The 144,179-nt window shown below is 37.7% G+C and overlaps 4 protein-coding genes across 6 annotated transcripts; 1 reads left to right on the top strand and 3 right to left on the bottom strand.

Annotated features, from left to right (window-relative positions):
- The first annotated feature begins 80,004 nt into the window (after positions 1-80,004).
- Positions 80,005-96,382, top strand: LOC127095029 (probable D-2-hydroxyglutarate dehydrogenase, mitochondrial). The gene is made up of 7 exons (XM_051033779.1): positions 80,005-80,472; positions 81,113-81,214; positions 81,338-81,385; positions 81,757-81,827; positions 95,899-95,933; positions 95,990-96,135; positions 96,185-96,382. Exons 1-7 carry the CDS (start codon positions 80,005-80,007, stop codon positions 96,380-96,382), a joined length of 1,068 nt encoding a protein of 355 aa, XP_050889736.1.
- Positions 96,383-100,376: 3,994 nt separating this feature from the next.
- LOC127091415 (sister chromatid cohesion protein PDS5 homolog B) lies at positions 100,377-125,134 on the bottom strand. Of its 3 annotated transcripts, none has more exons than XM_051030047.1 (30): positions 124,794-125,134; positions 124,219-124,452; positions 123,913-124,094; positions 123,678-123,804; positions 123,027-123,254; positions 122,654-122,870; positions 122,307-122,452; positions 122,071-122,228; positions 121,837-121,986; positions 121,715-121,763; positions 120,190-120,378; positions 119,535-119,717; positions 116,858-116,997; positions 115,669-115,789; positions 112,965-113,105; positions 112,769-112,843; positions 112,574-112,687; positions 112,374-112,448; positions 110,984-111,126; positions 107,923-108,040; positions 106,534-106,668; positions 104,325-104,515; positions 104,074-104,221; positions 103,847-103,981; positions 103,611-103,712; positions 103,052-103,516; positions 102,406-102,455; positions 101,589-101,686; positions 100,713-100,786; positions 100,377-100,627 (listed from the first exon to the last, which is right to left on the bottom strand). In XM_051030047.1, exons 1-30 carry the CDS (start codon positions 124,887-124,889, stop codon positions 100,607-100,609), a joined length of 4,305 nt encoding a protein of 1,434 aa, XP_050886004.1. In that variant the 5' UTR covers positions 124,890-125,134; the 3' UTR covers positions 100,377-100,606. The 3 variants fall into 3 exon arrangements, with proteins under 3 accessions (XP_050886004.1, XP_050886005.1, XP_050886006.1); XM_051030048.1 differs by having other exon boundaries at positions 103,847-103,978; XM_051030049.1 differs by having other exon boundaries at positions 110,999-111,126; positions 124,794-125,133.
- A 4,535-nt stretch (positions 125,135-129,669) lies between these two features.
- On the bottom strand, positions 129,670-130,893 carry LOC127095028 (protein ALP1-like). The gene is made up of 2 exons (XM_051033778.1): positions 130,095-130,893; positions 129,670-130,010 (listed from the first exon to the last, which is right to left on the bottom strand). The coding sequence occupies exons 1-2, from the start codon at positions 130,891-130,893 to the stop codon at positions 129,670-129,672; spliced, it is 1,140 nt and encodes a 379-aa protein (XP_050889735.1).
- A 270-nt stretch (positions 130,894-131,163) lies between these two features.
- On the bottom strand, positions 131,164-136,822 carry LOC127095027 (L10-interacting MYB domain-containing protein). The gene is made up of 3 exons (XM_051033777.1): positions 136,689-136,822; positions 131,823-132,126; positions 131,164-131,730 (listed from the first exon to the last, which is right to left on the bottom strand). The coding sequence occupies exons 1-3, from the start codon at positions 136,820-136,822 to the stop codon at positions 131,410-131,412; spliced, it is 759 nt and encodes a 252-aa protein (XP_050889734.1). The 3' UTR covers positions 131,164-131,409.
- Positions 136,823-144,179: the final 7,357 nt, after the last annotated feature.

Here is a 144,179-nt window from a genome sequence, read left to right as displayed (position 1 = left end):
GTTGAAGACAAACTCCTTCTGCACGAACTCCTCATAAACTCCAAAATCTCGTGCAACGGTCATACATGAAAGCGACAGGCTAAGAACATAAGCCGTCCAAAATCTGTCGTCGATGGGGAGATGGAACAATGAGGAGACATCATCCAGAGTGATAGTCATATCCCTCCATCAGTGTGTACTAAGTGCTTGGTCGAAAGGGTTGTAACCTCTGTGTTTGTAGTAACAGATGAGACCAGATCAACAACAATAATGGTTGGACCACCGTAGCAACCACCTGATCAACAACCACCTCATCAATAACCACCCCACCAACAGCCACATCAACAAAAACCTCCCCAACAACAACCTCATCTGCAACATTATTATCTGACACTCCCACTTCATCTGCCACCCCATCTTTGGGCTGCTCAACTGATCGTATTGTGAGTGCAACTTTCCATTAGATATATTTTGCATGATGGAAAAACTAGGATACTTTAGCGTTAAATGTATATTGAACGGTATCCTCTGATTCTCAATATGAATTTTAGCATTAGGAAGCATAGAGCATTTGGAAACTAGTTGGAAAAGGTTTCATGCATAAAAAATGCATCAAAAACAGTTTTTGTAAAAAAATAAACCTACAGGTCGACACGTACATATTTCAAGTCGACACATGGAATACATTTTTTTTCTCTATGTCGACACATCCTCTTTATAGGTCAACTCATTTACTGCATTATTAAAGCATGTAGGCTCTGTTAGATGTGCCGCCTCTACAGGTCGTCACATGACTTTTACAGGTCGACGCATGACCTATACAGGTCGGCAGATGCGTCAAACAGGTTGGCTCATGTCTTTTACAAGTCGACCTATGAAACAAAATTTTCCAAAAATTCATAATTTTTTCATATCTTTTGCATTCCTTTTGCTTCCAAACATGCATGCATATAAATGCTTCATACATGCATCATTTTCTAGTAAGGTTTGTAAAGAGTAAAACCTATACGTAACCAGGATTTCAAAGCATTCTCATCATCTTCAACCTCATTTTATGCATATACACAATCAAACTACACATAATCATTTTTTGATTGGGTGCCATATAGAATTAGGGTTGATAACGTCCAATTTAGGTTGATTGTACTGTAAATTGAGTTGAGATCTTTGAGGGTTTCAAATCAAAAAACCGAGCTGGGGGTTTCCTTCAAAATCATTTAGGGTTTGAAGGTTTATGACAAGATTACACAATCCGGATCCGATCGAGTGAAGTCTTTGAAGAGCCGGAGGTTCTTGCAAAGGAGTAGCGTGTGACGGTGGATCACATTGGTAAATATTGGTTTTAAAAATTGCGCGTTTTGAATTCGTTCGAGTGAAAGCTTTGAAGAACAAAAGGTTTCTTGCAAAGAAGTTGCGTGAGACGGTGAATCAAATCGGTATTGTTGGGTTACTTGATCACGGTTTGATCAAGGGAAGATAACATGTCAGAATCAACATCAAGCTTAGGGTTTGTGTGATTAGATTGATACACTTCTCTTATATACTTTTTTGAGAGGTAAGGTTAATTACACTATCTCAATTCTAGTTTCAATTGAGGGAAGACATACCCATAACGAGGTCGATTGGGGAACTGGATAAACAAATCCTTGTGTACTCTCTCTCTCCCTCCTCCCCTTTTTTTTCCGTTTGCAAATTATTGATTTCATTGATCGTGCGATCAAGTTGTTTGGATATTATTTTTTGTTACATTTTAAAATTAGTGTTGTTGAGTTGATCACAATTCCTTAGGTTGTGATTGAGTTTTAAGATCAACAATATCACATAAAATTTCAAACAATATTGATTGCACACTAGGTGTTCGAAAAATTGTCTCAATTGATTTTTTGTGTGAATTGTCATTGGAAGTAGACTATCCTTGTTGCTTTGCATTCAACTAGTTGTAATTAATTATGTTTGGACAATTTATGATTCGTTATAATACTGTCATTACTACTACGCATATCCGATCTTTTTGATAGCGATATGGTTAGACGATTTTGATTTGGGATACTTCTGCTTGCTTCCACGCCATGAAATTTTTCTAAACTATTTTTTGTCAAAGTTTTAACTAGGGATCTATTCGTCCCCCTCTAGATCTAAGACTATCATCTAACACGTGCCTGTCATCATCGAGTGCTACGAGGTGCGCGAAATTTACCCTACTTAGCCAATCGTTTCCAGTGTGAATCGGTTGGAACCACTCGTCCAGTCCGTATTTAGGAAAACTCAACCTCAGCAGCCCTAGTAGCTCTAGCATGGTCTGCCGCTCTATAAATAGCTTTGTCTACAATAGTATCGTCTCTACCTTTGTATTTCACTGCAAAAGAAGAAAAAATTTTAAAAAATTATTAACCACTGAAAATTTCAGAATCTACGGTAACAAACAAAGTTTTTATTACTACCGGAAATTCTAAAACTTTCGATAAAAAATAAAGTTTTTATAACTATCGGAAATTTTGAAATTTCTAATAAAAAACAAAGTTTTTATAACTATCGCAAATTTCGTAATTTTCGGTAAGTTTTTGTAACTACCAGAAATTCTGAAATTTTTGAGAATTTTCATGGGATTTTGTATCGGAAATTTGAAAATTTTTGATTAAAATGTTAGAATGAATACTTGAAATTCTGGAATTTTTTATACAAAATCCCATAAATTATAACATTTACGGTATTAAATGTACTATTGTTGAAATTTCCGATAGTGTTTTTAAAACTTCCGATATTGCCCCAGACTTTTGAGATTCGCGCGTAAAGTTGTGAATTTTGAAAATGAATGAAATAGTTTTTAATGGCAGTATCGTCTTTTTATATGCAATGGAGGATGTCAAGTTCAAGTAGGTTGTGACAAATTAAATACTCCAAACTTATAATCAAGCTTATTTTGGATCCAAAATAATTTGAAGTTTTGTTTGGATCAACTTTGAAGTAAAAAGTTGTTTGATTCAATAAAAGTTATAAGCGATTTGATTTGAATAACTTGTAAATAATTTAATGCAGTTTAACTTATTTAATTTATAGTGGTAAATGTTTTTTTAGTATTAATATCATAAAGGTATAGTAATGTAATTGATTTTATTTAAATTATAACATACTACAAACATCTTATGACAGTCATATAATATACTAAAAACAAAAAATCATATAATATGACAGTCATCTTATGTTTAAAATAAAAAAATATCAAAAGCTTAATTTAGATTATATTAAAGTAAGGGTTGCTTATTACATCTTCAGTGGTTATCTCAAATTCTATGAACTTTTGAAATTGTTACAAATCTTGAATCATGAAAAGAAAAATAATATTCACACATTATCCTAAAAGATAGGAAAGTATTTGAAAAATAAAGGGTATATAAAACAATAAAATTGAGGCGAAAGTATTCATAAAAAGAAAAAGAAAGCAAAATATGTTACAAATTAGTGAACAAAATGAAAAAGAATAATATTTTGGTAAAAGAATTAAAGAAATATCAAAATATAAATAAATCATAAAAAAAACAATTGTCATACCTTATTATAGAAGATAGGAGAGCATTTGAAAAATGAAGGATAGGTAAAAAACAAAGTTGGAGAGAAAGGATTCATAAAAAAAAAAGGAAAGCCAAGTATTTTTCAGGTTGGTGAAAAAGACGAAAAAAAAATGATATTTTGGAAAAAGAAAGAAAAAGAAAAAGAAAGAAATTTTTTCAAAATACAAAGAAGTTATCAAAAGAAAATTGTAAGTGAAGGAGGAAAAGAGAAATTCCAAATGAAAAAGCTACATGTGCCTTCTTATCCTATAGGCACTTTAGAATCCAATGAAAGATTAATAGTTATCGAAATCTAAGCCACATTACAACCTAAATAAATACCCTAATGATTCATGTTGTACTATTGTTTAGATAAAATGCAAACTTCTTTTGTAGTTTATTGTCTGAACTTGAGGGATACACAATCCAATGAATGATATACAAGTAAAAAATATGAACTTAATGAAAATTGACTATTGATAAAAAAAATGATTTGAAATTACACTTTTGTTGAACAAGATATTCATATTCATGCTATGATTGATGGATGCTAATGATGTTAACTCTTGAATGTGCATTTCAAAGGAACGTGCCAAAAATGGATTTCAAAATTCTAATTAAAGTCATAAACCATAACATGAATTATGCATATCGGATGAATGAATTATTTGATACTTGTGTGAATTTTATTTGTGAGAAAACAAAATGATAAGTTGGCGAGAGTTGGTAAGTGTCAAATTTACATAATTATCATAAGTACTTATTAATTTAAAATACAAAAAAAGAAGACAAGTTTTTTGCTAGCTCCATCTTGTCACATCTCGAAAAATACGATTCCTCGCGATGGTCGTGGAAAAAATTAATGTTCGAACAGAGTCGCCACCGAAATTTATTTATCCCAATGAAAGGATAGGAAAATATCGATAAAACCTTTAGGAAATGGAATAATGGTCGTCGCAACCATATTCGGGTTCGGGAGTGGATTACGCAAGAGGAAGGTATTAGCACCCCTCACGCCCGCTATACTCAACGGGAACCTTTTAGTTCTAATTTGCGTTTCGAGTGTTAATTTATGTTTGTTTGTTATCTTTGGGTTATAAAATGTTGAAAATATAAATGAATGAGAACCCCAGAAAGGAGAAAGAGGAGGTTTTTTTATTAGTGTGCTCGCGAAGATACAACAATCTCCTGCCTACGTATCCTTAAATAATGAAATCAGAGCATTCGTAGTTCGGGAAACTACGGTTGATTGGTGTCTTTTATGAACAACTATGTAGATCGCGTTCTAAAGGCTAAACGTTGGCTTGTCTACTCTCGGCGGAGGCTTAAGCACTAGTTTGTTGTGTGCATTAGAAAGGATTAACAGTGTTCTTTCTGAAAAGAGTTTTGATCACACGAGGGTGACAAGTTGGATTGATATGTTTGACGTTTTGTTGGATTGATTTCGGTCGCACGGGGGCAAGGAGAGATAGATTTAATGTGTTTAAGATATTTTATTGGATGACGATTACTCGGATGGCCGAGTAAGACAACTTGTATCCTAATAATCGGGAAAGGGAATAGAAGACTCTAAACCGCTTTATTTTTCATCCTTAATTGTAAAAGGATTTTAATGATGATTAAGGTGTTTTTGAATGGACGACGAATACTCGGATAGTCGAGTAAGACAACTCGTATCCTAATAATCGGAAAAGGGAATAAAAGACTCTAGACCACCTTCATTTTCATCCTTAATTGTAAAAGGATTTTAATGATAATTAATGTGTGTTGAATGGATGACGAGTACTCGGATAGTCGAGTAAGACAACTCGTATCCTAATACTCGGGAAAGGGAATAGAAGACTCTAGACCACTTTCTGTTTCATCTGAGTGATTATGTAGATAGGTTTATGTATGGTTAATGTATTTTAGAATAAGCGACAAATGCTCGAACGACTGAGTAAGACAACTCATATACAAGCATTTGAGAAGAGGAATTGAAAACTCAAGACCATCTCCCTTTTAGTATAATTTTGATTGAGAATGATTTGACTTACGGTATGTTTTGCGGAAAAATGACAATTGTTCGACTGACCGAGTAAGAGAACTCGTATTCGACCAATTGAGGAGTGAAGTTGAAAACTCAAAGTCAACTCCCTTTTCATTTAGCTTACTGTGAAAATATTTTGATTTAATCGGGGTTTGGAGGTTTATAGAGGAATGACAATTATTTGACTAACCAAGTAAGAGAACTTGTATTCAAATAATCGAGGAGAAAAATTGAAAACTCAAAGTCATCTCCCTTTTCGTTTCTTATTATAAAATGATTCGATTTGTTTGTGCTTAGATGGATAGAAATGACGATTATTCAACTAACCGAGTAAAAGAACTCGTATTCAAATAATCGAGGAGAGGAGTTGAAAACTCGAAACCATCTCTTTTTTCATTTGTAAATGAAATAGTATTTAATTGTGATTATGTATTTTAATTGAGTTTGAAAAAAAGCTCGATATTAGATCAAGGTTTGAATTGGTGTTTGTGAATAAATTGTATTTTATTGAGTGCATCAATCATCTACTCGATTATTCAATAACCGAATAGGTCTCATTGTAAGAAAGCCCAAGAGTAAGCTATGTGAGGTTGATGACGATACTAGAAGCGATCGACTTACAAGGGTATGTGAAAAGATGGCTCGACATTGAATCGAGAATTACGATTTTTTATGGTTTAATTGTGATTTTGAATCAATGATGAAATGGTTTTGAAATGATGCGAAGTGATAGAAGAAATCGATCATTTTTAATTGACGAAATCAATTGATCAAAATCCAGTTAACTCAATTAATCAAGTTAATTAAAATTAATTATCAAAATCATTTAATTGTATCAAATGATCAAGTTAATCAAAATTAATTAATTAAAATCATATCAATTAAACAAAACTTTAATAAATTAATTAATTAAATTAAAGAGAAATAAATAAATGATAATGTTGATTTAATCGATATGAGTTGGCTACAATGTGTTCGGAACCGGTATGTACATAACAACCACGGGGTCGGGGTGTAGCGCGAAATATGGCAAAAAATATCATATTGTTGTTCGAAAATTCGGCGGCATAACGACATAAGATTACCGGAACCGCAAATCAAAAAGCCAATTTATTTACAAAGAAAATTAAAATTTGTGACAACATAATATGATATTTACAATGCTGCAACCCCTAACTAGAGTCTATAATCACATTACCCAATACTGCCTAAATTTAATCCATTAACATGATAATGTAACAAAGAACCTTTATACACACCTACTGCTATTTGGACCAAAACATGAAGCAAGCAGAATACGTACGTTTATCACCTATAGCCAAAAAATGTGTAAATTCCATTTATTATTCCTAGCCAAACAATATGTGAATTCCATTTATTATTTATTATGACTACTTATTTAGAAAAAAATAAATAATATTTAACTAAGTATAGAACAAAATAATTTATTAAAAAAACAAACAAAATTAGAAGGATAATAGAATTTGTTTTACTAATAAAAAATAGTAAAATAAATAAGTAAGCTAGTAGTAGCAGAAGGTTCTGTAGCCTTACCATTTTGTTGTTTGAAACCTGCAGTTTGGCAAGGAAACAACATTAACTTCAGTTAGGGATGTGCAAAAAAACCGGTTATCCATAACCAAATTGATATTCAAATTCATCCACAATAAAAAAATCAAACCAAATGCTAAAATAAAAATTTGGGTATCCATTTGTTATCCAAATATAAACCGTTAACCATTATAAAAATTTGGTTTTGTTATTGGTTATCCAAATTTTACTATGCATTAAATTTTTATATTTGTATGTTTTCATGTTTTATCACATTATAAATCAATTTTTTATTTTAAATTTTATAAAAAATTTATTTTAAAAATAAAAATCAGATTTTTTTTCTTTTCACCAAAAATATTATATTTGGAATTTCTTTTTCGAAAAAATTATATTTTATGTTTTTTTCAAATAAAATTATTATTTTTTTCTAAATAAAAAAATATTTTTTATCAAAAATATTTTGTAAAAACTATTTTTTTAAAATATAGTTTTAAAAATATTATGTAAAAACCATATTTTTTGTAAAATACATAATAGTTTTTATCAAAAACCATAAAATTGATTTTTTTAAAATATAGTTTTAAAAACTATTTTTTTATAAAATTGGTTTTGAAATTGATTTTTTAAAGAAAATAAAAAGTTGGTTTTAAAGAAATTGATTTAAAACTGTTTTTTTTAAACTATTTTTTTTTTTGAAAAACCGATTTAAAACCGAACCGATCCACTTATAAACCGATTTCTAAAAAATAAATTGGTTTTATACAAATGGTTTTAAGAACCAAACCGAACCATATATATGGTTCAATTTGGTTTGGTTCATGATCCATGCACACCCCTAACTTCAACATTGTTGCTAAATTCCTAGCATCCATCGCCCTTTTTCCGCAGTTACTCATGGAATTCAACCCCCACGACACGCACATGCTACTACCTCTTTGCTATGGTTTCATAACTGGAAATGGAATTGAGAAACATTGCGACCATAATATAATTGGATATGAGTCTCTAACCGTACTCACAATTCTTTTAACAGTTGTTATGGAAGTCGGGGTTGAAAAGAGACCACGCGTTGCCGTAGTGTTGGAAGAATGTTGTGCGACGGCGTTTTGGATATTGGGTTGTGGTTGTGCGGTAGGAAATGGTGTTCCGGAGGAAGATTTGGGTCTTTGGAGGAAAGGGAAAGGGTCGAAGGCGGCGAGTCGAGGGAGACGCGGCAGAGATGTAGAGGTGGAAACGAAGGTGGTTGAGAAGGAGGAAACAAAGATTTCGTGATGGGTTTCGCGGTTGTTGTTGTTGGATAACCGGCGATGGAAGACGAATCGTTTCCGGCGGTGAGTTGAGGGTGGTCGCCGCGATTTGTGTTGTAACGTGTTCGCCGACAGTGAGATTGTATTGTTGACGGAGTTGTGTTTTGAGGAAGAGGAAAGTTTGGCGATGGAAAGGAGTGGCCGACGTAGGTTTGTGACGCGCGGTAGCTGGTGTTGCCTATGGAGAAGGAAGTCCAGAGGAAGCAGATGAACCGTCTATTTTTATTTATTTATTTTTCTTTTCCTTTTTCTTTTTCTTTATGTTCAGAGAGAAAGAGAGTTTTTTTTGAGGTATTGGTGTGTGGTGGATTGGAAAGAGGATGGTAGTTGGCTTTTCAGTAGAAAAAACAAGGTTGTTGTTGAGGTTAAGGAGGAGAGATTGGATGGTTTAAGGTTACCGTTAGAGAGAAAAAATGAATATATAAAGAATGTGTTATGGTGTTTTCAAAATGAAGGGTAACGTGTGAGAGAGAGGAAGCGTGAGGGAGAGAGGAAATGTGTTTCTGAAAAATGGGGCGGCCAAGTAGTGATGGGAAATGAGTGTGCTAGGTACCAGCCGTAAAACAAATAGGAATCCAATGCTAAATTTAAAAAAAAAACAATTACTATTATTTAGAATTTCCTATTTAAAATTTCTAATAAATATTTTGATTTGAATAAATTCTAATTATTTTAGTTGAATAATTAACCTAACAAAAATAGTGGTCGATTATAAATATAAGTCGGATAAAAATTTCCTCGAAAAATTAAATCAGACACACTAAAATGATCAGCACAAAATATACTTATTGAAAAAATACAGTCTTTCTTCAAATTCTGAAATAAGTTTGCACCGGTTAAAAGGCTCAGGCGAGTCAAAACGCAACTGAAACAGCTGCTGAAAAATACAACGAACATACCAGGTTAAACTACATGAACTGTAGATTAATAATACTGGTGTCTGTAATTTTAATTCTAAAACTTTTTACCCGCTGATTTTACATGTTCTTGAGAAATGATTTAACCAATTTGTCTGTATTTTCAATAAATTTATTCTGACTGATATTTTAGGTTTTATTCATGATGAAATACATGTCATGTTGTGCGTATGATGCAAATTAAAAATGAAATCAGATTTACGAAAATTTAAATATGGCAGGACAAAATTGGGGTATGACACATCTCGCCAAGCAAAGAAGACAAGCTCTCAAGATGAGTGTAGGCGATAGAGTTTCCTTCTCAGCCAAGTTACTTAAGATTGGAGCAAGATATCTTGTCTGGTGAGATTGCCAGCTCTCCAAGCCATAAAAGGAAGTCTAGAACACCCCTTAGTTATATAACTTAGGGGGGTAAAGGAATGGTTATCTCACTTGGCTAGGCATAAAATTCCCCCAAGCGAGATATGGCAGCCAAACTCAAGTGGGATAAGTTGACAAACTGACAAGTTAAAGCAGAACTCGCTAGGCGAGTTAAAGACCTTACGAGAATACTAGAATATAACATTATATATAGAGTTCTCAGTAAGTTCATTCCATATTCTATTTCATGTTTTATTAGTGATATAGTCACATTGTAATAAGTAATAATTATGTAAGACAAGAGAGAATTGAGAGAAAAAAATCCCAAGAGAGATATCTAAGAATCAAGGTGGAGGCTATGTGCGAACGAGAAATCACGTGGATGCCTTTCATCTTCTTCTTCATGATCATTATTATAAGGCTACTGTGACTAAGCATAACTTAATTCTTTTTTGTTGGGGTTGGATTTTGTGGTCAAACACTCATGTATTCTTATTGATCATGGTGTTATGCATGTTCCAGTCAGATGTTAATATTGATGAGTATCTTTATTCTTAATACTTGTTATTAATTAGCTACTTATAACATGTTATAATGGTTTTGAAATAATATTGGAAGGTACTCTTCTTAACTAGAAATAATTTTTTTCATGTGTTAGATACTAAACTTTGGACACTGACTTAGGTTTAACATTCACATATATTATTGAATCTTAATGTTGTTGTATTGATTAACCGGTTGAGAAATTGTTGGTTAGTCAATACAGTTGATTTCACATTGTTATTTAGGCATAAACAACAAATACAGACCAATAGGTGTGATATTAATCAATAACTAATAGTATACATAATTGATCAAGAAAATACACGAGGATATGATAATGAAATCTAACCCTAACAATCTCAATATTGTCTGTTAAAATCATACTTTTATATGTTTTTATTTTAAACTCGGTTACCAAAGAAATCAAACTTTTCAAACATCTCTACTTAGAATTATAAAAAATATTGATCCGTTTTTATATTTGCATCAATCCATGTGGAGAAGATACAAGCAATACTTACTTTTGTTCTTCAACAAAGAGAAAGTTAAATCTTCATGTGTAGTTGGATAATCATTTGGTGTTGCCGAGGGAACATCATCCCACATGTCACATCTCAAAAAATAGGACCTTACAAGCATTTGCGCGCTCGCCTAACGATTGAATAGAGTTACCACCGAACCTTATTTATTCCAAAGAAGGAAAGAGAAAATATCGATAAAACCCTTAAAAGAAAGAGAAAATGGTCGTCGCAACCAAATTCAGGTTCGGGAGTCGATTATACAAGGGGAATGTATTAACACCTCTCACATCTGTTGTACTCAATGAGAACTATTTTGTTAAATTTGTGATTGAATGTTATCTTTTGTCATTTTTTCTTCGAGTCATAAAGAATTTAATAGGAAAAGAAAAGGGGTCTCAAAAAGGTTTTTATTAAAGTGCTTGGCAAGATTGCGGGTCTCGCTCCTACGTATCCTCAGGTACAATGAGGAATTCAAAGATACGTAGTTCTTCTTAGAAAACTATGTATTGGTTGGTTGTTTTTATTGAAGGCTTGTTTAGATCACGCTTTAGCAGTTAAACGTTGCTTGTGCTCGCGACTGGAGGCTTAAAGCGTTTGTTTGAAATCGCGGTAGAACATACTAAACAATGTTCTTTTTGAAAAGATTTTCAATCGTATGGGGGAAAGAAAATATGTTTGATGTATTGAGTTATTTTTTATGAGGACGACAAAATTTTGAGCAATATGACATGCACCAATAACTTACTTATTTGAGGAGTAGAAAGATGTGCATCTCCCATTCCTTTTCTCTTACAATTTGGAGTTTCGAACTTTATTTACGAAGGACGAATATTCGTAGTTGTGAGGAGTGTGCCTCCCACTTACTTATTCTATGAGCAGAAGGATGTACACCCCTCATTCCCTTTTTATCCAAGTCTGGGTTGAGTGTGTTTTAATCAAAAGATGAAAGTTCGAACAATATGACATTCGCCAATCATTCAGTTATTCGGGAACAAAAGGATGCATGTTCCCCATTCCTTTTTCAACTGTATTTAATTGTGATTTTTTTATATTTAATTAAGCTTAAAAATGTTTGAATATGAAAGTGTCTTAATTGAGCGCTTAATTTTGTAAAAAAATGCACTTGAAATAAATTGAGGTTTGATTTGAGTTAATTCAAACTTAATAAAAAAAATGAAATTTGAAAATTGTCGCTTTATGTTGGATTAAGGATTTTTATTATATTTAAAAATATTTATTCATTACTCATTATTTGTTTCATACAAAAATTATTAATATGATAATAAATAAAAATGTGAAATAGTAAAATGGGTGGTGTGAAGTATAGCAACGGGGTTTACAATTTAGCAAAAAAAGGATGGCTCATGGCCCATCCAGTAATTCAAAAAGAATAATGAACAATAATAAAGCAAATGAAAAGGGGGTCCAATTAGAAGTCAAGGCATATGTAAGCTAGTATTGAAATCTTGTAAGCTTGTTATGTAAGCTTGTTGGCGCTGCTGTTGAGAAGCAATGGTGTGCTGAGATTCTAGGATGGTCCGTATAGATTACTCAGTATGTCTCTGAGACTCTCGAATGAAGTTCATCACTTCATGTTGATTCTCATACATGGCATACAACAGACCATCGCGTTATTCTTCACATGCTCTTTGCTCTCTCAACATTTCTTCAGTAAAGTAGTGACCAGTGGATGTACCTACAAAAGGGTGAGTAGAAGGTGGTATGTGTTCAGGTGATGCATGAGGTGGAGGTACATTATAAGCGGGATACTGGTTCCTCCGCTCATATTCATCATCGGTTCCATTACCTTTGTCCCCTGGGATGTTTGGTGGTAACAGATCGACAAAGGGTGAAGCTTGTAGGTCATAAGTCTAGTTTCTTTCAAGTCTCACATCGGTACGACGAGAACATGGTAAAACAACACTCGAGATAGCCAAATTATGAACCATGAGGTGATAGCCTCCCTCTTTCTTTACCTTGCACAATCGCGTGTCTCTTAGAAATTTTAAATTAATTATGCGCTGCAGTAATGGTTCTAATGTAGTTAGTTCAGTGTCTAGCTCTAAAGCTCGTGGAATGGAGGTAATCAATCCTCCAAATGATATGGTCCCCTTCTTTTTCACAACAGCACACATGTGTGCTATCATAAAAGGGACTGAATTCAACCTTCTCTGTGTGAGGGCATCCTGTAAAAAGAGAAATTCTTTGGCATTTAATTTATTTGAATTCTCCTAGCTGAAAATAATGCATGCCAACAAAATTCGAAAAACACGTACGGTCGGGTTCTGGATATTTGAGGCCCAGTTTCTTTTGAAGGAAATAGTGTTTTGGCCTGTCACATTTCTCAATAGTTGGAATGCCTCAGTTTACCAATTGGAATATATGGGTGCCTCACAAACAAAACTTTCCCCATGAGGGAATCCTAACAGACTTGCAAGGTAGTCGGTAGTGTACTCATATTCCATATTAAACAATCTAAATTTCACCGTACCGGTAGTACTAGTAGTGTTAGGATTAATATTATAAATCAGGGAACTCAAGAATTGTCGGATCAGCCTCTCATAGGTAGGTTCTTTACACTCAAAAATATCATGCAATCCTAAGTTATCAAGAGTGTAGAAGACAATATGGTAAATACCTCTGCAACTCTTCAAATTGTCGCCTCTACCTATTTCCAACTTTTCCCTCGTGAAAAATAACTTCTTCGTCTCCCATTTCTTCCATTGTTGATGTTTGTTGAAGAAAAATGGAAGTTTTAGTGAGAGATGGTGAAATGGGGTTTTTGTGGATTTTGGGTGAAATGTGAGGTTTTTAAGGATGGAAAGTGAGTGGGGTAGTGGAAATGGTAATGGGTTAGTGAGTAAATGAGTGTTAATGATGTTGAATGGGTTTTGAAATTGGTCAATGGTGGAGGAAATGGGGTTTGGAGAGGTTCAAGATGAAAGGAATTGGGGCAAAAATGATATTTTTCAAATCTGCCACGATTTTAGGCTCCAGACCCCATGTCGTTCACCAAGGGGTAGATGGCGTGCACCATCTTCACAAAATGGCTATTGGGCCATATTTTTCTTACGTATTTTGGGCTTTGGCTTGGTTTGGTTTCTTATTCGGGGGTGCATGTAACATCTTTTGAAGTTTTTCTTTGTATTGGTACATGCATGAAACATCAATGACATTTTGACATAATAAAAATGATATTTAATATAAATAATGGTGAATCAGATAATAGTAATAAAATGGTAAATCTCCCTCACACGTAATGTAAGCATTGTCCTTAATGCTTCCAGTAACTCCTCTAAAGTGATCTGTGTCAGGCACCATGTGCCTCTGCTAGCTGGAGCCGGAGACTATAAATTTCCTGATAAAGGCAATATGTCTTTGTGGCATGTGAAGCATCTGAGACCTCCATCTGTAAATTCAGTTCAATAAGATCTTCTCGTAGGGAAACCATCTCTTTGCGCATAATGTTGAGCTTAGAGTCAACAACGTGCCACTGTAAATTAACATTAGAGGAATAAACTATGGTCCTTTATGAGAGAGGTGTAGGGTAGTATTTAGGAACGGGAGGGGTATTGGGTCTATCAGGTGTCTCATCCTGGGCTTCTAAGGCATATGACCAATTTTCTTTGTTATGGAAATTTGTTCTTGTTGGGTGTGGTAAACCAAAGTAGTGGATAGTTTCGTTATCTATCAGGAGCTTATAATGGACAGGATTGAAAAAGACTATCCTCACCAGGCCACAGTCCAAGCAATGATTCAGGTCAATTAGGGTACAACCACAATAGGCTGTCAGATGAGATATTTCGCTAATGAGACCTAAGGCATAGTTTATGTGGGTCATTGTTCCTCCTACATGCATAGGTCCCTTGGAGGATCTGGAAGTAAGGTTAGGGTTATCAATTAGGAAATTTTATGAGGCTATAGGACGTGATTGAGTGGTACAAAAGAGCATAAATATCTCCTTAGCACTAACATGGTCATCGATCTCACTCTTCCCAAAGAAGGTCTGGGCTAAGATCATCTGGAAGTATCTAAAAGCTAGGTTATGGATGTGGTTTGAAAGCTAGATGGATGGGTTAGGGCCTCCCCCACCTATGATATCACTCTTAAACTTATCAAGCTCATCTTACATACCAACAGGGATTTCAGGCATAGCATCAAGGCCACACTGAAATCCTAGCAGGTTAGCAAAATCCTTATGGTTAAAGGTGTACTCATTTCCAAACAGTCTGAAGTTAATAAGGCCTCTTTTGAATCCTCTACCAATGTAAGGTTCATATGTGAGTGAGCTAAGAAATTCTAGGGTGAGGTGTCTGTAGGTAACATTCATGGCATAAGAATATTCCTCCCATTGAAGTTGGTGGCAAAGGTATCTCACACTTGCTTCAAGACCTAAGGCTTCTAGGTAGTTGGGGTCAGGATATCTGGTGAGTAACAATGGTCGCTCAGAAAGGACCATATATCATTTCCTCTGAGTATCATCTTTGAACACAACATGCATATCATGGACCTTCGAATATGTGATCTTGGACCTCTCTTTATTGCCTTCGGTCTTACGGTATAACGGTCATGTCCCGCGAATGTGGGGATACACCTAGCAATGGCCCTTCGATTAAATCATCATAAAATAAATCATAGTCCCTCGGATGTTGCCTTCGAATATATGATTTCGTCCCTCGATGACCCTTCGGTGTAGCCTACGGTTAAATGATGATCGTCCCTTCGAATGCTAAGGTATCCTTACAACTGTTGCCTTCAATGACCTATCGATGACCCTACGATGACCCTTTTACATCCAAAGGATAAAACTACTTACTTCTCAATAGTAAGGACAGTTTTACCCTCATAAGGATAGGAAATGCCCATAACGACCTTAGGAAGGTATAACTCTCAATTACTGGATCATAACCTAAAACATTTTCCACCCCTCACACTTTGCAAGTCCTAGAAAATCACCACTTGGTATACATTCATACTAGAATCATTACCCAGTTATATTTTTCTAAACTGTTTTTCAAAATCAAACGAGATAAATACTTTGTATACATTCATACGAGAATCATTACAAAGTTAAACTCTCTTTTCGAAACATTTTTAAACAATTCACCAACACTTTTCAGACAAAAATATAAGTGATCCAGCAATTAAGAGCCCATGGATAACCATGGATACAAAGGGTGCTAATACCTTCCCTTTGTATAATGTACCTCCCGAACCCAAAATCTATTGAGGTCTTTCCTGTTCTTTTCCACCTTTCCTTATTGGATAAAAGAAAAGTCGGTGGCGACTCTTGCTATCCGCGACATTGCGATAAAAAGCAAAATACCCCAAGTCAGTTCACCGTATGACAGAACTGACGACTCTGCTGGGGATACTTTAAAAAGAGAGGTTACCTTAAAAACAAGATCACTTATTCCAAATTGTCTGATTTACTTTTAAGGGATTGCTTGGGTATTTTTGAGTGAAAGATCCTACACCCGGATCTAGTGTACCTTAGGTAAGTAGCAATAGATCATCGCGACTATTCGGCGTATACTGGAATGGTTAAAATGATGGCTACGGTTAATGTGACACTTTGGATGTCCTGATGTTCCTCATGTTCACTTGAGGAAAATTTTGGCTTCCGCGTGGTGTCATTAAAGCATTAACCAGATCTTTAGAACCCTAATTGACTCATCCTGGCCATTAGAAAGTAGTGAGATAACTGACTTCGGTTCCGACTGGGGTTGGTTGAGACTCGATACTACACTCTTTGAGATTGGACTTTAGGGAAGCTTCGGTCAACCACTTGGTGTTGCACTGAAGTGGACTTAAAGGAAGGTCGGTGATTTGAGATCCTTCTAGAACCCGGTTACTATTCTAGGACAGGTTGAACCAACTAAACTTCAGTGGGGAGGGTACTTACCTATGGAACTCATGCAAGCCTTAAAACCTAGGAATGATGGTTGTGTGACTTGCTTGTGCTTGTTATTTATTTAACCTCATAACATCATGACATCATAACATTGTACTAACCATTTCAAGGACTTAGGGATTTAACTTTGCTCTGTTTTGTAAAGCTATGGCTCCCAGGAAGACCATCCGGATTAATCTTGTAGCAATCTCTCCTCAACTCAAGAACTTAGTGTCAGAACTTTCCGATCATGCGCAGTTCATCAAGAGACATGGTTCTCTTCTCAATTTAGTTACCACTGGGTTAAAAGAAGATATGATGAGAGTTTTATTCCAGTTCTTCGACCCTAAACATCATTGCTTCACATTCCCAGATTATCAGTTGGTACCCACATTGGAAGAATTCTCCAGACTGCTTGGGATACCTATCCTTGATCAACTACCGTTCAGTGGTTTAGAAAAGGTTCCGAAGTCTGAAGAAGTTGCCGCAGCTTTACACATGACGAAGTCCGACATTGAAGCTAATTGGGTAACAAGGAGTGGAGTTAAGGGTTTACTTGCCAAATTCCTGACAAATAAGGCCCGAGAATTCTTAAAAGTTATGAATGTCCGTGCTTTCGAAGACATCTTGGCATTGCTAATCTATGGCTTGGTGTTATTCCCTAATCCAGACCAATTCATAGACATGAATGCTATTAAGATATCTTTCACTCATAACCCTGTACCTACCTTGCTGGGAGACATTTTGCATTCCCTCCACACTCGTACCATGAAGAAGCAAGGGACTCTCATGTGCTGCATACCTTTGTTGTCTAGGTGGTTTATTTCGCACCTTCCTCAATCAGTCTTGAAGAACGAGCAGAATTTGAAATGGTCTCAAAGGATAATGTCGCTCTCCCACCCAGACATCTGTTGGTGTCCTCAATTCAAGGAAAATGTTACCATCATTGACCGTTGTGGCGAGTTCCCTAATGTACCACTCCTAGGAATAAGAGGAGGTATTACTTATAATCCTGCTTTAGCTCTGCGACAGTTTGGTTGTGCTCGAAGAGATGGTCCACATGAAATGATCATCGAAGGCATCATGTTCGACTATGACAACGATTCCCAAGGCCAAAGATTTGTACGAGCTTGGGGCATGGTGAAGAGAGGTACGTTAGGACAGAAAAATTCTATTCCTATGGAACCTTATCTCAGATGGGTACGCGCCAGAGCTCGTGAACTTGTCATGCCATATCTTGCAATCGGACCTCAGATTGTCGAACCTGAAGTTGAAGGAGGTGCTCCTCAGATCATTCCTTATCCAGATATGCCTACCAACGTTGAGGAACTAAAGAGATCCTGGATCCAGTTGAGAGAAGAAATGGATACTTTCGAGACTCAGTTCGTCGCAGAAAGGAAGAAAGTGTTAGAACTTACCAGTCAGCTTAATGAGGAACGAAGACTCAATGCGTATCTTCGCCCAAAAAGAAGTCGCCCCTGGGAGACTTGAGCTTTCATTGTATTTTTATTATTATTCCTTTTGTAATGAACATTGATCAAAGAAATTAGCAATAAACATTTCTCTCTTGTTGGTGATTTACGCAAAGTTAAATTCCAAAAGTCCTTGAAAACATTTCATGCATTGCATAACATAACATAACACTGCATAACAGGTATTCTACAAGTTCAATGTTCTCACGGTCTTCATTGCAAACAGAAAAATGGATCTCGAACAAACTGTCAAAGATCTCCAGACTCAGAATGCTCAATTCAAGGAGATGATGTTAAGCTTATCCAAGGGGCAGGAGGAACTGAAGGCTCTTTTGCTCGAAAAGAAGAAAGACAAGAAAGCTGTGAGTTTCATTAACCCGGGAAGAAGGCGTAAAGGACAGGCCGCAGGAATCAAGTTTGGAATCCCGAATGGTCCAGAAGAGGGGGCGGAGAATGATTCAGAGGAAGAGAATGCTGATTTCTCCAACCCTGAGGATGACGATGAAGATTATGAAAATGAACAGTACTCTCCAAGAGATGATAAGTACAAGTTGCTGGAAGAACGTATGCTAGCTATGGAGGGTCAGAAGGCGCCCGGTCTGGATTTCGAAAGTTTGGGTCTGGTCTCCGATGTGACCATTCCTCGCAAATTCAAAATCCCCACTTTCACTAAGTACGATGGTGCGTCTTGTCCTCAGATGCATCTGAGAGCTTATGTAAGAAAGATTCAGCCGCATACCATTGACAGGAAGCTATGGATCCATTTCTTCCAAGAGAGCCTGTCTGGCACACAGTTGGAATGGTATTATCAGCTCGAGAGCTCTGACATCCGCACCTGGACTGATTTAGCAACAGCTTTCTATAAACAGTACCAGTATAACTCTGAACTAGCACCTACCCGGTTACAGTTGCAGAATATGACTATGGGATCTAAAGAAAGCTTTAAAGAATATGCTCAAAAGTGGAGAGATTTGGCTGACAGAGTCAAACCCCCTATGACTGACAGAGAATTGGTGGACATGTTCATGGGCACACTGACCGGCCCATTCTACAGCCATCTACTGGGAAGTTCTTCATCAGGTTTCACTGAACTTATATTAACAGGTGAACGTGTTGAAAGCGGCATCCGAAGTGGAAAGATACAGGCGGCTACCTCTGCAAGCACCAAAAGGTCCTATCAGGGGAGGAACGAATCAAATGCTGTGTACGGTCAAAAGGGTCGTAACAAGAAAAACCGTGACCATGACATCGGAGCAGTTACGATTGCAGCATCACCATCTCAAAACTTCCAGCCCAAACAAGACAGGCCAAGAAGGCAGTTCACCAGGATCAATATGACCTTGGCACAGGCACTGCAGGGAATGCTAAAGGCAAATTTGATCACCCTTAGAGATCCTCCTACAAATCCCAACACTACCTCTTCTCGTTATAATCCCAATGCCAGGTGTGCATATCACTCCGATAGCCCCGGGCATGATACAAACGATTGCTGGTCATTGAAGAATAAGATTCAGGATATGATCGAAGCTGGAGAAATTGAGTTTGAGCCTCCGGAGACCCCTAATGTCATCACTGCTCCTATGCCTAACCATGACAAGACTGTTAATGCTATGGATGACGATTCTCACATTTCCAATGTGGCGGACTTAACATCTCCTCTCCCGATCATAAAGAGGAATTTATTGCAAGCTGGTTTATTTCCAGGTTGTGCTGAAGATTGCAATCTCTGCATACTCCGGCCCGAGGACTGTTTGAAATTGAAGAATGGTATTCAACGGCTGATGGACGATCGTACAGTTCTCTTCGAAAGGATTCCTAAGGCGGAAAACCCTATTGAAGAAATATCTGTGATTGCTAGGTCCAAAGTTCCAGTGAAGATTACCGCTACCAGGGCGCCTGTGAAGATTACTGCTGAGCCCAGGGTTGCTCCCCTAATCATCACTGCACCTGGCCCGATCCCGTATTCCTCAAGCAAAGCTATTCCGTGGAATTATGGCGGCGATGTTTACGTCCATGGCGTGAAGCAAGTGGATAATGCTGCTAATACTAGTGGCATTGTTGGGACTAGTAAAATTACTCGAAGCGGAAGGATCTTCTCTCCAGAAATCTCACCTCCTGTCCTTGAAACTCGAGGAAAGGAACCAGTCAATCCTTCTCAGTCAGAGACACCGGTCGAAGTTACTCCCGAAGATGTTGCCAAAAAGGAAATGGAAGAAGTGCTGAAAATCATCCGCAAGAGTGATTTCGATGTGGTAGAACAGTTGGGGCATACCCCGTCTAAGATCTCGATGTTATCCTTGCTGTTATCTTCTGAATCTCATGCCAATGCATTCATAAAATTCTTGAAGACTGCTCATGTGCCTCAGGAAACATCTGTCGATCAGTTCGAAAATTATGTTGCTCACTTGGCTGTTGACAATGGCCTAGGCTTTTCCGACGCTGACCTGACACCAGCGGGAAAGAATCACAACAAAGCCCTGCATATCTCCATTGAGTGTAGGGGAATCACTTTGTCTCATGTGTTAATCGATAATGGCTCTTCCTTGAATGTGCTGCCAACAGCTGTGCTGGATAAGCTGGACTGTAAAAGCATCGAACTGAAACCTAGTGACATTGTGGTACGTGCTTACGATGGTGCGAAGAGTGTTGTCCATGGCGAAGTAGTCCTTCCTATCAAGATAGGACCTCAAGTCTTCAACACTACCTTTCATGTAATGAACATTCGTCCTGCCTATTCCTGCTTACTGGGACGCCCTTGGATTCATGGGTCAGGTGTTGTAGCTTCGTCTCTCCATCAAAAGCTGAGGTATCCCACAGAGGGCAAAATTGTCACCGTGTGTGGAGAAGAAGAGTACATTGTCAGTAGTGTGCATACCTTCAGATACGTCGAGATGGATGGTGAATTCATTGAGACTCCTTGTCAGTCATTTGAAGTAGTTCCTCCGACCAATCATGTCCTTAAGCCAACTTCCTGTGTACCCAAGGTTATTCGTGCTCCTCCTGCTATGATTTCTCTGAAGGACGCTCAAGCCGTGGTTGAAGATGGTGGTCGTACTGGCTGGGGTCAATTGATCGACGTACCGTACAAGTCTGACAAATTTGGCCTGGGGTTCAGCTCTGACAAGAGTCAAATTAATGCTGTAGAAGATGCTGACAGCGATTGCGACCTGGATAGCTGGATTTTCCCAACAATTGGTGACAGACTCAATAATTGGAAGGCTAAAGACACTATCCCGATTTCCTTTAGTCAGGAGTAATTGTTATTGTCTATTTTAGTGTTGCAAATTTTTGTTTTTTTTACAATTGAACTTCTCCAAGCGTTGTGTCTATGCCCGGGGCACAATAGCTAATTTGTTAATGGTTTTGTCATCTTCATAAGCATATTCATATTCAATAAATCAATGGACTTTTTGCATTCAAATATTGCGCTCTTTATCTTTTCTGTCATCTTCCAAACGAGCTATGTTTTCTTACACACACTCGCGTAACGAATTGCAGATCCATATCCACTCTGGATCCTATTGACAATAGTTCTACTACTGTTCATTATGACTTTGAAAATCCGATCTACCAAGCCGAGGATGGAAGTGAGGAAGATTGTGAAGTACCTGGAGAACTTGCCAGACTGTTACTGCAGGAAGAAAGGACTATACATCCACACGAGGAGTCAGTTGAGACTGTAAATCTGGGTACTGAAGTAAACAAGAAAGAAGTCAAAATAGGAGCAGGCTTGGAAAACAGTGTCAAGAGAAGGTTGATTCAGATGTTGCATGACTATGTAGAGATTTTTGCTTGGTCTTATGAAGACATGCCAGGACTGGATACCGATATAGTAGTGCATCGACTGCCAACGAGGGAAGAATGTCGTCCTGTTAAGCAAAAGGTTCGTCGCATGCGTCCTGAAATGTCTGAGAAAATCAAAGCCGAGGTGATGAAACAATTTGATGCAGGTTTTCTGGCTGTTACTTCTTATCCTCAATGGGTTGCTAATGTGGTACCAGTGCCAAAGAAGGATGGTAAGGTGCGAATGTGTGTAGATTACCGAGACCTGAATAAAGCGAGTCCCAAGGATGACTTTCCACTCCCGCACATTGATGTTCTGGTAGATAACACCGCTCAACACAAGGTGTTCTCATTCATGGATGGATTCTCAGGTTACAACCAGATTAAGATGGCGCCTGAGGACATGGAGAAAACTACGTTTGTGACGCAATGGGGCACGTTCTGTTATAAAGTAATGCCATTTGGTTTAAAGAATGCAGGGGCAACGTACCAGCGTGCTATGGTGGTTTTGTTCCATGATATGATCCATCATGAAATAGAGGTATATGTGGATGACATGATAGCCAGATCTCATACTGAAGAAGAACATCTCGATCATTTATACAAACTGTTTGAGAGGTTGAAGAAGTACAAGTTGAGATTGAACCCGAACAAATGCACCTTTGGAGTAAGATCCGGTAAACTCTTGGGCTTTATTGTCAGTGGTAAAGGAATTGAGGTCGACCCGGCCAAGGTGAGAGCTATTCAAGAAATGCCAGTTCCCCGTACAGATAAAGAAGTCAAAGGTTTCTTGGGACGTTTGAATTATATTGCCCGATTTATCTCCCACTTGACTGCTACCTGCAAACCCCTCTTCAAACTACTGAGGAAGAATCAAGAGATGACATGGAATGACGAATGTCAAGAAGATTTTGACAAAATCAAGAAGTATCTCCAAGAACCTCCGATCCTGATACCACCAGTTGAAGGAAGACCTCTAATCATGTATTTGACCGTGTTAGAAAATTCAATGGGGTGTGTGTTGGGGCAACATGACGAGTCTGGTCGAAAAGAGCATGCCATATACTACCTTAGCAAAAAGTTTACCGACTGTGAAACAAGATACTCACTGCTCGAGAGAACTTGCTGTGCTTTGGCCTGGGCTGCTCGCCGACTAAGACAGTATATGTTGAATCATACCACTTTGTTGATTTCTAAGATTGATCCCATCAAATACATATTTGAGAAACCTGCCCTCTCCGGAAGAATAGCAAGATGGTAGATGATTTTAACAGAGTATGACATCCAGTATACTACTCAGAAAGCAATCAAAGGAAGTGTGCTAGCTGATCATTTGGCTCATCAAGCAGTGGAGGATTACCAATCTATGAATTTTGAGTTCCCAGATGAGGATGTCATGCTTGTTACTGATTACGAAGAAACCGGACCAGATGAAAGACCCGAACTAGGATCCCGATGGACTATGGTTTTCGATGGATCTTCTAATGCGTTGGGTAATGGTGTTGGTGTTGTAATTATTTCTCCCAAGGGTTGCCATACGCCTTTCACTGCTAGACTATGTTTCGATTGTACCAACAATATGGTCGAGTATGAAGCGTGTATTTTGGGACTCAGAGCTGCCATAGACCTGCGAATCAAGTTTTTGAGCGTGTACGGGGACTCAGCTTTGGTAATCAGTCAGATCAAAGGAGCATGGGAGACTAAACATCCGAATCTCATCCCTTATCGAGAGCGGGTGTTGACATTAATCCCATACTTTGAAGAGATTACATTCGAACATATTCCACGAGAGGAGAATCAGTTGGCCAACGCCTTGGCCACCATGTCATCTATGTTCAGAGTCAGATGGGACAATGAAGCTCCCAGGATCACCATTGAACGACTAGATGAACCAGCATATTGTTATGAACTTAACGCTGCTGAAGTAGAAGAGAAACCTTGGTTCCACGAAGTAAAAAGATATTTAGAAGCTCAGGAATATCCTGAAGGGGCGTCCGTCAATGACAGAAAATTTCTGAGGAAGTTCTCCGCTAAATTCTTTTTGAGTAATGGAGTATTATACAAACGTAATCATGACTCGACTTTGCTTCGCTGTGTGGATAAAAAGGAAGCAGAAAAGATTATGGAAGACATGCATGACGGTATTTTTGGGACTCACTCTAGTGGACATACAATGGCCAAAAAGATTCTGAGATCAGGGTATTATTGGTCTACCATGGAAGCTGATTGCCACCATCATGCCCGAACCTGTCACAAGTGCCAGATATATGCGGGTAAAGTACATGTGCCTCCTGCTCCATTGAACGTGTTGACAGCACCTTGGCCCTTTGCAATGTGGGGCATTGATATGATTGGAGAGATTAAACCTACTGCTTCTAACGGGCATCGTTTCATCCTTGTTGCTATTGATTACTTTACAAAGTGGGTAGAGGCAGCCTCATTTGCTTCTGTTACCAGGAATGTGGTGGCACGATTCATCAAGAATAATCTCATATGTCGATACGGCAGCCCTGAAAGAGTTATCACTGATAATGGCACTAATTTGAACAACAAGATGATTACTGAACTCTGCACGCAATTCAAGATAAAACACCATAACTCTTCTCCGTACCGGCCAAAGATGAACGGCGCCGTGGAGGCTGCTAATAAGAATATCAAGAAGATCATACAAAAGATGACAGTAACGTACAAAGACTAGCATGAAATGTTACCATTTGCTCTTCATGGTTATCGCACTTCAATACGAACTTCAACAGGGGCAACTCCTTTCTCTTTAGTCTACGGAATGGAAGCCGTCTTACCGGTGGAAGTTCAGATTCCTTCTCTAAGAATCATGAAAGAGGCAGGTTTAGACGAGGATGAATGGATTCAGACTCGACTCGACCAGATAAACTTGATTGATGAAAAGAGACTTGCGGCTGTTTGTCATGGGCAGATATATCAGAAGCGCATGACCCGGGCATTTAACAAAAGGGTCAAGAGACAGGTGTATCAAATTGGCGACTTGGTGATCAAGCGTATCATTCTACCGCAAGGTGGTCCCAGAGGCAAATGGACCCCCACATACGAAGGGCCATTTATAGTTAAGAAGGTATTCTCTGGTGGAGCCATGATACTTGCTACAATGGATGGTGAAGACTTCCCGCATCCCGTGAACGCAGACATAGTCAAAAAATACTACGCATAAAAGAGACCCGCTAGGTCGACGTACCTAGGCAAAAGTAAGGGCATCCTGGCAAACCAAAAGGGTTCGGGCAAAAATTAGGGATAAACATATAAAAATGTACACCCGGTAAGTCGAAAACCTGAAAAGGCGGCTTGGGCACAAAAGGGTATCCTGGTGGACTGAAAACCTGAAAGGGCGGTCCAGGCAAAAATTAGGGATTAAAAGCGTATGACTATGTCCCGTTCTCAGACAGCTTTATCCAAGTTCAAGGGACTGAACAAGCCAATCAATTCTATCCGACAGTAGGAGATGAGACGCTTGAAGACATAATGACAGTAGTAGAATTAAAATCAGCAGGGCTCTTCCTTCATGGCTTTTCTTTATGTCCTCGACAATTTCCTCTTACTAGGATTTCTGTCTCCGTGTATACAAATTGCCTGTTTATAGGCCCTCTTTCGAAATCAATATAATTTTAGTTTCAAAAAAATAATGCTTTTGTTTTACTTTCTCTGTTTTGTTTGCATAAGCGTCCATTGATTTAATTCGAATTAATATATGCATTTGGATATGATCGATGTTTACCAAAAATGCGTGCATAAAATAGAAATAGCGATTACTACTAGGCTTCAGGATCGAGGAGAAGGTCTAATCATGCTTTCCAATGAATCCGTTGCTAATCCTATTCCCCAGCAAAGCCAGTCATTCCCAGAAGAGAGTGGCATTACTAGACAAATGGGTCATCTCTTCCCCCCCCCCCAGCCGGGCTTCTGTTGAACATTTCTACCATCAGACAGAAATCAAGCATCCCCCGCTAAGAAAGGGTCATCGATACCAGTATCTCCCAACCAGAAGATTGAGATTTGTTTTCCCCAGTAGAGTCCTCAGGAAGAACTTTTCAGATGCATAATTCATTCATTACTTCATTTCACAGCATACGCATGCATACATCGTTTGCAGTTATTTTCGAAAGCATAAAACATCTCATGCATCATGACATGGCATGAAGCTAACTTTATTTTTCAGGTTAATTATCTTCCTGATACAGTCAAAATAGAGAGCGATTCAGACGGGCATCCTCATCGATTACGTTCAGATTCAAATACATCTTTCAGACACACTCCATGTCAACATTCATCCTGACGTCCTCCTAGTGATGGCATCTATAAGCCCATCCCAGACATTTATTGCAAATACAACATATACAAATACTATCAGATATAGCCTAGCGTACGGTTCATTCTGATTCAGCTCAATATATGACTCTTTCAACTCAGATGCGATCTAACGTACGATCCATTCCGACCTTCAACAACTCCAATACGGTCCAGCATACGACCCATTTGGACCTTCAAGGCCTCGGATGCTACCTAGCGTACGGTACATTCTGAAGTGTAGTCTGGCGTATGACTACCCCTTTTATTATCAGATGCAGCCTAACGGACGGCTCGTTCTGCTACTCAGAGACGGTCTAGCTTACGACCCGCTTGGATGTTCACCCCCTCAAATGCTACCTAGCGTACGGTACATTCTGAAGTGTAGTCTGGCGTATGACTACCCCCTTCATCATCAGGTACAGCCTAACGAACGGCTCAGTCTACAACTCAGATACGATCTAGCATACGATCCATTCTGATCCTTCACCCCCAGTAACGATACAGCCTAACGGACAGCTCGTTCTGCAACTCAGATACGATCTAGCGTACGATCCATTCTGATCCTTTATCCCCAGCAGTGTATGACTCATTCGGATTCTTATCTCATTTTGATTCGGCACAACATATTACTCCTCCAACAATACGGTCTAGCGTACGACCCATTCGGATCTTCATTCCTCAGATACTACTTAGCGTATGGTACATCCCGAGGTGTAGTCTAGCGTACGACTACTTTTCAGATACAGCCTAACAGACGGCCCATTCTGCAACTCAGATACGATCTAGCGTATGATCTATTCTGATCTGTTGTCCCCAGCGGCGTATGACCCATTCTAACTCCCCAGTGAAGTCGACGGCCTAATGAATGACTCACTATACGGTCTAGCGTATGACCCAGTGACACCCATGACTTCAGATATCTTCTAACGTACGACGTACTCTGAAGCTCTCATCATCAAACTTCCTAGATGGCATCTTTAAACCCATCTCCATCAAGACTAACTAATTGACAAGTGCAAATTTTTGGGGCATCCTAAGTGTTCAATAATCTTCCACCTCCAGACCACGAATGGCGTACATACCATTCTGACTCTCTCGGTTCAAGAATATTGAACAGGGGCAGCTATCATACCCCAAAATTTGCCCACTAATATTTCAAGACATTTTTCAGGGCACTCCGACTCATTTTTATGACACTGATCTTAAAGGAACAAAGGCCCAGCTCACGAGTGGCCCAATCCAGAAAATGGCCCAAACTGGCCTGCTCGCTAGGCGAGCAAATTCTTCGCCTAGCGAACGTTCGCTACACGCTCGCCTAGCGAAGCTGGCAGATAACAGAAAATTCTGGGCTTCATTCTGAGCCCATTAGGTCACCACGATCACTATAAATACTGGCACTTCAGCCACGAAAATGGACAGACCAAGACGGACAGAGAAGGACGTATAGAAACCCTGCTAATCCAGAGAATTCAGAAGGAGGAAACCCTGAAGGCAGCTCATCCGCACCGGAGCTACCGCCGCCCAACTCAATCCGGTATCCAGAGTGATCAGTCCCTTTCAACATCGCAATTGCAAACAGGTTTGCGCATCACCACTGTTTTATGCTTTCAATCGGTATTCTTTATATGCATAATGCGTTATGATTAAAGTTTTGACATGTAATTTAATTTCACATGTGAGTCTAAGTATGCCTGAATATCCTGAATGTTTGTCCATGCTATTCATGCAACTATATGCCATAAAGTTCCAGGTTCCGGAGATAGTGCTGTTGTCAAATTCAAAACCCGTAGACGCTCGCTAGCACATCGCTAAGCGAGCCCGTTGCGAGTCCTCGCTAAGCCTTCGCTAGGCGAGGCAGGGGCGAACGTACCAGTAGCTGTTTTTGTGTTTGGTCTTATGTTTGTCTTATTATAATCATGCATTATTTGGCCTTATGACTGCAGTGTTCATTTTGTAGTGCAATTTTCAATTGCACTTTATCTCGGTATTCTCACCCGTGTGTTTGAATTGTGTAAAGCTTGCATATTCCCGAAGAAACGGCCGGCTAGGTATTCCACTTTATTTGTGGGATACCCTCATGGAGATGTATTCAGAATTGCTTAATTAACTTTAGTGTGGAGATGCATCCTAATGGACTAATTAATATGAATATGCATCCTAATTGCCTAATTAATTTTAATGTGGAGGCTCATCCTAATTGATTGTAATACGGAAATTCATCTTAAAATATTGCCTTCGAATATGTGATCTTGGACCTCTCTTTATTGCCTTCGGTCTTACGGTATAACGGTCATGTCCCGCGAATGTGGGGATACACCTAGCAATGGCCCTTCGATTAAATCATCATAAAATAAATCATAGTCCCTCGGATGTTGCCTTCGAATATATGATTTCGTCCCTTGATGACCCTTCGGTGTAGCCTACGGTTAAATGATGATCGTCCCTTCGAATGCTAAGGTATCCTTACAACTGTTGCCTTCAATGACCTATCGATGACCCTACGATGACCCTTTTACATCCAAAGGATAAAACTACTTACTTCTCAATAGTAAGGACAGTTTTACCCTCATAAGGATAGGAAATGCCCATAACGACCTTAGGAAGGTATAACTCTCAATTACTGGATCATAACCTAAAAAATTTTCCACCCCTCACACTTTGCAAGTCCTAGAAAATCACCACTTGGTATACATTCATACTAGAATCATTACCCAGTTATATTTTTCTAAACTATTTTTCAAAATCAAACGAGATAAATACTTTGTATACATTCATACGAGAATCATTACAAAGTTAAACTCTCTTTTCGAAACATTTTTAAACAATTCACCAACACTTTTCAGACAAAAATATAAGTGATCCAGCAATTAAGAGCCCATGGATAACCATGGATACAAAGGGTGTTAATACCTTCCCTTTGTATAATGTACCTCCCGAACCCAAAATCTATTGAGGTCTTTCCTGTTCTTTTCCACCTTTCCTTATTGGATAAAAGAAAAGTCGGTGGCGACTCTTGCTATCCGCGACATTGCGATAAAAAGCAAAATACCCCAAGTCAGTTCATCGTATGACACTTCCCCTATTCAATCAACTGGAAACCTGGAAAGAAGATAGCAGCGACTTTCGTGCTTTCGAGGTATCAAGGGATTGAATACAATGAAAGCCCGAAAATTTGCACTGAAGTGAAGTGAAGTAACAATGCCTGTCAGAATCGGCAAAGAGGTGGTCTTGAAAGAAGAATCGTCTGGTACGGTGAGAGTCAGTCTGAATACCGAAAAAGAATGTTAACCTGGATACCAAAATAAATGGTAACACAGAAATAACCATGGCCTGAATGCCGCTCATCAGTCTGAATACTGGAAATGACTTCGATCTGAACATCGGGAGATATGAGATTATTAATATCGGTCTGAACACCGAGAGGCTGGCCTAAATGCCACAAGTTGCGTCGACCTGAACGTCAGAAACTTCTTCGATCTGAACATCGGAAAATTGGCCTGAATGCCACAAGTTGCATCGACCTGAATGTCGGAAACTTCTTCGATCTGAACATCGGAAAATTGGTCTGAATGCCACAAGTTGCATCGACCTGAACGTCGGAAACTTCTTCGATCTGAACATCGGAAAACTGGCCTGAACGCCACAAGTTGCATCGACCTGAACGTCGGAAACTTGGCCTGAATGCCACAAGTTGCATCGACCTGAACGTCGGAAACTTCTTCGATCTGAACATCAGAAAACTGGCCTGAACGCCACTTCGGTCTGAATACCGGAAACTTCATGCCTGTCAGCATCGGCAGAAATAGGGAACAATAATAGAGGCGGCGCATGGGCCAATGACACTTGCTTGGGATAACAAAGGTAAGTCATGAACAATCTTCAGTCTGAGTACTGGAAACAACTTCTGGCTTATCACTTGGGATACCGAGAATGTTTTATGCTTACATGCGTATGTTTGAATTTTTCAATGGCGTAATGCTCCATGAAAATGGAAATGCTACGCGATTTGCAATGCAATATGATTCTACATGCATGGATGCGAAATTCTGGGCAGAATGCCAAGCTGAGGCAAGGGGATCTGCTGGGGAAATGATCACCATCTTCTGGACCCTGGCAAGGCTGCTGAAGATTCACAGCGCAAAGAATTCTGTGGGGAAATGACCCGCCACACGGTGTTCTAGCAATGACGAAATACCGAGATTCTGCCTGGGGAGAGAACGACACTGAGAACCTGCTGTTGGGGAAAGCGATAGTGGTTCTGGCAACCACGATCTGCGAGAGATGACTCAGCAGGGGAAGCAAACATCGATACGGTACTGAGGTTCTGCTTCAAGGAAAGAAACCATGGATCTGGCATTGGGATTATCGATCTGGCCTCGAACTCTGAGGAGCAGCCGCTTCTGCTGGGAAGATACAGTCTGGCACTATCAACTCCGCTGGGGGTATATAGTCTGACACTGTCAACTCTACTGGGGAGTGTATAATCTGAAACCACCGCTTGGGGGGAGGTACAGTGGTGAGAACCTGCCGGGGATTGAAGAATCCAACGCTTTGATCAGCTCTGCAGGGATAAGATACCGAATTCGTCTGTTGGTGGAAAACATTCACGATCATCTGCAGGGGATTTTAAGGAAATGCCCCGAGGGTACCTGTTCTGAATAGACGATCCAAAGCACTTAAAATTTACAGCAATTTTAAATGTTTATTAAGCATGTACCTGTAAAGCTCTTATGTGTCATGATGCAATGTTTATCAAAAAATTTGGACGTCATTTTTGCAAACAAAACAGAAAAATGAAAATGAAAATAGTGATGTACTGAATAACATGATTCTATTGATTGAATGGCCTCTGAATGGGCATTTATATCAGGAAGCAATCCCTGGAAAGAGGTAATCACACAACAGATAAAAACAGACATTAATCTAATGGCATTGTGAAATGGATTCCTATTGGGTTCCGATTCTGCTATGACTTGCTCGTCTTCAAGATCCTCCAGATGATCAGCTTTCTGTAAGAGTGATTGGACTGTTTCCTATCCTTCCAAAGTTTCCAGTCATTGACACGATATGAGATTCAGAACTACTCAGAACGCAGTCATTCGCTTAATCCCTAACTTTTGCCTGGATCGCCCTTTTCGGGTTTTCAATCCACCGGGATACCCATTTTTGCCTAAGTTGCCTTTTCAGGTTTTCAACTTACCGGGTGTACAATCTTTTCACTTTTAATCCCTAATTTTTGCCCGAACCTTTTTCATTTTCTTGGTTCGCCGGGATGCCCATTTTTGCCTGGACTACTCTTTTTATTGTCCAGCGGGTCTATTTCATGCGAAGTATTTTTTAACTGCGTCTGAGTTCACCAGGGAAGTGAAGTTTTCACCATCCATCGTTGCAAGCATTAAGGCCCCACCATCAAAAACCTTGGTGACAATATACGGTCTATCATAGTTAGGAGTCCACTTGCCCCTGTGATCTGTCTGAGGAGGAAGGATCCTTTTCAACACCAAATCTCCGACCTGGAAGCATCGAGGACGCACTTTCTAATCAAAGGCTCTCTTCATCCGACTTTGATACAACTGCCCATGACAAATGGTTGCCATTCGCTTCTCTTCGATAAGACTCAACTCATTGAACCTTGTCTGAATCCATTCAGCTTCGTCTAACTTGACATCCAACAGGACTCTTAGAGAAGGAATCTCCACTTCAACAGGTAGGAATGCTTCCATACCATACACAAGGGAGTAAGGGGTTGCCCCGGTCGATGTACGTACTGATGTACGGTACCCATGTAAGGCGAAGGGTAGCATCTCATGCCAATCTCTATACGTAACGACCATCTTCTGCACAATCTTCTTTATGTTCTTATTTGCCGCTTCAACAACACCGTTCATCTTAGGGCGGTAAGGGGAAGAATTGTGATGCTGAATGTTGAAGTTCTGGCACAACTCCTTCATCATTTTGTTGTTGAGATTAGAACCATTATCAGTAATGATTCTTTCGGGAATCCCATAGCGACAAATGATTTATTTCTTGATGAATCGGGCAACCACATGTCTGGTGACATTCGCGAACGATGCTGCTTCGACCCACTTGGTGAAATAGTCGATGGCAACAAGGATGAAGCGGTGCCCATTGGAGGCAGTCGGCTCAATCTTTCCAATCATATCGATGCCCCACATAGCAAAAGGCCACGACGAAGACATCACATTCAAAGGATTGGGCGGCACATGCACCTTATCAGCATAAATCTGGCATTTATGGCACTTCCGAGCATATTTGAAACAATCAGATTCCATGGTCATCTAGTAATAACCTGCTCTCAACAATTTCTTAGCCATTGCATGTCCACCGGCATGAGTACCGAATGAGCCTTCATGAACTTCCTGCATTAACATGTCTGCTTTGTGTCTGTCCACGCATCTGAGCAAAACCATGTCGAAGTTCCTCTTATACAGCACATCGTCTTTGTTCAAGAAGAAACTGCCTGCCAATCTTCTCAAAGTCTTTCTATCATTGTTGGATGCCCCTGCAGGGTACTCTTGATTCTTCAGAAAGCACTTGATATCGTGATACCAGGGCTTGTCATCAACTACCAGTTCAGCAGCAAACACATACGCGGCCCTGTCGAGACGCATCACATCGATCCTGGGAGCATGGTTCCACCGAATCACCTCGATCATAGAGGATAGAGTAGCAAGAGCATCTGCCATCTGATTATCATCCCGAGGTATATGATACAGCTTTACTGTTGTGAAGAAAGTCAAAGTCTTCTCGTGTAATCTCTGTAAGGGACCAAAGTAGGCTGGAGAGTGTTCCAATCACCATTCACTTGATTGATTACCAGAGCTGAATCTTCGAAGATGTCCAAAGTCTTGATTCTCAAATCAATGGCTTGCTCAATACCCAAGATACAAGCTTCATACTCAGCTTCATTATTGGTGCACTCGAAAGTCAGACGAGCGGTGAAAGGCATGTGGGCACCTTTCGGAGTAGTAATGACAGCGCCAATTCCACTTCCTCTGGCATTGACAGCCCCATCAAACAACAAAGTCCACTTTTCGTCTGGATCAGGTCCCTCTTCAACAACTGGCTCTTCACAGTCTTTCATCTTGAGGAACATGATGTCTTCATCTGGAAAATCAAACTTCATCGGCTCATAATCTTCAATCGGCTGTTGAGCAAGATAGTCTGACAGAATACTCCCCTTGATGGCTTTCTGGGAAGTATACTGGATGTCGTACTCTGTCAGTACCATTTTCCAACGAGCAACTCTTCCGGTGAGAGCTGGCTTCTCAAATATATACTTGACTGGATCCATTTTGGAGATCAGTAAGGTTGTGTGAGACAGCATGTATTGTCTCAATCGCTTAGCAGCCCATGCAAGTGCACAACATGTTTTTTCAAGCATTGAGTATCTTGACTCGCAATCTGTGAATTTCTTACTCAGGTAGTAGATGGCATGCTCTTTCCTACCTGTCTCGTCGTGTTGACCGAGAACACAACCCATGGAATTGTCTAGTACTGTCAAATACATAATCAGCGGTCTCCCTGGGACCGGAGGCACAAGGATAGGAGGATTCTGCAAATACTCTTTTATCTTCTCGAACGCCCTTTGACAATCATCATTCCACCTGATAGCCTGATCTTTTCTCAACAATTTGAATATTGGCTCACACGTGGCTGTTAGGTGAGAGATGAACCTTGCAATGTAGTTCAACCTCCCTAAGAAACCACGGACTTGTTTCTCTGTTCTTGGCTCAGGCATTTCCTGTATCGCTTTCACTTTGGCCGGATCCACCTCAATCCCTTTTCCGCTAACAACAAAACCCAGTAGTTTTCCAGATCTCACCCCAAAATTACACTTGTTCGGATTAAGCCTCAGCTTGAATTTCCTCAAACGCTCAAACAGTTTCTGCAAATTCACCAAATGTTCTTCTTCTGTCTGAGATTTGGCAATCATATCATCGACATAAACCTCGATTTCATGATGAATCATATCATGGAACAGAGTCACCATCGCTCGCTGATATGTTGCTCTGGCATTTTTCAGACCAAACGACATCACCTTGTAGCAGAAGGTGCCCCTGGGGTTATGAATGTTGTCTTCTCCATGTCTTCTGGTGTCATCTTAATTTGATTATAGCCAGAAAAGCCATCCATGAAGGAGAATACCGAGAACTGAGCCGTGTTATCCACCAAAACGTCAATGTGAGGTAAGGGGAAATCATCTTTAGGACTAGCCCTGTTCAGATCCCGGTAGTCAACACACATCCGTACCTTTCCATCCTTCTTAGGTACTGGAACGATATTTGCAACCCATGGCGGATAATTTGTGACTGCTAGAAACCCTGCATCCAACTGTTTTTGCACTTCTTCCTTTATCTTGACAGCCATCTCTGGTCTTGTTCTTCTGAGCTTCTGCTTGACCGGAGGACAACCTTCTTTGAGCGGAAAGCGATGTACCACGATGTCTGTGTCAAGCCCTAGCATGTCCTGATAAGACCAAGCGAAGATGTCAACATACTCTTGCAACAATTCAATCAACCCCTTCTTCACATTGTCTTACAAAGCAGCCCCTATCTTGATTTCTCTCTTGGCGTCCTCGGTGCCGAGATTAATCACTTCAACAGACTCTTGATGCGGTTGAATGACCCTTTCCTCTTGATTTAATAACCTGGTAAGTTCTTCAGGGAGTTCACAGTCTTCATCACCCTCTTCTTCAGCTTGAAAGATTGGATTTTCAAAGTCGAAGCGAGCCATAGCAGAACTGTTATCAATAGGATCCGGTGACGTGCATTTGCATGAGTGATGGTATGTGCTTATGAGTGTGAAAAAAAAGTGGAAACTAAACAAAACATTGCCATTTTTTTTGAAAAACTGCAAAAATAGAAAGACAGGGAATGAAATATTTGAATGCAAAAAGACGTCCTTTATTTATGATAAAAAATACAAGTGTCACATAGATGAGCCCTACAATGAGTCATTACGCCCTGGCGGAACGTAAGACTTGGATATACATGAATAAACAAAGAAAATTACTCCTCCAGACAAGTGGCTTGGACAATCTCCTCAGAAGACCAATTGTTGAGAACTTCACCCGGGATCCTCGGACGCACCCAGTTATCGATGTCACAATCACTATCCCCATCTTCATTGTTGACCACAGAGACTAATTTGACTTCTCCTTCAACCATGTTAATGTTGGCTCCACCATGTTGGGGCATGGGATTGTTGACGACATTAGGAGTTGGTGCAAAGTTAACGACCTTTGAATCAATGAGGTCCTGAACTACGTGCTTAAAAGCTTTGCAGTTCTCAATATTGTGGCCAGGTGCCCCAAAGTGGAAGCTACACCTAGTGTTGGCGTCATAACCCACCGGAAGCCTACCAACGGGAGGAGCCAGAGTGCGCAACTGCACAAGTTGTAGTTGTTGAAGACTAGAAAGCAACTGAGCGTACGACATTGGAAGAGTGTCGAAACGCCGGGCCATCGTCCTTGGCCTCGGTTGATAGGCGGGTCTGTTACCTGGTTGTTGTGGTTGGTACTGAGCTGGTTGACGTTGTGGTTGTTGTTGTTATAGTGGTGCTGCAGCTGGAATGGTCACAGCCGCAATATACGGTTGCGGATGATAGTTCTGAAAGTTATTCCTCCGGTTATCCCTATTCTGATAAGAAGATATGGCACTTGCATCCCCTTCTCTCCTCTTCTGTCCCTGAATGAACGGCTTCTTCACCCCTGATGAGGATCCACCTCCACTTTGGGTCTCGTATGTCCTCAGGTAATTCTCCACCCTCTCTCTGGTAGAGACTACATCAGCAAAATTGGAGGCATTGCAACCCACCAGGCGCTCCAAATAAGGTCCTGGCAGAGTGTTCATGAACACGTCAGCCATTTCCTTCTCCAACATAGGAGGTTGAACACGGGAAGCTGTTTCTCTCCAGCGTTTAGCGTATTCTCTGAAGCACTCATTGCTTTTAAGAGACAGATTTTGAAGTTGAGTTCTGTCCGGAGCCATGTCTGTATTATACTGATACTGCTTCACGAAAGCCTCAGCCAAATCCCTCCAGCAGCGGATGTGGGATCTGTCCAGCCTCATATACCATTCCAGGGATGCCCCAGCTAGGCTGTCCTGGAAAAAGTACATAAGCAACTTTTTGTCATCGGAGTATGCAACCATTTTACGGAAATAGGCTTGCACATGGGTCTTCGGGAAAGAGTTGTCATTGTATTTGTCAAATATCGGGACCTTGAATTTCGGTGGCACTCTCACACCTGGGACCAGCCCCAAGTCAGCAACATCTTCTCCCAGTGGATTATGTCCTTCCACTGCCTTCAACCTCTCTTCCAATCTTCTAAACATGGGGTCCACACCATGACCCATACCAAAGTCTTCCTGCAGCAGGGGGAACTGATCGTCCTGATCATCATGAACGGGCTGTTGACCGGAGGTGACATGTAGGATTGGGATAGGCCCCGGTCTATTAGGTCCGTTAGCCTCTCCAACTGGAGGATCAGTCACCGTCTCTGGTTGAGCAGGGGGATTCCTCTGTATCATCTGCCTGAGCTCTTGTTGTCCCCGAGCCACCCCTTGAACCACATCCATGAATTGATTCATGCGGATTTTCATCTCGGCGAACTCTGCCTGTAGGCTTTCCATTACTCTCTGTTGGTTTCTGCGGGTACCGTACCGGTGAATGCCTGGGTCAGCTATCCTGACAATGGAACACCAAACAAACTGAGAACATTGTGGCGGTACCTGTTATGCAAGACATGCTAATGAATATGTAAATGTAATGACATGTTTATCAATTCCAAAGGTATTCTACCCCCTTGATTCCAGTCTCTCAATAGATAAACGATGTAAAAAAAAAGACTAAGCCGTTGATGAGAACCAAGAAAATTCCGACTAGAATCAAGTAGAAGATATAAACCCCACAGAAATGGATAAACATGTGTGAATGATTATGAATGCAAAATGATGTGATGCAAAATGATGTGAATGCAGTGCAGTGGCATGGGAATCAGGATCGCTGTATCTGCTTGAACATCTGTCAGGTTGCACTGTCTGGAGAGAAATTAAGAGCACACCAAACAAAGGTCATGGGATGGATCATGTTATCCTTAATATCAACCACCCATTTTGGTGGATTATGGTTTACACCTTATCAACACCCAAGTTTCATTGATATTAAGGATACCTGATCGGATCAACCATGAATCAAGGGTTTGTTGCAAGTTACGAGCATGGAGTTTAGGTTAAGAACCACCCAAAAGGAGTGTACTAAGGTTTAAACCTACCAAACATGTTCTACAAAAGGTTCCCATAGTCATAATCCCATCTTTCGGATATTATCGGAGGAACGACTACTCGTATTCCAAAAATATTCTCAAGAGAGACTCTTATGAGTGTAGTATCGCGTAACAATCGTATCAAATCTTACACTTTGAACGACTTTCGCACCACGTCCTACGAATAGGCCAAGATGGGTTTGGTAAACTAAGGTCCTCGGCTTCTAAGGTCTATATTGGAAAAAGTAATGTCTAACCACAACTTACTTATGTGACATTATTGATCTCAACATGACCTCCACCAAGTGAATGGGCTTGCAAGTCAACTTGCTAAGGAATAACTCCACATAAGTCGACAAGATTATGCCATTCTCCTATCCTAAATGCACTCGAGTTTGGGTATAGAACTCATCTCACAAAGATCACCAAGCAGCCATAGCCAGCCAACAGATACAACAATGATATGTACGCAATGCAATAAGGTAAAGCAGGTAAATAAATAACTGTACAAAAGCATGAACACCCAATAAACAAACAAACTACAAAATCTAGGAGGGACTCGCTTAGGGAAACCGGGTCCCCAGCAGAGTCGCCAGCTGTCGCAATCTGAAAAATACAATGTGCGAAAAACAACCGGCGAAAGAAAATGACAGAAGAGTCGCCACCGTGCGTTATTTATCCCAAAGGAGGAAAAGGAAACGCTCGAAGTAAACCTGAAAAGAGGAAAGGAAAAGACAAGGTCTCGCAATCAAATTTTGGGTTCGGGAGTCGGTTATGCGAAGGGAAGGTATTAGCACCCCTACGCATCCGTAGTACTCTACGAGATCCACTTTTGTAGTTCTTGTCTAAAGGGTGTGAGCTTATCTTGTGTTGTTTACTAAAAAAGGGGTTAAATGAAAATGACTTGCGCGGATGTCGCATCCACTGCATACGTATCTCATCTGAATATGAGAATCAGAGTCTTCGTAGCTCGGCTAACCTATGGGTTGGGGGGATGTGTGCTCGCTAAGACATTGCGTCTTATGCCTACGTATCTCATCTGGAATGAGAATCAGAGCAAGCCGTAGTTCGGCTAACTACGAGGTTATGGATTGGGTTTTGGACGAACGACGTTACTACGCAATCTACCGGATGCTCGACCTTTAGAGACTTACTCGCCTGTAGTAGAAGGAGTTAACGTGTTCTTAGGAGAAGAAAAATCAATGAGTTGGTAGGGTTAGGGATGCTCATGCAAAAGGAGTCCTGGACGAAGGAACCTGTAAAAAAAAATAAACACACAAAAACATTGCCTTCTATCGAGGTCTTCCAGCTAGGAAAACAGTAAAATGCGGGAAAAATGTAAAAGGTACCACGCGGATAAAGATCCGAAGTAACAGTAACATTGCCTTCTATCGAGGTCTTCCGTTTTTTTTTTCGTTTTTTTTTAAATAAAGCTTCTTGGATCTGATTCTGATTGACATGATGAAATGCAATGTATCTAATGTTAAATGACCTAAAAATGAATGCATGCATGAGGTGTAAAGCGTATGCTTCCAGGAAAAATGAAGGGTAAATTTTGGGGTATTACATAGGTCATTCAAGTCATCCATTGATGATTGAATTGGACTGTGTCATACGGTGAACTGGACTTTTTGTGGTTTTAATCGCAATGTCGCGGTTAGCAAGAGTCGCCACCGACTTTTCTTTTATCCAATAAGGAAAGGTGGAAAAGAACAGGAAAGACCTTAATTTAGATTTTGGGCTCGGGAGGTACATTATACAAAGGGAAGGTGTTAGCACCCTTTGTATCCATGGTTATCCATGGGCTCTTAATTGCTCGATCACTTATATTATTTTTGTCTAAAAAAAAAGTGTTTGTGAATTGTTTGGAAAATTGTTTTGAAAAGAGAATTTAACTTTGTAATGATTCTTGTATGAATGTATACAAAGTGGTTATCTCGTTTAGTTTTGAAAATTGTTTAGAAAAATATAACTCGGTAATGATTCTAGTATGAATGTATACCAAGTGGTGATTTTCTAAAGGTATTTTGAAAGGTGTGAGGTGCGAAAAAGTGTTTTAAGTTGTGAGCCAGCAATTAAGAGTTATACCGACCCAAGGTCTTTACGGGCATTTCCTATCCTTATGAGGGTAAAACTGTCCTTATTATTGAGAAATAAGTAGTTTTATCCTTTGGATGTAAAAGGGTCATCGTAGGGTCATCGATTGGTCATTGAAGGCAACAGTTATGAGGATACCTTAGCATTCGAAGGGACTATCATCATTTAATCGTAGGCAACATCGGAGGGTCATCGAGGGACAAAGTTGTATATTCGAAGGCAACATCCGAGGGACTATAATTTATTTTATGATGATTTAACCGAAGGGTCTTTGCTAAGGGTATCCCCACATTCGCGGGACATGACCGTAATATCGTAATCGTAAGGCAACAAAGAGAGGTCCAAGATCACTTATTCAAAGGCAAAGTTTTACAATTAATTAGGTGATTAGGAGGAATTCTCCCACATTAAAATTAATACATTAAAATTAATACATTAAAATTAATACATTAAAATTAATACATCCAAATTAATTAGGTAATTTAGGGTGAAAACTCCACAAGGGTATCCCACAAATAAAGTGGAATACCTAGCCAACAACCTTTTCCTGGGATATGTGAACCTTTTCGAAGCTCAAAAAGAAACATGTCAGAATACCAAATCAGGGTGCAATCGAAGATTACACCGGAAAAATATCGCAACAGTAAATAGGATAGGATGAATAATGCATGGCTATGATAAAAACATAAAAAAAAAAACAGACTAGAAAAATCAGGTACTGTCTCGTTCGCCTCTGCCTCGCCTAGCGAAGGCCAGGCGAACGGCCACGGATTTTGAATTTTGAGAAAAACAGCCCCATGTTAGGAACCTTGAACTTTATGGCATTTTATCACAGGAACAGCATGGTCAAACATTCCGGGTATTCAGGCATATTTAAATTCACATACGAAAGCAAATTATATATCAACATTTAATCATGATGCATTATATGTGTAGATATGGCCAATTGAAAGTATAAACAATAGAGATACGCAAACCTGTTTGCCAATTCAAGGTTGAAGGGATTGACCACTTGTGGTATCGGAATGAGTTAGGCGGCGGGAATTGGGCGGCGATGGCTTCGGGGCGGATGAGCGGCCTTCAGGGTTTCTTTATTCTGAATTCTCCGGGTTGGCAGGGTTCCTATGCCAAAGTTTCTATCCGTCCTTCTCTGTTCTCTCTCTTTCTTTTTCCTCAAGGTTTTGTTCCAAGGAAACCTCAGAGTATTTTGCTTCTCTTCCTTCTTTCTCCAGTGAATCTCCCAGTGTAAACTCCAAGTCTAACTCCCCCTCCTTTTCCTCTACTGAAACTTCAGTATTTATAGACTAATTTTGTGGGTAATGGGCTTGGAATGAGGGAGACCCAAGTCCAAAATAATTTGTTATATTTTATTTATTTATTTATTTTAATTATTTAATTAATTAAATTTTTTTTCTTTTTTTTTTTCGTTTTTTTTTTTTCTTTTTTTTTCTTTTTTTTTTTTTTTTTTTTTTTTTTTTTTTTTTAGGAAAAATGATGGGTAATTTTTGGGCTATGACAGCTGCCCCTGTTCAATATTCTTGAACCGAGAGAGTTAGGATGGCGTGTATGTCATTCGTGGTCTGGAGGTGGAAGATTATTGAACACTAGAATGCCCCAAAAATTTGCACTTGAGAATCGACAGTTGGTCTTGATGGAGATGGGCTTAAAGATGCCATCCGGGAGGTTTGATGACGAAAGCTTCAGATCGAGCCGTACATTAGGCCAATTTGAAGACATGGGTGCCACACTGGGTCGTACATTAGACCGAATAATGAGTCATCCATTAGGCTGCCGACTTCGCTGGGGAGTCGGAGTGTGTCATATGCTGTTAGGGATAAAGGATCAGAATGGACCATACGCTAGATCGTATCTGAGTTGAAGAGAGAGCCGTCCGTTAGGCTGAATCTGATGATGAAAGGGGTGGTCGTACACTAGACTACACTTCAGAAATGTACCGTACACTAGGTAGCATCTGAGTAGTTGAGGATCCGAATGGGTCGTACGTTAGACCGCATTGGAGTTGCTGGAGCTCAGAATGGATCGTACATTAAATCGAATCTGAGTTGCAGAATGAGCCGTCCAGTAGGCTGAATCTGATGGTAAAAGGGAGTAGTCGTACACTAGACTACACTTCAGAAATGTACCGTGCACTAGGTAGCATCTGAGTAAGGGAGTAGCCGTATACTAGACTACCATTCAGAAATGTACCTGTCCGAAGATAGCATCTGAGAAAGGGAGTAGCCGTATACTGGACTACCATCCAGAAATGTACCTGTCCGAAGGTAGCATCTGGGAAAGGGAGTAGCCGTATACTGGACTACCATCCAGAAATGTACCTGTCCGAAGGTAGCATCTGGGAAAGGGAGTAGCCGTATACTAGACTACCATTCAGAAATGTACCTGTCCGAAGGTAACATCTGAGAAAGGGAGTAGCCGTATACTAGACTACCATTCAGAAATGTACCTGTCCGAAGGTAGCATCTGAGAAAGGGAGTAGCCGTATACTGGACTACCATCCAGAAATGTACCTGTCCGAAGGTAGCATCTGGGAAAGGGAGTAGCCGTATACTTGGACTACCATCCAGAAATGTACCTGTCCGAAGGTAGCATCTGGGAAAGGGAGTAGCCGTATACTGGACTACCATCCAGAAATGTACCTGTCCGAAGGTAGCATCTGGGAAAGGGAGCAGCCGTATACTAGACTACCATTCAGAAATGTACCTGTCCGAAGGTAGCATCTGAGAAAGGGAGTAGCCGTATACTGGACTACCATCCAGAAATGTACCTGTCCGAAGGTAGCATCTGGGAAAGGGAGTAGCCGTATATTAGACTACCATTCAGAAATGTACCTGTCCGAAGGTAGCATCTGAGAAAGGGAGTAGCCGTATACTGGACTACCATCCAGAAATGTACCTGTCCGAAGGTAGCATCTGGGAAAGGGAGTAGCCGTATACTAGACTACCATCCAGAAATGTACCTGTCCGCAGGTAGCATCTGGGAAAGGGAGTAGCCGTATACTAGACTACCATTCAGAAATGTACCTGTCCGAAGGTAGCATCTGGGAAAGGGAGTAGCCGTATACTAGACTACCATTCAGAAATGTACCTGTCCGAAGGTAGCATCTGGGAAAGGGAGTAGCCGTATACTAGACTACCATTCAGAAATGTACCTGTCCGAAGGTAGCATCTGAGAAAGGGAGTAGCCGTATACTAGACTACCATCCAGAAATGTACCTGTCCGAAGGTAGCATCTGGGAAAGGGAGTAGCCGTATACTAGACTACCATTCAGAAATGTACCTGTCCGAAGGTAGCATCTGAGAAAGGGAGTAGCCGTATACTGGACTACCATCCAGAAATGTACCTGTCCGAAGGTAGCATCTGGGAAAGGGAGTAGCCGTATACTAGACTACCATTCAGAAATGTACCTATCCGAAGGTAGCATCTGAGAAAGGGAGTAGCCGTATACTAGACTACCATCCAGAAATGTACCTGTCCGAAGGTAGCATCTGGTCAGATGAAGGTCTAACTTGGTCGTGCATTAGACTGTACTTGAGTTGAAGAAGGTCAGAATGGATCGTACGCTAGATCGTATCTGAGTTGTTGAGGGTCAGAATGGATCGTCCGTTAGATCGTATCTGAGTTGAAGAAGGTCAGAATGGATCGTACGCTAGATCGTATCTGAGTTGTTGAAGGTCAGAATGGATCATACATTAGATCGTCTCTGAGTTGTCGAAGGTCAGAATGGATCGTATGCTAGATCGTATCTGAGTTGAAGGAGTCATATGTTGAGCTGAATCAGAATGAACCGTATGTTAGGCTGTATCTGTATATGTTGTACTTGCAATAAATGTCTGGGATAGGCTTAAAGATGCCACCGCTAGGAGGATATCGAAGTGTTGTCAGAATGAATGTTCCCATGAATTGCATCTGGAATATGTATCTGAATCTTGTCTGTGATTGATAAAGGCGTCTGCCTGAATGAGCCTTTTACTTTGACTATATCAGGAGGATAATTAACCTGCAAAGAAAAGTTAGCTTTATGCTATGTCATGATGCATGAGATGTTTTATGCTTTCGAAAATAAATGCGAATGTTGTATGCATGCGTATGCTGTGAAATGATGTAATGAATGAGTTATGCGTATGAGAAGTTCTGCTTGGGGACTCTACTGGGAAAAATAAATCCCCATCTACTGATTGGAGATATTCGTGTTGAGGACCCTCTCTCGGCTGGGGGTTCTGATTTCTGTCTGATGGTAGAGATATTCAACAGAGCCTGGCTGGGGATGGATGAGATGATCAATCTGTCTGATGATGCCGACCTCTGTTGGGGAATAGCTGGCTGTGCCGGGGAATACTGCCAACTTCTTCTGGGGAAAAACAGGCTTGCTGGGGGAAGAGAATTGGTAGTGGATTCATTGGAAGCATGATTAGACCTTATCCTCGATCCCGAAGTCTTGTAGTAATTGCTATTGCTATTCTATGTACGTATTTTTGATAAACATTGATCATATTCAAATGCACATATTAATTCAAATTAAATCAATGGACATTTACGCAACCAAAACAGAAAAGTAAAAAGCAAAAGCATCTTTTTTTGAAAGAGGGTTGTATTGATTTTTGAAAGAAGGCCTATAAACAGGCAAATTGTGTACAAGGAGACAGAAATCCTAGTAAGAGGAAATTGTCAAAAACAAAGAGAAAGCTATGCAGAAAAAGTCCTATTGATTTTAAGTCTACTACTGCCATTATGTCTTCAAGCATCTCATCCCCTGCTGTCGGATAGAAGTGATTGGCTTGGTCAGTCCCTCGAACTTGGATGAAAGTTGACTGAGAACGGGACATAGTCATACGCTTTAATCCCTAATTTTTGCCTGGATACGTCGATCTAGCGGGTCTTTTTCATGCGTAGTATTTTTTAACTATGTCCGCGTTCACGGGATGCGGGAAATCTTCGCCATCCACTGTAGCAAGTATCATGGCTCCACCAGAGAATACCTTCCTAACTACAAATGGCCCTTTGTACGTGGGAGTCCATTTGCCTCTGGGATCAGTTTGCGGTAGCACGATACGCTTGATTACCAAGTCGCCAATTTGATACACTTGTCGCTTGACCATTTCGTTGAATGCCTGGGTCATGCGTTTCTGATATATCTGCCTATGACAAACAGCCGCGAGTCTCTTCAATCAAATTTATCTGATCGAGTCGAGTCTGAATCCGTTTCTCTTCATCTAAGCCCGCCTCTTTCATGATTCTTAGCGAGGGAATCTGAACTTCCACTGGTAAGATGGCTTCCATTCCATAGACTAAAGAGAACGGAGTTGCCCCTGTCGAAGTGCGTACTGAAGTGCGATAGTCATGAAAAGCAAATGGTAACATCTCATGCCAGTCTTTGTACATTACTGTCATCTTTTGTATAAGCTTCTGGACATTGTTAGCAGCCTCCACGACGCCGTTCATCCTTGGCCGGTACGGAGAAGAATTAGAGTGTTTTATTTTGAACCGCGTGCAGAGTGCAGTAACCATCTTGTTGTTCAAATTAGCACTATTATCAGTGATAACTCTTTCAGGAGACAACAAGTTTCTCGAATAGAACCCATCTTAGAAATCAATAAAGTGGTATGATTCAACATGTACTGTCTTAGTCGGCGAGCAGCCCAAGCCAAAGCGCAGCAAGCTTTCTCGAGCTATGAGTATCTTGTTTCACAGTCGGTACCTTTTGCTAAGGCGGTATATGGCATGCTCTTTTCGACCAGACTCGTCATGTTGCCCCAACACACCTCATTGGATTTTCTAACACGGTCAAATACATGATTAGAGGTCTTCCTTCAACTGGTGGTGTCAGAATTGGAGGTTCTTGGAGACACTTCTTGATTTTATCAAAAGTTTCCTGACATTCATCATCTCTTGACTGAAGATAGGTTTGCAAGTAGCAGTCAAGTAGGATATAAACCGGGCAATGTAATTCAAGTGCCCCAAGAGGCTTCTGACTTCTTTCTTGTCTACTTTTAGTACTCAGATCGACAGTTTCGATTGACTCCTCATGCGGCTGTATAATCCTTTCTTCTTTCAGTAACAGTCTGGCAAGTTCTTCAGGTACTTCACAATCTTCCTCACTTCCATCTTCGGCTTGGTAGATCGGATTTTCGAAGTCATAATAAACAGTAGCAGAACTATTATCAACAGGATCCAGAGTGGATGTGGATACGCAATTTGTTACGTGAGTGTGTGCAAGAAAGCATAGCTTATTTGAAAAATGACAGGAAAGATAAAGAGCGCAATATTTGAATGCAAAAAGTCCATTGATTTATTGAATATGAATATGCTTATGAGAATGACAAAACATTTAACCAAATTTGATACATTGAATAAACAACAAACAATTACTCCTGACTAAAGGAAGTTGGAATAGTGTCTTCAGCCTTCCAATTATCCAAGTTGCAATCGCTATTCACATCTTCTACAGCATTAACAGTCTTGTCATGATCGGGCATAGGAGCAGTGATGACATTAGGAATATCCAGAGGATCAAATTCAAATTCCCCAGCGTCGATCATATCCTGAATCTTGTTCTTCAGCGACCAGCAATCATTCGTATCATGCCCGGGGCTATCGGAGTGATAGGCACACCTGGCGTTGGGATTATAACGAGGAGAAGTAGTGTTGGGTTTTGCAGGAGGATCTCTGAGGGTAATTAAATTTACTTTTAGCATACCCTGCAGTGCTTGTGCTAAAGTCATATTGATCTTCGTAAACTGCCTTCTTCCCGGGTTAATGTGCCTCACAGATTTCTTGTCCTTTTTCTTCTTGAGCAAGAGAGTCTTTAGTTCCTCCTGCCCCTTGGATAAGTTCAAGATCATCTCCTGGAGTTGAGCATTCTGAGCCTGGAGATCTTTGACAGTTTGTTCGAGGTCCATTTTTCTGTTTGAAGGAAAACCGTGAGAATACTGATCCTTTTAGAGTACCTGTTATGCAATGTCATGTTATGCTATGCAATGTATGAAATGTTTTCAAGGACTTTTGGAATTTAATTTTGCATAAACTACCAAAAAAGAAAGCCACTTTTATTAATAATATTTGATTAATATTCATTATAATAAGAAGTAAAATACAATAAAAGCTCAGGTCTCCCAGGGACGGCTTCTTTTTGGGCGAAGATATGTATTGAGTCTTCGTTCCTCATTAAGCTGGCCGGTGAGCTCTAACACCTTCTTCCTTGTAGCACAGAACTGGGATTCAAAAGTATCCCTTTCCTCTCTCAACTGGATCCAGGACTTCTTTAACTCTTCAACATCGGTAGGCATATCTGGATAAGGAACGATCTGAGGAGTACCTCCTTCAGCTTCTGGTTCAACAATCAGTGGTCCGACTGCCAGATATGGCATGACAAGTTCACGAGCTCTTGTGCGGACCCATCTGAGATAAGGTTCCATAGGAATAGAGTTTTTCTGTCCTAAAGTACTTCTTTTCACCATGCCCCAAGCTCGCACAAATCTTTGACGGAGACCTTGGGAATCGTTATCATAGTCAAACACCGTGCCTTGTATAATTATTTCATGTGGACCATCTCTTCGAGCACAACCAAACTGACGTAGGGCTAAAGCAGGATTATAAGTAATACCTCCTCTTATCCCCATGAGTGGTACATTAGGGAATTCTCCACAACGGTCAATGATGATATTGTTTTCTTTGAAATGAGGACACCAACGGATGTCTGAGTGGGAGAGCGACATTATCCTTTGAGACCATCTCAAACTTTGCTCATTCTTCAAGACTGACTGAGGAAGGTGCGAAATAAACCACCTGGATAATAAAGGTATGCAGCACATGAGAGTCCCTTGCCTCTTCATAGTACGAGTGTGAAGGGAATGCAGAATGTCGCCGAGCAAGGTAGGCACAGGGTTACGAGCGAGAAATATCTGAATAGCATTCATATCTATGAATTGATCTGGATTAGGGAATAACACCAAACCATAGATTAGTAATGCTAGAATCTCCTCGAAAGCATGGACATTCATGACTTTTAAGGATTCTCGGGCCTTATTCATCAGAAATTTGGCAAGTAAACCCTTAACTCCACTTCTTGTTACCCAATTAGCTTCAATATCTGACTTTGTCATGTGTAAAGCTGCGGCAACTTTTTCGGACCTCGGAATCTTTTCTAAACCACTGAAAGGTATTTGATCAAGAATAGGTATCCCAAGCAGCTGGGAAAATCCTTCTAATGTGGGCACCAACTGATAATCTGGGAATGTGAAGCAATGATGTTTAGGATCGAAGAACTGGAATAGGACTCTCATCATATCTTCTTTGAAACCAGTGGTAACCAAATCGAGGAGAGAACCATGCTTTTTGACGAACTGAGCCTGATCAGGAAGTTCTGACACTAAATCCTTGAGTTGAGGAGAGATGACTACAAAATTTATCCGGATAGTCTTCCTGGGAGCCATAGCCTTACAAAATAGAGCCAAGTTAAATCCCTAAGTCCTCGAAGTGATTAGTGCAATGTCATAATGTTATGATGTTATGATGTTATGATGTTATGATGTTATGATATTATGATATTAAACAAATAACAAGCATAAGCAAGTCATACAACAATCATTCCTAGGTTTTAAGGCTTGCATGAGTTCCATAGGTAAGTACCCTCCCCACTGAAGTTTGGTGGGTTCAACCTGTCTTAGAATAGTAACCGGGTTCTAGAAGGATCTCAAATCATTGACCTTTCCTTAAGTCCACTTCAGTGCAACACCAAGTGGTTGACCGAAGCTTCCCTAAAGTCCAATCTCAAAGAGTGTAGTATCGAGTCTCAACCAACTCCAGTCGGAACCGAAGCCAGTTATCTCACTACTTTCTAATGGCCAGGATGAGTTAATTAGGGTTCTAAAGGTCTGGTTAATGCTTTTATGACACCACGCGAATGCCAAATATTTCCTCAACTAACATGAGGAACATCAGGACATCCAAAGTGCCACATTAACCGTAGCCATCATTTTGACCATTCCAGTATACGCCGGACAGTCGCGATGATCTCTTGCTACTTACCTAAGGTACACTAGATCCGGGTGTAGGATCTTTCACTCAAGCATAACATACCCAAGCAATCCCTTAAAAATAAATCAGACAAATTGAATAAGTGATCTTGTTTTTAAGGTAACCTCTCTTTTTAAATATTCCCCAGCAGAGTCGCCAGTTCTGTCATACGGTGAACTGGACTTTTTGTGGTTTTAATCGCAATGTCGCGGTTAGCAAGAGTCGCCACCGACTTTTCTTTTATCCAATAAGGAAAGGTGGAAAAGAACAGGAAAGACCTTAATTTAGATTTTGGGCTCGGGAGGTACATTATACAAAGGGAAGGTGTTAGCACCCTTTGTATCCATGGTTATCCATGGGCTCTTAATTGCTCGATCACTTATATTATTTTTGTCTAAAAAAAAGTGTTTGTGAATTGTTTGGAAAATTGTTTTGAAAAGAGAATTTAACTTTGTAATGATTCTTGTATGAATGTATACAAAGTGGTTATCTCGTTTAGTTTTGAAAATTGTTTAGAAAAATATAACTCGGTAATGATTCTAGTATGAATGTATACCAAGTGGTGATTTTCTAAAGGTATTTTGAAAGGTGTGAGGTGCGAAAAAGTGTTTTAAGTTGTGAGCCAGCAATTAAGAGTTATACCGACCCAAGGTCTTTACGGGCATTTCCTATCCTTATGAGGGTAAAACTGTCCTTATTATTGAGAAATAAGTAGTTTTATCCTTTGGATGTAAAAGGGTCATCGTAGGGTCATCGATTGGTCATTGAAGGCAACAGTTATGAGGATACCTTAGCATTCGAAGGGACTATCATCATTTAATCGTAGGCAACATCGGAGGGTCATCGAGGGACAAAGTTGTATATTCGAAGGCAACATCCGAGGGACTATAATTTATTTTATGATGATTTAACCGAAGGGTCTTTGCTAAGGGTATCCCCACATTCGCGGGACATGACCGTAATATCGTAATCGTAAGGCAACAAAGAGAGGTCCAAGATCACTTATTCAAAGGCAAAGTTTTACAATTAATTAGGTGATTAGGAGGAATTCTCCCACATTAAAATTAATACATTAAAATTAATACATTAAAATTAATACATTAAAATTAATACATCAAAATTAATTAGGTAATTTAGGGTGAAAACTCCACAAGGGTATCCCACAAATAAAGTGGAATACCTAGCCAACAACCTTTTCCTGGGATATGTGAACCTTTTCGAAGCTCAAAAAGAAACATGTCAGAATACCAAATCAGGGTGCAATCGAAGATTACACCGGAAAAATATCGCAACAGTAAATAGGATAGGATGAATAATGCATGGCTATGATAAAAACATAAAAAAAAACAGACTAGAAAAATCAGGTACTGTCTCGTTCGCCTCTGTCTCGCCTAGCGAAGGCCAGGCGAACGGCCACGGATTTTGAATTTTGAGAAAAACAGCCCCATGTTAGGAACCTTGAACTTTATGGCATTTTATCACAGGAACAGCATGGTCAAACATTCCGGGTATTCAGGCATATTTAAATTCACATACGAAAGCAAATTATATATCAACATTTAATCATGATGCATTATATGTGTAGATATGGCCAATTGAAAGTATAAACAATAGAGATACGCAAACCTGTTTGCCAATTCAAGGTTGAAGGGATTGACCACTTGTGGTATCGGAATGAGTTAGGCGTCGGGAATTGGGCGGCGATGGCTTCGGGGCGGATGAGCGGCCTTCAGGGTTTCTTTATTCTGAATTCTCCGGGTTGGCAGGGTTCCTATGCCAAAGTTTCTATCCGTCCTTCTCTGTTCTCTCTCTTTCTTTTTCCTCAAGGTTTTGTTCCAAGGAAACCTCAGAGTATTTTGCTTCTCTTCCTTCTTTCTCCAGTGAATCTCCCAGTGTAAACTCCAAGTCTAACTCCCCCTCCTTTTCCTCTACTGAAACTTCAGTATTTATAGACTAATTTTGTGGGTAATGGGCTTGGAATGAGGGAGACCCAAGTCCAAAATAATTTGTTATATTTTATTTATTTATTTATTTTAATTATTTAATTAATTAAATTTTTTTTCTTTTTTTTTTTCGTTTTTTTTCTTCTTTCTTTTTTTTTTTTTTTTTTTTTTTTTTTTTTTAGGAAAAATGATGGGTAATTTTTGGGGTATGACAGACTGATTTGTCTTCTTGATCAAAATTTTAAGGAAGATCAAGAGTGTGTCTTCTTTATTGAAACTGTGAAGTAAAATCAAGAGTTTGTAATTGAAAAGTATTTTCTTTTCACAAGGGATTGTTGTTTAAGATCACGGGTTTGTGATTGTAAGGGAAGTGAGTGGGTTCTCATATCTAAGAGTGCTTAGGTAGAAATTGCACGGGTAGAGATTAGGTGAGAAAGATTGTAACTTGGTGAAGTGTATGGATAGTCTTTGAACTAATTCTATTATAGTGAATTTCCTTCCTGGCTTGGTAGCCCCCAAACGTAGGTGAGTTGCACCGAACTGGGTTAACAATTGCTTGTGTGATTTGCTTTTCAATTCTGTTTAATTATCCATTGTTTATAACCAGATATCAGTGTCGTGACATTACCTTCGACATCTTATATCTGATACCAGAATTTCAATTGGTATCAGAGCAGGCATCCTGCTCTGGTTCTGGGTGAGATTTAGGGGCAATACTTTTTGGTACAATGGAGAGAGATGGAGGATCTGTTCATAGGCCACCAATTTTGGATGGTTCTAACTATGACTATTGGAAACCTAGAATGGTAGCGTTTCTGAAATCCCTTGATAACAAGGCTTGGAAAGTTGTGCTAACAGGTTGGGTGCATCCTGTCATTACTAAAGAAGGAGAAGCCACCACTGAGAAGAAGCCTGAAGAACAATGGTCCAAGGAGGAGGATGATCTTGCTCTTGGAAACTCTAAAGCCTTGAATGCAATATTCAATGGGGTAGACAAGAATATTTTCAGGCTGGTAAATAACTGTGAAGTGGCCAGAGATGCTTGGGACATTCTCAAGGTCACTCATGAAGGCACCTCTAGGGTAAAGATGTCTAGACTTCAGTTGCTCACCTCCAAGTTTGAAAACTTAAGGATGAAAGAAGATGAAAACATTCATGAATTTCACATGAGTATCCTTGAGATAGCTAATGCTTCAGGAGCCCTGGGAGAGAAGATGACAGATGAAAAGTTGGTGAGAAAAATACTTAGGTCACTCCCTAAGAGATTTGCAATGAAGGTGACTGCCATAGAAGAGTCTCAAGACATCTCCAACATGAGGGTAGATGAGTTAATTGGCTTCCTCCAAACCTTTGAGATGGGATTGATTGAGGGAACTGAAAAGAAAACCAAGAGAATTGCCTTTGTATCCAACACAGAAGAGGAAAACAGTCAAGATTTGGATAAAGAGTGGGCCAATGGAGTTGCAATGCTGGGGAGACAGTTTAACAGTCTGTTAAAGAAAATGGATGTTAGATCCAAGGCAAATGTCAAGAACATCTCGTCTGACATCAGTAAATCCAACAATGCTGGAAGAAAAGCAAGAACAGATGAGAAACCCAAAGAAGGAAAAGAGGTTCAGTGCTATGAATGTGATGGGTATGGACACATCAGGACTGAATGTGGAACCTACCTTAAGAAACAGAAGATGAGTCTTGCTGCCACATGGTCTGATGAGAGTGATACTGAAGAGGCTGCAAATCTTGTGACTGCTTTGACAGGAAGATGGGAATCTGATGAAGAGTCAAGTGATGGTGAGGTAACCTTTGAGGAATTGGCCTCTACCTATAGAGAGCTGTGTCAGAAAAGTGTTGAGCTGAACAAGCAGTCTTTAAATCAGGAGAAAGACATAACTCAACTTGAGAATGAGAAGGTAGAATTCTTGGAAACCATCTCCAAATTGAAAACAGAAGTTGTGGCTCTAAAGGTCAAGCTAGATGAAGATCAACAAGTTGAGAGCCAAAAGATAGTCCAACTGGAGAAAGAAAAAGTAGAACATGTGGAAACCATCTTCAAGCTAAAGACTGAAGTTGTGCTCTTAAACTCAAAACTAGAAGAGACAACCAAGTATGTAAGGATGTTGAACAGTGGATCTGATTCCTTAGACAAGATTCTTCTAACTGGACAAATGACAGGAGTCAAATCTGGATTAGGGTACCATAAAACTAAGGCTGAAAGTAGTTACACTGGCTGCAAACCTCAAGCTAAACCTAAATGTGTCGCATCCGCGAAAAACAACCGGCGGGCTAAAACAAAACAACACAGAGCCGCCACCGTGCGTTATTTATCCCAAAAGAGGGAAAGGAAACGCTCGAAGTAAACCTGGGAAAAGCATGGTCTCGCGACCAAAGAGAATGGGATCGGGAGTCGGTTACGCAAGGGGAAGGTATTAGCACCCCTCACGTCCGTCGTACTCGACGGGATCCACGCTCTAAAAGAAAGAAAAGGTTGCTAAACAAACATCACACACACACACTGAAAACAACACAGGTGGGGAGAAGAGGAAGAGGGCTCGCTAGGATATCGCATCCTATGCCTACGTATCTCATCTGGAACGAGAATCAGAGCTGTCGTAGTTCGGCTCACGCACGCCAAACTAGACACACACAAACACGGGCAAACATGGAACCCAAACGCCAATCGCTGGACTTACATCGGCTTCCGAACCAAACAAACACACTCAGGATACGGATAGCCAATCGCTGGGCTTACGTCCATATCCTGACACACAAAAGGGTTAATAAGCAAACACACACAAAAAAGAAAAAAAGTGCCCGAAGAGACCTCGCACGGTCTCCTGCCTACGTACCTCATCTGGTATGAGGATCAGGGCGACGTAGTTCCCCTGAACGGGAAAGAAATTCTAACCAGATACAAAGGGACACACGCTACTAGGGAGCTGGACTCGAGCCTAGATGTTATCATGCATCATTGCCCTATGTTATGGTTTCTATCTACTTGCACAACAGCAAGCTAATCCTAACCAGGAAAAAGCGAAGCATGCAAGCATACACAAAACAAATCAATCATTCACAGTTAGCACACGCTATATCCAGACAAGGTGCGCTCAATCAAGGGTTAAGTTGCAAAAGCAACACAACTGTGTCAGGTGATATTAGCTCTTAACCCCGACATTGAGAGTCAGGGTGAAGCCAGATGAAAGGTGAGTGAAGATTAGACTTCACAGCTCTTATCCCTGGCCAGGGAGAGCTTCAGACAAAGGAGCGTGGGTTCAGAAAGTGGGAACCCTTCTACACTCAAGACTCTGACTCAACTGATCTTGGGTTAATGTCCCAATGCATCAACACAGTGGTGTGAGCAGAGGGACGACTCAACAAGAATAGCAGGCGATGGATTGCACATCCCTTGGGTTCTGCCAATTGCCTTAATCAAGGTCTTTTCCTGCTTGGGGACAAAGTTAAACAATCACAATCATTGCCTCTTAAGGAGGACTTCAGACAGGTGCCTGGCCAAGTAACAGGCCAGGTCTTCCAGACTACATGGAGACAAGAGAGTCTACCTCAATTGGTTTATACAACCAAGCAGCAGCACAAAGCAAGTTCAAAGATGAACTGTTAGCGACTAAAGTACCTGAAATCAATCTAATTCAGTCAGTATACCAATCACAGAGTCAAAACAGACAAGATAAGAATCAACAGACAATGTGCAATCAAACAATGCAATGTGCAAAGCACAATCAACTCAAGTGAGCCAAGCACAAGCTCAAAGCAAGTGAGCCAAGCATCCTACAAAACACACAAGTTAGTTCACAACAATTAACCAAATTCAATCAACTTGAATTAACATCCTCAAAGCATTTGCTTCTTCAACCTGAAAATCACATCCAAACGTGAGAAACAAGACCACTAGGACAAGCCTAGGGTCAAAAGGAGATGAAAAATCCAAAACAGCAAGTGAAAATTGATCAAAACCAAGATTTATCAAGCAAGAAGAGAATCCAATTGGTCTCACACCAAAACTATGCACCAAATCCATTTCATATACAAAACATGCCAAACTATGCACTTTGGAAACACATTGGAGCAAACAGAATGATCACAATCAAATCAATATCAAAACAGCTCAATAAATTCCACAAAAATTCAAGTCTGAACAGAACACATTCAATGAGTATCATATCAAATTTCATGCTATTTGGATAAGTGGAAGTAGGGAAATTAAAATCAGGAAGTCATGGTATGCAAATACAAGCTCAAACAATGCCACAGATCATGTATCAACTTTAGGCAAGTGTAAAACAGAAATGGCATAAGATAAATGAACCACACCAAAGCCAAAATGAATTTAAACATGTTAAGAACCACTCCACCAAGTTTCATCTTCATATGATAAGGAATGGGAATTTCATAAGTCATGTAAGTTGATCACTCAAGAAAAACCTAAAAATGACTAAACAGCAAACAAAAATACCAATCAAATAGGAAATGTATCAACAAATCCTACAAAAAATCATGGTTAAACCTAACATACAGATGGAATCACATGCAGAAATCTAGGGCAAAAGACAAAGCATAGGCATGGAAACAAAATTCATGAACAGGGCATAACATAGTGTGACACACATTGTCACACTCAACTTGACCACATCATATCTCTCTAACCAGAAACTCAAAATTAGCAACTATACATAAAAATCACCAGGAAAGAGTCAAGAATGTGCATATAAAATTTCATCAATTTTGGATAAGGCATCAAGATTTCATGATCAATATGGCAAAACATACACACAAAGGACACATTCAAACTATCCCTAAGCATTTTATTTTTTCACACGTGCACAAAAATATTAAAAATCACCATAAAAAACTACACATCACAAGGAGAATTGTGAAAAAAGTCTCATCAAATTTGGATAAAAAATGAAGAACTTATGAATTTTTAAACATGGATGATCAAAGTGAAATACAAATTGAAAAAAGAAATGAAATAAAATGAAATTAATGTCACAATGGCAAATGCGTAAATACGAGACAGCGAGACTAAACGCGGTGTTTTCATTTTAATCGCTGGCAGCACGCGATTGGCCTATGGAAGCGGGAAACACCAAATTCAAACGCGATCCAGGCCAATCAGATCTAAACGCGTATCCTACCACGTTCTCGAAGCATTCATCAGCGGAATTTCCAGAAAAATCAATATGAACAAAAGTTCACCAAATTCATCGTGCCATATATCACTGGATTCGTCTTTCAACCTAGATCATGGAACTAACAAGCATTTGACCTAACTCTAAACATGCTTCACGGATCGAGCGAAAATAGGTTTCACATCCAAACTTCTAATCAAGATATCTCACTCGATTCTCAACAAAAATCAATTCTACAAGTTGCAGTGCACTCTATGAACTTAGATCTATAAGAACCATATCATGATTTGAGCAAAGGTTGAGATCGAATTCTGACCTTAAGATGATGGCAGTGCTCGATTCTTGTGTTTCCAAGTCCAAAAGTTGAAAACAGGTGCAGTTTGAAGCTTAGGAAGGTGAATGGAAAAGGTTTTGCAGCTCGATTGTGCACAATGAGGAAGATCTCTCAAACTGCCATGGATGAGCAAGGTGAGAACAGTCACGATTCTGCAAGCTTGGCCTTGATCTTGTTGCAAACAGTTCTCCTATAAGTCCTGCAGAAGAAGGATCAAGCAAGAAACAGCAAGAAGATTGATGAATTTGCAATGAAAAATGATAAAAAAAAGTGTGAAAAGTTTGGAGAAAATTGAGAGAATTGAGATGAAAAGTTTGTTAGATCTGAAATTGTGAAATGTGATTATGCATTTTCTGTTATGATTATGCTTTTATACCTCATGCTAATCCAGTTGTTAATCACAATTAACAAATCCAAGTGAAATTAGCAAAATGTAGTTTATGCATAAATGTCCAAAATGGCCTTTTGCAAAATCAGCCAATGCAACAGTAAAAACCAGTTCAAACAAGTCACATTGGATGTTTATGATGTGTTGGAATAGGCTTTGTATGCAAATACCATGTATTTCACAAAATCACCTTTTTTCCCACCAATTTTCAAATAGTTCACTTGAAAAATGACATTTTGCCATGATGATTTTTGATGAAATATGATGATGCATCATGAAATTACATGTAAAATATGGTTTTCTCAAAGAAAGATCACCCAATTTGGCCATTCCATGTGAAAGTTATGCCACTTTGAAATTCAACATTTTTGGAAAATGATTTGATCACAACTTGCCAACCACATATGAGAAATTCATGTTCTTGGAATTTTTGGAAAGGTGAGAGCAAGATCTACAACTTTCATGTTGAACAAATTTTCATTTGAAGCATTTTTGGACACGTAATTTTGAGGTGAAAAACTTTCCATTTTTGGCAGTTTTCAATTACAAGTCACTTTCTATTTTTGGAAAGTTTCCATCTGATTTTATTTTCTTCATTCTTGATGTTTGAAATGCCAAATGAAACTTGTTTAGACATGAATGAAGTGTCTCTTGCCCTCTCCCACCTCTAAATCCATAAAATCAGGCACAGTTGACCACAGTTGACTTTTCTGACTGATAGATGAATCTGGCCATGCACTGATCAAATTGAGCTTCAAACTTCTGATGAAATGGCTCAATGATGCAACCCTAGCTTCCATAAGCTCAATACAATCATATGATGATCCCCATATCTATTGTAGACCCCATCTCCTTGCCAAGCCCTAATTGGCCCAATGCAGATGATTCAACTGATTAGGGTTGACCAGTGGTCAAAACCCTAATCCCAAGGTATCAGATCAATCTCTTGGATGATATCAATACCATGATGATGATGATGTATCATTGTAACCAAGATCAAGCTCAATCTCTTTGAGAATCAAGAAACCCTAATTTGTACCACACATCCTCAGATGATTAATGATCAATTCAATCAAACCCTAGCTTGCATCTTAACCTCTTTATCTTCTGATCAAGACTTAGGAGGATGACTTGCTCATGTAGCCACATGATATGCAACATGCTAATGACTAATGACCTACAAATGAAATGCAATATGTTAAGCTAGTCCCAAGAGAGGAGGGCAAATTTTGAGGTGTTACAGCTGCCCCTATTCAATCCACTGTGAACCTGTCGATATGAATAGCCTCGGCTTTCAGATGATCAGGATGAAGAGTGATTGAATACCAGGAACAGACGAACAATTTGCACTCTGATGGGAAATAATTAACAATGCCTGCCAGAATCGACAAAGAACACAATCTCTGAAGAAAAATCCGTCTGGTACGGAGAAAGTCGGCCTGATCACCGAAACAGAAACGTCGACCTGGATACCAAAATAAATGGTAACACAGGGATAACCATGGCCTGAACACCACATCCGCTGGGGATTATTATCACTCTTTTTTCTTCTTTTTTTCTTGAACCCCGAAAATCTTCTCTTTTTCGTTTTCTTGAACCCCGAAATTTTCCTTCGCGCAAATGATCCCGGATCATTACATTTGAACCCCAACATCTTGTTTGCCAAAATAATGAACCCCATTCTCCATTTTGAACCCCAGTCGCCTGACGATAACTTGCGATCTCCATTGTGAACCCCGTTCTCCAGAAAATGCCTCAACATTTCCCTTTCTCCATTTGAACCCCGCTCTCCAGAAAATGCCTCAACATTTCCCTTTCTCCATTTGAACCCCGCTCTCCGCTTTCTTGTGATAATTCCGCTGACAACGTCGGAAATAACACCAAACACCACTCTGAGGGCGACATATCAGAGGGTACACCTTCACAGAAGGAAGGTAACATGTGCATCTCTTCCTCAGAAGACACCCATAACGACCTCCGTTGGCCTCAACCAAAGTCTAAGGTGACACATGAACAGAAGATAATCCTGCGGACCTCATCCCAGATATAATCTTCAACTCCAATCTCCATTTGAACCCTGATCTCCAGAAAATGCCTCAACACTTCCTTTTCTCCATTTGAACCCCGATCTCCAGAAAATGCCTCAACATTTCCTTTTCTCCGTTTGAACCCCGTTTGTCGCGCTGATCGCGTAACATTCCCATCTCTGTCCGACGGAAAAATTTCCTCCAGTATCGCACTACTGGGGAAGTACTGTTGATAAAAAAAACGGTGCCAAACTCCTCGGAGCAACACCTTCACCCTCAGGCAACCACTTCTCAAACGGTAATCACAGTCTGAGACTAGCTCATGCTTGCAATATGATGCATGATTGATTTTCCTGCGTAATGCTCCATAATTATGGAAATGCTACGCGATTTATTATGCGATATGCTATGCTATTTTTTCATGATGAATGTATAAAAAAGCATCCCCCTCAAGGGACTCTTCTGAGGAGCTCGAGACACTCTGCTGAGGAACTCGCCACCACTCCAATTTCCGCCCTGCTGGGGAAATAGCACTGTTGCTGGGAAAAAGCAACCCTTGCTGAATAATATCTCCTTTGGACCCGATCCGCTCGAGGAATTGCTGGGGAAGGAACCACCAATGCTCTCTGTGGGGAAACAACAGTCTTTGACTTGCTGGGGATATCAATCCCGATTCTGCTTGAGACACCACCACACACAGATACTTCCGTTGGGAAAACTGCAACCTCCAGACCTGGCGACTGGGGAAGCATCGATCTGAAACCTGCTGGGGATAACCATCCTGACCCTGCTAGGGAGACCACAGACCTTGGATCTGCTGGGGAATTAGTCCTCACGACTCTGCTTGGAGAGATAAGGAAATTCCGGTACTGAACACCAGTCGACTCGTCGCACCATGGCATCCATTATTTAAATCCATTGTCAGCTTTCCAATTTTGAGAACTCCCAGACTCGTCTGGACCTTTTCTGCTCCATCATCTTGTATTCCCAACTGCTTCGCGCTCGATAGAGAGCGAACTCCTGGGATTTATACAAACTTTTCAATCTTCCGACTTTGAAGAGTCTTCTTGATTAATCCCAAGGATCGTCGTACGTCCCTCGTCGTCTCTTCACCATTCTTCAATTCATTCGTCCCTGATTGGACTCCATGGGGATTTGTTTTGTCAACAGCTTCCACATCACAACCTGCAAGTGAGTGAAAATACCTAACAGTACCTGCAAAAGAGATCGTTAGATAAAACCATGCCCCAGGCGTGTCAAGATTTCAACACTTGGGTCACTCAACCTTCCGAATAAGATTTCAAGTTTTCAATCTTATAAACATGCATTGGAAGGGACATGTATGTCTTAAAATGCAAAGATTCTTTTATCAAAATAATTGGATGTTTTTGCAATCAAAGCGGTAATGAAAACAAAAACAAAATTATTTGACTGAATATGCATTTTATTGATTGAAAAAGTGTGGCTCAAACTGAGCAATACAAAGGAAGCAATTCCTGAAAAGAGGTAATTGCGCACAAAAGGAAAAATCTATCCTAATGGCAATGTGAAACCCGTGATCTCATCGAGTTCCAACTCGGTTACACCCCATATGTCCTCAGACTCTCCTTACTTTCTGCCTTCTGAACAAGACGGTTCTGATTGATCCCTACCGGGTATTATCCATGATGCTTTAACCAAAGCGCAAACGAGCATACCAGACGCAGTTGTTCGTTTCAATCCCTCTTTTGCCTGGACCGCCCTTTCGGGTTTTCAGTCCACCAGGATACCCTTTTTTGCCCAAGTCGCCTTTTCAGGTTTTCGACTTGCCGGGTGTACATTTTTCCTTTTATCCCTAACTTTTGCCCGAACCTTTTCTTTCTGTTTTTTGGTTCGCCGGGATGCCCATTTTTGCCCGGACTATTTTATTCTTTCCGTCCAGCGGGTCTCTTTTATACGAAGTATTTTTTAACTGCGTCCGCATTCACAGGGGATGGAAAATCCTCGCCATCCATGGTCGTCAGCAACAAGGCTCCGCCAGAGAAAACCTTCTTGACCACGAACGGACCTTCGTAATTAGGTGTCCATTTGCCCCTTCGATCGTTTTGAGGAGGAAGGATCCTTTTCAGCACCATATCACCTACGTGATACACTCGAGGTCGTACCTTTCTGTCAAAAGCACGCTTCATCCGTTGCTGGTACAACTGCCCATGACAGATGGCTGCCAACCTCTTTTCTTCAATCAGGCTCAGCTCCTCATACCGGGTCCTTACCCATTCCGCCTCTTGCAATTTCACGTCCATCAGGACTCTCAAAGAGGGAATCTGAACCTCAACTGGTAGCACCGCTTCCATCCCATATACCAACGAGAAAGGAGTTGCCCCAGTAGATGTACGCACCGACGTTCGATACCCATGCAATGCAAAAGGCAACATCTCATGCCAGTCTTTATAGGTCACCACCATCTTTTGCACAATCTTCTTAATATTCTTGTTGGCTGCCTCAACCGCCCCATTCATCTTCGGACGATAGGGAGAAGAATTGTGATGCTCGATCTTGAATTCCCGACACAATTCTGCCATCATCTTGTTGTTCAAATTAGAACCATTATCAGTAATGATTCTCTCGGGAACCCCATATCTGCAAATGATGTCTCTCTTGAGAAATCTGGCAACGACCTGCTTCGTCACATTCGTATAAGAGGCTGCTTCTACCCACTTGGTGAAGTAATCAATAGCCACCAATATGAACCGATGCCCATTCGAAGCCGTAGGCTCAATCTTTCCGATCATATCAATGTCCCACATAGCGAACGGCCACGGAGACGACATCAAGCTCAGCGGATTTGGAGGCACGTGCACCTTGTCAGCATAAATCTGGCATTTATGACACTTCCGCACGAAATTGAAACATTGGGCCTCCATGGTCATCCAATAATAACCTGCCCTCAGCAGCTTCTTCACCATCGCATGCCCACTGGCATGGGTACCAAACGATCCTTCGTGAACCTCTTTCATCAATTGGCTTGCTTCTCTATCATCAACACATCTGAGCAAGACCCAATCGAAATTCCTCTTGTACAGAACCCCATCCTTATTCAGGTAGAACACCATGGCCAACCTCCGCAGAGTCTTTCGGTCCTTCTTAGATGCTCCCTCAGGATACTCTTGAGTTTCCAGATAGCGCTTGATATCGTAATACCACGGCTTCTCATCATCAGGCGTTGTATCAACAACAAACACATAAGCCGGTCTATCCAGACGACCTACTTCAACACTGGGGAACTGATTCCACCACTACACCTTAATCAAGGCAGCCAGAGTAGCCAAAGCATCTGCCAAAGGGTTCTCTTCTCTGGGCACATGATGCAACTTCACCCTGGTGAAAAACGTCAACAATCTCCTCGTATAATCCCGATACGGCACTAAGTGAGACTGATGCGTATACCATTTTCCGTTAACTTGATTTACAACCAGAGCTGAATCTCCATATATGACGAGGTTCTTGATCCTCAAATCAATCGCCTCTTCAATCCCCAATATGCAAGCTTCGTATTCAGCCACGTTGTTGGTGCACTCAAATGTTAGCCGGGCAGCAAAAGGAATGTGGGATCCTTTCGGCGTAACCAAAACAGCACCAACACCGCTTCCATTCACGTTAACGACCCCATCAAACATCAGAATCCATTCGGATTCAGGGTCAGGCCCCTCCTCCGGGATTGGTTCCTCACAATCTTTCGATTTGAGAAACATGATGTCCTCATCAGGGAATTCAAACTTCATCGGTTGATAATCATCAATGGGTTGCTGAGCGAGGTAATCAGACAATACACTCCCCTTGATCGCCTTCTGAGAGGTATACTGTATATCATATTCTGTCAAAATCATTTGCCATCTCGCAACCCGTCCGGTCAATGCTGGCTTTTCAAAAATGTACTTGATTGGATCCATCTTGGAAATCAACAAAGTGGTATGAACCAGCATATACTGTCTCAGTCGGCGAGCAGCCCAGACCAAAACACAACAAGTTTTCTCGAGCAGTGAATATCTTGTTTCACAGTCGGTAAACTTTTTGCTAAGGTAGTATATGGCATGCTCTTTTCGACCAGACTCGTCATGCTGCCCCAATACACACCCCATAGACCCCTCGAGGACTGTCAGGTACAGAATTAACGGTCTTCCCTCCACAGGAGGCATCAGAATCGGAGGCTCCTGCAAATATTCTTTTATCTTTTCAAATGCCGCTTGGCAATCATTATTCCACCTGACCGTTTGATCTTTTTTCAACAACTTAAAAATCGGTTCACACGTGGCTGTTAGATGAGATATGAACCGTGAAATGTAGTTCAATCTACCTAAGAAACCACGAACCTCCTTCTCCGTTCTCGGTTCAGGCATTTCTCTTATTGCTTTTACTTTAGCAGGATCAACCTCGATTCCTTTCTCACTTATAATGAACCCCAGCAATTTACCGGACCGCACTCCGAAAGTGCACTTATTCGGATTCAACCTCAGTCTGAACTGTCTCAGCCGGTCGAACAATTTGGCCAGATCTACCAAATGCCCCTCTTCTGTTTGGGACTTTGCTATCATGTCATCAACATAGCATTCAATTTCATGATGAATCATATCATGAAACAAAGTCACCATGGCTCTCTGATAAGTTGCACCGGCGTTCTTGAGACCGAATGGCATCACCTTATAACAAAAGGTGCCCCACGGTGTGATGAACGTTGTTTTCTCCATATCATCTGGCGACATTTTGATTTGATTATAGCCAGAAAAGCCATCCATGAAGGAAAACACTGAGAATTGAGCAGTATTATCTACCAACACATCGATGTGAGGTAGTGGGAAATCATCTTTCGGACTAGCTCTGTTCAGATCTCAGTAGTCCACACACATTCTCACTTTACCATCTTTCTTCGGGACTGGCACGATGTTCGCGACCCACGGCGGATAATTAGTGACAGCAAGGAAACCAGCATCCCACTGCTTCTGCACTTCCTCTTTGATTTTCATCGCCATGTCAGGTCGGGTTCTGCGCAATTTCTGCTTCACTAGAGGACAATCAGCTCTCAACGGTAGCTTGTGCATAACAATATCGGTATCCAACCCTGGCATATCTTGATAAGACCAGGCAAAGATATCGACATACTCTTTCAACAATGCCACCATTCTGTTCTTAACACTTTCCTCCAAAGCAGCCCCGATTTTCACTTCTTTCTTGACCTCGTCGGTACCCAGATTCACCGTTTCAATCTGCTCTTCATGCGGCTGAATCACCTTCTCCTCTTGTTTCAACAACCTGGCTAACTCCCCTGGCAGTTCACAATCTTCTTCGCCTTCTTCTTCGGCTTGATAGATCGGATTGTCGAAGTCATACGAGGGTGTAACAGGATTGTTATCAATGAGATCCGGAGATTGATCGCATCTGCATGAATGTGGATTCATGCATTGCTTAGAACTGGAACGAGACAAATTGAAAAAGAAAAATGAAAACATTGCCATTTTTATTTGTTTTTATTTTTAAACTGCAAAAATAAATGAAAAACAGGGAACACCGCTTTTAACTGAAAAACATCCTTTTATTGATGATGCAAACTTGCAAATTTAAACATGAGGTGGCCCTTACAATGGACCATTACGTGCCGGGAAACACGTATGGCTTTCATGCATATAAAATCAAAACAGGAAAAATATTACTCTTCCAGCAGAGTGACCCGGATGATCTTTTCAGCCTTTCAGTTCTGGATTCCCATACCTGGTGCGCACGGCTTTATCCATTGGTCAATTTCGCAGTCGCTATCAGCTTCCTCACTCATCATGCAGATGTGATCCGGATCCAGCATTCCGGCACTAGTGAAGGTTACTGACGTACGACGTCCTCTGCCTTGTCCTGAGCCTCGGCCCGGCTGGTACCCCACTCCGAAGCGGTCTTTCTTTGCAGAGATATTCATCATCCTGCCCCAACCAGGAGCCTATCCATTCTTCACCACCTCGGCGGCCTGCTTGTACGAAGCAATGGACGGTTTCTCCTCTTCCTTTGCAAACAGAGCATTCTCCACCTTAACGGTTTCGAAAGCTTGACTCGGCGTCTCCCAGATTTCGCCGTCCATCTCAACGTATTTGAATGAGGACAGGTGGCTGACAAAGATGTCCTCTTCTCCGCAGACTGTGACAACCTGTCCTTCCCAGATATATTTCAGCTTCTGGTGCAAAGTCGAGGTCACTGCCCCAGCAGCATGGATCCATGGTCTACCCAACAAGCAATTGTATGCCGGCTGAATATCCATGACGTAGAAAGTCGATTTAAACATCTCCGGGCCTATCTTCACTGGCAGCTCAACCTCTCCGAACACGGCCCGTTTCGACCTATCAAATGCCCGCACTATCAGATCAGTGGGTGTCAGAATCAGCCCGTCACAATTCAGCTTAGCCAGAGCCTTCTTCGGCAACACATTCAATGAGGAGCCGATATCAACCAGCACATGCGAAATCACGGCTCCTTTGCATTCCATTGCTATGTGTAATGCCCGATTGTGATTTCTCCCATCTACAGTCAGGTCCATGTCAGTAAAGCCCAACCCATGGCTGGCATGCACATTAGACACTACTGTCTCCAACTGGTTTATGGTAATCTCTTGAGGAACATAGGCTTTCTTCAAGATCTTCATCAAAGCCTCTCTATGCCCCTCAGAGCTTAACAGCAAAGATAAGATCGAGATTTTGGAGGGATTCTGCTGCAGATGGTCCACCAACTTGTACTCGGATTTCTTGATGATCCTTAAGAATTCCTCTGCATCATCATCAAGTTTCTTTTCCGACCCCACGGGCGCCGGTGTCACATCAAGAGTACCATTATTCACCACTGTTTTCCCTTTTGCCCTGGCTAAAGCCTCGGCCTTTTCTTTTTTCTCTTTTTCTCCTTCTCCTCCCCTCAAGGCATCAGGAGCAAACAGTCTGCCACTGCGAGTGAAACCGCTGGGACCGACATTATCCACCTTTGAAACGGTGGTTTCACTTGCAGTCTGATCTTCTACCCTCTCACCATTGCAATATACCTCTCCACCATAATGCCATGGCACGGCATCATCTTTGTCATACGGAATTGGTCCAGGTACCGTGATGGTAACTGGATCCGCCTCAGCTAGATTTGACAAATCCACCGGATCAAAATAAATTGTTATGGTGGAGACCTCTTCTTTCCCCACATCAGCCCTTTCAATCAGAATACTTCCATTGTCCATCAAACCCTGGACAGACTCTCTCAACAAATCACACCCATTGACAGAAATAGGGCACACAGCACAATCATCACCACAGCCCGGATCGACCCCATTTAACAACAACTGCCGTTTAACCTCAGCCAACGGAGTCCTCAGTTGATCAACAGTAGACAGCCCAACCCTACTCTCCTCAGAGATAGCATTCACCCCCCTTTGACCATGCGCAGGCATGGGATTAGCATTGACATTGGGAGATGGTGCGAAGTTGATTGCCTTCGAATCCACCAGGTCTTGAACCACGTGCTTAAAAGCTTTGCAGTTCTCTACGTTATGTTCGGGAGCACCCGAATGGAATTCGCACTTTGCACTCTCATCATAATTGGCTGGCCTTTGATCAGGTCTCAAAGGTGCCAAAGTCCTGAGTTGTACCAGCCCCAAATCCATCAACTTCTTCAGCAAAAAGGAATAGGTTACAGGAGGCCTGTCAAACTGTCGGTCGTTCATTCTCCCCCTGACTTGGTACCCAGCCCTCTGAGGCCTCTGCTGAAAGGGTTGTCTCTGCTGTTGAGGTTGTTGTTGTTGCTTTGCAAGTTGATTGTCTGCAGGAATAGTTACCGCAGCAGTGTGCTGAAAGTAACGATCCCTACTGGGTCCTCTTTGAGCATAGACCGCACTAGTATCACCTTCTTTCTTTCTCTGGCCATTACTGAAGGGCTTCTTCGACCCTGAAGAAGAAGCATTACCCTGAATCTTTCCGAGCTTCAGCCAGCTCTCAATCCTCTCGCCAGCCACCACTATATCTGAAAAATTGGTGACCGGACAACCAACCATTCTCTCGGCGTATGCCCCCTGCAGAGTGCCCATAAAGAGATCAGACATCTCTCTGTCAACTAGTGGAGGTTGCACTCTGGCAGCCAACTCCCTCCATCTCTGAGCGTATTCTTTAAACCCTTCGCTATTCTTCTGAGACATACCCTGCAGCTGGGTACGACTCGGAGCCATATCAGCATTAAACTGATACTGTTTAAAGAATGCGTCCCCAAGATCTTGCCAATTCTTAATATCTGAGGACTTGAGCTTGGTGTACCACTCCAGTGAGCCTCCGGACAGGCTATCCTGGAAGAAATACATCCACAGCTTTTGGTCCACGGTGTAAGCTGAGATCTTACGGACAAACGCCTGCAAATGAGTTTCGGGGCAGGAACTCCCATTATACCTATCAAATGTGGGTGCTTTAAATTTCTGCGGGATCACAATCCCCTCCACTAGCCCCATATTTGACATGTTGACCACCCCAGGAGTGGCATAGCTCTCCAAAGCTCGGATCTTCTCAGCCAGCAGCTGAATCTCTTTGTTCTATGGTGGGGCACCGTATTGTCCGAACGGTTCATTGTGCATAGAGAACTGGTCGGCTTCTCGGTCTTCCTCTCTGTCGTCATCAACCCCGAAGAAAGGCGGGAATAGACTGTCCTTCAAGTTCTGACCAGGTTGACCACCAGCAGCACCAAAACCAGCAGCATTATTCACTATTCCCACTGTTGTTCTTTTACCACCGTCTCGAGAACCACCCAGCCCCTGGTTGGAGACACCATCCAGGTTGACACCGCTGTTTGCCGCTGAAGCCCGCTCGAGCTTCTCAACTTTATCATTCAGAGCCTTTTGACCAACTACAAAACCTTGCATGATGTTGATCAGCTCGGTCATCTTGTCTTTCAACTCGAGGATATCTGAATTTGGGAGATCCATCAATCTGGGAGTATTGCGTCGCGTGAAGTATCTGTGAGGACGGGTTGATGCAAAGGTACAACTCTGCGAGCACGAGCAATGATTCCTAAAATAATCAAGCACGTTAGAACTGATACCTGCAAAATAAAACACAAGTTATTATGATCATGCATGAATGCAGTGTTTATCCACATGAGGAACACTTTGTCTCTCGATCCTGGTTTCATCGAGATAGATAATAACCCGGCAGCAATATTCTGATATTCGTCATTCGATTTCATCATACAGATCAGAGATATATGATTTAGCAAAATACCCCCAACCATGTGTGTGTGCTGTGTGAGTGCATACGGGAAAGCAAATAAAGCTTGAAGATCAATCACATAATGAAAATAACCATCACATAGCAAAATGCACAATAAGTGCCATAGTCATACATCACAACTGATACAAATCTCCAGAATCAGGAAAGAAATACAAGAAAATGAATTCCGTCAACAAGCCTGACGGTAATTCACACAAATGATAAAGCTAGCCTGATGAGGGTCCCACAGAAGGCCCTATATCATTAACCATCTTCGCGAACTCTGCGGCGAACCTGAGCTCGGTGTTCTCCTGCTGTAATCTCCCCATCTCCTTCTGATGAATCTTCATCTGCCTGAAGTAATGATCTCTCTCAGCCATGTAATGATCCCTCTCGACGATGTAATGATCTCTCTCAGCGATGGTCTTCACATTCTCCGCTTCCTTAATCTTCAGTTTTGACTCCCATTCAGCAATGAGAACTCTGACTCTGTCATCCCTCTGATCCCTCACGAGAATTTGCCTCCTCTTCTGATCTTCGATGACCTTTGAGGCTCTAGCCAATCTCTCTTTGGTGATGTCGTGCTCCTTTGTTGAAGATGCCAAAGCCTGACTGACCTTCCCATAGTAGGCAGTATCCATCTCAAAGCGCTTTGCTTCCAAGGCATATCGCTTGTCTTGATCTTCCATCTTCACTCTGATCTCCTGGTTAGCCATCTGAACCCGGGCGACGCTCATCTCCAATTCCGTTTTCTCCGCAAGCAACTGATCTCTCTCCCGCTTCATCTCCAGGAACTCTTCCATACTAACAGAAGAAGGAGATTCCTCAATCAACGGATACCACGGATCCACCATAGGAAACGGTAGACAGGTAAGCTTCACTCTCTTACTGAGCCAGTCATCGAACGGAGGAAAAGACCTGTTATTGGCTCTACCCCAAGAAAACTTGCCTTTCCTTTGAATGTTGCGCCACGCATCAGATACCTGCTTCAACCTGGCCTGATTGCCCTCAACCGGGAAGTACACAGTTTCCTGAACCTCACTCTTGAACGGAGGAAGCTCCACAGCGAATCCCATTTGTCTCTTAAGAAGTGTCGGGTTATAATTAATGCAACCCTGAACTCCTATAAGTGGCACATTGGGAAAACCCCCACAACTGCAAATGAAGTCTTGTCCAACCCCACTACTGTGAGTCCAAGCTATGTCTTTGGCCCTCAAACCCATCAGCTTGGTCGCCCAATTGACATTTTGGCCAAGAAGAACAAAAGCACCCCTGGTAGGCAAATATCCCACAAACCACTTGTATAGCAACTGAGTGCAACATCGAATCAATCCCTCACGCCGCTTCTCGTTCCTGTTATGGATCGAGTAATAGACATCTCCGATCAAAGTAGGGATAGGATTCCTCTGAACAAACAAGCGGATGGCATTAATATCCACGAAGCTCTTCTGATTAGGAAACAGAATGATCCCATAAATGCCCGCAACAATCACGGCACAGACTGTGTTCCAATTACCCAACTCAGCATTCTCCTTGGCCTTAGCTTCTAGGAAACTCAGATGAAAACCAGGCAACTTCCCCTTCTCTTTCAGACTCCCCTTAACCATCTCCGGACTCAAATAAAGAGCACGGGAAATCCCACCAATATCAGGCTCTTCCTTAGTAGCATAGAAAGGAACCTGATTTCTGATCTGAATGCCCAAGATATCAGCATAGTCCTCCATCAAAGGCCCGAGTAAGTAATCTGGGAAGACAAAACACCTCAGACCAGGATCATAGAACTGGAGGAGAGTATGAATGGCGCTCCTATCTCTATCAGTGAGTCTGAAAACCGTCTTCAGAATACCCCCATATGCCTCACGAAACATCCCCACATGGTCGGGTGTAATCAAAGCTATCATATCCTTCAGCACACTGATCTCTGGGTCAAAGAAGTTATACGCAACATCGTCCTTTAAACCGGGCCTCCTCATGTCTAAGAAGTCTCTCAACCAGGATCTCGATCAAAAATGTCCCTGCATATGGATAAACATGTGTTAGATGCAGATAAATGCAGAATGTGATGATGCTGATGAATGAATGCAATGCATTGTGCCATCCTCCAAGCCGTCTGATCATTTGTTGCACTGAAACCCTGATTTCTGAACCGATCACAACCATCTGAAGGAATATGTAACCACAAATCCGACTTGGGAGTTCCGAAATAAACGGAAGACAGATACATCATCATCATCATCATCAGACAATCTCTGAGCAGATCACCATAACCATCTTAATCGGCCCGGGGAATCCTGAAATAAACGGATCCCCACTGATAAATAACTCGGACAGCACTCCGGCGTCTCAGAAATAAATGGCCATAAATCCGACTTATAAATAGGACTCTGATCAACGGAACCAATAGTTACCATCAAAGTCACCATCTGAACATGCATCTGTAAGAATCACCCTCCCCTCACAGGTAAATTCTAATCAGGTCATCCTAAGGCGGATAATAGTCTCGACAATCGGGCAGAGATACTCAATGGATTTGCCCTTTCGGGTGTGCCATTGTAGCTCCCTTAAGATCGTCTAAACCAAAGATCCGGGAAATGATCGGTCACCGAAGTCAATAGCTCAAAAGAGATAACCCAACCAAAGTGGAAAACCCCACTGAGGAAGAGCACTCTCAGATGAACCTCGTCCGGCTTGTGGTATGTCACGTCGCAACAGCATGCCCAACCGGCATGTGAGGAACGTGAGACCACACTAATCCTAGGTGTATACTCGGGCCTGGGTTTTAGCCCCACTCAGAACACCCACCCCAAAACAGAGGAACCACCTGCATAGAGGACGACAACATGATAGTATGATGCATGCAAATATTTATGCAAATATATACACAATCAGAATAATAAATGCAATAAATAAAACGGCACAAGCAACCTAAACTATCCTAGAACGCTAGGAGAGACTCGCTTAAGGAAGATGGACCAGCACAGGTCAACATCTTGTAAATCCCCAACAGAGTCGCCAGCTGTCGCATCCGCGAAAAACAACCGGCGGGCTAAAACAAAACAACACAGAGCCGCCACCGTGCGTTATTTATCCCAAAAGAGGGAAAGGAAACGCTCGAAGTAAACCTGGGAAAAGCATGGTCTCACGACCAAAGAGAATGGGATCGGGAGTCGGTTACGCAAGGGGAAGGTATTAGCACCCCTCACGTCCGTCGTACTCGACGGGATCCACGCTCTAAAAGAAAGAAAAGGTTGTTAAACAAACATCACACACACACACTGAAAACAACACAGGTGGGGAGAAGAGGTAGAGGGCTCGCTAGGATATCGCATCCTATGCCTACGTATCTCATCTGGAACGAGAATCAGAGTTGCCGTAGTTCGGCTCACGCACGCCAAACTAGACACACACAAACACGGGCAAACATGGAACCCAAACGCCAATCGCTGGACTTACATCGGCTTCCGAACCAAACAAACACACTCAGGATACGGATAGCCAATCGCTGGGCTTACGTCCATATCCTGACACACAAAAGGGTTAATAAGCAAACACACACAAAAAAGAAAAAAAGTGCCCAGAGAGACCTCGCACGGTCTCCTGCCTACGTACCTCATCTGGTATGAGGATCAGGGCGACGTAGTTCCCCTGAACGGGAAAGAAATTCTAACAAGATACAAAGGGACACACGCTACTAGGGAGCTGGACTCGAGCCTAGATGTTATCATGCATCATTGCCCTATGTTATGGTTTCTATCTACTTGCACAACAGCAAGCTAATCCTAACCAGGAAAAAGCGAAGCATGCAAGCATACACAAAACAAATCAATCATTCACAGTTAGCACACGCTATATCCAGACAAGGTGGGCTCAATCAAGGGTTAAGTTGCAAAAGCAACACAACTGTGTCATGTGATATTAGCTCTTAACCCCGACATTGAGAGTCAGGGTGAAGCCAGATGAAAGGTGAGTGAAGATTAGACTTCACAGCTCTTATCCCTGGCCAGGGAGAGCTTCAGACAAAGGAGCGTGGGTTCAGAAAGTGGGAACCCTTCTACACTCAAGACTCTGACTCAACTGATCTTGGGTTAATGTCCCAATGCATCAACACAGTGGTGTGAGCAGAGGGACGACTCAACAAGAATAGCAGGGGATGGATTGCACATCCCTTGGGTTCTGCCAATTGCCTTAATCAAGGTCTTTTCCTGCTTGGGGACAAAGTTAAACAATCACAATCATTGCCTCTTAAGGAGGACTTCAGACAGGTGCCTGGCCAAGTAATAGGCCAGGTCTTCCAGACTACATGGAGACAAGAGAGTCTACTTCAATTGGTTTATACAACCAAGCAGCAGCACAAAGCAAGTTCAAAGATGAACTGTTAGCGACTAAAGTACCTGAAATCAATCTAATTCAGTCAGTATACCAATCACAGAGTCAAAACAGACAAGATAAGAATCAACAGACAATGTGCAATCAAACAATGCAATGTGCAAAGCACAATCAACTCAAGTGAGCCAAGCACAAGCTCAAAGCAAGTGAGCCAAGCATCCTACAAAACACACAAGTTAGTTCACAACAATTAACCAAATTCAATCAACTTGAATTAACATCCTCAAAGCATTTACTTCTTCAACCTGAAAATCACATCCAAACGTGAGAAACAAGACCACTAGGACAAGCCTAGGGTCAAAAGGAGATGAAAAATCCAAAACAGCAAGTGAAAATTGATCAAAACCAAGATTTATCAAGCAAGAAGAGAATCCAATTGGTCTCACACCAAAACTATGCACCAAATCCATTTCATATACAAAACATGCCAAACTATGCACTTTGGAAACACATTGGAGCAAACAGAATGATCACAATCAAATCAATATCAAAACAGCTCAATAAATTCCACAAAAATTCAAGTCTGAACAGAACACATTCAATGAGTATCATATCAAATTTCATGCTATTTGGACAAGTGGAAGTAGGGAAATTAAAATCAGGAAGTCATGGTATGCAAATACAAGCTCAAACAATGCCACAGATCATGTATCAACTTTAGGCAAGTGTAAAACAGAAATGGCATAAGATAAATGAACCACACCAAAGCCAAAATGAATTTAAACATGTTAAGAACCACTCCACCAAGTTTCATCTTCATATGATAAGGAATGGGAATTTCATAAGTCATGTAAGTTGATCACTCAAGAAAAACCTAAAAATGACTAAACAGCAAACAAAAATACCAATCAAATAGGAAATGTATCAACAAATCCTACAAAAAATCATGGTTAAACCTAACATACATATGGAATCACATGCAAAAATCTAGGGCAAAAGACAAAGCATAGGCATGGAAACAAAATTCATGAACAGGGCATAACATAGTGTGACACACATTGTCACACTCAACTTGACCACATCATATCTCTCTAACCAGAAACTCAAAATTAGCAACTATACATCAAAATCACCAGGAAAGAGTCAAGAATGTGCATATAAAATTTCATCAATTTTGGATAAGGCATCAAGATTTCATGATCAATATGGCAAAACATACACACAAAGGACACATTCAAACTATCCCTAAGCATTTTATTTTTTCACACGTGCACAAAAATATTAAAAATCACCATAAAAAACTACACATCACAAGGAGAATTGTGAAAAAAGTCTCATCAAATTTGGATAAAAAATGAAGAACTTATGAATTTTTAAACATGGATGATCAAAGTGAAATACAAATTGAAAAAAGAAATGAAATAAAATGAAATTAATGTCACAATGGCAAATGCGTAAATACGAGACAGCGAGACTAAACGCGGCGTTTTCATTTTAATCGCTGGCAGCACGCGATTGGCCTATGGAAGCGGGAAACACCAAATTCAAACGCGATCCAGGCCAATCAGATCTAAACGCGTATCCTACCGCGTTCTCGAAGCATTCATCAGCGGAATTTCCAGAAAAATCAATATGAACAAAAGTTCACCAAATTCATCGTGCCATATATCACTGGATTCGTCTTTCAACCTAGATCATGGAACTAACAAGCATTTGACCTAACTCTAAACATGCTTCACGGATCGAGCGAAAATAGGTTTCACATCCAAACTTCTAATCAAGATATCTCACTCAATTCTCAACAAAAATCAATTCTACAAGTTGCAGTGCACTCTATGAACTTAGATCTATAAGAACCATATCATGATTTGAGCAAAGGTTGAGATCGAATTCTGACCTTAAGATGATGGCAGTGCTCGATTCTTGTGTTTCCAAGTCCAAAAGTTGAAAACAGGTGCAGTTTGAAGCTTAGGAAGGTGAATGGAAAAGGTTTTGCAGCTCGATTGTGCACAATGAGGAAGATCTCTCAAACTGCCATGGATGAGCAAGGTGAGAACAGTCACGATTCTGCAAGCTTGGCCTTGATCTTGTTACAAACAGTTCTCCTATAAGTCCTGCAGAAGAAGGATCAAGCAAGAAACAGCAAGAAGATTGATGAATTTGCAATGAAAAATGATAAAACAAAGTGTGAAAAGTTTGGAGAAAATTGAGAGAATTGAGATGAAAAGTTTGTTAGATCTGAAATTGTGAAATGTGATTATGCATTTTCTGTTATGATTATGCTTTTATACCTCATGCTAATCCAGTTGTTAATCACAATTAACAAATCCAAGTGAAATTAGCAAAATGTAGTTTATGCATAAATGTCCAAAATGGCCTTTTGCAAAATCAGCCAATGCAACAGTAAAAACCAGTTCAAACAAGTCACATTGGATGTTTATGATGTGTTGGAATAGGCTTTGTATGCAAATACCATGTATTTCACAAAATCACCTTTTTTCCCACCAATTTTCAAATAGTTCACTTGAAAAATGACATTTTGCCATGATGATTTTTGATGAAATATGATGATGCATCATGAAATTACATGTAAAATATGGTTTTCTCAAAGAAAGATCACCCAATTTGGCCATTCCATGTGAAAGTTATGCCACTTTGAAATTCAACATTTTTGGAAAATGATTTGATCACAACTTGCCAACCACACATGAGAAATTCATGTTCTTAGACTTTTTGGAAAGGTGAGAGAAAGATCTACAACTTTCATGTTGAACACATTTTCATTTGAAGCATTTTTGGACACGTAATTTTGAGGTGAAAAACTTTTCATTTTTGGCAGTTTTCAATTACAAGTCACTTTCTATTTTTGGAAAGTTTCCATATGATTTTATTTTCTTCATTCTTGATGTTTGAAATGCCAAATGAAACTTGTTTAGACATGAATGAAGTGTCTCTTTCCCTCTCCCACCTCTAAATCCATAAAATCAGGCACAGTTGACCACAGTTGACTTTTCTGACTGATAGATGAATCTGGCCATGCACTGATCAAATTGAGCTTCAAACTTCTGATGAAATGGCTCAATGATGCAACCCTAGCTTCCATAAGCTCAATACAATCATATGATGATCCCCATATCCATTGTAGACCCCATCTCCTTGCCAAGCCCTGATTGGCCCAATGCAGATGATTCAACTGATTAGGGTTGACCAGTGGTCAAAACCCTAATCCCAAGGTATCTGATCAATCTCTTGGATGATATCAAGACCATGATGATGATGATGTATCATTGTAACCAAGATCAAGCTCAATCTCTTTGAGAATCAAGAAACCCTAATTTGTACCACACATCCTCAGATGATTAATGATCAATTCAATCAAACCCTAGCTTGCATCTTAACCTCTTTATCTTCTGATCAAGACTTAGGAGGATGACTTGCTCAATGTAGCCACATGATATGCAACATGCTAATGACTAATGACCTACAAATGAAATGCAATATGTTAAGCTAGTCCCAAGAGAGGAGGGCAAATTTTGAGGTGTTACAAAATGCAGCAATAGTAAGAGCAGTTCCAAGATGTCACATCATATGTCACACCATCAGAAGAAAGAACAGCAAAAAGACAAACACCAAAGATGGAGATGTCATTACTGTGGGAAATTTGGACACTCAAGGTCCTTCTGCTATAAGTTGTATGGTTACCCTACCCCCTTTCATAAGTATCATCAGAAGAGCAAACACCAAAGATGGAGATGTCAATACTGTAGGAAAGCTGGACACTCTAGGTCTTCCTGTTATAAGTTGTATGGTTATCCTAGCCATGTTCATCAACAGACTCACTATCAACCCAGACCCAAACATCACAGGCCTATCAACAAGAAGCAATGGGTTCCTAAGACTAATGTTACAAGTTTAATGGCTCACAAAGAAGAGTGGTATTTCGATAGTGGATGCTCTAGACACATGACTGGGAACTCAAACTTGATAACTGATCTTCACCCTCATGACTTAAGCTATGTAACCTTTGGTGATGGAGCTAAATGTGAAAGAAAAGGGATAGGCAAGCTTGAGTGTCCTGGAGCTCTTAAACTTGACAATATTCTACTGGTCAAGGGCTTGACTTCAAATCTAATAAGCATCAGTCAGCTAGGGGATCAAGGTCTGAGTATCATCTTCACTAAAACTGAATGTCTGATTATGAACAAAGACAGTGAAGTAATTATGAAAGGAATCAGGACCCACAACAACTGCTACATGTGGAGCTCTCAAATGGATAACCCCTCTAAGATAAGTACAGTTGCAAGAAGAATCTTCAAGGGAAAGGAAAAGTGTCAGATAAGGATGCCAAACCTCAAGGAAGAAAAGGTCATGATGGCCCAAACACCTGAACACATGACTGGTGGTATGAAGTCTGAAGGTAGTAAGAGCTTTGCTGAGACACAAGGGACTATAAGTGAAAAGGAAACTAAGAAGATATCAGATGAAAGCAACAATGCTCAACCAAGTTGGATGAAAATTCTGATAATAACATACAGTGTCACACTCAATGTTATGACATTATATTATGACAACCTGGATGGTACACCCTTGTCCAAAGATCATATTCAGCACAGCTGGACCAAGTGCATCACTTGCTTTCATCACGCATGTAGAAAATATGTAGAAAACAAACTCATAGTTCTACAGCATGAAATGCAACTTACCAACAGGACTGCAAGGGATTGGTATGTTGTTCAACTGAAATATGAAAAGGGAAAATTAGGGGATTGGTTTCCTTAGAAAATATGGCAATTAATGAGGAGTAGAAAAGGCAACAAAAATATTGTTTGCCCAATGAAAAGAAAAAGCCACATTAATAATGAACCATCTCCTAGTATTGGAAATAGCACACTCTGCCTGAACACAATTCTCTCCATCTTCATCAAACTTCTCAAAGAACCTCTGCTAGGGCAAAGAAAGTTTTCTCAAAAGTTCAATAACATGTCTCAACATCCGTCAACATCTAGCCCAAAATCCTTTCATACTAGAACTTCCTCCATGGAATTTTTAGATGAAGATTTGATGGACGTAACTCCTCTGCGTATGATACCAGGTAACGTTCCAAGCTCCCCTTCCATGGCTAGAGCTAAGCAAGGTAACACTCCTGAAAAATTGCCTGATAAAGAGGACATGCACTCTACTGATCGCATCATAAGAAACCTAGTTACTAGGACACTGGATGAAGAGCATGGAGTTAAGGACATTTTTACCCCTCTGTCTAGAAGGGATCCCTCACCTGAGGAAGAAGGGTCTGAGGAAGAAGATGACATGTTGGTCAATCTTGTGAAAATAAGTGTAGCTAATAGACTGAGAAAAAGGAAGAGTATGGCTGAGATAAGGACATGTAGGAAGGAGAAAAGGGTTGCTGGTATAGGTCCCTCCAAGACTTGGAGTAAAGTAGAGGTCAGGAAGATGAAGGAGAGTGAGAGTTCTGAATCTGATGAGGATGTCGAATATGATGTCTCAAACATTTCTTCTGTTAAAAGGAAGCCTGTTAAGAAGTCTCCAAACAAAGTGGCTGCTGTTCATCTTGACAATATCTCGTTTCACGTGGAAGGTGGTGCTGCCAAATGGAAGTTTGTGACTCAAAGAAGGGTAGCAGTAGAAAGAGAATTGGGAAAAGAAGCAAGTGAAGTAAAGGAAGTCATGGAGTTAATTAAGACAGCTGGTCTTATGAAAATTGTGACTGCTCTGCCTCAGTGCTATGAGGGGTTAGTCAAAGAATTTATTGTGAACATCCCTGAGGAGATATATGAAAAAAGCAGTAGGGAGGGCTGTAAAGTTTTTGTAAGAGGTAAGTGTGTGAGACTTTCACCTACTATCATCAACAAGTTCCTAGGGAGAGGAACTGATGAAGGAGTAGATCTAGAGACCACAGACAATGAGGTCTGTAGAATTATTACAGCTGGCCAAGTTAAGGAATGGCCTAGTAGGAAACACCTTTCAGCTAGTAAACTAACTGTCAAGTATGCCATCTTGCATAAGATTGGTTCTGCAAATTAGGTACCTACTAATCACATTTCTACCATCTTCATTGCTCTTGGGAGGATCATTCATGCCATTGGAACTAAGATAAACTATTATTTTTGGAAAGTTTGTGTTTGATCAAACCATCAGACATGCCTCCACCAATGCTGTAAAGTTGCCCATTGCATTCCCATCTATCATTTGTGGGATCATCCTGAGTCAACAACCAGGAATCCTGAGTACAAATGATATTCCAAGCAGGAGAAAAAACCCTTTGTCCATTCATTATAAGTTGTTTGAGGGAAGTCATGTCAATGATGTCATGACATCTGCCAGAAGGAAGTCTACAGCTAAAGGAAGCTTGATTGACCAACTGAAAGAGACCTGCAAGGAATTGGACAATGGAATAAGGGTGGCCAAGGTCAGAAAAGAAGCTTTAGAAGTTCTTATCTGTAACCTGGAGAAGGAAGAAGAAAAGGCTGGGAAGGAATCAAATACAAGATCAAAATCCCAATCCAATGGAAGTTCTGGAAGCTCAGAAGGTTCTGAAGGTATAGGTGAAGACACAAGTGAAGGTGAAGATGATTCTTCTTCTTATTATTAATGGTCCCTGACTGAATTGAAGACTTGGAGGGGTGCTGGAAGGTGTGGTGGAAGTTGTTGCTGATTGGAAGGCTGTTGTCTTGTTTGGTTTTTGTTTTTTTGTGGCAGTCCTCTTGATGCCTGTTATGTAATATTTAGGGCTCTTAATGAGTTCCTTGGATTTGTTCATTATCTCAGCTTTTTGCTGTGTATAATGTTGGTGTGTACTTCCTGAATATTATGTTTTAACATGCTTAATGTTATAACATTTATTTTAACTTTCTCTGCTAGGCTAATAGACATTTATTTTGTCTGATTGGTCACCTTTGGTCAATTTTGACTAAAAAGGGGGAGAAGTGCTTGATATGGAAGTTGGATGTGGCTGATCAGAAGGACAACTATTATTGAAAGAGATGCACAGGTGTTGATGTTATAGCAGATGTCAGTGTGACATTCTGGCTGGTACAGGTGCTGGAGTTACACTAGCTGTTTTTTTTTGTGAATGCACAGATTTAGGGGGAGAAGAAGTACCCTTGTGCATTGTGCATTTGTGTGTCTTACTAGTTGCATCCATAACTAGTAATTCTGTTGATTGCTGCACAGATTTAGGGGGAGGAGAAGTACCCTTGTGCATGTCACTACGCCAAAAATGACTTTTAACAACGCATCTTAGACAGCGCTTTTAAAAGAAAGCGCTGTCTAAGGTTAAAATTAAAATAAAACACGGAATATGTTCCAAAAAAATAATGAAAGCGCTGTCTAAGGGGGGGTCTTAGACAGCGCTTTCTAAAAGCGCTGTCTAAGGGGGGGTCTTAGACAGCGCTTTTAGAAAGCGCTTTTAAATATAGACCTTAGTCAGCGCTTTTGATAAAGCGCTGTCTAAAGTCTTTAAATTAAAAAAAAAATTAAAACCAAAAGCGCTGTCTAAGGGGGGGTATAGAAAGCGCTTTTGGAAAGCGCTGTCTAAGGCATACCTTAGAAAGCGCTTTCCACAAAAGCGCTGTCTAAGGTCTAATTAAAATAAAATTTCAGACTCCATTTCTATTTTCGTTCTCTGTTCTTTTTTTTTCCCTCCTGCGAACGTTGAAACCCTAACAGCGAAAACCATAACAGCGAACACGAATACACTTCCATTTTTCGGTTTCAATCATTGAACGTGTTTGAAGAATCGTACGTGTCTCGACATTTGGGTGTTGACTTCGTTTTTCGTTTCTACTGTTCTTCATTTCTTGCGGTATGTTCTTCAATATTTCTTCATTTCTTCGTTTCTACTGTATAATCTTGTTGAGAATGTTGAGAATGTATAAATCCCTATCCTAAGATGGTTACTGGTTTGTTACTAGTTTGTATTGAAAATTGAAAACACTAAGGGAAGATGATGAATCGGAATAGCAGAGACACACTTCGTTTCCTCTCACGCTTCCATCATCACCAACAACAAAACCCATCTCTTCTCCCTTCTGCATCACCGTCTTCTCAATTCACATCAGTAACAGGTTTTCATGAAAATTCCCCACAATTACAGTGCAATGTTGTTCCCGGGGAACATAAAGCTTTGTCTTTTTTCAACCCACTGAGAAATTCCTTGAAAAATGAGCAATTGGGTGGTGGAAACCCTTTCGAAATTCATCAGAAATGTTATTATGGTTCAATGGGTGGAGTGGTTCAGAGGAGCTCCAGATTCTCAGAGTTGAATGATGATGATGTTAAATACTTTCAAGAGATTTTGGGGAAGAAAAATGTTGTACAGGATGAAGATAAGCTCAGTGCTGCTAATATTGATTGGATGCATAAGTATAAAGGCTCCAGTAAGATTCTTCTACAGCCTTGCAACACTGATCAGGTTCATTTATCTACTTTTTTTTTCCTTTTCTTTTGCATGTGATGAAAAGTATAAGCAATTGATTCAATTAATGACTGTTTGGATTGATTAATTTGAGTTTATTCATTTGTGTAAACACTCGTGGTGCTGTTTGAGAAGCTATGAAGACAATTCATGACATGTTCATAAGCTGATTTTTATTTTCAAAATCTCCTTAGGAAAGGTTATGAAAACATCTGCATTTTAGCTTTTACATTAGCACTTATATAAAAACAAGGTCTGTTTGCCTTATAAAGTACACACTCAATTAAGCTATTTATTCAAACAAGGTCTGTTTGGATTGATTTATATGAGATTATCTACTCGCATAAGGATTTGTGAGATTGTTTGAAAAAGCTTATGAAGAATGCTCATGAGTCACGACATATCTGTAATCTGTTTTCAGTTTATTTTCATTAACTCTCTAGGATTACTTATGAAAACCGCTTATTGCTTATATGAAAGAAGTTGAATCTATTTTATCTTCTGTTATAGAAATAACTTATACATAAGTATTTATATGATAACCTCTTATGCAATAGGCTTATTTAATTGGTTTATCCAAACAGGACCTAAGCATTTGAAACAGCTTTCTTATGTATTTCATTTTTCGATATTGCAGGTTTCTGAGATTCTTAAATACTGTAACTCCAGAAACCTGGCCGTTGTTCCTCAAGGTGGAAACACTGGTCTTGTAGGTGGAAGTGTGCCCGTCTTTGATGAAGTATACTCTTTAACTCTTCCTCTTGCCAACGAAACACTCGGCATTACATTAAAGGAGACATGTTATACTGTTTTGGCGTATCCTATTATACATTGACAGATTTCTTATTGTCTAATGCTGCAGGTGATTGTTAGTCTTAGTTCAATGAACAAGATCGTATCTTTTGACAAGGTAGACCATTTACTTCTTCAAAGGCATATGTGTCATGACTTCCCTTCCCTTTGTGTGTGTTTGGATATTGCATTAGCTTATTTTGTGTTCAGAAATAGAGCTTATGGCTTAGAAGTTGTTTTTCTGTAAAGTTAGACACACCGCAATTCACTAGGATCCATATGCAACTCGTTCGCCTCAACACATATTGTTGTTGTTGTTGTATGAGCAAACATTTGATTACATAAGTTACCTTGTAACACCAATTTCTATCAAATCTGTATTTTCTATTTCAATAGAATTTGTTAGAATTATGTAAAGAAAAAAGAGGATACATGATAACGGAGGATTTTTATAATTACTTCTGAAGATTTTGCCAATGCCTGTTTTAGGTTAGTGGAATACTGGTATGTGAAGCTGGGTGCATATTGGAAAATCTAATGTCCTTCATGGACAATGAAGGGTAATCTTTTTCACTTTATAAGTATTATTTTTTTTAATTGTCATATATTTGTTTCATAATTTATATCCCCTCAGGTTTTTGTTCTTTTTGACTTTACTTTAAAGATTCCCACCGATGTATGTATTTCTAACTTATGAGTTATTTTTATATTTACACATATCTCATATAATTAAATAGTTGGAATTAATTCAAAATATGTTATATTATTATGTAGTACTTTGATGAATTCAAGTGTGCATTTTATACAAAGGATCAAGTGGACGAAATCAAAGAGGAGTGGTGTCAATTCATGATAAAGTTGTGTAATTAATGTGTACATTTGTAGTATATGTTATGACTTGTAAATGTGTATATAAATTTGTATATATTTTGATACATTTAAGGCAAAATTGGTTTGAATTGGTATATATATATATTTGTTAGCCAAAAATTGGTAGAAAAAAGGCCAAAATAGCATATATAAAATGTGATAATTGTCTGTCAAAATCTGGTTGAAAATAGGTAGAAATTCTGGTTTATAAACCTGGAAAAAATGTGGTTTAAAACAAAAGCTTCAAAAATTTTCGTATACCTTAGACAGCGCTTTTGTAAAAAGCGCTGTCTAAGGGGGGATTAGAAAGCGCTTTAGGCAAAAGCGCTGTCTAAGGGGGGGGCTTAGACAGCGCTTTTTGAAAAGCGCTGTCTAAGGTATACCTAAAAAAATTAAAATAGGAGGGTCTTAGAAAGCGCTTTTGGCCAAAGCGCTGTCTAAGGGGGTGGGGCTTAGACAGCGCTTTTCAAAAGCGCTGTCTAAGGTATACCTAAAAAATTTAAAATAAGAGGGTCTTATAAAGCGCTTTTGGCCAAAGCGCTGTCTAAGGGGGGGGGGGGCTTAGACAGCGCTTTTAAGATTTAAAAAAGCGCTGTCTAAACCTTTAGCAGCGGAGGTTTAGACAGCGCTTTAAAGCGCTGTCTAAGGCTAAAAAAAGCGTTGTCTAAGGTCTTGTTTGTTGTAGTGTGTGTGTATTACTAGTAGCCATAGCTAGTAATTGGTTTTGCTTTTGCTGCTGATTAAACTACTGTTATGTGGTTTAACTGCTGATAGTTTGCCTTGTGAACAAAAAGGACAGATATATGTTTTAGCCAAAATTTGCCAAAGGGGGAGTTTGTTGATTCTAAGTGTTGGCAGCATATTTGGTAAAACAAAGAGTGTTCACAAGATGTCATGTGTGATGTCTTAACATAAGATATCCTATGTACCTACTGGAGTTAAAGAACATATGCAAGCAGGATTGTTTCAGAATGCCACATAAAATAACAAGGCTTCTGATATTGGTTGTACCTGCTGGAGCTTAACTGGAAGACATGTTCATGCAGGATTGTTTCAGATGACATACACAATGTCATGGTATCTGATATGGATGTACCTGCTATACAAAGAAATATGGATTATGCAGGATTTTTCCAGATGTCAGACCCGATGTCAGGACATCCAGTACACAGAACATTCAGTATGAATGTCTGGTGTTTTGTGATTGCACAATTAATGGCAATCATTGGTTGATTGAGGATATGGCTAGCTGGCGCATTCTTTCAGGGATTTCAACCAGATTTACTTATTTTCCAGGGAGATTTATACAGCTGTTATAAAAAGATTTGATTGGAAAATAGATTTAGGGTTTTCAAGATGTCCAATGTTTCTATAAAAAGGGACTCAGAAAACATGTTTGTACATACAACCAAGACTGAGCAAAATTTAGAGAGAGAGCTAGGGTTTGTGTCTGTAGGTCATTCAAGTCATCCATTGATGATTGAATTGGACTGATTTGTCTTCTTGATCAAAGCTTTGAAGCAAGATCAAGAGTGTGTCTTCTTGATTGAAACTGTGAAGTAAAATCAAGAGTTTGTATTGAAAAGTATTTTCTTTTCACAAGGGATTGTTGTTTAAGATCACGGGTTTGTGATTGTAAGGGAAGTGAGTGGGTTCTCATATCTAAGAGTGCTTAGGTAGAAATTGCACGGGTAGAGATTAGGTGAGAAAGACTGTAACTTGGTGAAGTGTACGGATAGTCTTTGAACTAATTCTATTATAGTGAATTTCCTTCCTGGCTTGGTAGCCCCCAAACGTAGGTGAGTTGCACCGAACTGGGTTAACAATTGCTTGTGTGATTTGCTTTTCAATTCTGTTTAATTATCCATTGTTTATAACCAGATATCAGTGTCGTGACATTACCTTCGACATCTTATATCTGATACCAGAATTTCAGGGGATAATTGACCTGATCTGGGTTTGATTCAGCTAAAAGATTGCATTCAGTTGTGATGTATCCTTGGGTTCCACAGATTTCGCATCCGGGTTGAACTACAACTACAGTAGTTGTAGGGTTAACATATAAAATTTCAACTTTTTGGGCTATGGCGTCCATTTTGGCATTCATATGGTCTAGGCAACTAACTTCGTAAATGAGGTACTTACGAAGTTAGTTGCCTAGACCATATGAAATGTATGAATAATAAGCCATTATTCTAAACCATGAATAATAAGCCGAAGTTAGTTACGAAGTTAGAATGCCAAAATGAGCTCTTAATAGTTCTTTATATCTCTCCCAAGCGTTGAAAAGTGATTCACCATCTTGTTGAGTGAATTTAGTTATTTGGTTTCATAGGATAACGGTCTTACTCGGTGGAAAGTATCTAGGAGGGAAAAGGGAAATAGTCTTACACATATCGCCTTAGGAGAAGCACCACTGGTTTTTAAGGTATCAACTAATTGGATGAAAACTTTTAAATGTTGGTTCAGGTTCTCAGTAGGGAGACCTGAGAACTAGTTTTGTTGCACTATTTGCAACAAAGAGGGTTTTAATTAAAATTTATTAGCTGGAATAGTGGGGTTTACAATACTAGAATGAGGTTCTTCATTAGAAGGCAGGGCAAAGTCTTTAAGAGGTCTTTAGTTTTGTTCTTCGACCATTGCTCTTCTAATCTTTTGGAGAAAAATATGAGTGTGAGGGTATCTTTCGGGTTCTTCTATTGGATCTACTAAATTTACGGTACTGCGAGTTTTTCACATTGACCGACAAAAAGAGGTGCCTTAATCTAGACGGTGTAACAACAGGGTACGAAATTTGACGTGATTGGTACCCGGCAACGACACCTAAAACTTGATGCATGCTTTCCGCAAGTATACGGAATACGTCAGAGTCATATAAAAGATTAAAGATCGCACATATACCAATGTCAATCTATTGATTACTATCGTTACGGTGTTTATCTAAGGCTAATCAAACAGGTGTATAGAGTGCACATGAATTAAAAATAATGAAGATAAATTCAGACAAAATGATATTGGAATGTAATTCACATCGATTAAACAATACTCCAAATGTTTCTAAATAGAATTACTTATGGATAAATATTTTCTTCCTTCAAAAAGAGTTAATTAAAAAGGAACCATCGCGTTAGCGTAATCGGAACTGGACCTAACCTTTAATCTATATCAGTCGCTCACGTTGCATCGGTCGTATATTGCGTTAAAGTGAAAAATCATTTTTTATATAATTACCTCTAAGGATCATTTGAAAAGTGATTTTGATTGGAAACTTTTAACATAAAAGGGTTTCCGGCATATGTTCGACCAACTGGATCCTAAACCTATAAACGCATCCGAAAATAGTTTTAAAATCACTTTCTAATAAAATCATGGATCTACTTTCATAGTAACCAGTCAAATTAAACACATAAAATTTGTATTAAAATCAAAACAGTCCCTAAAGTATTCCTACAGATACAACATGCGGAGTACCGTCGAAATGACGGTCCTCACATTCCAGCACTAAGGATTTAGCTGGACATGGTTACGTTAAATAACATAGCATATAATTGATTCATGGAATAAGTCATTTAGGGAAATAAAGTGCTAAGTGTGTAAATGGTTTTAAAAGTGAACAACGGGAATGGTACATTCAAAGTATGGTTTGAAAATGAATCTTTTGTGATGATAAAATAAATCTGACAAGTAATCGTGCAAGAAAAACAAACAAGATAACGCAGAGCAATGAAGTAAACAAATTAAAGGAATTGCGAGGAAACAAAAAATTTAAAAGCTAAGTAAGAAATAAATAATAATAATAATAATAATAATAATAATAATAATAATAATGTGAATTGTATTAAAAACTTGCTCCAAATCGGAGACTTGAATCTGGAACAAACTTGAAAAAAATCTAACTTGAAAGTAAAATGACGGCAAGATTAACTTCTACTCTACGGTGCTCCAAACCCGATTACATCAATGGTGCAATAATCCTCCGATGTGAAGAATTATTGCTTTAACAGTGTGATTCTATGGCCTATGCTGCAACTAGACTTGGACGCCTACAACTAAATATCTAAGTCCTATTTATAGAGAAACAATGCCTAGAAATTTACGTAGAATCTTCAAAGTTTGTGTGGAGGAAATGACTCTGGTCATAGCCACTTTCTACAACCGTCCTTGACTGAACGCGAAATGGGAAGATGGCGCTTGCCATATAGGCATGGCGACCTCCATGTGTACAAGGGGTGGAAGACATGGTCTTGTGACCGTTGGAATGTGGGTGAGTGCTTACGCATCATGGTTACCCTCATGGTCAATGCCATGTGGAACACCATATGTGTATTTTCCACTGAAAATATTTGATTCTTGCTCTTTTCGATTCCTTTTTCCGTGAAAGACTTTATTTAGGCAATGTACCTGAAAGACAAGAAAAAAGACAAGCATGCCACAAGAAAATAATAATAAAACTATAATAATCATGTGCAATTTGAGTCAAATATGCAGTGTGTTTCAGTGTTATCATTATTGTGAGTTGATTGATGTGTGCTTTGTTGTTATGTGAAGCTCATTATATCGGAGCTTCAAGTTGAAGCTCTTAATAGTTGGGATTTAGATCTTTTGGTGAGGGTGGGGTTAGGAATTTGGCAAAGTTTTAGTGTATGAATTGTTGATTCCCAATGCTCTTAACAATAGGTGCTTAAATAAGGCAGTGAAATTGGGGTGGGATTGAAATGAGACTCATGTGAGTCTCTTTCCAAGTGTGTGAAATATTTTGAAGTCATTTGTTTTGGGGGGAAATTACAGTGAGATGAGAATGAGTGCTTTAATGGTTTGGATTGTTTGAAATAGTGATCCGTGTGAAAAATGCTCAAATGAATGGTTAGGATTTGTTAATTTTGTGTTTGTTTGGAATGAATTTGTGACATGAAATTGTGTAATTGAAAAGAATTTTAATAAAATTTGTTTACCTGAGTGTTTGTTATGCGTGGATATTGATTGATGTATGGTATGTCTGCATTTGATGATATGGCGAAAGGGGTCATGTATTTCCTGCTATGTGAGTTTTTGTTGTTAATTTATTCATTTTTATTTGTTTTAATTTGTGTAAAACTCAAATGTATGTATGAGATGTATATGGTGATGGAGAGGAATCACGTGTTTTTGCAACTCAGTTTGTTACTTGTATTTATTTTAAAATGAAATGGATGTATGTTATGTATGGTGATTATGATAGGTTGTAATGAAAATCACTTGTTGCTGCAACTTATTTGAGTCTTTGCTTAATTGATTTCAATTGTTGATATGTATTGTGTATGCAAGGATTGAAATATTCACATACTTATGATGTATGGCATGAAGACTAACCGCTTCATTCCTAAGTTCGTTATTTGATCAGAAATTATCATGAAACTTTATTTCCTTGTATAAGAGAGTTCGTGGACTTAACCTTGTAAGAGCTCTCAATCATTATTGAATACACTCAATATAAGTTCTTGGGGATGTGAGTAGGTCGCTTTCTTAAGACTGGGCCTCTATAAACTCCTGGCATTCACTCTTCCCTTAACTCTTTTATTTTCTCCTTAATTTTCGTTGCTTATTCAAACATTTTTTATTAAAATACTTTCAAACTTATTTTTAGAAGATAATTTTATTTTAATCTATAATATATCAAACCTCCACAATTCCCCTCGTACAAGGGGTGGAAGACATGGTCTTGTGACCGTTGGAATGTGGGTGAGTGCTTACGCATCATGGTTACCCTCATGGTCAATGCCATGTGGAACACCATATGTGTATTTTCCACTGAAAATATCTGATTCTTGCTCTTTTCGATTCCTTTTTTCGTGAAAGACTTTATTTAGGCAATGTACCTGAAAACAAGAAAAAAGACAAGCATGCCACAAGAAAATAATAATAAAACTATAATAATCATGTGCAATTTGAGCCAAATATGCAGTGTGTTTCAGTGTTATCATTATTGTGAGTTGATTGATGTGTGCTTTGTTGTTATGTGAAGCTCATTATATCGGAGCTTCAAGTTGAAGCTCTTAATAGTTGGGATTTAGATCTTTTGGTGAGGGTGGGGTTAGGAATTTGGCAAAGTTTTAGTGTATGAATTGTTGATTCCCAATGCTCTTAACAATAGGTGCTTAAATAAGGCAGTGAAATTGGGGTGGGATTGAAATGAGACTCATGTGAGTCTCTTTCCAAGTGTGTGAAATATTTTGAAGTCATTTGTTTTGGGGGGAAATTACAGTGAGATGAGAATGAGTGCTTTAATGGTTTGGATTGTTTGAAATAGTGATCCGTGTGAAAAATGCTCAAATGAATGGTTAGGATTTGTTAATTTTGTGTTTGTTTGGAATGAATTTGTGACATGAAATTGTGTAATTGAAAAGAATTTTAATAAAATTTGTTTACCTGAGTGTTTGTTATGCGTGGATATTGATTGATGTATGGTATGTCTGCATTTGATGATATGGCGAAAGGGGTCATGTATTTCCTGCTATGTGAGTTTTTGTTGTTAATTTATTCATTTTTATTTGTTTTAATTTGTGTAAAACTAAAATGGATGTATGAGATGTATATGGTGATGGAGAGGAATCACGTGTTTTTGCAACTCAGTTTGTTACTTGTATTTATTTTAAAATGAAATGGATGTATGTTATGTATGGTGATTATGATAGGTTGTAATGAAAATCACTTGTTGCTGCAACTTATTTGAGTCTTTGCTTAATTGATTTCAATTGTTGATATGTATTGTGTATGCAAGGATTGAAATATTCACATACTTATGATGTATGGCATGAAGACTAACCGCTTCATTCCTAAGTTCGTTATTTGATCAGAAATTATCATGAAACTTTATTTCCTTGTATAAGAGAGTTCGTGGACTTAACCTTGTAAGAGCTCTCAATCATTATTGAATACACTCAATATCAGTTCTTGGGGATGTGAGTAGGTCGCTTTCTTAAGATTGGGCCTCTATAAACTCCTGGCATTCACTCTTCCCTTAACTCTTTTATTTTCTCCTTAATTTTCGTTGTTTATTCAAACATTTTTTATTAAAATACTTTCAAACTTATTTTTAGAAGATAATTTTATTTTAATCTATAATATTTCAAACCTCCACAATTCCCCTCGTACAAGGGGTGGAAGACATGGTCTTGTGACCGTTGGAATGTGGGTGAGTGCTTACGCATCATGGTTACCCTCATGGTAAATGCCATGTGGAACACCATATGTGTATTTTCCACTGAAAATATCTGATTCTTGCTCTTTTCGATTCCTTTTTTCGTGAAAGACTTTATTTAGGCAATGTACCTGAAAACAAGAAAAAAGACAAGCATGCCACAAGAAAATAATAATAAAACTATAATAATCATGTGCAATTTGAGCCAAATATGCAGTGTGTTTCAGTGTTATCATTATTGTGAGTTGATTGATGTGTGCTTTGTTGTTATGTGAAGCTCATTATATCGGAGCTTCAAGTTGAAGCTCTTAATAGTTGGGATTTAGATCTTTTGGTGAGGGTGGGGTTAGGAATTTGGCAAAGTTTTAGTGTATGAATTGTTGATTCCCAATGCTCTTAACAATAGGTGCTTAAATAAGGCAGTGAAATTGGGGTGGGATTGAAATGAGACTCATGTGAGTCTCTTTCCAAGTGTGTGAAATATTTTGAAGTCATTTGTTTTGGGGGGAAATTACAGTGAGATGAGAATGAGTGCTTTAATGGTTTGGATTGTTTGAAATAGTGATCCGTGTGAAAAATGCTTAAATGAATGGTTAGGATTTGTTAATTTTGTGTTTGTTTGGAATGAATTTGTGACATGAAATTGTGTAATTGAAAATAATTTTAATAAAATTTGTTTACCTGAGTGTTTGTTATGCGTGGATATTGATTGATGTATGGTATGTCTGCATTTGATGATATGGCGAAAGGGGTCATGTGTTTCCTGCTTTGTGAGTTTTTGTTGTTAATTTATTCATTTTTATTTGTTTTAATTTGTGTAAAACTCAAATGGATGTATGAGATCTATATGGTGATGGAGAGGAATCACGTGTTTTTGCAACTCAGTTTGTTACTTGTATTTATTTTAAAATGAAATGGATGTATGTTATGTATGGTGATTATGATAGGTTGTAATGAAAATCACTTGTTGCTGCAACTTATTTGAGTCTTTGCTTAATTGATTTCAATTGTTGATATGTATTGTGTATGCAAGGATTGAAATATTCACATACTTATGATGTATGGCATGAAGACTAACCGCTTCATTCCTAAGTTCGTTATTTGATCAGAAATTATCATGAAACTTTATTCCTTGTATATAAGAGTTCGTGGACTTAACCTTGTAAGAGCTCTCAATCATTATTGAATACTCTCGATATCAGTTCTTGGGGATGTGAGTAGGTCGCTTTCTTAAGACTGGACCTCTATAAACTCCTGGCATTCACTCTTCCCTTAACTCTTTTATTTTCTCCTTAATTTTCGTTGCTTATTCAAACATTTTTTATTAAAATACTTTCAAACTTATTTTTAGAAGATAATTTTATTTTAATCTATAATATTTCAAACCTCCACAATTCCCCTCGTACAAGGGGTGGAAGACATGGTCTTGTGATCGTTGGAATGTGGGTGAGTGCTTACGCATCATGGTTACCCTCATGGTCAATGCCATGTGGAACACCATATGTGTATTTTCCACTGAAAATATCTGATTCTTGCTCTTGTCGATTCCTTTTTCCGTGAAAGACTTTATTTAGGCAATGTACCTGAAAACAAGAAAAAAAAGAAGCATGCCACAAGAAAATAATAATAAAACTATAATAATCATGTGCAATTTGAGCCAAATATGCAGTGTGTTTCAGTGTTATCATTATTGTGAGTTGATTGATGTGTGCTTTGTTGTTATGTGAAGCTCGTTATATCGGAGCTTCAAGTTGAAGCTCTTAATAGTTGGGATTTAGATCTTTTGGTGAGGGTGGGGTTAGGAATTTGGCAAAGTTTTAGTGTATGAATTGTTGATTCCCAATGCTCTTAACAATAGGTGCTTAAATAAGGCAGTGAAATTGGGGTGGGATTGAAATGAGACTCATGTGAGTCTCTTTCCAAGTGTGTGAAATATTTTGAAGTCATTTGTTTTGGGGGGAAATTACAATGAGATGAGATTGAGTGATTTAATGGTTTGGATTGTTTGAAATAGTGATCCGTGTGAAAAATGCTCAAATGAATGGTTAGGATTTGTTAATTTTGTGTTTGTTTGAAATGAATTTGTGACATGAAATTGTTTAATTGAAAAGAATTTTAATGAAATTTATTTACCTGAGTGTTTGTTATGCGTGGATATTGATTGATGTATGGTATGTCTGCATTTGATGATATGGTGAAAGGGGTCACATGTTTCCTGCTATGTGAGTTTTGGTTGTTAATTTATTCATTTTTATTTGTTTTTAATTTGTGTAAAACTCAAATGGATGTATGAGATGTATATGGTGATGGAGAGGAATCACGTGTTTTTGCAACTCAGTTTGTTACTTGTATTTATTTTAAAATGAAATGGATGTATGCTATGTATGGTGATTCTGATAGGTTGTAATGAAAATCACATGTTGCTGCAACTTATTTGAGTCTTTGCTTAATTGATTTCAATTGATGATATGTATTGTGTATGCAAGGATTGAAATATTCACATACTTATGATGTATGGCATGAAGACTAACCGCTTCATTCCTAAGTTCGTTATTTGATCAGAAATTATCATGAAACTTTATTCCTTGTATATAAGAGTTCGTGGACTTAACCTTGTAAGAGCTCTCAATCATTATTGAATACTCTCGATATCAGTTCTTGGGGATGTGAGTAGGTCGCTTTCTTAAGACTGGGCCTCTATAAACTCCTGGCATTCACTCTTCCCTTAACTCTTTTATTTTCTCCTTAATTTTCGTTGCTTATTCAAACATTTTTTATTAAAATACTTTCAAACTTGTTTTGAGAAGATAATTTTATTTTAAACTATAGTTTTTCAAATCTCTAAAATCCCCCCCCCCCCCCCCCCCCCCCCCGGCCATCTTATGTTAAATCCTAATATTTTCGTATTGGTTAACTAATTGAGAAATTGTTTGTTAGTCAACACGATTGATTTTTCGTTGTTGTTTAGACATAAAAAACATATGTAGAGCGATAGATGATAATATTAACCGATAGATAATAATATACATAACTTATAGGATAATTAAATATAACCCCTACAATTACAACATTTCTTTTTAAACTCATACTTATATCTATTTTTATTTTCAATATGGTTATAAAAAAATCAAAGTTTTCAAACATCTCTAGTTAGAATTATATAAATTATTGAACAATTTTCAATATTTACACCAATACTTTCTTTTTTTTGCTTTAACAGGGAGAAAACTAAATCTTCACGTGTAGTTGGATAATCATTCCCATGGTCATGGATATCAGTCTCATGTTGATGCACATGTTATTGTCATAAATGTGTTTGCCCTACATGCTCCTTTCGCACATGATCCAGTCGGACCATCTCATGTATGACATACTCTTAGCGCACTTCAAGTTTTACTTGGAGGCCCAGAGGACATGTCATTAATCCCTCTATATGGAATCAATGTCATTGCACGCATGTGGGAAGGAGAGGTAGAACATACAATTATTTATGCTTTTAAACATCTGCTTTATGATAATTATACTAATTAAATCAAATGAATTTAATGTATTAATTTATGAAATCCCGTGAGATATAAAAGTGTATTAACCATGGCAGGAAGATATCATATCCCTCGCAGCGATATGAGCCATGGTTTCCGGAAGTATTAGAAGCATCTGAATTGAAAAACTTTTGTATGATTGAATATGATTATTGGTTCTATTAATTTTCATATGAACCATTTTTTCAGGCATGAATCCTCCAGCATTTTCCAAGGATCATCGGGTGGCAATATGTTACAGATTAAAATAAAGAGTTGCTTTGTGTGTGCATGATTAACCTACACATGAAGAATCTGGAGACTGATCCATACAGACATGTTCTTGACCATATTTTGGCGGATGGTATTTGTTTCACATCATATGGTGAGCATCGTCATACATAACCTATATAGGATATTTACTTGTACTCTGGATGGATGGTTTATAGGTCTCAACTTAATTACCCATATATACCTGAGCAAATACCTAGGAAGTTAGGGTATCTTGAGGTATACCTAGGGATCCCACTTCAGTTGCTCCTTCCACAATCATCCATAGAGGTATTGATAAGCTATTTGCAGAGTATTGTGATCATCTGGTACAAGAGGAGGTACAATCACACTTGGAGTTATCTGAGTATTTTTTTTTTGCTCGCACAACTTCTTGATAGATAAAGGTCAATCTTTCTCAAGATATACTACCGGTCAACTTTGAATACAAATTTTTGTCATTAAATTCATGTTCTAATATTGTAATGCTACATTCAAATGTTGTATGTATCTCGTTATGTTACAGTTTAATCATTTTATTCATTGATTTTCTACCCTTGCAATAATCGCTCTTATTATCTCATAATCAGTTCTTCAATGTAGCATGAGTATATTCAACTCTATTAGTTGTGGTATTTTCAAGGTATTTAATCGGGTCAATCCATGCAATAAAAGTTTTCTCCTCATTTGGTCTGATATTTTTTTCATCATACTAAAAAAAATCAGAATATTTTGCGCACACACTTCCGAGTTGTATGACAGAATTGACATATAACTACTATATAGAAGAATTGATTATAACATTCCAGATATTCATTATAAATTCCAATATTTGACTAGGTTTGACCATTTTCTCATCTTCATCATTGATTTGTCTATTTTAAAAAATTTCTTTAATTCTACTTCTCACTTTTTTTTATTATATGACACCTACACAATAAAGCATTTTTAAAAAACACATTTTTCTTCTCATTCCATCCTTCCATCTTCAATTTTTTACAGAAAAAACACATACATTTAACAAACCCTAGCAACAATAGTAACAATGTCAACATGAGAAAAATACTATGAAACTTAGGGCCTGTATGATATGGTTTTGGAAAACTGTTTTTTAGTTTTTAAAAATTAAAAATTATAAAATTTGTTTGGTAGTCTAATTTTATAAAATTATTTTTCAAAACTATTTTCTATTTATGAGTTTTTAAAACTAAAAATCTAAAATAGGTTTTTGAGGTTTTGATATTTTGATTTTTAGTTTTGGAAATTAGGAAGAGGACAAAACAAGGAAAAATGGTACTCCCTCCGTTCCTTTTTAAGTGTCATTTTTTTTTTTTACACATACCAAGAAAGCTAATCATTATTGTTACTTTTTAAACAATAATTCTCATTTTACCTATAATACGCTTAATAATATCCTACATTCATTTTATTTTTTCTCTCTCTGTAATAATTGCATAGGGGTAATTTTGACAAAAGTGCATTAAATATTACTTTGAATTATATAAGTGACAATTAAAAAGAAACAAAAATTTATCAAAAAAGTGACACTTAAAAAGGAACGGAAGGAGTACTATATTCATCAATGACAAATTTGTAACGCTGTTCAACTTTAAAACAATTTTTAAAAATTAGATTATCAAACATGTTTTTTCCTCAAAACTTTTTTTAAAAGATTAATTTCCAAAATAATTTTTAAAAACTAAAAACTAAAACTCATTCAAACGGCCCTTAATCTTTCTTTTTTGTTGATACAGTTTTGCATTTTATGGAATAAACTTTAGATTAATTCTCCGAATATCTCTGATTTGATCTCTAAAATATATTAAAATATAAAAGATTTCATATATTAATTTATTATCCTTCAATTTAGTCTTTCAATTTCTCACTTAGAAGTGTGTATTGGATTAAAATTTCAAAAAGATTTTAAATAACTTTTATTATTAAAATTCATGTGATATTCAATCAAGATTTTTTTAAATAAAAATAAATCTTGTAGTATTCAATTAATACTCTCATGATCTTATTTCAAGGCAATGAAATTGGATTTTTCATAACTTATAAAAAAAGTATCTTGGTATTCAAAAGTTTAGAGATCTTAATGAATTTTTCTGCATAAAGAAATTGACTTGGGATTCATTTGGTCCAATAACTTTAAAAATGATTATTTTGGTCCCATAATTCTTCAAACACCCTCACGTTTACCCCTCCATCAAAGAAGTTAGTCAAATAAAAAGTCTAGTTGGGGTTAAAGTGGAAGGAAGAATGTTGAATGGAAAATATTTTTTTTAGTTAATGTAGTCTTAATTGGTTGGTGAGTCAATAAGTTATCTCTTGTTTGTTGATTCCATTTATTCACTATACAAAAAAAAGTCTTTGAAAATGTAAAAAGACAGACAAAGACGAAGAGACGGTGATAAAGAAGGATGAAGTCAGATTATTAAAGAATAAATTGTACACGAACAAAATTTTATACAATTAAATGAGGAAGACAAGCATGATAAGGCTCATATTTTTTGTCTCTTTCTAATTTAAGATTTTTTTTTTTTGGTATTTTCACCCCTTCTTATTTAGGATTTGTAAAATATTTTTGCCTCCTTTTTGTTCATGTAGGATTTTTAGAATGTAGAAATTTGTTGCTTTAGGATTTATATGAATGTGAGATTTTAGGGTTTTTCCCCTTTATATTCATGTAAGATTTCTTGATGATTGTTAATATGTTTACATATTAAGTAGTACTTTGTTTTGATTTGGTAAAAAAATTGATGAATTTTTTCTTGTGTTTATTCATCACAGAGGCTTCTTTGATGATGAATTATCTAAATATAAAGGCATTGTTTCAAAGTGAAATGTGATATTGATAAAATGAGTTATTTTAATGTTGTAGGTGTAGTTAAAGAATTGAGACATAGAAAAGTTTGTACTATATGGTACAAAGACTCAATATTTGGTATGCTTATATTGGATGATGACTCAATATTTGATATGCTTATATTGGATGATGACAAATGTGCTAAGATATTGCTGACTTATGTAAGTTCACTTAAGTGTTAATGGTTTTGTACAATCTCCATTGTCATAGTCTGAATTTTATGATGGTCAAGAAGATATAAACATTGAGGATGTTGTAAATGAAATTTTCAAATTTAACGAAGAAATTGCCAAAGGTAATGAAATAGAGGTGAATGATGGTAAAATGAATGAAGCTGAGGGGAATATATGTGAGATGAATGAATGTGTCATTGTTGGTATTGAAAGTGATAATACATTGATGATTTGAGTTTTAATTATCACAGTGTACTCTGAATATAGTATTTGAAGACTCTGATAATTCTTGTGATAATTTTATAAAAGAGAATATAGAAAATTAGATTATGATCATGATTATAGTTGTTAATGAACCGAACCAACTCGAACATAGTTTGGAATTCGATTTGACAGTTAAATTGTTGAATTAGGTTTATGAACTCGATTATATATGAGAAGGGTTATATTGACTCCAAGATTAGATTTAAATATTTACTCCAAATTTTAACCATATATCTTCTTTTAATCTAACAATTTTAATAGATTATTTATATTCTCAAAGTGAGAAAAATATTTTTAAAAATAATTCTATAAATAAAGTCATCATAAAAATAATTCTTTTTAAGACAATAATTTAAAAATCAACATATATCTAATAATTTAAAAAATAACTTCTAAATATCTTTCAATTGAGTAGTTTTTGAACTAGTCTTTCAAATGTATCTCTTAAAAGTTATTTGGTTTTTAAAGTAGTAAATTTTTTAGACAAAATTAAATTTCAATTTTATAACTTTTATTTTATTTTAATATTTTATTTTTTACAAAATATTAATTTAAAATATCAAATATATAGAAAAATAGAGTTTAAAACCTGATTTTTAAGTCCATGGAACAAATGAGTTGAACTTAACGAATTGAACAAAGTTGTTCGTGAATTTATAATGAGTCGGGTTTGATCTTTAAAAAAAATTGTGATGAACTCGAGTTGAGATTTGAGCCGAATCAATTTTTATTGAGTCGAGACAAACTAAGACGAGTTCGACTCGACTCGACTCATTTCCAACCCTAATCATGATACAGAGGGTACTGGCAAAAAAATCAAAAACACACATAATGAGAGTGAAAATGATACTCCCTTTGTCCCAAAATAATTGAAAGAGAGAGAATCGTCATTTTACCAAACTATCCTTGTTTACTAGGTGTATAGAAATTATCATAAATGTATGGTGAGAGAATAATAAATTAAAAGTATTAATTAGAGCGTTTAATTGGAAGATAAACATTAGAATTTCATTAAAAACTAAAATGCAACACTTATTTTATGATAAATAATTTTATAAGATGCGACAATTATGTTGGAACAGGTGGGAGTGTAAAAAATTAGAAAGTTAACGTAGAACTAACGAGGAAAGTGGAACAAATATGAAAAAATATATAGTTTTTTTAAATAAAATATTTAATGATTTATAAATATCAAGAAATATATATTTTAAAATTTCTGATAGTGTTTTCAAAATTTCTGATACTAAATTCCATGGAATTTTCTGGAAATTTCAAAAATTTCGATATTTATAAAAATTATTTTTTATCGGAAATTTTAAAATTTTCAGTAGGGATAAAAAAATTGTTTTTTATCAGAAATTTCAAAAAAAAAATCGGCATTTGCTAAAAAAATATTATATATTTTTTTTGTAATTAAATATAGAGGTAGCGACGACACTATTGCACGAAGAGTTATTGATAGAGTGACAAACCAAGCTAGGGTTGCTGAGGCTGAGTCTTCTCAGATATAGACTGACGAGTGATTCCAACTAATTCACACCGGAAACGGTTGGTTGAGAAGGGCCTGTTTTGCACACCTCGTAGCACTCGACACCGATATCTACGATCAATTGAGCAACCCATATATGAGATGGAAGATGAGGTGGGTTGCTGTTGTTGCAAATGAGGTTGTTGAGGAGGTTGTTGTTGATGTTGTTGTGGTTGTTGGTGAGGTGGTTGTTGATGAGGTGAAAATTGAGGTGATCCAGCCAGATGCTACTGTTGTTGATTCGGTCTCATCTGTTACTGCTAACACAAAAGTTACAGCTCCTTCGAGCGAGCCCTATATGAGTACTGACGGAGGACTCCCTGGAGGACCAATTGATCGGTCGGTGTTTACTAAGTATGTTAATCATGGGACGTTACGACTATGGCAGGGAGAGGTATATGTCTTTTATGCTTAACTTTAATTTGTTTATTATTATGCCATGAAAACTAACTGTAAAATTTTTTATTTTTGTTTGTTATAAGACCGTCCCACACTGAAGGTGACTTTGCACGGGTCGAAGCTGAAGGACTTCCCGAAGATTCCAATGCCTGAGCGGGTCAGTCAGATTGTACTAGATTTTGAGCTCCATAATTTTGCCTAGTGCTCTCTCACCATGTTTGACGCGCCACTACTTACTGCGCTTATTAAGAGATGGCACAAGGAGACAACTTCATTTCATCTTCCATTTGAGGAGATGACTATCACTCTAGATGATATATCCTCTTTTGTCATCTTCCCAACGGCAGCAGATTATAGACGGTTCTTGTTCTTAGCACGTCGCTTGCATATATGATTGTTGCACGAGATTTGTAAATTTCTGAGGTGGACGTGCAAAAGAAGTTTGGCATCAACCGGGGTGTTCACCTTCATATGTCTTGGCTTCAGAAGACCTACGACGAGCTTGTAACAGCTAGGAGTTATGACGTTTCCATTAGGGTGGACATGTTACATCTAGTAGCATGGACTCTCTTTGCAGACAAGTCAGGTGTTTATATCGACGTCCGATATGTGTGCATGTTCAGTAGCCTCGAGGTTACCAGTTGGGCGTGGGAGTGTGCTACGTTGACCATTATGTATACAACCCTTAGAGTGACGACAGTATTTGAGACCAGACAGTTTGTTAGTTATTTGAGGATGTTACAAATATACTTGAAATTATTATTTATTGTTAATTTCTTATTTAATTATTACGAATAACATTTATTATTTATTACTATCTTTGTGTTTTGATACCATATGCGGGCATTTAGTGGTGGTTTCATAGTAACTTCATCAGTTATGGTTGTGGCATTAGAGATCAAGCAGTTAGGGTTCAACATCCCTCGCAGTGCGAAGATGGTTACTTATAGTGGTACCTCAGTGTATCACACTCGCATCATCCCACTTGTTGAGGATACAGGTGATGTGGAGCCTTCTGATGTTGGGGTACCTGTTGATGACGTGCTGATGTCGCCTCCTACAGCTGATACCGATGACCAGCAGCGTCTCCAGATGATTGCAGTTATTATGGATAATCTCATGGGTTTGATAAATCCAGATGGCAAATTTATATTGGATTAGTTCGAGATCCACACATAACCCGTTTGGGGACCTATTTAGACATCTTTTGTATATTATATATTATTTATATTTTACTCTGACATTTTCATCAGAAACTTTTTTATTAAATAGTATTTTTGTCTACCATTCATGCAACATCAACATAAACTAACATTTGACAAACGATTACGTAACTTAAACATAACTTAACAAAACAATGATAAATAAAAAAAATCTAGGCACTACCAATGATTCTAGACGTTTCATCATCTCCATTATGTCATTGACAGACCTTGAAATTTTAACATCTAAATCAATTGGCCTCTTTATTATCCTAAGACGAAATGATCTCCACAAATCATTCACTTCTTCATCTATCTTCAACTCAATAAGATTGTATTTCATTATCCCATCAATATCAATCCAATCTTCACCAAACTCTATCTTTTTCACCTTTTTATTTTCGGTATCAGACAACAATTCATTCAACTTAGACGTCAAGGCAACGAAAGATGTGGTGTCATTTGAAAGCCAAAATTCTACCAGAGATGAAACTCTGTTGAAGTTCACATCTACCTTAATCAAAAATTAAGAAAGATATATTTTTTAAGATATTTTTATCAAACAACAGTTGTAAGAAACAACATATTTTTGATTTGTGTACTCCTCGGGGGCTTAATTATTTGCCTTTTTTTCATTGAATTAATTATTTTTCTCAACTCACTAAATGATTTGTCATTTTAACAATTTGAAAATAGAAAAATTATGAGTTAGTTTTCAAAAATATTTTTACAGATGGTATAAAAACATTAAAAAAATAGAACATTTTTTTTAAAAAACGGAATAACATATATAACATAAAAGAAAAATATATATTATTTCATTGATATTATAAATCTTAATAAACATATTTTTTTTCATTATGTAGTTAATGAGTTGTAAAAAAAATGGATTTAATAAACATTTTTTTAAAATACTTATAAAAATATTCAAAAGTATATAATTTACAGAACTTTGCCTAGAAGGCAACTACTACAAGAAAGAGTAATGAATTCTATGAATTGCATAATCACATTAGAATTACATTCTTTCATATTCAGTGTTCATAATTGAAGGTGGGATTTATACTTACCGTCTTGTTCTTCTGACCTGAAATATAAGCAAAATAAATTTCAAACAGAGCTAGATACAATTTTTGCAAAGAAAATGTCAACAATATACTGGGTGAACTTACAGGATGCACGCTCGTATCGACAACTTTTGCTTCTGTGCACTTTTCGCTAACATTCACACTTGCTGCACCAAGATCTGCATAACCTCAAGCCATGTTACCTTTGCATGAAGAATGGACAAAGAAGTGGCAAAAAAAACTACATTTTCTCTAGTCACTGTCATAAGCAACAAAAAAAGTTTATGTTTATTGAATAATTGATATATCTGATATATAATAATGATTAGATACATCATTTATTCAATAAATTTAAAAAACTTTTTTTTGTTTATAATAGTGACCAGAGAGTATACGTCATATCTTTTGCATTAGTGATCATTTAGCTTATTTCTACCCAAGAATACAACATGTCATTTTGCTGCCTACATTATCATTCCAACTACGGATAAATGTGCCTACAACATATTTTATGCTATATTATTATCTGCATTTATTTGTAACAAGGAAAAGTTCTGAATGCTTCAGGGCTATTCATGGGACAGACTATCCTTGTCCTTCACCAAATCCTAGACACTAAAAAATGCTACTAATGATATGAAGTCTAAATAAGATCGAGTCTAGTTAGGATCAAACTCGGAGGACATGAAACATAAGCTAAATTAAATTATAAAAGTTTTTACCAGTTAAATTACTAGGTAGGATCAAACTCTTAAATATGGTTTAAATTACCAGTTACCTATAAGACTCTTTTTATCCATTTATCTAATTCTAACAATTAATAATTTAATAAACAAGAATTTAAATTCGTATAATTAGATTCTCTTTCTTTTTAGTTTTAATTCAATTTTTGAATATTTTCATTCTTTAAATTTCTATTGTTTATCGACATGCAATTAAACTCCAGCACAAGATATAATTTCCAGTTGTTGCAGCACTTACTCTTTCCGCATAACGATGTGCTCTTTTTGGCTGTCTGGCATCCTGTTGTAGCAGAAGTTTGCTTTATACTACCGAGAGAAGAATGCTCATTGGGATCACTGCAATATGCAACAGTTACACTTATATTCAGGCATTTTAAAAGTTTCTCCCTCTCAGATTGCTTTTTAAATTCATTTAATAACTAATGTTTCTTGTTTATATTTTATCCAAATAAATTACTTATTCAATAAATCTAAAAACAAACATTTTCTTATAAATAGAACTAGAGATATACTGAGTCAATCACAAGAGAAAACAAGAGGTATTGCTGATACAAGTATTCAAAACTGTTCAAGCCTAAAAAGGATATAAAAAAAATGCTATACACAAAAAATGTGATATTGGGTACCAGAGTTGGCATTAAGTTGAAGATCCATAGAATTGTTAAATTTTAAGCTCCTCTATCCCCAATAATCACTTAAATTACATTAGTTTTGCACTAGACCATAAATAATACTCCTACTTTCATTTTAAAATAACTGTTATTTAAGATTTTTGCACACAAATTAAGAAACGCAATGATATTGTCATTAGATGTACACTTTTACTAAATTAGTGCTACTAATACATTGGAAGTAGTGTAAAGAGTAACCATTAAAGGACATAATTGGAAAAGTAACAATCATTTTTACATTAAAAAGTAAGAATGACAGTCATTTTGAAACGGAGGGTAAACAAAGTATCAGTAGCAGGATAAACTGTTATGATCTCCTTTGGAAACTGTTCAATGAAATTTGAATTTTTTTTTTTTTTAAAATTATCATTAAATAAAACTCACCGGTGGGAGATAAGATTTTCATTTGAAACATCTGCCAGTGCATTTCGTGTCTACACAAAAAGTCAAAAGACATTCATAACTATTGTTTCCACAAGAAACATATTCAAGCAAGGTTGCATAACTAAAAGGATAAAACATGACTGAAGTCAAAATGAAATTCAAAACAAAGGACTGGTTATACGTTTGTGATTCTAACATCAATTATAATCATGAGAGCATTCAAAAAAATTGATTAGGCTCTTGGTGACTGTAAATATAAATTTCAGGCAAAATATGTTAGCTATTCCACGCAACATATGGTATCGGACGAGGAGGGGGTATTGGGAAAAACTCAAGTCCTACATAGAATAAATATAAGGCCTAGAATGAGTTTATAGAGAATGGTCTCTAAGAATAAAAGCCTAAGAATGGTTTACATCTCTAAGAATAAAAGACTAAGAATGGTTTATATCTAAGAATAAAAGACAGAATGGTTTATATCTAAGAAGAATAAAAACCCTGAAGGCTATAGACAAGAACAGAGAGGAAACTAACATTGTATCTATTTTTTCCACCTTATAAGTTTCTTCATATCATTCACAAAATTAAACATGCAAGTATGAAATAGTATTTATTTTTTTTATTATTCAATGAATTTCCCACAAACCTTAGAGCCACATGTATCTTTGAGGTTAGTTCTAGGGCATTTGAATTGTTGACCAGTATGTTTACTACTTGTCACAGCATTCTCCAATGAACAAATGGCAGCTCTTTTCGATCCACGGGTCTGCACACGTGATTCTACCAGAGAACCCTTGCAGCTCACTGAATCACTAGATGAAAGCCGGTTTCTTTCAGAAGTATTTTCAACTTGTTTTGATGATAATTTTTGTTGTTTCGCAACTGTAGAGCATTCATGCAAACCAAATGATCCAGAATCAGACGGAGGCACATGTTTTCTCCTTTTCTCTAAAGATGTATTTGGCTTCACAGTTTTAGCATTTGTTATGCCTCTCCTTGGAAAACTGTCTGCTTTGCTAGAAGCCAAGTCCAACCTACTGCAAATAATATTTTTGGACCTTGGGACATCCTGTTGACCCTTGCGAGCAGGTTTAGGAAGTGTTTTTGCAGGCTACTAGCAAAAAAAAGAAAATAAATATAAATAAATTGCATCACCAAATGAACTATGAAACATTTACAGCCTACTGTTCACACACCAAATATACCTTTTGAGCATATGTCTGAGATGCACCAGAGCTTTTAAGCATGTCAAAGACTCTACTTAGAAAACTTTCATCAAAAAAGCATTTCTGACATTTTGAATTAGCCTGCGTTAATAGATTCACCAAAAAAATAGAATTGCATGAATAACACACACAAACTAAGTTGTATAAATTAAATAAATAAAAATGCGCTCAGATTAAATCTGTGTTATTTAGAGAAATTTATACAGCAAACTCACTTCATCGTTAGGGAGACTGGCTCTATACAATGATGAAGGAAGCAAAATTTGCCGTGGAGCTTGAGATACAGAAATTTCAACAGGACTTAATGCATTTAAAGTAAATATGCCGATTTCAGCCAGCTTGTGCAGCTTCTGCATTACATGAAGCTTAAATTAAACTTGTACTTAACAACAACAACAACAACAAAAATCAGTCGTTAATTAACATGTTGAAAATGTTTTACAATGGTAGTCTGTGCATCAACAGAATCTTCGGCTTTTTTTAATGCTTGAAAAATGCTAAATAGAGACAAGACGGCATCATTAATAAGCTCCAGGTCACCATCAACATTACTGATATCGACCAATGCCTGCAGGAGAAAGAAGAGCGGACTACAAAAGCAATCCAGATGTGTCATCATCATTAGCACTAAAATCCATGTCATAATTAGTAAAGCTAAAATGAGATTGGATAATAACAATAACAACATATTACCTACAGAGGTTAGCATACACTTCTTCGTTTTGACAGGCTTCAGGAAAGTCGTTACTAAGAGCAAGCACGTGAATCAAGTACACCATAACGTATGCAGGGTAATCAACAATTGCTCCTCGAACAGAAGAAAGCTTCCGTTTGCAAGCTGCTATACTGTAATCCTTGATAAACTCTGCCATATGTTTATAGTTCTAAAATGAGCAGAATTAGTAACTATTAATTAGCACAAACATACCTCTGCCAAATACCAAAACTGGCTATAAAGCATAACAATAAGAACCAAAAAAGCCATATGACAAAATATGTGGGACGTTATGCGTCTAGGTAAAAATAATATTACATTACCCCCTTCAACTAAGCTTGCATCGCAAATTATTGCAATTTAGCATTTTACCCTATTTTTTATTTTTCTCCACTAGATCTTACAAGATTTTCTTTTTATTCTTATTTTTGGGTAAAAGTAGAGAATCTGATGTAGATTGCATTATCTAAGTTTACCATATTTTATTTTCAGTTTGGACTTATTTAATTATTTGATTGTAGTGTCAGAATTTATAGAGTATATTATATTTTTAAAAATTACATAATGGTAAAATATCTTTAAAACAACCGATCACATCATATATAAATTGTAAAATATGTTATGTTATAGTCTTATAGATTATCCCATAGGATTGGTTTCTGTATTTTCGTATAAATTTTGATCCATTTTCTAATTCAATTATTAGGATTGAGTTCAGTATTTGTATAAATAATAATTACTAAGATGTTTACGTATAAATTATTCTACAAACTCCTTTTCTTCTATTCATACATTAAAAAATTATATTGTAACTATGCTAGTATGCCACATAATCAATTATTATAATGTTTGGCATTATTGGCTAATTGGTAAACTTTCTGTTTGTTTTAATGATTTAATACACCTTTTGTAAAAACAAGGTTAGTCCATCCACATGGACTAAAAGTACTCTGATTTTATTAAATGTGTGGAGGCTAGGGACTTAGAGACGAGTTTTAGAAGCGGATGGCTTTCATCTAAGCAGAAGTAAGACGAAGTATATGAAATAAAAGTTCGGCAAAAAGAGAAGTGTTTCTTACTTAGAAGTGGAAGTTGGAGATCATATCATACTACAAGTTTCACAGTTTAAAGATCTCGAGTTCATAGTACAAAACGATGGAGAAATAGAAGACATAAACAATCAAATTCAAGTTTGGTGGTTGAAATGGAGGAGGGCCTCAAGTATTTTATGTGAAACAAAAATACCGCTCAAACTAAAGGAAAAATTTTATCGGACAGTGCGGGAGAAAATTTTGGGCTGTAAAGAACCAACAAAAGAAATAAATTAAATTGAGTAGAGATGAGAATGTTGCGTTGGATGTGTGGTAAGATTAGATGAGATGAGATTAGAAATGACAATGTTAGAGAGAATTGGAGTACTGCCTATAGTAAAAAATTGTAAAAAAGATTATGGAAACTAGACTTAGGTGGTTTTTCCATGTAGAGAGAATATGTGTGAATTTTGGAATCAAACCGCTAGAGGTCGAGGAAGGCCTTAGAGAGAATATGTGTGAATTTTGGAATCAAACCGCTAGAGGTCGAGGAAGGCCTGGAAAAACTATATAATAAACTATTAAGAAGGATTTCAAAATTAATAAGTTGAATAAAAATATGGTTTTTGATAGAACATTATGGTATAGTCGATCCCACATAGTAGAATAAGGTTTGGTTGTTGCTGTCATTGTTTTGTGGAGACTAGGGACTAAAAATAGATGAAAAACTAATAGGTACTAAACTCAATATATTCTTTAAAGGACTAAAAACATATGTGATGCTAATATGAAAGCTTTCATATGTCCTTCACCATAAAAGCTAAATATTTAGGATAGTTGGTTCATGACAGGGTATCAAAGTCTATAACCAAATGATTTAGAGTTTAACCCTTGTTACTCTAATTTTTCCTGACAAATAATTGAGTTTTAGCATAAGGTATTGAAGGTTGATGCTTTACATAAAATTTAGGCCCGAAGGACTTTTAAATGAGGGGATGTGCTCGAGACCTAATGTAAAAAGTCACTCATGTTTCTTTTCTTACCAACTTAAACTTTTGGGATAGTTGGTTCGTGAGAAAAAGTAAGACAGACTAATATGATTACAAATAATAATAAAAAATAGTAAGAATGACATGCATAATAGACATAAACATACTTGAAACCTCAGATCGTCAATGTTCTCAGTCACTGCCAATGCAAAAGCACAAGCAAATCTGATAGGTAGTTTATGCTCCTTCAACAACTTCTGGGTTTTATTGAGAAATTTGGTCCTAACAAAAGTAGAGGAATCCTGCAATACAAAAAGAGGTGCATCAAAAACTAAAAATGAATAATATAATGGTGAGACAAAGGAGAATCAGTAAACAATTTATTGTTTACGTAAAACCCATAAGTAATAACTCTGGCTTAACGTAGAACTAAAAACACCTAATTCCTTCTGATGAATATTTTTCAATTATTCTAGAGAACTAAAGATTTTTGTAGAAAATATACTTGATATATTTCAAAGTTATGAATAAAGGACATGCACTAACCTGTTTAAATAGACTATTCCAAACCTAATGGGCCAAATACAACTATCACTAATAATTATAAATACTAGTATTTACAACTATTTTTAAGGAAGCACAACACTTCAAAACATTAGTTGTCGTACGCTGTACCATTGACAAACATGTATTCATGTGTTAGATGCTTGGTATTTTATGATCTTTTTAATTTTATCTGTTGAACTATTTTTCCTATATATGTGAATACCACAATATAATTAAGTAAATATTAACATTTTAGTAAGTCTACAATGATTCATACCAACTTCAACAAATTGATTCTTTGTTCTCATTTGAAACTTGTATTCTTATTTTCATGTTTTGCATTAGTAATACCTCGTCTTAAATTTTTAAAGCACCATATTCACACGCTGTGCCATCTACCTGTCCCATGTCTGTGCTTCATATGTTTGCCATTTATTGAATCTGAACCTTATTAAGAATGGTTTCAGTGTAACAGGTTCGACTACAAAAAGAAGTTAAACATTTTACATTTTTATTATTCTAACAAACTTCTGGACACTAACTGACAATGCAACTATAATAACCGCAGCAATTTGAACTAACTTATCAAGTTCCAATTATAGTAAATTGTACTTGGAAATTTTACACTAATACTCCCCCGCAAACTCAAGGAGGGATCAAGCTAGTTTTATGCCTTTATCACAGACATTGAGCTTGGTTTTTAATTCCTGAATTTGGGCGAGTGAGCAAACCTTATCTGAATATAAGTGGGATACTTTTAACTCTGAGTGACTAGTGGAGAACCCTATTCCAAACAATGAATGAAGTCTATAGATGTAAATGCCGCTATACATGAAAAACAGTTCAGAAACAATATTCGGATAATGTTTTCTTAGCTTTCAAGTTTAACATTTGTTATTGGGCTTATTCAATATTCTACCTCTACAAATGGGAAACTATGATAAAATGCTGAGTAAATCTACTTTCCCTATCAGCCAAATTATTTCAAATGGAGACAGTAATATATATACCTTTGCAATCAAAATAGTGAAGCGAAAAACTTCTGGAGTGATATGTAAATCCCACTTTTTAGCAAGACGAAGAATTGTTGTTGCAGCAGCTAATCTGATATGAGCCTTGTCGTTTTCACTGCACACAGTAAACACAAAACAAAGTTCATAAGCAAGTTTAATAGTTCAGGGAAACATCAACCCACATGGAGAGGGAAAATCCACCAGAAAAGGTTTAAAAATCACTTATATTAGTCCCTGCCAAGACTTACCAAGATCTTTGCAAAATAACAACCAACTATAGGTTATTGAAGAAGTAATTATATACCAAATCATTTGCATGTGATCTCATTCAAAATGATGCAGTTGAGAAATGCCAAGGTGTATTAAGTTCATAAAATTGAAAAGGGATGATCTACAATGAGCAAGTGTCTGCTTCACACTCTCACCCTTGGATTATGCAAAGTGGCTCACACTGCCTGTACATGCTTCCTTTGAGAAATGAAAATGCCTTACTTAGAGTAGGACACTTCAATTCCTACAAAATGCTAGAGATTCTAAAGGTTCTTCACCTCATCTAATTCTCCATGCAATAAATACACAATTTTCAACATCAAACTGGTGAAGTTTCCACCTAGAAGAGTGTAATACAAACAATGTTCCTCTTTGTCACTGGAGTAAAAATCTCCTCATAATCGACGCTATAGGTCTAAATGTATTCTTTTGCCACTAGTCTAAGAGTGTCATCTGATTTGTCCTTGACCTTATAGATTCACATGTAACCAGCGAGTTTCTTGCTATTTGCACTCTTAACAATCTCCCAAGTTTCATCCACTTCAAGTGCTTTCAATTTCTCATCCATAGCTTGGCCCCAACTTTCATCCTTTAGTGTTTCTTTGAACATACATCAAGATTCTCACAGAATGAACATTTGAATAAAACTCTAATGTTGCATAGAAACATGTTTAAAAAAGACAAATGGGGAGCACCTGGTTCAATTTCTCTGGTTTCAACTTCGGCCTAAATGCTAACCCTAATTTCAGTTTTGTCGCTAATCGTCAAAGGGGAGCTATTGTTAGGTCTAAAGAACGCCTATCGAACCACCACTCAAATACTGCCTGCAAAATCTCCTTCATGTGTAGTTTTTGTCCAATTGCTTTACTGGCACGTGGGATCCACACACCACCCTTTCGTCATCAGACTGCCACCAAACTGGTTCCTTCCGCCTTATCAGAGATCACTGGTTCTAGTGCACTTACTATTTGTTCATGGGTCTCAGGATTAAAGAGCGTTCTATGACAAATTGGTTGCTACAGTTAAAGTCTGCATGTTCTGCTCGTCGTCTACTGTACATTTCAGCTTAAATTATTGCTCATTATAGACGTGCACAGACCTCCGTCCATTCATTTGTTACATTGTCACTTGTCGGTGCTTGTTAAACCCTATTGGATTGTCACTTGTCAGTGCTTGCTAAACCCTATTGGTTTGAGTTGGACTCCTTTAGATTGTGGGTCCTATTTTTTAGGTTCCCTTGATTAAGTTTGATCATTTTTACAACGCTTTGAGCCAATTTTAATTTTTGGTTAATTGGTTCAGCTAGATTGCCTCATTTTTGTAACCCTACTATTTGCCTATCTCGCTATGTGGAATCTCGGATTATAAATTTAGGTGCTAAAGCTATCTTGTTCTCTAACTCGTCACCTCTTAAAACACCTCATTGCATTAACCTAGTTAATGGTGCTAAGGCTTGGGCTTTTGGTATTGGCCAAGCTTCGCCACTTCGATCATTGTCTCTAAATTTTGTATTTTTTCTATATAGACTTTCCCTTTTAATTTGATTTCAAATAGTCGATTTGCCTGCTCCCTCAACTGCAAGACGGGAGTAGAGATCAGCGATTGGAACATGATTTGAACCACATGGTCTCTATTATCGTCAGCACTTCATATTCCCTTTCCATTGTCAAAGCACTCTTTTAATGCCTTCCCTGAATTCAAAATTTACCATATGATAAATTGAATAAAAAGTTGAAGTACTTCTAACTACCGTTTCATCAAATAAAGCCAAATTACCCAAGTACAACTATAAGAAACAAACTATTTTACACTAGAAAGTAGAAATATTAGAAACTGATGGAAGTCCCTAAAGATCAATATGAATCAGAGCAATGGCTCAACACTTTTATGAAAACTAGGAGAAAAATTAACTTGACGATGTTTGACAAACTCACAAGTATCGCATTAAAGAGACTCAACAGACTGTTGTGAGAATAATGATGGCAATAGACTTAAATCAACGAAATAAGGGGATACCCAAGACACTTGTGTTGATGACAAACTTAAGAGGTGGGCGGATTTGAATCAAAATAAAGATAGGAGAATCGTGCCTTCGGATCAGAACATACATCACCTGCATCACATCTATTAGCAGCAATGAAGTACAAACCTCCCTAGTCCTAAGCAACCCCAACGCATGTAAGTTTGTATTTGGAAACAAGATTATTAGAGAATCTGGGAATGTAGGACATTATTCAAGTGCATGGAACAGTGAAGCTGAACAGCCACGTTCAACAATAGAAGCACAAGATCCATTAGCAACCATAACATGGTGCTTTTTAGAGAGTGTGGAGTAGGGTGATAAATATGAGGAACATAAAGTCATATGATTAGTGTTACTTAAGTCAAGTATCTAGACATTTAGAGAACTCAAGGCTGAAATAGCAACAGACTTATCGTCAGATAAATAGAGAACGACTTCAACAGTGTCATGCTCAAAATGCTTGTGACAAGTTACAGCATCAAAAAACTCAAACTACAACAGAAGCCTCTGGACCCCCTCAGAAGTAGGACCCCCTTAATATTATTAATTGTGAATAGAGTACAAGAGCTAGTTTGAACATATAGACAAGCTCTAACTATTGGGCATTACTAGTGGGCCTGATATAAGAAAATATAGTAAGTGAATAAAATTTTAAATAAATTTCACTTTTTATTCAAATGGTGGGGAAGGCAGAAGCATTGCACCCACAGCTAGTGCTCAAAAATATGACCAAGAAAACAACAAAGTAACAATAAAAAGTCATACCACAAGCACATATACCTATCAACGAAATCATCAGTTTCCCGTAGCATTCTTGATAAAATATCCATGAGTCCATTAATGTTCTGCTTCGTGTGGTTCCCTTGGTAAGGCAAAAAGCTCTTCACTAGTGTTTTCAGCGCATAAATCTGCAAAATAAGGATGCCAGAGAATTTACAAAGCCATTATGGAAGAAATACAATGCATATCACGTAAAATATTCTCCATCTTCCTTTTTTTCATAAGCTAATTTTTTTTATAGAAAAATCTAATAATTAGCATAAGTATTTAATAGTATCCATCCCTTATAGTAAGCGAGTGTAACCCACCTACAACAACAAAACAGAATGAACAGAAAACTGTCTAACTAAACAAAATAGCAACAGTTTGCTGACTACACATTCAGATGCAGTATGTGTTAGTGTATCAGATACACCAACACATTCTTTAAGAATATACCATTCTTTGTAACATAACTGAATCAGGTCTTCCACTTCTGGTACTACACATTCCTCACTTTGAATCTTGTATTCCTACACCACGCACATTGCTCCAAAATTACAGGATTACCTTCCACTATATCCAGTTGGTCATACATAAGGACTAATGTCCGGAATTTTGAGAGATTACTTTACTGTTAATCCTCGTTATTCTACTTCTATTTCTTTTATAATTTTTATTCTTTAATATGTTGCCAAACTTCCAGGATTGGATATCTAAAGTTTATGGATTTCAAATTTGATAGTTTTGTATATATATTTGAAAAATCCTCTTTTAAAAGATGGGAGAAAAATTTTGAGATGCAAATAGGCGAACTAACTTCTATAATCCTGGAGTTGGACAGCATATTCTGTGAAGCTCGAGAGTGCATCCAACATCTCAATCAAAGTCAGGCAACTTATGGTTCACACATTAGTACCAAGATTATTGTCAAATATGCATATATCACACTATTTGTTCATGATAATGATTTTCAATTTTATAAATCTGTATTTATTTTTCTTTTTAACTTACGTATCTGCTTCCCCTTTTTCTGCTGCATTCAGTTTCAGTTCCATTTTTTAAGTCAAAACATACTAAAAGACATTAGCATTGAACATGAATCGTATAAACGAAGGTGTAGTGAAGAGCAAATAAATTATAACATTGCTTCTAAGAACATAAGTGTTTGTGGGGATTGTCATTTAAAATCGAGCAAGATATAAAAAAATTGCCTCTAGGAAAACTAGTTGCAATTTCAACCCTGAAAAAAATCAATACAATGTATAGATACAGAATGAACAAAAGCACAAGATGACAGAAATATAACAGGAAAGTAATTTTTTCCTTTTTTCAAGTCCAGATCTAAAGTCAGATGAAAAAATTTCAAATGCTTTATCAGATTCCTCATACTAACCTTTAATTGACAAGATTTGCTGCACTGAGATGTATCATGCAAGGAGGTCAGATCGTCATCGTCCAAACAGTCCATCTGATCAAACAGGAAACATATTCTGTGAATAATACAAACAGCTGAAAAAACATCTACACAGCGTCAACGTTGTTCTGGCTAAATAAATTTAACAGGCGAGGCTATTGATGGTTAAATTCAAGTACTTGAATAATCTTCTGGCATATGTATGATGTGATTTCTTCAGCTTGAGATCCAAGATCTGAAACAGAGCATTGTGCGATGCATCCCAGAGATTGCAAAATTGTTGGGACATTCCACTGGCAATTTAATCAATAAATTTGTGTCAAACTAGCTATAAGCACACAGAATCCAAATACTCTAAGATTGATCAGACTAACCTTCAATTTACAAGATTTGCTGCACTGAGAGGTAGCATACAAGGATGTCAAACCATCGCCATCCAAAGACTCCATCTGGTCAAACACGTAACTTATTCCATGAACAATACAAGCAGCTGAAAAACTTATACCGAACATCAACATTATTTTACAAATAAATTTAAATAGCCCACTATTGATGGTTAAATTCAATTACTTGAATAAGCTTCTGGCATATAAATGATGTGATCTCTTCCACTTGAGTTTCAAAAGCAGAAACAGAGCATTGTGCAGTGTATCCCAGATTTTGCATAATCGTTGGGACATTCCATTGGCTATTCAAAGAATTAATTAGTCTCTGGGCAAACACAAACAACAGAAAGATAGTCAGCTCAGCCGTCATTATTAACAAGCAACTTATCTAACATAAATAGAATGCCCAAAATTAGCCATAAACAAACTTTAAATTGGAACTGGGCCAAATTCAACTCCAAAAGCTAGTACATCAGGTGAAAACCTTCCAAGCCTATTAAGGACTACTTCAACCATATATCTAATCGATGGGCAATCTCGCACATCCCTTCAAACCCATCAGATCTAAGGCTGCGATGATGACAGTTCAAGATGGCCGCAATAAAGACAGCTAGAGTTTCCAATACACCCCTCTAATATCATCTTAGAATTTGATCGCAGCATATTACTTCACATATAAGACTGCAATGAACACAAAAAGTTGGCCCCAATAAAGACAGCAAGGTCCAATACACCCCCTCACACCAAGAATTGCACTTGGAGTGTGGACAAATAGAATAGGCCTACTGATAGATCTAGAATAACCTATAATATCATCTCAGAATTTGAACAAGACATAACTAATTGACCCCGAAATCTAGCCAAAGGGTGGTGGTGGAAGATTTATAAGAACTACCTCCACAATATTTCTAATTGATGTGGGATCTCGATACACTCCTTAAACACAATGAACGTGATCGAAGCAAAGAGGGCAACCAAAGATGAGTGCAATGAAGGGGCCCAGGGTTTCCAAAATGCACTAATAAATGAAATGAAATATCACTAACAATGGTTTGATCCAACATGCAAATAGGAGTGCAAGATAACTATCATAGCAAGACCTTACAAATCATCAGAGCAAGGAAAACAATGTTTTCCTTCAACTATAAGCTTAGGTTTGCACCACGAGACGACGAAGTCAAAACAAAACTTCTAGGCTACCATTCATCTAGGGCTTATTAAACAATGAAAATATAAATGAAAGAAATTGTTTTTCTTGTATAAATGTGCTAGATGATTAAATAAACTTGCAACAATAAAACCGAGATTATTAACCACTGCATGCCATTGCCAAAGAATGATAAAAAGAAAATACAAGTACCAAACTACAAACTTAAAAATTAACAGAAAAAATGGAAGGACCAGCGTTGTAGCAACGTTTAGAAGTCTCTTGAAGATAATCTATGTTTAGAAATATATCAAGGACCAAAACAGAAGTTTACTCTATTTATTACTAAGTTCTTAACATCAAGTGATTAATTGTGTCTGTGTACAAGATGTATAAGGCAATTTTGCAAGTTTTCATCATTACCATGTATCTGGACTAGTCAAGAAAAACGGGAAGCATATGCTAAAAAGATGCATATTCTTGACTCGGTTAAATTAAAGATAAAATACAAGATAAATTAAATACAATATATAACAACACTCAATATAATAGAAAGATACAATCTCCTAATTACTATATGCATGATACCAATCTAAAGATAAAGATACACCTTTCTTACATGGCCCCTAATTGGGGGATATGGGTCATATCTTGTTACAAAGAATTTATCATATTTCTCAATATTAGAAATTGGATATGGCTCTAACTCAACCTAATAAAACCAGTTTGTAAGGTGTGAACTGCCCAAGTTTTATAAGCACTTCTTAGACCATATCTCTAGGAAATATTGGACTAAATCCACCCCCCACACACAAGACAATAACGATGCTAGAGGCTGCAATGAAGGCCGTCCAAATACTGCAACTATGGCGGCTAGGGGAGGATTGCAATTAAGATGGAATGTCCAATACTTGGTTCTTATCATTATTTGTATCAATTCTTGTCAAGGGTTTGAGTCTTGAATGAATTAGTATAAGGTTTTATTTAACAACTCTTAACCATCAATAATATCAAGCCATAACCATAATTCAAAGTCTTTATTCTTCACACTCTTTAATTGAAACTATAAAACTTCAAAGTCCGTTAAGAAATGTGGTTGGGCCTAACTCAACCCTACAAAACCGGTTGGTAGAGTGGGGACTACCTCCATTTATAGACACATGTTCAGGCCATATATTATCCAATGTGGGACTCTTAATACACTCCCTCACGCTCGGGACTGGACATCTGAAGCGTGGAAATAAATGGTGGGTGACCCGATAACGGAAACCATAGTAGGTGGCCCACCGGATCTTAAACAAGGCTCTGATACCATGTTAAGAAATGTGGTTGGGTCTAACTCAACCCTATAAAACCGGTTGGTAGAGTGAGGATTGTCCCCATTTATAAACACATGTTCAGGCCATATATTGTCCGATGTGGGACTCTTAACAATCTTTATTATTCACACTCTTTAATTGAAACCATAAAACTTCAACAACTTTCAATTCCTTCATCTTTATTGGGTTCATTATTTCAAGATTTCAAAAACAAATTAGTGAAAGATTAGTGAGCATAGACTTTTCTCTACAATTCAGGTTATCTCACACTTCCCGTTCACAACTCTCAATTGAATATTATTGAGTAAATAAAAAGGAGAGTAAAAATGTTATTTTGATCGGGCATGCAACATAATAGATGTTTTCTTCCACTAAAAGACATGTTATAATGCTTTAAATGGTATCCACCCAAAAATGTGTACCTCAAATAATTTTGAGACAACTGAATATTCAAAACTCGAGGAAACGATAGTAGAGACCGCAAATTTGGCTTGTCTGCGTGTTCCACATAAGCACATTCTCTCTAGAAATGGATAAATACCACTGAAAAGAAAACATAAAGAGTAAACTAAAATGGTAAGAAAATATTACTTAACTATAACAAAAGGGTTAATTCAAAGCCAAACTTTCTCCATTGAAAAGCTAAAATATAACTTGTAAAGCCCTAAAATCAGCATTACCTTAAAAAAAAAGTCCTATTTTCAATGGGATATGTTATGTTTGTAACATCTGTGTCTCAGGTAGAGCACATCTTACTGTATTTAATGTGAGTGATTCAGCAATCTCTTCCTAATATGTAGCTAATTTCATATTTTTGTTTCTATACAACTAAGAGTAGTAGGTTTTGTATTGGGTCTAACTCATCATCATAAAACCGGCTTATAAGGTGTGGGGTGTCACTTCTTATAAACTCATTTCAGGTTTTACCTTTATTCAATGTAGTAGAGTTTTTCCCAATACAACCCCTTCACACCTTTAACTATTGGGCTTGGTGTGTGGGAAAAAATGGTGTGGTCCGATCAATAGTCGGATACCATATTAGACTTTTATATTGGGCATAACTCATTTTTACAAAACCAGCTTGTAATGTGAAGGGTATCACTTTTTATAAACTCATTTCAAACCTTATCTCTATTCTTATGTGGGATTTGGGCTTTTTCCAATACAGAGATACTCCCTCTGTCCCGTAAAGAGAGAAATGTTTTAACTAAAAGATTCTTATCAAGTATTGGTGTATTCACAATTATCATAAATGCAAAGTAGAATGCGTTGAATTAGGAGTGATGCAAGTAGTATTAATTAGAGGGTGCAATTAAAGAGTCCTTAATTATAGATTTAATAGTAGGCGCAATTATGAGTATTCATTAGGAATTTCTTTTTCTAATTACATTGTATTCTATTTAAGAGCACATGCCCCTCTATCAATAATTATCTGAAAATAACCTTTTGACAATATTTTACCTATTAATGTTTTGTACAAATATTTTTTTAAATCGTAAGGATCAGAGAGTGACTTTTTTCAGGCAGACTTTATGATGCATGATTCTGTTAGAAACAGAGTTTAAAGTATTTAAACATAATAGAAAACACATGGTAAGCACCATAAGCTACCTCAGATTTAAAGAAATGTTAGGACCTGCCATTGCTATAATCTCAAACAGCTTGTCATTTACTGGACTTGTATGTTCCAACAACATCTGAAACTGCTTCTCCGCGCCTTTCAGCAGTGAGGGGAAAATTCTAACAATAGCCTAGTTCGAGTAAATGGAATAAGAATTAATCAAAGAATCTATATTTAAAAATAAATTAAGTAGCCATTGGATCATTTCACATTTGAAACTCTACTTTTTAATTGATTATTTCACATATGAAGAAAATGCTATCGAATACACATACAAACATGATAACTATTGGAATATATGTAAATAATAGTGTATACAAAATACATTGGATTGATTAGGCAGAATCATGCAATCAAGGTAACAGAGTAACTGTAATCAATGTAATCATTACCCTTAAGTCTAAATTTTAGCTCTAATGTCTAATTGAGCCACATGAATACATTTATGTGATCTGCATAATTATTGAATATGTAACAAGTCTGGATTACATCCTATATGCAGCAGCTAGATAATGAGTAGTGTTAGAATACACATGTAATTAATGAATACAAGTACAATATATTGATTAAGAAATTAGGTAAACATAACCTCTATACTTATGTAATGACTAGATTTTAGTATCTATATTGCCTTTTCTTCTCTTGGTAAAATATCATTCCCAAAACAAAATGTCTTAAGCTTTTGTGCTAATTGAATTCTTTGATGAGGTATCCATATTCCTTTGAGAAGAGTTGCAAAACATTGTGTTAGACTTCTTATTATAGCAGGCAGTTACATGCAATTATTATGTCAGCTATGTTCTTTAATTTTAGGAATAAATGTAGAAATGAGAATAGAAAGTTATTATGGAATGAGAGACCAAGAATCTTGAATTTTTTGGATGGGAATTGTCTTGTAATAGAATACTATTACAATCTCTTTCCTTAGTTTATGTGAGTTTTGCATTCTCTATAGTGTGCTTTTTTTCTGTTGTAAACGTTTTTTGCCATCAATAGAAGTCAGCTTCTACAATTAAATCGTATTTTGGTACCAGTTTCAAACACTGGTATTAGAGCACAAGATCTTGGGGTGGTTTCATGGTTTTACAACACAGGATGGAAGCAGAAATTCAGACTCTAATATGTGGATTTGAAAATGCATGTCTTGGAGGAAGATGGGACTGAAATTGTAAGGCAGTTTGCATAAATTTTGGAAGCAACAAACTGAAATTCACAAACCAATGAGTATCGCAATAGAGGCTGTGAATCTGGTCATGAATGTTAGATATGACGTATAGGCTGAACTTAAACCCCATTTCTAGTTAGTTATTGGTCACGTGTGTCCTTGACAGATGGCATCTCTAACTGCCTAGTCAGCTAGCATTATGGGTGGGACTAGGTCAGGTCAGGCTAGAAGTATCTTTGAAGGCAAAAAGAAGGAAAATCTTTCCCTTGTGTTGTGCCCTTTATCCCTAGCTATTGCTGTCTCGCCAAGAATCTCCAGGTTATGATACTTGGAGAAGATGAAGGGGAGAAACGAGAAAACACTCGATTGTAGGTAGGTATTGAGAAGAAAGGCAGAGCAAGAGATGGGGAGGTTATGGAATACAAAAATATAGAGCTTTGAAGTTTTCCATGTTCTCTATAGAAAGGATTAACCAATCCAAAAATAAATGAAATTGATGGAAATGTTGAATGGAAGTTTAGAGATCTAATTGATAGTGAGGCTAGCCATATTTTTGTTGGCTCCTAGTGTCCAAAAATACCATATGGGAGTTAGAACGAGAAGCTAAACAGTAAGAAATCCAAGATTGTTGACCAAATGTTCTACTGTTTTTTCCCACCCACGGAGCTGCGAGCTGCCACTTAATAGAGGGATGGATCACCGAATTCCGATCAAGCGGGTACAAATACAGTGAATGTGAGACCTTATTGTTACAGGCATATACAAAAAAGTTGAGGTTTTTCTAGTCCAGTGATTTTGGTCAAGAAAAAAAGATGGGACTTGGCCGTTCTGTGCAGACTATAGGGCCCTCAATAAGGTTTGACCATTCCAGACAAATATCCACTTCCTGTTATTGAATAATTGGATGAATTGCAAGGGGCAAATAATGATGCATACTGCTGATGTTCCTTAGGCAGCCTTTAGAACTCATCAAGGTCATTTTGAATTTTTGGTGATGCCATGCCATTGACAAATGTGCCGGCCATTTTACAATATGCTATGAGTTCAACCCTTCAATCATACCTTCGTAAGTTTGTTTTTGTATTTTTGGATGACACTCTCATATGTATCAAGACTTTTTTCAAGTACCATTACAATACTAATTAAAGAAATGCAGTTCTGGTAAAAGGAGGAATGATTACTTGGGGCATATTATATCTAAAGGCAGGGTTTAATCGGGTATTTTCGTATTTTACAACGGCTTATTCCCAAAGATATTAAAGCAATTAGGGGATTTTTGGATTTAATTGGGTATTATCGTCGCTTAGATAAAAATCATGACAAGATTCCTCGGCCCTGATCTAGCAACACACACACCTAATTTGCATTGTATAGAGCTAATTTCATTTTCATGTGGCAGAGTCAAATGATTTATTCCCCCTCCCGTAAAACAAAATAAACACTGATTAACAATGTATGAGAATGTATGTTAATATGCACTAAGCAGCAGCAACTTTTATTACCAGCAGAAGATTTCCAGAAGAACCCTTCAAGTCTTTAAATTCACCTTCATTATTGGAAAGATAATAATCTAAAATACACTGGACGTGCTCTGAGCTGAAAATGTTAGATGAGCATTTGGAGAAGAGTGAACGTAAAAACTCATAATTTGGATTTTTGACCCCAATCATTACAAGAAGGTCATCCTGCCAAAATAAAAACAAGAACAAAAGAAACTTAAAAGGGGAAAGCATGGCTAAAACAAATACAAATAACCACAAAGGGATAAATAAGCATGAAAATAATGTGTGGAATCATGGAACCTGTATAATATTACAGTTCAAGACACGTCATACAAGAAAAGTGATTACGTCACTACACGTCCTCAAATTGGGATTCAACTTATATATGCAGTCACAAATCATAGTCATATAACAAGGGCCTGGATTGCAACCAATAAGACCAACTCTCATCATACAAAATGCCAACCCTAACCAACAAAAGTGTTTGCTACCACCAATGCATGTGTTGTCTATCTATCTATCCCTATCAAAAGTACAAATTTCAAACTTACATTTTTAAACAATACTTTACAAATGGCTTATACATTATACGTTTACATTTTAAGCATAAAATCAAAAGAGACATTCAGCAAAATTGGAATTACAAACAACATACTTTGATGGTTTGCCCGATTGTGAAAGTTGGTTCCTCCAATAACTTTTCAAGAGATTTAAACAAGTTATTATCTTTGATTTGGTTTAACTTGTGAAGGCACTCTTCTGCTTTCTGAGAATCAGAGAAAGATGCAGCCATTTTTGTAAACACACATTCAATTTGCTTCTCTGTTTCTTCAGCACAAATTTCCTGAAAAAGCAATAAGGCTCCATTACTACCGAGCTATCAAATCAGTCAGTGAGTATAAAAGTGTCCATATGCAAGATGCTGACAAGAAATAAGTTCCTAGGTATTAACTACCAATCTGAGAACGAAATACCAAGTTAAAAAAATAGTAATAATAAAAATGTGCAATATTCAATGAAGGAAGATTTTACACCATAAGAATAGCAACCTGTAGGCAGACCAAACCATTACTCTCCACCCTCATTATTCTTTTGCTACCAAGAGAACCAAAATACTAGATCCATGTCATCTTAAAGCAAATTTGATGAATCATGCAATATAGTATGGACATGGATAGTCGGGTACAATATGACACAATACATGAATACAGAAAAGTTTTTGAAAAAACAAACCTTTTAAAAAACCTTTATAGTTAATCATTTCTCATTAATGTATAGCTATAATGAAATAGACATTGATCATTACTCATTAATGTATATATGATACCTATGATCACAATTTCGTAAAAGATACTTGTGATCATAACAAAAGGTGTGGAGTTTCTCTTTGATAACAAGGGAGAGAAAGTATATTTTCTTTCAACAAAGACCTATGAATGATTTATTTTCTTTGCTTCGACACTCTTTAAATCGGTGCCCGACACGCGTATGACACTCATACAACACGTGTTGGACAATTTAGAAAGTGTTTAAAAAAGAATTTGTTTTTTTCTTTGCTTCAACACAACTTATAAATTTTTTAAGACAAATCTCATACACATTTAAAAGGGTTAAACATGTATTGAAGAAATTTTATCAATCAAAAATTAAAGAGAATAATTTTGATTAGGAAATTTTTAACTCTTTTAGTAATAGAAGGGTAAATGAAATTTAAATACCATCAAATATATAATATAGCGGTGTCGGTGTCCTATGTTTTGAAATTATCGGTGTCGGAGTGTGAGTGTCGTGTCGTGTCCCGGTGTCCGTGTCGGATTACATGTTTCATAGACAAAGACATATCCCAAACCTATCGAATAACCAATTTTTGAAAAATAGTTGCAAAAATTGGATAGTTTTGAGATATGTATCCAATGGCATCCTAGGAGTATCGACATTCGATACACATCTGACACGAATACTTCACCCATTTTTGAGTATCCAAACTCCATAGTTTGAGGTTAAAACTACCCTGTTTTTCCATAAATAATTTTAGTTTGAATCCAATATATACTGTATTACATTTTATCACCAATGACCAATAAATAAAAAACTAATTATTATTTCATCTACTCTATATAGAAAAGAGCCAGAGGAACTGCCCTTTGTTATGATCAAATCACTCAATCCTTGCATTTTACCTTTAATTTCTTCTGTAAAGCCAAATAGTTTTTCATTTCATTCTGCAGCCTGAAAGATAAAAGAATAATTTGTAAATATTTCCAAAATTTTACGTTCCAAGATAGTACACTGGTATTCGTACCTTCTCTTTTGAATCAAAATAGTATCCAGTGCCTTCTCATGAAGAGAACTGAAAAGAGAAAATATGTGTATCCAGTGCTTTGTCCTTTCCACAACAGAAAGATGCTCGGGAAATAGATTATCAGAAAGAACCAATTCCATGTTCTGTGGTCTGAAATTCAATTAAAAAACATTTACTTTAGATAGGAGAACTCAAATTTATACTCAACTAGCAACCTAGAGTGTATAAGCTGACCTGAACTCCTTGCAATCCTTATCATAGCAAAGCATCAAAATTTTACATGGAATCTCTTCAAAGTGATCAATAGTTTCCATGCTGTCTTCACAACATTTCTTACAGTATGTTTGATATATTTCCATCAACTTCTGCAAGGCTCTCTTTTTAACAGATATCTGAAAAAGTATTTTGACTGTCAGGAATTATGTATTTTGTTCTTGATCAGGCAAAAATAAAAACTCATCAGCACATGCCTTTTTATCCCGAAGTCTTTCAGTGGCTTCAGCCATTAGTTTCAAGGGAGCGCGCTTCAGGTTTGAACTGCAAATATCACAGGCTACAGTAACTGCCTGCATCCTAACTCGATCATCAAAGTCTAATAATCGACCTTCTACAGATGCTGCTCGGTTGAAAGGCTATCAGAAATTACTAGGATGAAATTATGTGGGCATTGAAAATTAAAAACAGAACTGCTCAGTTGAAAGGTTATCAGAAATTACTAGGATGAAATTATGAGGGAATTGAAAAATGAAAACAGAACAAAACTATACAACAGAAACAGACAGTAAATAAAAACAAGACTATCTGTTAAGCAGCTTACTGATAATTTCAAGTGATTCTCTCCCAAAAGGATCTGCCGCATAGAACGCTTTGGCACATTGTAGAGCACTAATTCTTACATCCACAGACTTATCAGAAAATCTTTTCAGAAACTCCAAAAAAAGATCATGAAACTTCTGTGCAACATGGTGTTCAGGAAGTGCAAAAAGTTTCCCCACCAAATTAACAGCTTTTAACCGAACATCAACCTGATCAGCCTACAAAATGGATTGTAAATATAATAAAAATGTTAAGAATAAGAATATCAATATATTAGGAGAAAAGGAACAGAATAAACATGTTAAAAACTGATCTCGACCAATTGAATCCAGTGAATATAAAATTTTAAAACTTGACTAAAAAGGAGGATATACCGATAACTCTTCAATTAAGCTAGGGATGACAGCAAGAAGCATATGAGGCGCGCACTGAAAAACTTGTAAGATGATTTCATGGTAAAATTCTTTGAGCCCACTTCCCACAGCGTCTCTATCATATATACAAGAAGATAAAAACCTGCAAATTAGGGGGTTCAGCTCATCCTCCTGAGCACAACTTCGGATTACTGATGCAGCAAGTTGATAAGAAGCACAAGTTGCATCCTGTTGCAAGAAGTATATGACTACCACCTCATAATCATAAATAGCAATGGTATTCTTATTAATTTTATTGCAAATTAAAATGGTACTCTTATTAATTAATTTGAAATTCAAATTGTTATATTAATTAATTTGAGAATGAGAGATATAGTCTGGCAAGCACTTCAGGAGCATATCAAATGCATTGTGTTTCCTTAAGAAGAAAAAAGCAAACAAGATAAAATTGACTAGAAAGATAATGAACATCGATTTTTGGATAACTGACGCATTCTTGAGAGAAAAGTGGACAAACAAACAGAATGTATTACACACAATATTTGATATTACAACTAACTTATCCGTATAAAGATTGTTTATCATGAAAGAAGTATTAGAAACCTAAATATGTAGAATAAGCTTAAAATGAAAGTGAAAACGGGCTCTTACTTTTTTTCGCTTAATAAGATTTCGTAAAATCACTTCTAATAGTTTCTGAGAAGCTTCCTCGCACTCATTCAACATGTTTATCATTATAGAAGACATGGAATTAATCAAACTGTAATGATGATCATCTCTGCATAAAAGGGTAAAGTAGATTAGATGCCATTAAATCTTGCACTAAAATTAACAATCATTACTGGACTGATTTTTTGTAGTTACTGGACTGCATTAAAATCCCAACCTCACAGCTGAGAAGAAAACATTGAACATCTCGATAACAAGGTCTATGCAGTCAATCTCCAGCATTAACACGCAGCACCTTAATTGAGCTACGGTATCCAATACTTTAACCCTTTTTGAAAATAATGGATTTGAAGTGTCAGCTAGATCCGCAAACAAACCAATGATGAGTTTAAATACATCCTGAAATCAAATAACAAATATATTTATCCAACAAAAAGGCTAAACATATGGGAGAAAAGAAACCTTGCAGTCACTGAATCGAGTTTCAATTAATGTTACTTAATGCATAAAAATTAACAAGTACCCTTAAATGCCTGTCTTCAAAAGGGGGGTCAGGAGCCATCACTCTAAGTAATTCAGTGACGCAAATTGCAACCAGAAGCTTGACATCCTTATCCTCATGACAAAGCAAACCACCATAAACCACAGCATCAATCAGGGGCTTCAAAGCATCATCTCGTTTCTTCGAAGCTTGTACCCCCTTGATTATTTCCAGCTGAGGAGACTGTTCTAACTTAGACAAAGCATCTGCAGCTTTCTACAAAAGAGAATAAAATAAAAAATGAACAATAGTAGTAATAATACTAATAACAATTCTTGGAGCAGCAGCATCATGACTACAATTTGTATTCAGAAAACATGATATAATTGAACAAAGAAACTGAAATGGAGACACAAATTAAGCTATATACGCATCAAGAAGTAACTTATTATTCAACTGATTACTATATAATCAAACAAATTCAACTACGTAACTCCCTAATAGAGTTACAGCACTATCAATCGCACTAATTCAACCTATATACTATTGAATTAGGTTTTTATCAGGGATGAAAACAAGAAAAAGAAATGCGAAATGCAACGATGCGAGAGGCTTACTCGAAGAGATTTGACGATGAAGTCCTTGTTCGGACGACTTCGTAGAGCGAGGTGAGTTCCGAGTTGTGAGACTAGTTGCAGAGAGCGTTCGTCCATGGTGATGATTGCTGGTGGAAACGAGGGTTCGCGAAATGGCACTGAGTGTGGTACGCGTGTTGGTTTGGGAGAGTTTTGATATCTTTAAGACCGCGAAGAATCCCGCCTTTGCACGCGCGTGATAACTACTTGCCGATGCCACACGAAATTCAAAATACAGAACAACGATTAATAATTGAACAGGCTTAACAGAAGAATGCACAACTTAATTCTTTAGCTAACAAGGTTTCCACGCCCTTGTACGCGCCGACGTAAATTTTGAAATATATACTGCCCTGCCAAAAATAGTCGTAGATGATTTGGGGTAAAAAGTGGAAAGGAAAAAATGATTACTTCAACGGAAAAGAAAAACTTGTATTCTATGTTTTTTATAATTTTTGTGTTTTTAAGCATACGAATACTACCATAAAAATAAAATATTCAATTAATTACATTTCTTTCTAAATATATTCTTAAGCAAAATATATTAAAGATAATTGTACTCCCTTTTTAAAAATAATGAAGCATGTTCATTCCTAAATACAACAATTAAGTTTTATCTTATAAGTAGCTTAGATAAATTAACTTTCATCATAATATTCGATCAAAGACGGGTTTATATTTAAATCATTAATCTCAAAAAAAATATAGTTTTTTTAATATTTTTCTTTTTTAAATTGTTTGTCTTTTTTTTCATTTGATTTATTCTTCGTTACTTATAATTTTTTATTAGATGGCTAATTTGTTGATACCTTACTATTAGAATATTTCATTATACTATTAATATCATTTTTAATATAATTTAATATAAATTTTATATATATATATATATATATATATATATATATATATATATATATATATATATATATATATATTATTAAGCTTTCTAACTTATTTTTAAACAAATCTTCATCTCTTTGATTATATAGTGATTAGACTTTCGCATATGAAAGTTACAATGAAATTACTTGTTAATGTGATGAATAAAGTTTTAAAGAAGACGAGAAATTTATTGAGCCATTGCATCAAGAATCACTTTTCGAAGAATGTTTAAAGGAGGATCTTGTTTGCTACATTCAAAATAGGAATTAGGTTATTATCACAATCATCTTCGGTCATTCTTTGGATATTCATGACAAAATAGTTTTCAATTCTCCTACATTTTGTTGTTAGTTAATTTATTTAAGGTAGTTAGAAGGTGATTAGTTAGTGGTATCTGGGTCGGTTACTTAGATTACAAGTCACGTAACATTTATATATAAGTGGGGTGTTGAGTTTCATTTTGAACTAACTACTCCAATAATAATACAAACACTTCTCACACATATCTTAGACATCTTCTCGCGCATCTTGTATATTCTCTCTTTCTCTTCACTAAGTGTAGTTGCACTAACAACTTGGTATCCATAGTTCCTAGTTCCGAATAAGATTTTGCATCTCTAGGGCAATGATTTTTGACTAGTTTATCAATGATGAATGGAAGCAATGGCATTCCACATTCTTTCCTATTATTGGTGGCAAGAACTAGGTTCGTTGGAGCAAACAAATGAAGTTTTTGTTTGGCTTTCAAGAAACCCTTAAGGTAATCACTAATGGTATGGTTGAGCTTGCAGTGAATGCAGCTAAAGCTCGACACACTTCTCCTAAAAATGCCTAGAAGGAATATTGTAATGTGTCTTATTGCATCCAAGTTGAGGTTGATGGTGTAAATTTTGACATAATCGCTCATATTGAATCTACAAAAGAAGCATGGGATGTTCTTGTCAAGTATTACGAAGGATGTGAGAAGGTTAAAAGTGTGAAACTACAATCGTTGTGCATGCAATATGAATTATTGCATATGGGAGAGACGGAGAAAGTTGCAACATATGTGTCCAAGGTACATAATCTTGTGCACTTGATGAAAGGGTGTGGTGAAACCATGACATATAGAACGATCAATAAGAACTTTGACTTCTCATTTTTATCATGTTATTGTGGCAATTCAAAAGGTTAGTGATTTGTCCACCATGAAGTTAGAGGATCTTGTAGGTTTCTTATAAGCATATGAGATGTGAATTCTAGAAAGAAAAAGAGTTTAAGGAGTCATTTATGCTCTCAAGCTCAGACCTGGAAAGGGCATAGTGGAAGTGGCAAATTCAAAAGACGTTTTAACAAAAATAATACCAAGAAGGGTCTATGGTCTCACAATAAAAAACAATTAAATGATCATAAAACTGAATCTTCTAAAAGATGAGGTATTTCTCATCATGAAGGAAACGTTGATAAGAAGACAATTTAATGTTTTAATTGTGAGAAACTGCGTCACATGGCCAAAGATTGTTGGTACAACAAAGAAAAAGGAGTTTTCAAAAGTAAATATGGCAATGAGGAAAATATAGCACATGAAGATTCATATGGTTCTGAAATGGGTGAAGTTTCTAGTGAAGGTTCAGATTCCAAAACCTGGTTCTTAGACACAGGTTACTTAAATCACATGACAAGCCATGGGTTATTGTTGATCAAGTTTGATGACTCGAGGAGGAGCATGATCAGACTTGTAGATAGTAGATCATTATAGGCATAAGGAGCATGTAACATGGTGATCACAAGAAGCAATAGTAAGTCAGCCATAATTAAAGATGTGTTATATGTGATAGGCATAAAGTGTAACTTTTTGAGTGTTGGTCAGCTTACTGAGAAAGGATTCTCTGTAATTGTGAAACTGAAGCATTTTTTAGTTTTTTAATACAACCAACGAGTTGGTTTTGAGGTCTCCTTTGTCAATGAATAGGAACTTTAAGACTCTGATCAGTTCAACAAAAGTTTAATGTTTGTAGGTTGTGATTGAGAACAAACAAATTTGGTTGTGGCATATGAGATTTGGTCATTAGAATTTCATATCTCTCAATAAGCTTGTGACACAAGATGGTGCTTGGTATTCCAAAATTGCCAATGCCTGAGAAATTGTGTGAAGGTTTCTTAGTAGGAAAGCAATCCATAAATTCATCCAAGTCTTATTTTCCTATGAGATCAACAAGCATTTTTGAGGTTATACACTATGATATTTGTGGCCCTTTTGAAGACCATACAATTGGTGGAAACATATATTTTGTTTCGTTTGTGGACGAGCATAGTATAAAGCTATGGGTGTGTTTGATAAAGAACAAAGATGAAGTCTTTGAAGTCTTTAAAAGATTTAAGTTGATTATGGAAACTCAAAGTGAGAAGAAGATCAAAATGCTCAGAATAGATGGTGGATGAGAGTATACTTCCAAGACATTTGAAGAATTTTGTGCTCATAATGGAATTAATTATGAAGTGACAACTTCATATACCCATCGGCACAATGGTATGGTTGATAGGCATAATATAAGCATATTGAATATGGCTAGGTGTATGCTAAAGAAAAAAAGCATGTCTAACTTATTAGGGGTGAAGTGGTTAATATTATTGCATATGTGCTAAACAGACGTTGAACAAGGATATTGAAGAATAAGGTTTTATAAGAGGTATGGGGTGGCAAGAAACCACTTATGGCTCACCTTAAAGTGTTTTGCTAGGTTTGTTACAAACATGTGTCTAATGCTATAAGGAAAAAGTTGGACGACAAAAGTGAAGCCATAATTCTGGTTGGCTATCACAAAAATGATGCTTATAGATTTTTTAATCCAATCAGTGAGAAGATTTAATCAGTATAGACATTGGGCCCGTTTGTTTTAGATTAAATAAAATAGATTTTTTTTTTAAAAAAATGAGATTTTTTTTTAAAAAAATGAGATTTTTTTTTAGAGATTTTATTAAAAAAGTAGAAGTTAATTTGTGTTTGTTTTCTTTCATAAAAATCATTTTTTTTAAATCATTTTTTTCTTGTTTGGCAATTTAAACGTAAAAATGATTTTTTAAATATAAATTTACTAAAAAGGACATACAAATTAGTGTTAAATATATGAATAGATGATTATACATGATAATGAACTAATAACTATTATAAAAATTTTAAAAATATTTTTGTTACTTTATGATTAAAATTTAATAACGCTTTTAAATAACAATATTATATATATATATATATATATATATATATATATATATATATATATATATATATATATATATATATATATATATATATATCATTTTTTTCTTGTTTGGCAATTTAAACGTAAAAATGATTTTTTAAATATAAATTTACTAAAAAGGACATACAAATTAGTGTTAAATATATGAATAGATGATTATACATGATAATGAACTAATAACTATTATAAAAATTTTAAAAATATTTCTGTTACTTTATGATTAAAATTTAATAACGCTTTTAAATAACAATATTATATATATATATATATATATATATATATATATATATATATATATATATATATATATATATATATATATATATATATATATATATATATATATATATATATATATATATATATATATATATATATATATATATTTGGGATAAGACCTCTAATGCTAGTTTCTCCATAGAAATATTTTTAAAGCATTATAAAACAAACACATAAAAATAAAACTACATTTTCTTAAAGACTCATTCTAGTTTTTTTATAGTCATCAAACATAAAAAAAAACAACATCTTTTTTAAGTCTCATTCTAATTTTTCTAAAGCCATCAAACATAAAAATAAAATTATTGTCGTTGTCGCCCCGTGTTTCTTGGCAATTGGTCTCTGATAGTGTTTCTTATTTCTTCAATATATCTAACATCAGCTTGAGTTGGAGTTTGCCATTCACCATGAGTAGGTACACCATTTCCATCTCCTTCATGGAAGTCTTGCTCATTGTCTTATAAACCATTGATGTTCTCTAAACTTTCAAGAATATCCAAGTCACTTGAGTCTGTTCTTCTTAAAAAGTTATGAAGTGCAAAACAAGCCCAAATAATAGCCATTTGAGTTTGAAGCTTGAAATTAGGCATTTCTTGTAATACTTTCCATCTTGCTTTTACCACGTCAAAAGTTCTTTCAATCACACTTCTCAAACTAGAATGATAATAATTAAAATTTTCATTTCTTGATCTAAATCCTGGAGCAAGTCTAAAATGTGTAAGATGATACCTTGCATTCTTGTATGGTGCCAAGAAACCTTTAAGTGACGGGTATCCTGAATCTACAAGATAGTATTTACCTGTATATATAAACAAAACATATCAGATAAGAACATAAAAATATTAATTATACTAATAAAATATTTGAAGTACCAAAAACTAACCTTCTATGGGATAAGGAAATCGTAAATTGGGTTTACGAAGAGTATCCATAAGAATCTTTGCATCATGAACAGATCCTTCCCATCCACACAATGCAAAAGTAAAACACATATTGAAGTCACACACAGCCATCACATTAGTACTTGTATGTCCTTTCCTATTGAAAAACGGTTTTTGTTTCTCTGTTAGGACATGTATTTTAATATGTGTGCCATCTATTGCCCCTATACAGTCTTTGAAGTAAGGCCAATATCTATTATCATCTCTGATATATTGAGAAGAGTCAACAAGATCAACATGTTTTATGACTTTTTTCCCCAACTTGCATACAACTTCTAAAACTTTGTTGAAATGTTTATGAATGGTCTCACTAGAATGTTGAAATCGCTCTTGGGCATTTCTATATGAGGAAGGTTGCCCTATCATATATAAGAATATCCCAACACTTTCCTCAACTCCAATGTGTTTAGCAGGTGTCAACCCACAATTATTAGTTAACTCGCATACCAAATTCTGAAAGACTTGTTTCCTCATTCGAAGTTGCTCAAAAAACCTGTTATCACTTCCTGTTATCAACTCTACAAACCATAGTTGGCCGGAGAGAATTGACGTAGCTTTCTTTTCTTTGACAATGTATTTCAAAACATGGTTTGTAACCATAAAAGCAACCATCACTGTTGCAATATGATATTGACTTCTATCAACCTGTTGGACTTCAATATCTATTTCAGAAGTATTGTCACTCTCATATGAAATATCATCTGAACTCTCACCCAAACTCTTACTTGAATTGTCACCCATCCTGTTACACAAAAATGTAAAATTATAAATGTTTGGATAGTTAAAGATCATGACATCTTAAATCCTTAAAGCAAGAAAGTAAGAACACAAGAATGACATTTAAGAATCCAAAATCACATATTCTAACAAGTCAATAATGAAATTTCCATTTGGTATCAAAACAACAAAGTGATTATGAAAAATATCATATTACATCAAGCTAATAAAAACATAATAGTTCAAACTGTTAATGGTTTTTTTCTAAGAAGCATGCAATCCTATCAACGATCACGCGGATATTTTTTTTCGGGACAAGTGTTTATCCAATCAAGAGCCATATCAGCAGTTGAGGTATTCATGAAGTAAGAAAATATTGTCCTATTTTCTTTATTGGCAAGGATTCTAACAGCCTTAAAGTGTAAATGTGATCCTTTTACCAAGGATGGGATTTCATCCAACATTTTCAAACATTTAGCATAACTAATGTTATCTTCTGGGAGTCCTTGTTGGCTTGGCCCAAACCCATCGAGTATACGATCAAGAGATCGTTGAAGTTTCTCTGTTGCCCCGATTTTCTCTCCTTTCCCTAAAACCTTTCTCTTTTTTGGAAGAACTTGGTGTTGGGTTGGGTTGTACTTTATTGCCAACATCAAAATTATCTGCATCTCCTTCATCCTCAATAATTGTGTTATTCTCACGACCGTCTTCAAAAACAGATTTCGATCCTTCACATGGTAATTGATCTTCATATGGTTTGTAAAGGGCGAAACCAGTAGCTATGGCACCCTTGAAACATTTATCTAGCAATTCAACAAACTTAGGTCCTCCATGTTTCCATTTCAAAATATCTGGATCCTCCTGAAAAATAAATAAACATTCAAAACATATATCATGAAAAAATTCATACAATTAATTAAGTACTAGTCTAGTATACATCGACATAACCGTACCTTACTCTTTTCAGCCCACCAATCATCGTCAGCCATGATAGTTTTCTTTTCATGATCCCATCCTACTCCAGTTTGCTTATCCACTAACTTCACAAATGACGAAAACTCTTTTTGCAATGTATCCCATCTATTCTTTAGTTGAGTGCGATCATAAGCATATTCGGTTTTCTTTTGAAATTTTTCAGTAATATTCTTCCACCCTTCTTTACTGAAGTGGGTAGTTGGCCTATTACCCGCTTCTATTTCTTCAATGCAAATTTTCAGCAAACTTTCTGTTTTACTGTCTGTAGCGGTGTATTCGTTGCTATATGATCTATCGATTAAACCATAAGCTAAGAGATACATTGAAATTTCGAGTCGCCACCGCACTTTTATTTATCCAAAGGATTGGCTAAAAAGCGAACAAAAGCCTAAGAAGTTTTACACGTAGAAAACTAATAAAAAGATCAGAGAGTCTGGGTAAGGGGTAAATTACGCAATGGGAAGGTGTTAGGCACCCACTACGTCCTAGGTACTCCTAGGGAGCCCTTTTCACACTTGTTATGCTAAATTATTATTTGTTATGACATATGTATTGTGCAAACATGATTGGGATGATGAGAAAAGAATATACAAGTTATTAGGTTATTGGGTTCGAACGGATGAACCCGTTGCCTACGTACCTTCCATCAAAGGTAAGGATCAGAACGCCGTAGTTCGGCTAAAAGATTTCCAAAAGTGGGTTAGGTTCAATTTTAAACACAAACCCTAGGTCTTACGTTATCCACGGGAGAAAACTCAACCTTATACAAACAACAACGTCCACCACGTGAGAACAGCTTCAACTTGCCAGGGAGGGGTTAACCCTATAGTAGGCAAGGAAGGCTTACAATTCAATCACTAGAGACAGAAGGTGAGATTAACATCAACCACTAAGATAAATCAAACCTATAGCTCATGTATGAAAACATTAATAATGGACAAAGCCAAAACAATTGAGTGGATGAAGTTAACTGATTATGATTATGAAAATGGGGTCAAAGTATGATTAAGATCAATTCAAATGAGTATTATGAAAATGAAGTTTGAAAAAAGGTCAAGGACTTGGGTCCAGGTTTTTAGTTAGAAAACATGAAGATGTTTGCACAACACTTGTGTCAAGTCTGAAAAGATATAGTGTGAAAAGGTTCTAAGACGTAATGAATGATGAATGGATGAAGGATGGATAATAAAACTTCTTAGAAGGTTCACTTCTTGAAATCATATAGGAGATGATTCAAGTGTGTCCTTTGGAATAACAATTAATAACAAACAAGCAAAGCAAGCAAAAGCGGATATCGGATGCCAATCAATGGTCTTATACCAATCTCCTAAAACAAAACGGGATGTCAGATGCCACTCAATGGTCTTACACTAATCTCCACAGGCAAAGAAATAAAAGGCGGATACCGGATACCAATAGATGGATTTACACCAGTCTCCTAAAACAGAACAGGATATCAGAAGCCACTCAATGGACTTACACTAATCTCCTCAAAAGAAAAACAAAGATGAGAAACGGAAGTTAACTGCCAATCTGTCTGGACTTAGGTTAACTCCACAGTATGGTCCTAGGAAATCCAATGCCACGTTACAGGGACTTACAATGGATCCTCACATACAAGAACAATGCAACAATATGATCACAGGTATGCAAATGCCAACTTACAGGGACTTATAATTGCAACCTCACATACAAACAGATGAAACAAACTATGATCACAGGAAAGCAGATGCCAACTTACAGGGACTTATAACTGCAACCTCACATACACATCAAACAGATCAAATTATGATCACAGGACAACAGATGCCAACTTACAGGGACTTATAACTGTATCCTCACATACAAACACAAACAGATCAAATTGTGATCACAGGACAACAGATGCCAACTTACAGGGACTTATAACTGCAACCTCACATACAAAACCAAACAGATCAAATTATGATCACAGGATAACAGATGCCAACTTACAGGGACTTATAACTGTATCCTCACATACAAAACCAAACAGATCAAATTATGATCACAGGCTAACAGATGCCAACTTACAGGGACTTATAACTGTATCCTCACATACAAACAGATAAACAGAAGATATGAGTGACCAATGAGGTCTTACACTCTATCCTTCCATATCACAGGAGCAAATGCCAAAGCAATGGACTTACAATTGTCCTCAATGGGAAAACAATAATGATAGCATCACAAAAGCAAATGAGATGAACATGCATTAATGGCAATTGATGATGATGATAAATGCATAACATACAGGCAAGCAAGTGCACATGAAGCAATCAAACAATCAATGAATATCAAACAGCACACTCTATAGCCAAACAATGGGGGCTCACACAAGAGGGTTTGACTTTAAAAGTCCACTGTAATGGGTAAAGGTCGCTCTTAACCTGGCCATTGAGGGGCTCAGGTGAAGCAGATGAATAGGAAATGAGGGGTGTGCCTCATTGCTTCTATCTCAAATCAGAGAGAGCATCAAAGAAAGTGTGGGAGTTCAGAAAGTAGGAACTCTCTCCACATTATTGACTCGATTAGATCTTGGGTTTTTATCTCGTTGCTTCAACCATGTAATGGGAGCAAAGAGAGGACACACTGAATAGTGGGGGATAGATTGCTTATCCCTACCTTCCACCAATTGCCTTACTTGAAGGACTTTTCCTGCTTGGGACAAATATAAACAAACACAGGCATTGCCTCTTAAGGAGGACTTCAGACAGTTTGCCCGGTCAAATAACAGACCGGGTCTCCAGACTACATGAAGAAGAAGTGTTTATACCTCAAAAGCAAATGCTAAAAGCAAAGCAAGCAAGCAAGTTCAAAGAACTTAGGCAACTAAAGTACCTGCAAAAGTCAGACCAATTAGTAAACAGACCAACAGTCAAAATCAAAAGGAAATAACCCAATAGTCAACCACAGAGGGACCAATTGTGCAAGGCACAAAGACTCAAGCATATGAGTCACCTACAAAACAAAGGTTAGCACATTTAACAATCAAACTCAAGCACATTAGAATGATCCTCAATGCATTGGTGCTTAACCTGAAACAGATGAACTCAACATAAGCTCAGAAGACCACTAGGACTAGCCTAGGGTCAAAGATGAAAGAAAAAGTCAAGGCAGCAAGACAAAGTCAACCCAAACCAAGTTTAAACATTCAAGAAGCATTCTCAATTGGATTCATAATCATATCATGCATCATGGTCATTTCATACACAAAAGGATGCAAAACATGGCAAGAGAAGCATACAAAAGTCCACAGCAAAGACTTCCTTCAAAAGTCAACTCCAACATTTTCAAAAATCATGAAATAAATCACACTCAATCCTAACATCTATCATGGCAAGCATGCAAAATTTCATGGCATTTGGATGAGAGGAAGGCAGTCAAGTAAAATCATGAAGTCAACCCAAATTCAAGTAAGCATGGTGAAAGTCAACAAGCATAGGTCAACTTCAAAAAATCATATCAATTTGAAAACAGAAGAGAAATGAATGATATTAACACCAATGCAAAGCTTGAGATGTCTAGTTATCACATATGAAATTTCATGGTCATACAATAAGATATGAGAATTTCACAAAAGATTTGGCAATGCATAGCACAAAAAGTCAACAAATGACCACATATGGAAGAAAATTCTCAATCAAATGGAAAACAGCAAGATTAATTCCAAGAAAGTTCATACATCAATTAGACATGTGATAGATGATTCATGCAAAATTTCAAGTGATTTGGATGTAGGGAAGTGTGTGAACAAAAATTGTGAAAATGCATGATCATGGTATAGCACCAAATGTAACACACAACTTCAGAAAATCATAACTCTCAATCCACAAATGATAAATGCACAAACTTTACATGGAAATGAAGGTCAATGTGTCTAGTTTCACCACAAAAAATTTCAAAGGCATTGGATATAACATGAGTATTTCACAATTGAAATGGCACAATGTATCATTTTGGCACACATGTTGAAAAATCATTTATCATTTAAAATCCAGCCACTGAAAAATTAAATAAAATTCACCATAAAAAACTAGACACATTCATGAGTTTAATGCAAAAAATCTCACAATTTTTGGAGTTAAAATGAATTTAAAATGAATTGTGGAAGTTGATGAACATTTGGATGAAATATGAAGAACATAGCATAGCAAGATGGTCAAGGCAGTGGTCAACGATGGCAAACTAGTAATTTTGGATTCATTAATCAAAGCTGCGCGTTTTGAGTGAAGGAAAGGAAATGTTTTGATTGGCTCTCAGCCAATAAAACAGTAACACACCAATGAAACCTCATACTTTCTATCTTAGAAACCCTAGGGTTCAAGCATGGCAAAGGCATCTTTTCTTCAAGCCAATCAACAAAACAAAATCAACTAACAGCAGCATGCAACATAACAGTCAAACCATGATCAAGCATCTACAACCCAACACCATAAACATGCAAGTTCATGCAAACATAACCAATCATAATCAACACAAAGCATGTGAAATTTCTTGGACAAGTTTTATGGTTCATCACAAACAGCATGGCACATTCAACAACAGCAATAGTCATGGTATCAAATTCATCATCAATTTACAGCATTGACCAACAGCATATCAGCAAACATAAACAACACTAGCAGGCAACAAATAGCAGTACAGAAATTCGACCAACAATTGCAACAGCATAGCATTATTAGGGACAAAGTATCTGGTTTAAACAACAGCAGCAGGGTTCAGCAATAGCCCATGTAACTTCAAGCAATTGATCAAAATAAAGTCCAACAAACAAATTCAAAACAGCAGGGCAATTGCAACATCATGTTCATTATTTAAATCACCCAACACATGAGCAAAAGCACATAGCAGCATAGCATTCAGCATTCAAATGCAATTCAGGAGGTTTTTCTAAACTGCAGTAAGGTTTCATAACAGCAATGAGCATGGTATCAAGTTCATCATCAATTTGCAGCATGGTATCATGTTCTCATAGCAAGCAAACCAACAACAGCACATCATTCAGCAATAGACAAGCATGATCATGGGAAAAAAAATCTGGTGCAGGGTAGGTTTCACACAGCAAGGCATTTTATGTAATCCACAAACATGATTTCAACCAAGCATCAAACAATCATCATGACAAACAAATTTCAAACAAAATCATGCAGACCAACATGGTACCACAAACATGATATTCGAGCAACATAGAGCAACATCAGCTAAAATCATGTGTTTTCAGGGGCAGCCTTAGGGTTTAATAGCAGCAGTACCAATTCATAATCAGTTACAGCATAACTAACAGTACAGCAACAACAATATGCTCATACAAATACAAGCAACAGCATCCAACATAAATCATATGGTTTTTTGGGCAATGGTCAGGTTTGAACAGCAGTATGTACATATTAAGCATTCTCATCATTCGACCAACAAAGCAAATAACAGCATTCAAATGCAATTCATATGGTTTTTCTAGGCACATTCATGTGGTTCAAAACAGCATGGCATGCTCCATCATTCAACAATGTTCATCAAAAAAACAACAGCATAGCATCAAAGCTCATCATCAAAGGGAAAATGAATTCCAACAGTACCACATAAACAAGCATGGCCCTGAACAATCGTGCAACCATCAAACAGCCACAAACAAAACTAAATTCATGCAAAATTTGGGCAAGACAGAATTTCAGCTGCAGGGTGTTATCATCATCATGTTCAATCGAGCTTAACAACAATATTTTTCCAGAAATGAAAATCAAATGCACACAACTAACCAGCAAGCTCTAACTAACATGAATCTACCTGCCATTTCCACTAGAACTCATTGATTGTCACAAATCGAGCAAGAACATAAACCAATTCCAGATTTCATTTCAACATAACTAGCATGATACTTAATCATTTTTAGTAATTTCAAGCTTAATGTAACCACAAGAACATACTCTACACATGGCATAGCATTGATTTAAGAAATTAGAGTTTCGAAAATTTACTTGGATTTGAAGAAAAGTGTAGAGCAGTGATTATTTGAAGGTTTGAAGCTCGAACAGATGAAGATGATGGTCCCAAATGATGTATCTCAGAAGGAATTGTGCTCAACCTTGCTTGAATCGATTCTAGCTTCAAGCTGCCATGGGAGAGGTCTTTGGAAAACAGAAGATGATGAAGACTTTACAGCAGTGATTTGATGGTGAAGGTGAGCTGAATATGTTGTCCAAGTGAAGAAATAACCAAGGGTTACTTGTATGCTTTGATGGTTTTGGGTGGAAAATCTCAGTCGAGCAAAATGCAAGATGAGAGAGTAGAAGTATTTTTCTGTATGTGGCTGCTGTCTAGGGTTGGCCAATGGCAGAAAAATGCACTTATATTCATCTGTTTAAGCTCACATTATCACATGCTAATCCCAGTTTAATTTTATGAATCAAAATGCCAATTGCTAATTATGCAAAAGTGAGTAAATGGAGGTGTATGTTTGCCATGAGCTGGGCCTGGACAGGCTGCATACAGACTGTATGTTTGCTGTTTTGTGGCTGCACATGTACTGCTGTACTGGTTTTACTCTTTTGAAGCCATTTGCATATTTGTCCATTTTCCAATAAGTGAAAGAAGGGGTGTGATGGCTTGGTCGAATGGGCCTGAAATGAGCAGAACAAGACTTTCCAAATTGCTGTTTGTGATTTGTACATGTACTGCTGTACTTGATTTACTTGTATGAAGCCAAATGCACAAATTGCCAAGCTTGCGTTTTTATCCAAAATTGTGGTATGGTGATGGAATGTGAATGAATTAGGACTTGAGGCAAGTTTCAAATGTGATTTTAAACCTTTCCCAATTGGCAAAATGATGAAAAAGTCCATAAATCAAAAAGTCAACTGTGAGTCAAACTTTGATTTTTAAAGGAATAGGTCCAAAAATGCCATTTTGAATGGTAGGGTTTTAGGTCATGAAATTTATATTTTTGGAAAGAGGATGAAAAATGTGGTTTGTAGGAAAAAACCCCACCAAATTTGGCCTTATGGTTTGAGAGATATGGCCCTTTGAAGTTCAAAATTTGGTGAAAATGATTTGATCATATCTTGACAACCACACATGGGATTTTGATGTTCTTGGACTTTTTGAAAATGGGAGAACAAGATCTTCAACTTTCATGTTGGGCAAAAATTCGTTTGGAGCTTGTATCATGATGTAAGTTTAAGATCAAGAAGTTTCCATTTTTGGCAGTTGAAATTACAGGTCCACTTGCTATTTCTGGAAATTTTCTGATTGGCTTGATTTTCTTCCATGATGAGGTTTGACATGATATATGAGGCTTATACAAGCATGAATGAACTCCTTCAGATCAATTCTATCCATCAAATTCTTGATTAAATCAACTGTTGACCAAGTTTGACTTTTCTAGGGTTTTGGACTGATTGATCCTCTTCTGATGAATTCCAAACCCTAATTCCTTGAGGACTTGACTTCAAATGATGTCTCAAGATGTATGAACTTGTGATTATTGGTCATGGTGCCCAAATTCTGCAAGAATGGCCACCATCCATTGCTTTGACTGACTGTTGACTATCTTTGACCTAATTTCTGATGATTGCTTCCACTGCAAGCAACAAGGTTAGACTGACAATATTTTTGTACTCTCTTTTTTTTGAATGATAAACATATGAAAGCAAAGATATACAAATGCAAAGTATGCTTGGTGATCAAGAAACAAAACCCACAAGGCAATCTATCCACTAAGAGGAAAGCAAAGTCATGCATTGATCCTTGAGGTTATGATATGATATGATATGGGCCATGAGGGATCTTAGGGCCCAAAATTGGGGTCTTACAGATGCCCCTATTTAAGGTCATTCTAGTCGGAGAAGTGAAGTTTAGAAATCTTCATCTCGACGCGGTAGAATGGACTTAAATAACAGTAATGAGACAAATTTTGGTCCCTAAGAGACCTCATGATGCAGATGTATGCGTGCAAAAGACACAAATTCTGTGGGGAATATAATTCACACAGAAGAAAAGACGATCCATCGGAGTAATACACTCACCAGGAACAGAGACCCTGACAAGACTCTATGGGGATAATAAAAGAAATGAAATGCGTGAACAAGACACGACTCCAAACTGGGGAATAAGCAAAACTGACATAACGTGAACAAAACACGACTCTGATTAGAAAAACAGACTGGAAAATCCACTGGGGAGTGAAGAACTCACACTGGGGAAAGAATTCCAAAGGAAAATAAATCCATTGGAAAGACACAAGCTGACTCCTGGAGGAGAAGCAACAGAAAACTCCACTGGGGAAGTAACAAAGCAAATGAGATGTTACCAGGCATACGGGTAACAAACTCAGGAAAAATCTGACTCCACAGGGGGACCGAAGTCATAATAGGGAGCAGAAAGGAGGGAACACCAAGGATACCGGTTACTGGGTATATAATAGGTGACCGACCAAAGCGTGAATTGGATTTCACTTCCAAAACACTCATCATCCTGAAGAGAGCTAGAAAAGCAAACTTGTTTATAGGATGGACATTCAATTCCACAAGGAAAATGAATCTTACTCTGAGGGGAAAACAATCAAAAGATTGACTCAAGAGCGAACGAGATATAATATCCATTACCGTCAGAACGTGGATAGAATACTCAGATGAGACATATTATTCATTACCGGCAGACCGTGAATAATATACTCGAAGGGAAAATTATCCTGAACCGGTTACTGGGTTGTTTATAGGATAAAATCCGAAGACGTGAATTGGTTTTCACTTCCAAAACACTCATCATCCGAAAGGAGGGCTTGAAAAAGCAAACTGACTTACAGGATGGTCATTCGAATCCACAACGGGAAAACGAATCTTACTCAACTGGGGACACAAACCCAAAGAGTGCATGAGATATAATATCCATTACCGGCAGACCGTGGATAAGAATACTCGCATGAGATATATTATCTATTACCGTCAGAACGTAGATAATAAACTCGCATGGTAAGAAACACCAGAGATACCGGTTACTGGGTATATAATAGGTGATCTACCGAAAACGTGAATTGGTTTTCACTTCCAAAACACTCATCATCCAAAACACAAACTGGTTAAAGGATGGCTATTCGATTCTACAAAGAATACGAATCTTGCTCAGTTGGGGAAAATCAACAAAGGATTCCAACTAAAGAGCGCATGAGATATATTATTCATTACCGGCAGACCGTGAATAATACACTCGAAAGGAAAAGACACCAGAGATACCGGTTACTGGGTATATAATAGGTGACTAACCAAAAAGAGAGACAATCGATACCAAGCATCCGGGTAAACGAAAGACAACTCAAAGGGATAAGTTGCAAGCATCCGACAATTATCCGACAACAAAGAAATATTCGACTCCACAAAGGGAAATAACGAATCTTACTCGACTGGGGAAACACAAAAGGCTTCGACTGAAGAGTGCATGAGATATATTATTCATTACCGGCAGACCGTGAATAATATACTCGCATGGAAGACTATCCACAACCGGTTACTGGGTTAAAAAAGGATAAATCAACCGAACAGAAAGGCATCGGGATACCAAACTAGGTATATAATGATAACCAATCAAAAAGGAGCAACAGACATTACCGACAAAAGGGTAAATGAAAGGCGATCTGCTGAGGATAAATTGCAAGCATCCGGCAATTATCGACAGAAGACTAGCTGGGGATGCATTGATAAACAACCAATGATCCGGGGAACAAATCACGAGCATACGGTGAAAAGACCCACTGGGGATAAAATTGCTAGCATACGGCAATTATCCACAAAAGACTTGCTACGGATATAAGTGCTGATCTGAGCAACTTACACAAGCAAAGGAAAATCATCATCAAAGATTGAATGAAGATAACCACACAATTAGGGTTTACATCTACCGGATACGGGGTAGAAGACCAAAAACTCCGCGTGGGAATAGAACAAATCACAAATCCGCACGGGAAACCAAAATAGGGTTTATAACAAACCACAAACTGCTGAAGGGCCGGAAAATAGGATTTACGACTACCGGGTATACGGGTAGAAAACCAAAAACTCTGGCTGGAGAATAAAAGGTGTATAACCACAAATTCTGTCAAGAAAGCCAGGAAAGATAGGACTTATAGCTACCGGTATGAGGGTAGAGGCCCAAAACATTCCGCTGGGGAACAACCCACTGGGAAACACAAGATATCTGACAAATAGCCGATTCGGGAATGATCCGAAAAGACAGACTAAATCAAGCCACGTCCTAATGAGGATATAACTCAAATAGGAACACCCATCCCAATATATGTGTTGGGAGGAAACGGAAGAAACCGTCATCCACGAGGATATATCTCGGTGGGGAACTGCAGAAAGAAAGACAGACGCATTTTCTGCTTATGGGGCTGACTCTATATGGAGAGATTTATAACACCCGACATCTGCTTGGGGAGATCTGTAAAGAAGATCTGTATCACCATAGCAGGAGACACGACAAACAAAAGATATATGGCAAGAAATGCAACATGAATATCTGAATGTTTCATGAATATGCATGAATATGCGTGATTTATGTTTGATGAATGCTGACAAAACAGACAATTCTAACACAAACAGGTTCAGGAACAAACGTCCGGTATTATACTTCCAGGGGAAAAACCAGCTGGAGAGCCAATCTGCGGAGATCTACATGCTGTAAAGCAAAGATCTGCAGGTACTGCTGAAGAAGCAGAGAATCAGAGATATCAGGAAACAACCCGATCAGGGTACAGAAAGTCACAACGGGCAAAACAGCCACCAAGACAAATCTGTAGGGGAACAAGAGAAGTCCCAAAGTATATGCAGGGGATCCCAGTGTCAACTGAGAAACAAAAAACACGTTGCACAGGCGCAAACTGCTGTAGAAGCAACTCCACATAACTCCGCTGGGGAACAACCCACTGAGGGAGAATGATATCATCCAAATAGAATCTAACTGCATAAGCAACTCTACTGGGGAAAAGCTGTCGGCTACTCTCTTGGGGAACAACCATGAGGGAGGACAGATCAAACAAGTATATTCTGCGACGAACCGCTCTACTTGGGGAGAATACACAGCAAACTGATCACAACAAGTAGATTCTGCAATATGAGCCACTCTACTGGGGATCACAAACAGTCAGGAAATCAAATCCGTTCACGGAGGCTCAAAGCCATCATCCGACCATATCGGGATTGAAGGAGTATTCAACAGGCAAAAACCGCCACAACAAACAATCTGCAGACTAAGCTGAGGAAAAGATGGATGTAAATACTAGGATGTCAACCCAATCAACCACGGAGTAGGAAAATAAATCCTGCTCTGCTGGAGAGAATAACTCTGATGGAGAGATAGCAACAGTTCCACAGACGACTTCGCCGGGGAAAGGATAAAGTACCGGGTATCAAACCACTGACTTACCGAGTCTTCAAAAGAAAACAATCGTGCTGAGGAAACAGACAGCTCCGCTGGCACACTGCATGGGGAAAGCGGTAACAACTCCACTTGCAACCCTGGTGGGGATATTAATAACAGCTCTACTCGCGACTCCGAGGGGAGTACCAAACAATCAGCTATACTTATGACTGTGCTGAGGAGACAAATAAAGTCTGGGGCATACGACCCACTGGAGAGAGTGACGGGGCACCAAGATGACAAACCGTCAACCACCGAAACTTCACAAGAAAATACCCATGCTAGGGGAAAACTGCTGCTGGAGAGGACGAAGTCTTCAACAGTAAATCACTTGCGACTGTACTGGGGAACAGCCCCAACAACAACTCTGTCTGAGGAACAACCTCAACAAAGATCTGAAGAAAGAAGATACCACCAAACCAGGAATATGAACGAATGTCTTACCTGTTGGGAATCATGTCACCCTCGGGAGAGCACTGAGATATTCTTGAGTATCCTTTCAATCTTGTGAATGTTCACTTTGTTTAAAACAAAAATTTTGAAAAATTTGATTTGTTTAAAACAATGACATTTTATCAATTTAAAACATGCAAAACATTTGTTGACTTGAAACAAATAAGAGTGCAAATAATTGGATAAAAAGCTCAAATTGATTTGATGGAATGGTAGTCTGCAAATGGCAAGACTCCATAGATCTGTACAAATTTGAAATCAGTGATATATATTGGAAGAGGGCTACATTGAACATAATGATCCTTTCTCTACCAATTTGAATCTCGATGTATCCGAAGCTTCAGTTGACGACGAATCGAGAATCTTCTGACGAAATGACGACTGATGAACAGAAAGTCTTGTCAGGACGCAGTTACTTGCCAAATCCCTAATTTTTGCCTAGATTGCCCCAG

The sequence above is a fragment of the Lathyrus oleraceus genome, chromosome 6 (genome assembly GCF_024323335.1).
Source record: "Lathyrus oleraceus cultivar Zhongwan6 chromosome 6, CAAS_Psat_ZW6_1.0, whole genome shotgun sequence".
Taxonomy (NCBI): Eukaryota; Viridiplantae; Streptophyta; class Magnoliopsida; order Fabales; family Fabaceae; genus Lathyrus; species Lathyrus oleraceus.
Note: the sequence above shows the minus strand (reverse complement) of the source record. Positions and strands in the feature narration are given on the sequence as shown.

What these genes read in the sequence shown, in the direction of transcription:
- LOC127095029 (XM_051033779.1), top strand. Translation starts at nt 80,005, where the DNA reads ATGATGAATCGGAATAGCAGAGACACACTTCGTTTCCTCTCACGCTTC. An exon ending in GTGTGCCCGTCTTTGATGAA is followed by an intron (nt 81,215 to 81,337) that starts GTATACTCTTTA and finishes CTAATGCTGCAG; the next exon opens with GTGATTGTTAGTCTTAGTTC. An exon ending in CTAAGATATTGCTGACTTAT is followed by an intron (nt 96,136 to 96,184) that starts GTAAGTTCACTT and finishes CCATTGTCATAG; the next exon opens with TCTGAATTTTATGATGGTCA.
- LOC127091415 (XM_051030047.1), bottom strand. Translation starts at nt 124,889, where the DNA reads ATGGACGAACGCTCTCTGCAACTAGTCTCACAACTCGGAACTCACCTC. An exon ending in ATTTTGATTCAAAAGAGAAG is followed by an intron (nt 121,764 to 121,836) that starts GTACGAATACCA and finishes TTTATCTTTCAG; the next exon opens with GCTGCAGAATGAAATGAAAA. An exon ending in TCGATACGAGCGTGCATCCT is followed by an intron (nt 100,628 to 100,712) that starts GTAAGTTCACCC and finishes CTTATATTTCAG; the next exon opens with GTCAGAAGAACAAGACGGTA.
- LOC127095028 (XM_051033778.1), bottom strand. Translation starts at nt 130,893, where the DNA reads ATGGGTGACAATTCAAGTAAGAGTTTGGGTGAGAGTTCAGATGATATT. An exon ending in ATTTCCTTATCCCATAGAAG is followed by an intron (nt 130,011 to 130,094) that starts GTTAGTTTTTGG and finishes TTATATATACAG; the next exon opens with GTAAATACTATCTTGTAGAT.
- LOC127095027 (XM_051033777.1), bottom strand. Translation starts at nt 136,822, where the DNA reads ATGCTGCAAATTGATGATGAACTTGATACCATGCTCATTGCTGTTATG. An exon ending in TGCTTTTGCTCATGTGTTGG is followed by an intron (nt 132,127 to 136,688) that starts GTGATTTAAATA and finishes TAGATCATATAG; the next exon opens with CAACGAATACACCGCTACAG. An exon ending in GGTGGGCTGAAAAGAGTAAG is followed by an intron (nt 131,731 to 131,822) that starts GTACGGTTATGT and finishes TTTATTTTTCAG; the next exon opens with GAGGATCCAGATATTTTGAA.